This window comes from Oncorhynchus keta, chromosome 25 (assembly GCF_023373465.1).
Source record: "Oncorhynchus keta strain PuntledgeMale-10-30-2019 chromosome 25, Oket_V2, whole genome shotgun sequence".
Taxonomy (NCBI): Eukaryota; Metazoa; Chordata; class Actinopteri; order Salmoniformes; family Salmonidae; genus Oncorhynchus; species Oncorhynchus keta.
This window is the reverse complement of record NC_068445.1, coordinates 28,481,888-28,610,736: the sequence shown is the minus strand read 5'-3', so window position 1 is coordinate 28,610,736 and position 128,849 is coordinate 28,481,888. Positions and strand designations below refer to the sequence as shown.

Genomic DNA, 128,849 nt, shown 5'->3' with positions numbered 1-128,849 from the left:
TGTAATAATTAAAACAGATGAGCAGAGTACTTCATGCACGTGACATTTTGACATACCACTAGATATGGGGTAATGCCATTCACAATACTTAGGCTTCTGTCACGTTCTGACCTTTATTTCCTTTGTTTTGTATTTATTTTAGTAAGGTCAGGGCGTGAGTTGGGTGGGCAGTCTATGTTTGTTTTTCTATGTTTTGGGGTATTTCTATGTTTCGGCCTAGTATGGTTCTCAATCAGAGGCAGGTGTCATTAGTTGTTAGAGTTTGAGTTTGCACCAGATAGGACTGTTTTTAGTTTTCCACATTTATTGTTTGTTTAGTTATTTCATGTCTAGTTCCTTTATTAAAGAACATGAATAACCACCACGCTGCATTTTGGTCCGCTTCTCCTTCACCACAGGAAAACCCTTACAGCTTCTCATGTTTGTGTGTCTTACTATTCCCAGGTAACATCATAACGTGGCACACAAAGTTCATAAACAATACTGACTAAACTATACATTCATAAAGTAGCCTGAGGGCATTTCCATGTAAAAAGCCCCATGAGGTTCATAGGGGCACAACACATTTGAAATCAAATGAAAGCTAAGAGTCTATTTAAAAAATATAAAAAATATTTATTTACATTTTGTAACTATTTTTCATCCTAAAAATTGGGATTTGATTTCTGGTCAAACAGATGGAAAAGGGGTCTTAGAAAACATCTTTCAGATAAAGTCTTAAAAGGTGTTAGAAATATATCAGAACACAACAATGTTGAAGTAAAGACTCCTGCCAACTAATATCAGCACATATTTAGCTTTGCAGAAATGATTTGTCTTCTGGACAACCCCTCCCTCTTTCTCTTCTCTCTCTCCAGTTAATGTCAACACGACCAACTATTACTGACACCTACCCACGAGTCCCCTTTCTTTCCATATATTGTACTGTAACCTGCCCTCTCATGCACCCAGCACCAACTGATACCGGACGTGGGAAATGAGTTGACATTTTGTCAATCCAAATCTGAAATAATCATAGACGTCTGCTTCACAAGTTTGGACAACACAGTACAGTACAGTATAGTGCAGTACATTACAGAAGAGTAAAGAAAAATATAGCAGAGGATAGGTCAGTGCAATACAGTACAGTACTGTACAGTAGAATAAGGTTTAGTACAGTAGAGCACATTAGAGTAGAGAACAGTATAATTGATTGTATTGTATTGTACTCTACTGTAGAGTACTGTACTGAACTCTATTCTACTATAATGTGCTGTGCTATACTGTACTCTACTGTTCTCTACTGTGATGTCCAAACTTGTGAAACACATCAGTCTATGATTGATACAGGTTTGGTCCAGTGCGGACCAACAAAATGTGGTCTTGTTTGGGGGCAGAGACTCATTTGGGGCAGCAGGTAGCCTAGTGATTAGAGCTTTGGGCCAGTAACCGAAAGGTTGCTAGATCGAATCCCTGAGCTGACAAGGTAAAAATCTATCATTCTACCCCTGTTCCTAGACCGTCATTCTAAATAAGAATTTGTCCTAAACTGACTGTCTTAGTTAAATAAAGGTTAAATTAAAAGAAAAAGAAAAATAGAATAATAGCCAGTGTGTAGAATAATACCCCAAAATATGACGTATTTCTACCTTATGTAATTATGCATTTCTGTATAGTAACTGATCAGGGACCTAGGATGTCATTCTGTTACCGCAATTCTGTTACCAGGTGTTAAATCAATTCACCTACTGTAGTTCAATAACCAAAAGAGATTTTTTCAAACCCAAGGTGTCATATCATAGCTGACACCACATTCTTTCTGCAGACATATTTGTTTGAAGCTTGATTCAAATGAGATATTTAACAGAGTTTTTAGAAAACGTGGTCACCGATGAAGATTTTACCATCATTCTGTTACCAAACTTTGTACCTGCACTATTCTTTAAGTAAATGTGCTTTTGAACAATTTTCAGTGGAAATTGTTAAAAGTAGTAATTGTGCATAGAGTTGTATGATTTGTTTAACTTTGCAATCAATGGTTTTTGTGTAACATATATTTGAAGTAAAATATCTGCGTCTCAGTGTCATTCTGTGGAATTGCACCTGACTACATTGACTCCACTTTAACACAAAATCAACAAGCATGAAAAGGGTAACAACAGTTAATATCCATTTCCTTTCAAACTATACCACCTGTGTATGCCTTGCTACCAACTATGAGTCCACCCTTTGCTAATATCACAATCCAACCTACAATTACTATCAAATGGATAGCAAGCAGAGTAGGAAAAATCTTGGTTAAGGCCATAGATGGTTAAGGCTGTGTTGAGCCTGTGTTGAGCTTGCGTGGCTCCTGTGTGTGGCTCTTGTTACTGCTGGCTTCCTGTGTGTGTAATTAGTCCTGTCACATCAGTGTCCTTCACACCCAGTGGACAGGCTGAGTGGGACCTGCAGGCCATCACCGCTCTGCTCTGACAGCCTGATCGATCCGCCTGCAAAGGCACTTAAACTCAATGTGAACAGCCACAGCACACTGATACAAACACTGGTTCTCTCTTTCGCTCTCTCTCTCTCTGTCACTCTCCCTTTCTCTCTCTCCCCTATCCCCCCCTTTTCTCTCTCTCTCTCTGTCACTCTCCCTTTCTCTCTCTCCCCTATCCCCCCCTTTTCTCTCTCTACTCTCTAAACACACGTGCACTGCACTCCCCCATCTCACCTTGGTGCACAATCAATAGTCACATCACATCTGCCTTGCAGATTATACTGTTTCTACCTGAAAACAACACCTGCACCCAAAAAAGGCCAGCCATTTCTGTTATATGAGTATCAGGAACCGTACTGCTTACAGTTCTGATTTCATTTGTTATTTAAAGATCAAATAAAGTGCTGTTTAATACATTGTAAATCAGTTTGCAGCAATTTAATTCCATGAAACCAAATTACATTAGCAGTTATCACAATTTTCTGTTCAAACATATTGTTTCGCAAAGATTATGTTTATTCCCCAAGAACATTTGCTTCTTAGATCAATTTGCTCAAAAACATCAACTGCTTAAAGACTTCACTGTCATTTTTGTGCCCATATCTCTACAAGACTATTCATTGACAGGCGCCAGTTCATATATATATATATATATATATATATATATATATATATATATATATATGCTGGGATATCCAAGCCTACAAGATAAAACATAATACCCAAATTAATTTAACAATCCATCAAGTTTCAACAATTTATACAGACTTTAGGAAATCATCATCTGCATTTCAGTAAGTAGTTGACAGTGTGAGTTTCGGATCTATTTGCCATCTCCAGCAGGGAGCCTTGATTCTGCAAATGGAACCAGACTAAACAAGACCCAGAGGACAGGTTAATCTATGCACAAAGAGGGCTTACCTGGTGTAGTTTCCTGGCCTGCAATGAGCAAATGGAGAGAGAGAGGTCTTCTGTTAATTGCAGGGATGCATCAATGAAAACATAGTCTACTGTACCAATGGAGCTCTAATGAACTACTGACAACACCAAACTGAGGAATGGGGAAGAGTTGTTCTCTCTCAGTCCCCCCTCTCATCTCACTAACTCTCTTTCTCTAACCGGACAACTGGGATTGAGGCTGGGCTACAGGCTGGTTTGGGTGCTGGTGGGGTTGACTGATCAACCTTCTACAGTGATATGATTACTCTATATGTGACCATAGGAATTCCCTCACTCACACACATACCCTTCAGCTGACCAGGGCATATTTATATTGTCAGTTATTCAGTTTTTAAAAATAAATTGAACACTGTATGCCGGTTCCACCATCAATGAGGTGTACTTATTTCGAACACTAGTTTCGCCCGCCACACACAAATAAACCAACTGTTATATACCTTCCGTCTAGAGAAACTACATCATCATTGATTGTCACTGTCGTAGGCTTGCCTGATGTGACGACTCATCTTGGATTTAACTCCACTTCGCTCTCTGAATCTGCCATCCTAGAAGTCGCTGTCAAAAGGAAGGGTGTTGTACAAAAGAAAGTGGAATGCTAACAGAATGTGGGGGGGGGGGGGCACCTGGATTTGTATTTTATATTTGGGATCGCATTGTCTGAGAGAGATTTACACAGTTAGCAAAATGCCACGCCAGAATAAGCCTACACGAAACACAGCGCTTAATGGAAGTGTTTCTAAAATCCTCTATGGGAAAACTGAATGGTAAAAAAAACGATTGTAACCATTTCCCTGTTTAACCGCTAGATTTGATGGGCATTATGACTCATACTGTGGTACTCTATGATGGTATTACCCAATAATTGATATGTACACTAGATGACTGACGGGGGGCGCTGTTTTGAAGCCACTGCACCTCTATCTTTACACTCCCCCACCATTGTAAAACATATTTTGGAAGCTATAGAAATGCATTTATTAATGTCTATATTTGTTTTTTGCCACATTTATTCTACTACAGACACCTTAATGCATACTTTTACATAATATTATGTGAGCTAAACATATATATATTTATCCGTATGATTTTTTGAAAGTTCTAATGTTACTGTCCCCACTACAACAACAAAATAGTTAAATACATGTAATTTTGTCTTCGAAACATTCATTTAAATACTGTAGAATGAACTCTACTTGAGGACTGCCAGGCAGGTAGCCTGGTGGGTAGGAGCGTTGGGCCAACAACCGAAGCTGGATCGAATCCCTGAACTGACAAGGGAAAATCTGTCGTGTCTGCCCCTGAACAAGTCAGTAAACCAACTGTCACCCGGATGACGTGGATGTCAATTAAGGCTGCTCCCCGCATTGTGTGATCCCTCCTTAACCCATAAGAAGTTGACTGCTTTAAAATGGTGTAAGTCCTCAACGGCAAAGTCCATGCAAAAACGTGTTATTTCCAAGCATCTATCTCAATAGGTTTTACTGATCAGAAAAGGAAGGGATGATTGGTTTTATATCTTTTAAAATAACCTCATATGGGTTCTTCTAATTGTTCAGATTTGTGTATATCAGCTACCAATCACATTGCATTTTATTTATAGTCCTATTGTGATTGGTCTCTGGAGCAATAAGAAGCCATTTCAAAAGGGTCCTTGCTATCCAGGTTCCTTGGGACATTGCTTGAGAGGGTAATCCAGTAAATATTGTAAGTGAATATGTAAGAACTCAGTACTATGCTGTCTTGGATATATTCACTGATGCATCTAAGGACCCTAAAACAGGGAGGACAGGTGCAGCTTTTAGTGTTTCTGAGTTGAAGGGAACATTGATAAAAAGAGCAACAGATCATTTATCTGTTTACACAATGGAGTTGTTATCTGCTCTGTCTCATCTGCAGCACTGATGAGTTTAAATGAATTTGTGTCAAAGGAGCATCCAAGATGCATTATATGTGATTATGCAGTGCCTGTTTAGGATGAGACAGCTGGGGGTAATGCTAGCAGTGGCGTGTATTCATGGGTGCCATGAGAAGCCATACTTCCCCCAAAAATGTACCAATATATAAATTCTATAGCATAAAATAATTGATCTTGCGTCTCTCTGTGTTTCATAATTTTCCTTCAGTTTGCAAGAGGCTGAATGTGTCTCACAGGAGAAAGCATCTGAGTGAGAAAAACAGCGCCCCTCTGTCTCTCTACATGTAGGTCATCTAACTGATGCTGTCTGGTCCAAACCAGCATGACATCGTTGCCACCCATAGCATTGAAGGAAAGGGAAGCAAGCTGATCACTTGGCCTCCCTTGATACCTCTAAAAAAAAATTGGCAATCAGCATTGAGCTAAAGTGAGCGAGCTCAACTGTGAATTGTCCTGGCGCACCAAAAAAAAGTGTCAATGGAAGCCATCTTGGATTTAGCGTAAGTCCTATCAAATCCCATTGAGAGCATATGTCATTGACAGAAAAAACTTGAATTGTTGCATTCCAGCTAGCTAAAATTGTCTGGTTCCTAAATTAGCCATGGATGGAGATAAGGATTTGGACTTGTGGTTTTACTTAATTCTCTGTACTGGCCAATATTTATAAAGGCAATTCTGATCCAACCATTAATTCATACATTGTTGTGCCCCTGGCCTGGGAGGATGGAAGTTCAGTATGTAGCTAGATATAAAAGGCTAATGTTAACAAGCTAACGTTGCCCATGAATTGAAGTGAGACTAGCGAGCAAGCATTTTAAACAGGTAGCCTAGGACAACAACAAATTAAAAGGTGTACTGTATGACAGAGTGATAGACCGTTCCTACAAGTAGGGTGAGTCAACATGTTTTTCTACTTGCACGAACGTGCACACACACACACACAGAAATCAGAATCATGGACAGCCACACCATATTTAGTTTAAGTTGATTGGACTAAATAGTTTTTGGTATCTTGTAGTTGTCATTGTATTAGACTAAGCAGAGGTGATTTGATGATGTTGATATGTTAAAGTTGAAATGGTGCTGGAATAGTGGAGGCAGCTCCTGTTTTCTTTGTGACTTGTGGTGACTCTATAACTCTGTGTTGTCGTATGTTGCCATGCCATGCTATGTTGTTGTCTTAGGTCTCTCTTTAATGTAGTGTTGTGGTGTCTCTCTTGTCGGGATGTGTGTTTTTTCCTATTTTTAAATGTTTTTTATTTATTTATTTTTATCCCAGCCCCTGTCCCTGCAGGGGCCCTTTTGCATTTGGTAGGGCCTCATTGTTCTTAACTGATATGCCTAGTTAAATAAAGGTTACATTTTAATTTTTAATTTTTTATATCTCTGTAGTTCTAAATCAATAGTTGTTTAGTTGTCCGAAACTAAACAACTATGGTGGAAACATTAACTTGCTTGACCATGCTGTTGGTCATGCAATATGCTTTGTGGACTTCACTGGACAGAGGTCGCTATCCAGTTTTGTGATAAAACAAAGGTGTGGTGAATGTATTCTGCCATTGTGCCTTCTAATTGTCTCGGCCTTTAGGCCAATATATCACGGTCGCAAGGCAAATTAATTAACATGTTGTGAAGTAAACAAAGGGGGTGCTCGCTCCAAGCAGGCTCTCAAACATCCTAGTATGATATGATGATGTTGAAATCCTGATACGGAAATATCAATCAGTAAAGCAGAAGCCAATGGGATAAAATGAACAGTGGTTAAAAACAAATGTCAAGAGTTGTGGAACAGGGAGGGCAAGGGAAGAGAACTGTTTAAGATCCAGGAAAAGGTGGGGGCAGGGACGTCCTCAGGTCGAGAGAGAAGGGAGAAAAGTGTGATCACAAGGCTGAGACTGGGACACACTTGGCTCAACAGTATATTGACATTGGTAGGAAAACATCTGACTGGGAGGAATGATCACTGTCAAGAAGAAGGATGCCTTGGAACATCCAACTTTGACATCACCCCATTGAAATTGCGTTAAAATGGTTAAGGAAAGGGTGTCACACCCTGATCTGTTTCACCTGTCCTTGTTATTGTCTCCAACCCCTCCAGGTGTCGCTTGTTTTCCCCAGTGTATTTATCCCTGTGTTTCCCATTTCGTTTTCCATTTCGTCTTCTATGTTCCATGTCAACCAGCGGTTTTTCACGTTCTCCTGCCTTTGCTATTCTCCTTTTTCAATTCCTCTCGGTTTTGACCCTTGCCTGTTTCTGGACTCTGTACCCACCTGCCTGACCATTCTGCCTGCCTTGACCTCGAGCCTGTCTGCCACTCTGTACCCGCCTGCCTGACCATTCTGCCTGCCTCGACCTCGAGCCTGTCTGCCACTCTGTACCCACCTGCCTGACCATTCTGCCTGCCATGACCTCGAGCCTGTCTGCCACTCTGTACCCGCCTGCCTGACCATTCTGCCTGCCTTGACCTCGAGCCTGTCTGCCACTCTGTACCCACCTGCCTGACCATTCTGCCTGCCTTGACCTCGAGCCTGTCTGCCACTCTGTACCCGCCTGCCTAACCATTCTGCCTGCCTTGACCTTGAGCCTGTCTGCCACTCTGTACCCGCCTGCCTGACCATTCTGCCTGCCTTGACCTCGAGCCTGTCTGCCACTCTGTACCCGCCTGCCTGACCATTCTGCCTGCCTTGACCTCGAGCCTGTCTGCCACTCTGTACCCGCCTGCCTGACCATGCTGCCTGCCTTGACCTCGAGCCTGCCTGCCACTCTGTACCCGCCTGCCTGACCATGCTGCCTGCCTTGACCTCGAGCCTGTCTGCCACTCTGTACCCACCTGCCTGACCATGCTGCCTGCCTTGACCTCGAGCCTGTCTGCCACTCTGTACCCACCTGCCTGACCATTCTGCCTGCCTTGACCTCGAGCCTGCCTGCCACTCTGTACCTCCTGGACTCTGAACTGGTTTTGACCTGTTTCTGGACTCTGTACCCGCCTGCCTGACCATGCTGCCTGCCTTGACCTCGAGCCTGTCTGCCACTCTGTACCCGCCTGCCTGACCATGCTGCCTGCCTTGACCTCGAGCCTGTCTGCCACTCTGTACCTCCTGGACTCTGATCTGGTTTTGACCTGTTTCTGGACTCTGTACCCGCCTGCCTGACCATGCTGCCTGTCTTGACCTCGAGCCTGTCTGCCACTCTGTACCTCCTGGACTCTGATCTGGTTTTGACCTGTTTCTGGACTCTGTACCCACCTGCCTGACCATGCTGCCTGCCTTGACCTCGAGCCTGTCTGCCACTCTGTACCCGCCTGCCTGACCATGCTGCCTGCCTTGACCTCGAGCCTGTCTGCCACTCTGTACCCGCCTGCCTGACCATGCTGCCTGCCTTGACCTCGAGCCTGTCTGCCACTCTACCTCCTGGACTCTGAACTGGTTTTAACCTTTTGCCCGTCCACTTCAAATTTTCTTGCCTACTCATTTTAGGATTATTAAACATCTAAGACTCCAACCATCTGCCTCCTGTCTCATCTTGTGTTATGATAAAGGGTTAAGGTAAGGGTTTTGGTTGGGATTATGGTAAGGTTTAAGGTTAGGGTTTATGGGCGTCCCAAGGATGCCGGATGGCACTAACTATTTCGAAGGGTATATAAAATCTCCACTGATTTTAGTAACAAAACACCCCCAAGTAAAACTAACTTTTCCCTTTTTTTTGTCAAAGCGCAGGTAGTCTGTGATCATTTCCGCAAACACTCAAGCTGAACAATTGTTGCATGAAAAATACAGGCCCCTTGATAGGGTCGACAAGTATGAAGGTAGGTCTACTTACCAGAATGCTTTTGAGCTGTCTGTCACTTCTCTCCCCATTCACATGGTGTCCTTAGTGACCATTGCTCAGTGACCTACACTGATGGAGAGGCGGGCTGCATTGCAAGCATAGGCAAATAGAAATTGCCTAAGCATTAGATGTCCAATGCAGTTGTTTTTATCTCAATATCATTTCTGGCTAACAAGTAAGTACATTACTGTGATTGTTTTCTATTAAAATGGTAAAAACAAATAGCTTCTTAGCAAAGAGCAATTTCTTAAGCAACAATTTTGCTTGTACTTGATTGGGAGTGGCCTAAGTGGGGAGGGGAAAACTGTTGTCATGAATTCACATTGGAAGAACATCTCCATCCCACCAAAACAGACATCTGCTTGGAAATAGGCAACAATGACACCAACATTATGTGATAAGGAATAAAGCAAGATATATGGCCTACTCAACTCAATTTTATTATTTTTATTTCACCTTTATTTAACCAGGTAGGCTAGTTGAGAACAAGTTCTCATTTACAACTGCAACCTGGCCAAGATAAAGCAAAGCAGTGTGACAAAAACAACACAAAGTTACACAAACAAATGTACAGTCAATAACACAATAGGAAAATCTATCTACAGTGCAAATGTAGGGAGGTAAGGCAATAATTAGGCCATGGAGGCAAAATAATTACAATTTAGCATTAACACAAGCGATAAATGTGCAAATGATGTGCAAGTAGAGATACTGGGGTGCAAAAGAGCAAGACGATAAGTAACAATATGGGGATGAGGTAGTTGGGTGTGCTATTTACAGATTGGCTGTGTACAGGTACAGTGATCGGTAAGCTGCTCTGACAGCTGATGCTTAAAGATAGAGAAGGAGCTATCAGTAATTTTTACAATTCGTTCCAGTCATTGGCAGCAGAGAACTGGAAAGAAAGGCGGCCAAAGGAAGTGTTGGCTTTGGGGATGACCAGTGAAATATACCTGCTGGAGCGTGTGCTATGGGTGGGTGTTGCTATGGTGACCAGTGAGCTGAGATAAGGCGGGGCTTTACCTAGCATAGACTTATAGATGACCTGGAGCCAGTGGGTTTGGCGACAAATATGTAGTGAGAGCCAGCCAACGAGAGCATACAGGTCGCAGTGGTGTGTAGTATATGGGGCTTTGGTAACAAAACGGATGGCACTGTGATAGACTGCATCCAATTTGCTGAGTAGTGTTGGAGGCTATTTTGTAAATGACATCGCTGAAGTAAAGGATCAGTAGCATAGTTAGTTTTACGAGGGTATGTTTGGCAGCAATAGTGAAGGAGGCTTTGTTGCGAAATAGGAAGCCGATTCTAGATTTAATTTTGGATGGCTTATTGTGAGTCTGGAAGGAGAGTTTACAGTCTAACCAGACACCTAGAATATGTGGACAACTACAAATACCTATGTCAGAACCGTCCAGAGTAGTGATGCTAATTGTTTTTTTTTGTTTTTTTAAATTTTACCTTTATTTTACTAGGCAAGTCAGTTAAGAACAAATTCTTATTTTCAATGACGGCCTAGGAACAGTGGGTTAACTGCCTGTTCAGGGGCAGAACGACAGATTTGTACCTTGTCAGCTCGGGGATTTGAACTTGCAACCTTTCGGGCGGGGGGGTTCGGGAGGGGGGGTGTGGGCAGCAATCGGTTGAAGAGCATGCACTTAGTTTTACTTGCATTTAAAAGCAGTTGGAGGCCTCAGAAGGAGTGCTGTATGGCATTGAAGCTCATTTGGAGGTTTGTTAGCACAGTGTCCAAAGAAGGGCCAGATGTGTACAGAATTGTATCTGTGTAGCAGTGGATCAGAATCACCAGCAGCAAGAGTGACATCATTGATATATACAGAGAAAAGAGTCGGCCCAAGAATTGAACCCTGTGGCACCCCCATAGAGACTGCCAGATGTCCGATTTGACACGCTGAACTCTATCTGAGAAGTAGTTGGTGAACCATTCGAGGCAGACATTTGAGAAGCCAAGGCTATTGAGTCTGCCGATAAGAATGCTGTGATTGACAGAGTCGAAAGCCTTGGCCAGGTCGATGATTATGGCTGCGCAGTACTGTCTATTTTCGATGGCGGTTATGATATTTTTCAGGACCTTGAGCGTGGCTGAGGTGCACCCATGACCAGCTCTGAAACCAGATTGCATAGTGGAGAAGCTACGGTGGGATATGAAATGCTCGGTGATCTGTTTGTTAACTTGGCTTTCGAAGATTATAGAAAGGCAGGGCAGGATGGATATAGGTCTATAACAGTTTGGGTCTAGAGTGTCTCCCCCTTTGAAGAGGGCAGCTTTCCAATCTTTGGGGATCTCAGATGATATGAGAGGTTGAAAAGGCTAGTAATGGGGTTCGCAACAGTTTTGGCAGATAATATTAGAAAGAGAGGGTCCAGATTGTCTAGCCTTGGTGATTTTTAGGGATCCAGATTTTGCAGCTCTGTCAGAACATCGGCTCTCTGGATTTGTTGAATGAGAAGCAGGAGAGTGTGGGCTTGGGAAAGTTGCTGCAGGGGGTGCTGAGATGTTGGTAGGGGTAGCCAGGTGGAAAGCATGGCCAGCAGTACAAAAATGCTTGTTGAAAATATTGATTATTGTAGATTTATCGGTGGTGACAATGTTTCCTATCCTCAGTGCAGTGGACAGCTGGCAGGAGGTGGTCTTTGAGTTTGAAGGTACAGTATCACGTTGAGTAAATCCCAAGAGAGCTGCTCTTATCTGCCCTTACTGCTTGAGAATAAGCGATTGAATGGAGTTCATGATTTAATAGAATTTCCATATCTAATCTCAAAGGCTAATATGGAAGTATATCTCCTTTCATATGGATGACAAAAATGGCATTTATAATTTGAGTCCTCGGGAAAGGATACAATGACCTCTGCCTTTGCTGTGATAATATGTATGGCCATGCTTCAGTAGGAAATTCATTATTTTATCTTATATGGACTGTCTCACTACTTCAGAGGTAGACAAAAAGAAAGGGGATTCCTAGTCAGTTGCACAACTGAACGCATTCCACATTCAACCAAACCCCTTTGAATCATAGAGGTGTGGGGGGTGGCTTCCTTAATCAAGGTTCACATCATTAGCACCAGAAGAGATTTTGTTACCTCAGGGATTCGAACCAGCAACCTTCCAGTGACTGGCCCAAGGCCCTTAACCGCTAGACTACCTGCCACCGGCTGACTTTTGTTGGAGCGGATGGTTGGCTGGCCGAAACAACATAATTACAATAATTTGTACACTGCAAATTGACCACAACTAAACCCTAAATAGTGAATATATATGAACAATAACAACACGAATACAGTTGAAGTCGAAAGTTCACATACGCTTAGGTTGGAGTCAATAAAACTTGTTTTTCAACCACTCCACAAATGTCTTGTTAACAATCTATAGTTTTTGCAAGTCAGTTAGGACATCTACTTTGTGCATGACACAAGTAATTTTTCCAACAATTGTTTACAGACAGATTATTTCACTTATAATTCACTGTATCACAATTACAGTGGGTCAGAAGTTTACATACACTAAGTTGACTGTGTCATTAAACAGCTTGGAAAATTCCAGAAAATGATGTCACGGCTTTAGAAGCTTCTGATAGGCTTCTGATAGGCTGATAGGTGTACCTGTTGATGTATTTCAAGGCCTACCTTCAAACTCGGTGCCTCTTTGCTTGACAAATTGGGCATCAAGACGTCAGAAAAAAATGGTAGACCTCCACAAGTCTGGTTCATCCTTGGGAGCAATTTCCAAACGCCTGAAGGTACCACGTTCATCAACAGTAGGCAAGAATAAACACCATGGGACCACGCAGTCGTCATACCGCTCAGGAAGGAGACGCGTTCTGTCTCCTAGAGATGAACGTACTTTGGTGTGAAAAGTGCAGATCAATCCCAGAACAACAGCAAAGGACCTTGTGATAATGATGTAGGAAACAGGTACAAAAGTTTCTATATCCAAATTAAAACGAGTACTATATTGACATAACCTGAAAGGCTCAGCAAGGAAGAAGCCACTGCTCCAAAACCGCCATAAAAAAGCCAGACTACAATTTTCAACTGCACATGGGGACAAAGACCGTACTTTTTGGAGAAATGTCCTCTGGTCTGATGACAAAAGAATAGAACTGTTTGGCCATAATGACCATGACTTAAATGTAAATGTAATTGTTATGTAGGGAGTAAAAAGGGGGAGGCTTGCAAGCCTGAAGAACACCATCCCAACCGTGAAGCATGGGGGTGGCAGCATCATGTTGTGGGTTTTTTTTGCAGCAGGAGGGACTGGTGCACTTCACAAAATAGAAAATTATATGGATATATTGAAGCAACAACTTGGTCGCAAATGGGTCTTCCAAACGGACAATGACCCCAAGCATACTTCCAAATTTGTGACAAAATGGCTTAAGGACAACAAAGTCAAGGTATTGGAATGGCCATCACAAAGCCCTGACCTCAATCCTATAGAAATTTGTGGGCAGAACTGAAAAAGCGTGTGTGAGCAAGAAGGCTACCCAAAACGTTTGACCCAAGTTAAACAATTTAAAGGCAATGCTACCAAATTCAAATTGAATGTATATAAATTTCTGACCCACTGGGAATGTGATGAAAGAAATAAAAGCTTAAATAAATCATTCTCTCTACTATTATTCTGACATTTCATTCTTAAAATATAGTGGTGATCCTAACATACCTAAAACAGGATATTTTTAGTAGGATTAAATGTCAGGAATTGTGAAAAATGTACTTTAAATGTGTTTGGCTGAGGTGTATCTCAAATTCCAACTTCAACTGTATTTCTTGAATACCTAGGTTTTCAAGCCCCTGTTAGAATCACCTGTGACAGCGATTACAGCGTCTTTCTGTTCACATCTCTAAGAGCTTTGCACACCTGAAATGTTCAATATTTGCGCTGTAATGGGATATTTTTAAAAACCGTGTGAAACTGTCCTATTATAATGTCCTGTTCTTCCGAGTATAATTTGGTATTGAATACCAGCTTGCTCCTGTGTCCTTGTAGGAGAACTGAAAGTCCCACCCAAGAACAGGAAACTATAAAGATACGTGCTTATCACCCAATGCTTCAGAATTCAGACTATCTGCACTGCGCTGTGTAACTCTGTTCTCATGAGTTCACAAAAGTAAAGAATATTTTACTTGGACTCCAGCAAATCCTTATTTTATAATATCCACCACAGCACGTTATTCTTTTTAAAATTCTTCAAACTCTGTCAAGTTTTGTTTTGTTGATCATTGCGAGACCGACATTTTCAAGTCTTGCTATAGATTTTCAAGATGATTTAAGTAAAATATAACTGTGCACAGGAACATTCAATGTCGTCTTGGAAAGGAGCTCCTGAGTGGCGCAGGTGTCCATAACTGGCCACAATTGTTAGGGGAGGATTTGGCCGGGGTCATTGTAAATAAGAATTTGTTCTTATTAACTGACTTGCCAAGTTAAATAAAAAAAAAGTATATTTGGCATTGTGTTTTAGGTTATTGTCCTGCTGAAAGGTGAATTTGTCTCCAAGTGTCTGTTGGAAAGCAGAGTTTTTTCAGATTTTTGTCCTGTGCTTAGCTCTATTCCGATACTTTTTATCCTAAAAAACCCTCGTCCTTGCAGATGACAGGCATAACCATAACATGATGCAGCCACCACATGCTTGAAAATATGAAGAGTGATGTGTTGTGTTGGATTTTTCCCAAATATAACACTTTGTATTCAGGACATGTTTTGCAGTTTCATAGTGCCTTATTGCAAACAGGATGCATGTTTTGGAAAAATGTTATTCTGTACAGTGTTCACTCTGTCATTTAAATTAGTATTGTGGAGTAACTGCAATGTTGTTGATCTCTCCTCAGTGTTCTCCTATCACAGCCATTAAACTCTGTAACTGTTTTAAAGTCACCATTGACCTCATGGTGAAATCCCTAAACGGTTTCCTTCCTATCCAGCAACTGAGTTAGGAAGGACGCCTGTATCTTTGTAGTGAATGGGTGTATGATAAAGCATCCTAAGTGTAATTAATAACTTCACCATCTACCAATAGGCACGCTTCTTTGCGAGGCATTGGAAAACCTCCCTCGTCTTTGTGGTTGAATCTGTGTTTGAAATTCAGTGCTCAAATGAGGGACATTACAGGTAATTTTATGTGTGGGGTACAGAGATGATTATAGTAATTCAAATCATGTTAAACACGATCATGCAACTCATTATGTGACTTAGCAAATGTTTACTCCTGAAATTATTTAGGCTTACCATAACAAAGGGGATGAATACTCATTGACTCAATACATACTCAATTCAGTTTTTAATTTTTAATTAATTTGTACAAGATTCTAAAAACATAATTCCACTTTGACATGATGGGGTATTGTGTGAAGGCCAGTGACACAATATCAAATGTTATTGGTCACATACACATATTTAGCAGATGTTATTACGGGTGTAGGGAAATGCTTGTGTTTCTAGCTCCAACAGCAATATCTAACAATTCACAACAATACACACAAATCTAAAAGTAAAATAATGGAAATAAAGAAACATAAATATTAGGACAAAAAATGTCGAAGTGGCATTGACTAAAATACAGTAGAAGAGAATACAGTATATACATATGAAATGTCTAAAGAAGTATGTAAACATTAATAAAGTGACTAGTGTTCCATTATTAAAGTGACCAGTGATTCCATGTCTATGCATATAGGGCAGCAGCCTCTAAGGTGCAGGGTTGAGTAACTGGGTGGTAGCTGGCTAAAGGTGGCAATTTATTAACAGTCTGATGGCCTTGAGATAGAAGCTGTTTTTCAGTCTCTCGGTCCCAGGTTTGATGGGCCTGTACTGACCTCACCTTCTGGATGATAGCAGATTGAACAGGCCTTCACTCGGGTGGTTGATGTCCTTGATGATATTTTTGGCCTTCCTGTGACATAGAGTGCTGTAGGTGTCTTGGAGGGTAGGTAGTGTGCCTCCAGTGATGGGTTGGGCGGAACGCACCACCCTCTGGAGAGCCCTGCGGTTGTGGGTGGTGGAGTTGTTGTGCCAGGCGGCGATAGAGCCCGACAGGATGATCTCAATTTTGTATGGCGCTGGAGAAGAAGCCTGATGTTTTACATGTCTCCATCCAAATGTGTTTTTTTGCACGTTTATTTGTGTTGTTTTGTAACTTATTTTTTCACTAATTTTGTACATAATGTTGCCGCTACCGTCTCTTATGACTGAAAATAACTTATGAACATCAGGACTGCGATTACTCACCACGGACTGGCAGAATACTTTTTTTCCTTTAACATGTCTGACGAGCCCGATGATATACTGCTTTCTCGGGAACAGGCACAGATCCCCGGGATTTGCGTGAAGAGGAGGTGAAGAAAAAGGGGCACGAGGGCGGGATGCCTTCTGAGAATTCGTAGGTGATCGAATAAACCCCCACTTCCTTCCATTCGGCTAGCAAACGTGCAATCTTTGGAGAATAAAATCGATGACCTACTCGCAAGACTAATCTACAAACGGGACATTCAAAACATTGAAATCTTATGCTCCACAGAGTCATGGCTAAACGGCGACACTGTCAGCATACAGCTGGCTGATTATACGCTGTATTGGCAGGATAGAACAGCAGCATCTGGTAAGACAAGGGGCATAGGACTACGTATTTTTGTAAATAGCAGCTGAAGTTTCGAGCTATTGCTCGCCTGAAGTAGAGTATCTCATGATAACCTGTAGACCACACTATCTACCTAGAGAGTTTTCATGTGTATTTTTAGAACTGTTTACAGAACTGTTTACATACTGTACCACCACAGACCTAGTAGACGGGGACTGTAATGCAGGGAAGCTTAAATCCATTTTCCCAAAATTCTATCAGTATGTTAAATGTGCAACAAGAGGGAAAAAACTCTGGAACACCTTTACTCCACACACACATAAAAAGCTCTCCCTCGCCCTCCATTTGGAAAATCTGACCATAATTCTATCCTCCTGATTCCTACTTACAAGCAAAAATTTAAGCAGGAAGCACCAGTGACAAGATCAATAAAAAAAGCGGTCAGATGAAACAGATGCTAAGCTAAAGGACTGTTTTGCTAGCACAGACTAGAATATGTTCCGGAATTCCTTCGATGTCATTGAGGAGTACACCACATCAGTCATTGGCTTCATCAATAAGTGCATCGATGACGTCATCCCCACAGTGACCGTACGTACATACGTACCCCAACCAAAAGCCATGGATCACAGGCAACATCCGCACTAAGGTAAAGGAAAAACTGCCGCTTTCAAGGAGCGTGACTCTAACCCGGGAGCTTAACGAAATCCCGCTGCCCAGTGACGCGAGCCCACCAGATGAGCTAGACTACTTCTATGCTCGCTTCGAGGTAAATAACACTAAAACATACATGAGAGCACCAGCTGTTCCAGAAGACTGTGTGATCACGCTTTCCGCAGCCGATGTGAGTAAGACCTTTTAAACAGGTCAACATTCACAAGGCCGCAGGGCCAGACAGATTACCAGGACGTGTACTACGAGCATGCGCTGACCAACTGGTAAGTGTCTTCACTGACATTTTATAATAATATAATAATAATATATGCCATTTAGCTGACGCTTTTATCCAAAGCGACTTACAGTCATGTGTGCATACATTCTACGTATGGGTGGTCCCGGGAATCGAACCCACTACCCTGGCGTTACAAGCGCCATGCTCTACCAACTGAGCCACAGAAGGACATTTTCAATCTCTCCCTGTCCGATTCTGTAATACCAACATGTTTTAAGCAGACCACCATAGTGCCTGTGCCCAAGAACACTAAGGTAACCTGCCTAAATGACTACTGACCCGTGGCACTCACGTCTGTAGCCATGAAGTGCTTTGAAAGGCTGGTTATGGCTCACATCAACACCATTATCCCAGAAATCCTATACCCACTCCAAGTTGCAGCAGATCCACAGATGATGCAATTTCTATTGACTCCATACTGTCATTTCCCACCTGGACAAAAGGAACACCTATGTGAAAATGCTATTCATTGACGACAGCTCAGCGTTCAACACCATAGTGCCCTCAAAGCTCACCAATAAGATAAGGACCCTGGGCCCAAACACCTCCCTCTGCAACTGAATCCTGGACTTCCTGATGGGCCACCCCCAGGTGGTAAGGGTAGGTAACAACACATCCGCCACGCTGATCCTCAACACAGGGGCCCCTCAGGGGTGCGTGCTCAGTCCCCTTCTGTACTCCCTGTTCACTCATGGCTGCACGGCAAGGCAGGACTCCAATACCATCATTAAGTTTGCCAAAGACAACAGTTGTAGACCTGATCACTGACAACGACAAGACAGCCTATAGGGAGGAGGTCAGAGACCTGGCCATGTGGTGCCAGGACAACAACCTCTCCCTCAACGTGATCAAGTCAAAGGATATGATGGTGGACTACAGGAAAAAGAGGACCGAGCACGCCCCATTCTCATCGATGGGGCTACAGTGGAGCAGGTTGAGAGCTTGAAGTTCCTTGGTGTCCACATCACCAACAAACTAACATGGTCCAAGCACACCAAGACAGTCGTGAAGAGGGCACAACAAAACCTATTCCCCCTCAGGAGACTGAAAAGATTTGGCATGGGTCCTCAAACGTTTCTACAGCTGCACCATCGAGAGCACCCTGATTGGTTGCATCACTGCCTGGTATGGCAACTGATCGGCCTCCAACCGCAATGCACTACAGAGGGTAGTGCGAACGGCCCAGTACATCACTCGGGTCAAGCTTCCTGACATCCAGGACCTGTATACCAGGTTGTGTCAGAGGCAGGCCCTAAAAACTGTCAGACTCCAGCCACCCTAGTCATAGACTGTTCTCTCTGCTACCACACGGTAAGCGGTACCGGAGTGACAAGTCTAGGTCCAAGAGACTTCTAAACAGCTTCTACCCCAAGCCATAAGACTCCTGAACATCTAATCAAATGGCTACTCAAAGTATTTGCACCCCCCCACCCCTTCTTTTACACCGCTGCTACTCTCTGTTGTTAACATCTATGCATAGTCACTTTAATAACTCTACCTACATGTACATGTTACCTCAAATAACCCAGTGCCCCTGCACATTGTCTCTGTACTGGTACCCCCCTGTATACAGTCTCGCTATTGTTATTTCACTGCTTTTCTTTAATTACTTTTTACTGTTATTTCTTATTCTTATTCGTATTTTTTAAAACTGCATTGTTGGTTAGGGGCTTGTAAGTAAGCATTTCACAGTAATGTAACAGTAAAGTTACCTGTCGTATTTAGCACATGTGACACATAACATTTGATTTGATTAGTGGTCAAATTTCTTCAGCCTCCTGTTTGTGTGGGTGGACAATTTCAGATCATCAGTGATGTGTACACCGAGGAACTTGAAGCTTTCCACCTTCTCCACTGCTGTCCCATCAATATGGATATGGGCGTGCTCCCTCTACGTTTTCCTGAAGTCCACGATCAACTCTTTAATTTTGTTGATGATGAGGAAGAGGTTATTTTCCTGTCACCACTCAGCCAGGGCCCTTACCTCCTCCCTGTAGGCTGTCTCGTCATCGTTGGTAATTAGGCCTTCTACGGTTGTCATCTGCAAACTTGATGATGGAGTTGTGTGAGAGGTGTCGTGGCAGAATCAGAATCCTTTAAGTAACATTTATAAATAAGATGTTTTATTAATTTTTATAGTATGCTTATGTGGGAAAAGTTACTTGGGCCCAGAGAGGGGAGAGGTCGGGTTAGTCTTATCTGTGAATGTGTCTAACTATTCCTAAACCATGTGAAGGGATGGTGTGATTAATGGGGAACCAGTTAGGTTGGCTCCACAATGTCTGTGTGCCAGTCACGTCTCTCTGTAAGCTTGTCCAGGAGGGGGTTTAGGAGACCAAGTTTTAGGTCTGGGGGTTTAGGAGACCAAAATGAACGATAATTTATAGCTAATGCTATAAATTATGGGATACTCCTTTTTCTGGTGAAGGTTATTTGTATAATGTTCCTAAGATCTGTTATTTGTCATGTGAGTTTTGATGAGTGCATCTTGGCTGTAAATGATACTAAGGACTGTTTTGTAAGCACTCTCAGAGAATTCATTTATAAACACTAAATTGATCTGAGAGTCACAGGGCTATGGTGAAGGTCATATAATTAAAGATGGACTTTATGATAACTCTGACTTGTGTGTGGTTTGCTCTCTCATGATTTGGTAATACAGGAAATTTCCACAACAAAGGTGTGTGTTGTCATGCAGTCATGGGTGAACAGGGAGTACAGGAGGGGGCTGAGTATGCATCATTGCGGGGCCCCTGTGTTTTTTCCTAACTTCACCACCTGGGGGCGACCCGTCAGAAAGTCCAGGATCCAGTTGCACAGGGTGGGATTCAGACCCAGGGCCCCCGAGCTCGAAGATGAGCGTGGAGGGTACTATGGTGTTGAAGGCTGAGCAATAGTCAATGAACAGCATTCTTACATAGGTATTCCTCTTGTCCAGGTGGGACAGGGCAGTGTGCAGTCGAATGGGGATTGGATCATCTGTGGATCTATTGGGGCAGTAAGCAAATTGAAGTGGGTCTGGGGTGCAAGGTAGAGGTGATATGATCCTTAACTAACCTCTCAAAGCACTTCATGGTGACAGAAGAGAGTGCTATGGGGTGATAGTAATTTAGTTCAGTTGCCTCTGCTTTCTTGGTTCCAGGAACAATGGCGGACATCTTGAAGCAAGTGGGGACAGCAGACTGGGATGGGGAGAGATTGAATATGTCCGTCAACACCGCAGCCAGCTGGGCTGCGCATGCTCTGAGGACGCGGCTAAGTGTGCCGTCTGGGCCGGCAGCCCTGTGAGGGTTATCACACTTTAATGTCTCACTCACGTCAGCCACGGAGAAGGAGAGCCCACAGTCATTGGTTGCGGGCTGCGTCCATGGCACTGTGTTATTCTCAAAGAGGGCGAAGAAGGTGTTTAGCTTGTCCAGAAGCAAGACATCCTGGTCCACGACGGGGCTGGTTTTCTTTTTGTAATCCGTGATTGACTGTAGACCCTGCCACATGCATCTCGTGTCTGAGCTGTTGAATTGCGACTCCACTTTGTCTATGTACTGATGTTTTGCCTGTTTTATTACCTTACTGAGGGAATAACTACAGTGTTTGTATTCGACCATGTTTCCAGTCAGCTTTAGCGTGAATGCTGCCATCTTTTCATGGTTTCTGGTTTGGATAGGTTTTAATAGTCACAGTGGGAACACCATCCCCTACACATTTCCTGATGAACTCCGTCACCGTGTATACATCAATGTTATTATCCGAGGCTACCCGGAACATATCCCAGTCCATGTGATCAAAACAATCTTGAAGCACGGATTCCGATTGGTCAGACCAGCTTTGAATAGACCTTAGCATGGTTACGTCCTGTTTGAGTTTCTGCCTTTAGGAAGGGAGGAATAAAATGGAATAGTGATATAGTATGCCGAAGTGAGGGTGGGGGAGGGCCTTATAGGCATCCCGGAAGAGAGAATAGAAGTGGTCGAATGTTTTCCCAGCGTGAGTACTACAGTCAATGTGTTGATGAAACTTCGGTAGCATTTTCCTCAAATTTGCTTTGTTAAAATCCCCAACTACAATAAATACGACCTCCGAATATATGGTTTCCAGTTTGCATAAAGTCGATTGTAGTTCCTTGAGGGCCGTCATGGTATCGGCTTGGGGGGAAAATACACGGTTGTGACTACAACCGAAGATAATTCTCTTAGGAGGTAATACGGTCGTCATTTGATTGTGAGATATTCTCGGCCGGCTGAACAAAAGGACTTGACTTTCTGTATGTTATCACAATCACACAATGAGTGGTTAATCATGAAACATACACCACACCCTTCTTCTTCCTGGAGAGTTCTTTATTCCTGTCTGTGCGATGTACTGAGAACCCAGCTGGCTGTATGGACGGGGACAGTATATCCGGAGAGAGCCATGATTCCATGAAACAGAGTATGTTACAGTCCCAGATGTCTCTCTGGAAGGAGATCCTCACCCTGAGCTCATCTACTTTATTGTCCAGAGACAATACTCGGAAGTGGTGGATGGTGTGTCCACCCCCAGAGTCGGACTAAAAGTCCACTTCGAATACCTCTTCTCCGCTGGCGGCATCTTGGAGCAGCTTCTGGGATAAGTTCAATTGCGTGCGAACAAAGGTTCCAATACGGGAAAGTCGTATTCCTGGTCGCCTTGCTGGTGAGTTACCCCCGCTCTGATATCCAAAAGTTATTTCCGGCTGTTTGTAATAACACCAAAAACATTCTGGGCTAATAGTGTAATAAATAACTAAAAATACTGCAAAGTTGCTTAGGAGCTAGAAGCAGAGCTGCCATGGCTGTCGGCACCATCTTGCTGGTTCTCTAGATCTCAATTGAAGCCATTTTAAATTCAGGCTGTAACACAATTATTATTATTTTTAAGTCAAGGGGTGTGAATACTTTCTGAAGGCAAGTATGTCTCTTATTTATTTGTAGGAATAGTTGTTGAACAGATTTCCTAAATAAAACTCATTTTTTGCTGAATTTCTGGTGATTGTATTATTTTTTAACCCAAAACTAAATTCCCCCCTACATAATCTATATTTCCATAACAATTATTTTGTTTCCCGTCTTACAAATGGTTTTATTCTATTTATAGTACTATATAATTTATTGCAAATGATGAGGCCATAATTGTCCACACAAGATGATGACAGCCTGTCTGTCTCTGTCATATGGGGCCTAACACAGACACACACACCCACCCACACACACAGTCTATCTTCTCTATTAAAACGTAGTTAGCTGTCGTTTTTTAAAGGGCTCAGAAATTATTTGATGTGAAGCATTTTATGAATACAATCAAAGTGAAAAACAAGTGCAGTTTTAAAGCTGGGATCTGTGAAAGGTGAAACAGTGCCAGGGATCGCTCCCAGGCGATGTGGCAGTTTCATCGCGAAGGATTCCAGCTTTAAACCCAAAGACAGTTTTGGCAATGGCCAGTCACAGAGATAAATTAAATTGAATAGAAAAGCAGAACTAATTGCAAAGGAGAGGGGTAGGTTATGAGCAGTGGCCTAGCAGGATGCTAAAAGCTAGATGAAGACAGCAATAGTGAAAATGCAGAGAACTGTTTCAAAACACTGGATAACATTTCCATCATATAAGCTTCAAACTCTCAAGAGTTTACTGAGGTATCAGCAGGATCACAGTATACTTGAAAAAACAACAAACACTGTGTCTCGGAAACTCACTCAGCAAATGAACGCACACGGTAAACAATTCAAGCTTTTGCAAAAGACAACAGAAAAAATACCTCTTTTAACAGGCAAATCATTTTAAAGAATTGTTTTAAACCTTTATTTAACCAGGAAAAGCCCATTGATACCCAGTCTCTTTTTCAAGGGAGACCTGGCCAAGAAGTCAGCAACAATCAATACATTACAGAATTAAAACATACAACAACACAATAACGTGATCCAGCCTAGAAAAGGAATTAACACTCCTCTGTAACAGAGTCTCCCATCAATATTTTAAATTAATTCAGTGGCACTAACATATCTAGATGAAGCATGGATTGTTGATTATTCCATGCTTCTGGTGCACAAGAAGAGAAGGCAGTCTCAGACACCAACTGATCTGACATCATATTCTTTAAGTACCAACGGACACTTCCAACTGGTTGGATTACAGGAATATTGCTCCATTCCCCAACCTTTTGATGTTACCATACTCTCTCTATGTTAACAAAGGGCTTTCCAAGAGTCCATTCTGTAGAGTGGAGAGAAACGGGGGAAAGGTGTTTATAGGGGTCATAAACCTAACCAACAGGGCAATGTCATGACACTGTGCTGTGGTGGGCACGAAAACAGGATTAGAATGAAAAAAAAAATGCCTTTGGTGCTTAAAACATAATTTTGCTATTTGAAAACCAATTTCTCCAGAATTTTGCTTAAGAATGGAAGGTTGGAGATTTGCAGTAATTTGCTAAAAACTGAAGAATCTAGATTACTTTTCTTCAGAAGGGGTTTCACCATAGCTTTCTACTGCAGTAGAAAGTGCCTGTGAAGCTTGTTGAGGAAAGTTCACATAGGTTTGGGGGGGGTAAGACTTATCAGGCCATCAATGGTCGAGAAAAGGACTCTCGAATTATTCTGATTACTAGTGATCAAGATTTTAAAAATGCACTCGTCTGGCATGTCGAATTGCCTTTGTAATGACCCTCCCACTCTGTCTGCTGAGTTCTTTCTCTTTGCTTTTGTTTCCCTTAATAGGATGTTGGTGGGCGGAGCCGGGAGTGTCGTCAGAGAAATGGAACACACCTGGGCCCGGGTGTGAGATGTAAATACAATAAATAAATAAGTAAATGAATCAGATGTAAATACATCTTTCCCCCATTCGTTGAGGAGACTCTCTCCATGCAGACACATTGTTGGATTTTGGTTGTGGCCTGTTTGTTTTGTTTTGTTTTGTTTAGCTTTGTTTTACTTTGTTTTGCTTTGTTTTACTTTACTTTGTTTTGCTTTGTTTTACTTTACTTTGTTTTGCTTTGTTTTACTTTGTTTTGCTTTGCTTTACTTTGCTTTGTTTTGTTTTGCTTTGTTTTGCTTTGTTTTACTTTGTTTTGCTTTGTTTTACTTTGCTTTGTTTTGCTTTGTTTTACTTTGCTTTGTTTTGCTTTGCTTGCTTGGGCAACTTTCAACACCCCTCATTATCACATCTATGCACGCAACCACTCACTTACACTACTGACTACATACAGCATTGTTAATTGTTATACTGTAGTTTACTTTAGTTAATACATATATTTTTGTTATTCCTTATCTCCACATTGTCTCCCTTTTTGTTATGGGCTTCGAGCCAGTTCGTGACACCTTGTTATGCATGCCAAGTTGCTCTCTCAGAATATCATAATGAACCTGCAACTTGGACTTTCTCCACTTCCGCTCTGCCTTTCTGCGAAACATGTAAGACGGAAAAAAAGCAAGTAATTTTGGCCTTCCATTATTGTTTTCTGTGATTTTCCCATCTGCCATCTTTCTCAAATTCTCCTATAGTCCTCGCTTCAGAACTACCATAGATAACAAGACACAAAAAGCCTTCTTTCCACCAAAGTTTGAACAGGCACTATCTGTACCAGCCATTGATTTTTCATCTGTTACATCTTAATCCCAGTCTAAAACTCAGTCATAGATCAGCTCTAAGAGGGGACATGGGGGGGTTTGTCCTTGAGAGGCTCCCTGTCTGCTCTTGGTAATTACCAACAGCAGCATTCATGTTGTTATTATCATAATGGCTGTTTGGATGCGTCTCGTTCTTGCACTCAGCCCACCGAGTGTTATTCTGGCAACGCAATTCATTTCCTCCCATTGAGCCTCTCGCCTGAATATAATTATTCCACCCGCTTGCTCTTGATCACCATCACAGAGGTGAGAAGAGAGACACATAGAGAGGTAGAATAGAGGTGGGTGGCACAGTCTCTCTTTCTCTCAGTCTATCTCCCTCTATTCTAGCCATCTCTCTGCCCCTCTCAAGATATGTGTCATGTTCTGTTTGTAGAAATGAATTGATGCATACCTGTATATGCATTTCATTGAAAGAGTCTTTCTTAGAATTCCATTATGATAGTAAAGTATTTCCTTTTAATGCGATAAGCAGCAGCTCGGGAGAGTCAAACATGTCAAAGGGGATACCACTCTATGGCCGAGTCCAAAACGGCACCCTATTCCCTATATACTGTAGTGCACTGCTTTTGACCAGGGCTATGACTGACGATTCAAAATAAAATACAATTTGAAAGGTTGCGTTAACATATTTTGTATGTTTTCGCAGGTGCAGCAAAATTCTTACGTTTCTAGCTCCAACAGTGCAGTAATACCTAACAAATACACACAAATCCCATTTTTTTTTAAAGGAATTAAGTAATATCAGAATGTCAGAGTCCGGAATATATATACATGTATATACATATATATATATATACATATATACATATATATACACATACATATATATATATACATATATACATATATACATATATATACACATATATATATATATATATATATACATACATACATACATATATACATATATATATATATATATATATACACACATGTATATATATATATATACATATACATATACATATATACATATACATATACATATATATATATATACATATACATATACATACATACATACATACATATATATATATATATATATACATACACACATTCTCATTCAAGGGTTCTTTATTTTTAATATTTTCTACATTGTAGAATAATAGTGACGACATCAAAACTATGAAATAACACATATGGAATCATTTAGTAACCAAAAAAGATTTAAACAAATCAAAATAAATTTAGAGATTCTTCAAAGTAGCCACCCTTTGCCTTGATGACAGCTATATACATAGTGCAGCAGTCTGTTAGCTGCAGGGTAAAGTGCAGAGTAATGACTGATGATTAAAGCCAACCGATCTAGGATAGGCATTGGCAGTTACCCATTTCAGAAATGCATCTGTGAAATTACATTTCCCTTTTAAGTGAATGAAAAGTGCATAGGCTTCATATTAACTCTAAGCACATAGCAGCACATGCTACTGGTGGTGGTACTATCAATCTCTGGCCTGCTTCCAAGCATCTGCTGCAATTTGCCCTGTGTGCCAACCGAGGGTGCATCCCAAATGCCACCCTATTTCCTTTATAGTCCACTACCTTTGATCAGAGCCCATAGGGTTATAGTGCCATTTTGGGCGCAACCATACTTTTCATGGGAGATGGTTGCATGCATCACATGTTTACAGGCAGAATACAGATGACATTACAGCAAAGAAATCAAGTTCAAAACGGCTTTATTAACAATGACAGTAGTGTTTATACAAGACCAGAGCTAAGATGAATCTAAAATAAATCAGATATGAAAAAAGATCCCAGCTAAACATGGATTGATATCATTTGGACTCATGGGCGGACAGGCCATCTGGCTATTCGGGCAAATAGCAGATGGGCTGGTCCATTTTTAGCCCAGTGGGCCTGTGTAACTTTTTTATTTTTGAGCAAAATGATCATTATCTGCGTAACAATGGGGACCTCAAGGGGAGGGGGGGCACAACTAAAAAAATGGGCAGGTGTGTTAGAAATGCCAGGGCCGATTTCTGGTCCCAGTCCGCCACTGTTTGGACAGGATTTGTTTAATCCCTTATAATGTATTATAAAAGTATAATAAATATGGAGGAAATTGTTTGAGAAGAGACTGAAAACCCCTGATGAGACGCTAAAAGAGCTGTAAACAGTTTGTTTTTTAAACTTCATTAAAATACAAAACACACATGCTTCCCACGTTGTTCCTGAATAGGCAGTTCATAGCATACATACCGGTACAAATGGAATCAAAGAGTTCATACTAAAAAAAGAAACATTAGGCTACACATCCTTCACAGACACGCAACAACGCAAGACAAGACTGACTATTGCTATTCCTCTGCTCTGACTAGAATGATCATCTCAAACTGATCATTTCATAAAGTCTGTATAGTAAATATACATGACGTAAATCTTCTTCTGACTACTGGGCTACATTTGAATACAGCCTGAGGTATGCTTTAACTTCAGCATTTGAGACAAAGCTCAAAATCAAAACCCCCAAAAATAGCTGGAACAAAATTATAGGAAATATTTAAATAATGCAGAGACGGCAGCTCCACTTGAAAGTTCCGTTTTGAAAACGCCACACTTAAAGGGGTGCCTAAAAGCCACTGCAGCATCTTGTTCTTTTAAAGATTTGGACTTCAAAATAAAAAATATATAAAAACAGGAAAACGCCAATAATGCCTTGCCAAAGTGCCATACCTCTGGTCGCTTTCCAGACAACTACATGCATCGCATCAACCAATTGTTGTGTGCCACATCATCGACTGAACAGTCGGGAATCAGATTGCTATATCATATGGTGCGGTTAGCTGATACGTTAAACACCTATCCAGGAATTGAGATCTGGCATGCATCTGCAATGTAGTCAACTAGGAACATGACCATTATAACCTGTAATCCTGTCAGTTAATGACCATTGATTGGTCTGACCACCAAATAGAACCCCAGGTCTAACCTGTCCTTCAACAAACACAGTGACCAAAACAACAACAAAACAACTGAGAAAATTCACAAATCAATATTCCCTTCTTTTCTGCTTATTCTGCTTACGCCCAATGTCTACCTCATCCAGTCTAAGCCCAGATAGCTGGAGGTCTTGGAGGGATTGGGCCAGGGGCTTATGGACTTGGACGGGGAGGGGCCGCTGGACCCGGATGGGGATGGGCTTTAGGTCAGGGTCAGACAAGATGGGGTCTAAGGCTGGCAGAGGGAGGTAGCCTCCGTCTCTGGGCAGACACAGACAGCAGCCAGCACCAGCCAGGTCCAGCTCGCTGTACTCGAAGCCAGCCCTCTTGAGGATCTTGAAGTCCACCATGTCCATGGACTCACTCATCTCCACCAGAAGGTTCCAGAACATACAGCTCAGCATGATGCCCATCAGCTGGAGAGACACACAGGGAACAGAGCAGAAAGGCCAGTAGCATTTAGACTCTGACACTGGGACTAGTACACCACACAGCCCATCAGCTGGAGAGAGAGGTAACATAGAAGACCAGAGAGACCAGTTAGAGTTAGACTCTGATACCCTATTCACTTTATATTCCACTACTTTTGACCAGGGCCCATAGGGACAGGTACCCACAGCCAGGGGGAAATATTACAGCTGTAGATACAAGGACCATGTAACTATGTACTTAAATATATTGCACTGTCATGTGTGTGTTTAATGTGCTTGTATGTACCTGACACTACAAAAGTTGCAGAGGCACACAAATATCCAACTTTTGAATGAATTAATATCTTACTTTGGTCCCAAGGTGAGCTATGCCTGGGCAAGCCAACTTGAGCGTGCTGTTGTCCATTCCCCAGTGCTTTAAAAATGGACTAGTTCACCTGAGCTGGCCTGATAAGAACCCCCAGTTTCCTTTTCCATTTGAGAAAGTTTTCTGCAGCCAGTCTGTGGTCTACTGAACCCTGGTGTACTGGACTGTCTGTCTGCTACTGAACAATCTGCTACTGGACTGTCTGTCTGTCTGCTACTGGACTGTCTGCTACTGGACTGTTTGTCTGCTACTGGATTGGAATGTATGTCTGCTACTGGACTGTCTGTCTGCCTGCTATTGGACTGGACTGTATGTCTGCTACTGGACTGGACTGTCTGTCTGTCTGCTACTGAACTGGACTGTCTATCTGCTACTGAACTATCTGTCTGCTACTGGACTGCATGTCTGATACTGGACTGACTGTCCGATACTGGACTGGAATATCTGATACTGGACTGCCTGTCTGTCTACTACTGGACTGGACTTTCTGTCTGCTACTGGACTCATGGCCAAATAGTGCAGCGACTGCAGACTCAGTATGTGGTGTTATTACACGTCTCCAGGGGGGCTCACATAGAAGTCTGGCTGCAAAACTTTCACAGCACAGGAGAGGAGTGAGGCCGGGGTAGGAAATGGAATAGAGAGAATGGATGAAAGAGAAAGAGGAGAGGAAGAGAGAATGGGGGGACAAAATAAATTAGAGACAGACAGACAACAGATAATCAAGGTAGATGGATTATTTTAAATATGTTATTGGACAATAAACAGATATGGCTTATTAACCTATACGGTCCAAATAATGATGATCCAAGCTTCTTTCAGGATATATATAAGAATTGATCAACTCTACAAGCAACACTAGACTATTATTATGGTGGGGGATTTTAATATGGTTTTAAATACTTTCTTATGTCATCTCTGGCACCAAAAGTTTAAAAAGTGTTGATAGGGGACAGAATGCTGTCAGATTATCACATAATTGTCATAAATATTACTCTTTCAGAAATTCCACATGGGAGAGGATATTGGAAATTTAATCAAACCCTACTGGATGATAACTTGTTTTTAACTAGGACAGAATAATTTATAACTGGACTTTTCCCGACATTACATACAGATCCTTACTGTATGGGACACTTTTAAATGTGTCTTTAGAGGCCATGCAATTCAGTACTCATCTATAAAACAAAAGCAATTTAGATCAAAAGAGTCCAAATTAACAAAGGATTTTTTTTTTTTTTAAAAGGTTTAATTTTTGTAAATGATATCATAAATAAGAATGGTGGAGTTACATCACAGGTGCAGCTAACACAGACATGGACAAAATTACAACCAACTAATTACATCATTATCACAAAAATGGAAGAGGCAAGTAGAAGGGGGAAAAGTAAGGAACTTGTCTGTCGGCCCTGCATTAAAGAACATAAATGGTTAAAGAAAATTGTGATAAATGAAAACAGACCAATTTCATTTAAGGACCAAAAAATTGACAGCTGTGCCATATACCTTATACCAAATAGTTGGGAGGAGATTTTCGATGTACCGATTCCATGGCACATGGTCCATGAATTGACACGCAAAACAACGCCTGATTCAAACTTCACATTTTTCTATTTAAATTATTATACAAAAATCTTGCAACCAATAGAATGTTATATATATATATATATATATATATATATATAATAATATATATAAATATAATATATATATATAAAATATATATATATATATTATATAATATATATATATATATTATATAATATATATATATATATATATATATAAAATATATATATATATATAAAATATATATATTATATATATATATATATATATATTATATAATATATATATATATATATATATATAATATATATTTATATATATATATATAATATAATATATATTTATATATATATAAATAATAATATATAATATATAATATATATATATATATATATGGGGGATCTTCCCAGCTCTGCAGATTTTGCTGTGAGGAGGCAGAGTCATTAGATAATTTATTTTGGTCCTGTCCACATGTAACTTGTTTTTGGTCACAGGTCCAGGAATGGCTGAAGAATTGCAACATTTACCTAGAACTAACACTACAGATAGCAATACTGGGTGATTTGAAAAATCATAGTCAATCGATCAATAATATAATAATTATTTTAGCAAAAATGTCTATCTTTCTATCTTTAATTTCCAATCTGTAGAAGCTATGAGAATAGAAAGGTTCAGAACTTACAGTATGTGAAGCATCACAGTACAGTTGAAAAATATATGGCAAATAGAAATCCAAAATGGATGGTGTTAAGAGATAGATGGGAGGGGTTGAATTGAGCTGAAGGGTGGGAATAATAACAAGATAACCAATGTAAAAAAATATGGGGTTTGTAAAATGTATATAGGTTCAGAAATGTTGTGAAAGAGCACAGTTACAATTAGAAATCAACCTGAATGGACATCAGAAATAGAAAAGGACTAAAAACAAACAAAATATAACTATTGTAAAATAGATTGTGTCTGTAAAATGTGTATAATATGTATAAACTGAAGGTAAAAGCCTACTGTTGTGTATTGTTTATTAGTTTATTAGTTTGTTTATTAGTTTACTCAAATTGGGGGAGGGGTGGTAGAGTTTGCGTGGAATAATAAAGATATATATTAAAAAAGCATGTACAGTGCCTTGCGAAAGTATTCGGCCCCCTTGAACTTTGTGACCTTTTGCCACATTTCAGGCTTCAAACAAAGATATAAAACTGTATTTTTTTGTGAAGAATCAACAACAAGTGGGACACAATCATGAAGTGGAATGACATTTATTGGATATTTCAAACTTTTTTAACAAATCAAAAACTGAAAAATTGGGCGTGCAAAATTATTCAGCCCCCTTAAGTTAATACTTTGTAGCGCCACCTTTTGCTGCGATGACAGCTGTAAGTCGCTTGGGGTATGTCTCAGTTTTGCACATCGAGAGACTGACATTTTTTCCCATTCCTCCTTGCAAAACAGCTCAAGCTCAGTGAGGTTGGATGGAGAGCATTTGTGAACAGCAGTTTTCAGTTCTTTCCACAGATTCTCGATTGGATTCAGGTCTGGACTTTGACTTGGCCATTCTAACACCTGGATATGTTTATTTTTGAACCATTCCATTGTAGATTTTGCTTTATGTTTTGGATCATTGTCTTGTTGGAAGACAAATCTCCGTCCCAGTCTCAGGTCTTTTGCAGACTCCATCAGGTTCTTTCAGAATGGTCTTGTATTTGGCTCCATCCATCTTCCCATCAATTTGAACCATCTTCCCTGTCCCTGCTGAAGAAAAGCAGGCCCAAACCATGATGCTGCCACCACCCTGTTTGACAGTGTTCAGGGTGATGAGCTGTGTTGCTTTTACGCCAAACATAACGTTTTGCATTGTTGACAAAAAGTTCAATTTTGGTTTCATCTGACCTGAGCACCTTCTTCCACATGTTTGGTGTGTCTCCCAGGTGGCTTGTGGCAAACTTTAAACAACGATTTTTATGGATATCTTTAAGAAATGGCTTTCTTCTTGCCACTCTTCCATAAAGGCCAGATATGTGCAATATACGACTGATTGTTGTCCTATGGACAGAGTCTCCCACCTCAGCTGTAGATATCTGCAGTTCATCCAGAGTGATCATGGGCCTCTTGGCTGCATCTCTGATCAGTCTTCTCCTTGTATGAGCTGAAAGTTTAGAGGTCTTGGTAGATTTGCAGTGGTCTGATACTCCTTCCATTTCAATATTATCGCTTGCACAGTGCTCCTTGGTAAGTTGGTTGTCTGATTGGAGGCAGTTGCGCAAGTGTGTGTGTTGGGTGTTTGTCTGTGTCTGTGACTGACCTGTGGCAGCCCTATAGCACAGCAGAGTCCAATAGTTGCTCCCACGTTGTCTCCCATCCACAGGTTGACAGCATGGATACAGCCCCGCACATGGATCACCTCATCCAGGAGCTCACGCTGACAGAGAAAGAGAGAAGAGCGGTATAATGAAAGAGAGAGAGACTACAGTACATGAGATGCATTTGACTGATTGTAGACATGTTTTAAATATATGTCATCAAGGCAAAAGAAAGACAGTAATTTCACAGATGATGAGGCACTACAATGCTAACATGAACAATAGAAAAACAGTGGATTTTCTTCATTTTTATCTACTACGACAAACTAATATTGTGCCTTAAACTAATAAACTATTCCCCACAAACAGCTGAGATTTTCCATAGTACCAAAGAAAATATGGAGGTGAGAACATCTCAAGGACAGAAAACAGAGACAGCTGAATCAATATCACAACAACACCAGCCACTACCAGCTGGCACAATATATCGTGACTCAGTTAGTCTACCTTATTTTCAGCATGCTGCAGCTACAGAAAATAAAATGTTTTGGGGCCATGAAAGTAAATGATCCTGCTGCTGCTCTTTTCCCTTTTGTAGTCTCTGAATGCGTCCTGATGCGGGCCCTGGTCAAAAGTAGTGTACTATGTAGGGAAAAAGGTGCCATTTGGGACGTAACTCCTGTCTCTGTGCAGAATGACAAACTCCACAGACTAATGAAGACCAAAAAGTGAGCAGAACACTGGGGGGGTCACAGCCTATTAGGAGTGGAATATAGCAACTTATTTTACCCTTACCTGTTGGCTGAGAGTCTTGTAACCACAAAGAGTGTTGACAACCTCTCCCACCTGGGAAAAATGAGACAGGAAGAGATGAAGATCATGAAGAAGAGGATTCATGTATATTGTCCATTGTTCTGTGCAAAGATAAGAAGAAGAAAAAACTACAAACATTTCCTAAGTCAGATATGCTTGTAGTGGCCCAGTTAAAAACACATCTACGCACGTTGGACACACACACATCCCCTAATCTGTGTTTATAGCTGTTTGGCGCTTTGGAGTTGCCCTGCGTGGGCACAGACCAGACAGAGGAAGAGAAGAATAGATGAAGAGAAGAATAGATGAAGAGAAGAATAGAGAGAGAGAGAGAGAGAGAGAGAGAGAGAGAGGAAGAGAGAAGGAGAGGAATAGATGGAGAGAGAGAGAGAGAGAGAGAGAGAGAGAGAGAGAGAGAGAGAGAGAGAGAGAGAGAGAGAAAGAGAGAGAGAGAGAGAGAGAGAGAGAGAGAGAGAGAGAGAGAGAGAGAGAGAGAGAGAGAGAGAGAGAGAGGAAGAGAGAAGGAGAGGAATAGATGGAGAGAGAGAGAGAGAGGAAGAGAGAAGGAGAGGAATAGATGGAGAGAGAGAGAGAGAGAGAGAGAGAGAGAGAGAGAGAGAGAGAGAGAGAGAGGAATAGATGGAGAGAGAGAGAGAGAGAGAGAGAGAGGAATAGATGGAGAGAGAGAGAGAGAGAGAGAGAGAGAGAGAGAGAGAGAGAGAGAGAGAGAGAGAAGGAGAGGAATAGATGGAGAGAGAGAGAGAGAGAGGAAGAGAGAAGGAGAGGAATAGATGGAGAGAGAGAGAGAGAGGAAGAGAGAAGGAGAGGAATAGATGGAGAGAGAGAGAGAGAGGAAGAGAGAAGGAGAGGAATAGATGGAGAGAGAGAGAGAGAGGAAGAGAGAAGGAGAGGAATAGATGGAGAGAGAGAGAGAGAGAGAGGAAGAGAGTAGGAGAGGAATAGATGGAGAGAGAGAGAGAGAGAGAGAGAGAGAGAGAGAGAGAGAGAGAGAGAGAGAAATAGATGGAGAGAAGAGAGAGAGAGAGAGAGAGAGAGAGAGAGAGAGAGAGAGAGAGAGAGAGAGAGAGAGAGAGAGAGAGAGAGAGAGAGAAGGAGAGGAATAGATGGAGAGAGAGAGAGGAAGAGAGAAGGAGAGGAATAGATGGAGAGAGAGAGAGAGAGAGGAAGAGAGAAGGAGAGGAATAGATGGAGAGAGAGAGAGAGAGGAAGAGAGAAGGAGAGGAATAGATGGAGAGAGAGAGAGAGAGAGAGAGAGAGAGAGAGAGAGAGAGAGAGAGAGAGAGAGAGGAAGAGAGAAGGAGAGGAATAGATGAAGAGAGAGCGAGACAGAGAGGGAGAGGAAGAGAGAGCGAGATAAAGTGAGAGAAATAAGAGGGCAGAAAGAGATAAGCCAGAGTGTGAGTTAGACAGGGGGAGAGAGAATGAATCATGAGCTCAGTAAATTAATTTGATTAGCTCCCACTCTCTCCACTGATGCTGAGGTCTCGGGGTCTCTTCCTGTGCCTGAGTGGCTTTACACATTTCACTGTAACCAATTCAGCCAGCGCTAATTACCTAGTAATGAACCATGAGGCCAGGGGAAGTACTGGCAGGTGGAGAGAGGCTTTACTGAGAACAAAACATGGATCCCTCCAGTCACTGCATTCACACAGCCAGCCCAATTCCAATCTTTTTCTGTTCCCTTGTTGCCATACAGTTCTGTGCGTGGGGAGCCTAGATGAGCACTAAATGAGATCCACAGAAACATGTCTCCCCCAGAGATGTGAGAGACTGATAGGCTGATAAGGAGGGCAGGTATAATATTGGATAAGGTTCATGTGTTATCGGATCCTAACTTTCAGAGCTCCTTTCATTCATTCACACACAGTCTAGATGAGAGGTGAAAAGCGAGTCGAGAACGGTTTTAGCATTCACCTTGTGGGGGACACAGCATGTATAAGGGACGCCACAGGCCAGTGGCCCGGTGCCATTGCAGAAATGGTATTGATTGACACCCCAGTCCTTGTAGTCGTCCCCACCACAACAAGAGAACTAGAGAGAGACAAAACAAGCCATGCATAGTGTCGAGAATCATTGTAACATCTAAACCGCTGTGAAATATCTTTTCCATAACCAAAAGTATTGTATTTTCAGCTGTTTGAAACTGGTGTACAAAACTGAAAGTAAAAGACAGCAAAAAATAAACTTAAGAGCAGGAGGCATAGAAATTGAGCACATAGAACAGATCAACCGCTTCTTGGACTTGCTTTCAATGAAAAGGACATAACACACATTTCTATGTGAATTTGGTCAGGTCGCCCAAAGTTACATATTGCAGCTTTAATAGAAAATCTATGGCAATCTATCGTAACGTTGGGAATTTATATTTAAATAACTTTTTTTTTAAGTATTCATATACAGTGCTTTCAGAAATTGATTAAATACATTTTATTTTCTCATCCATCTACACATAATACCCCATCATGACAAAGTGAAAACATGTTTTTAGAATGTAGTCAAATGTATTAAAAATGGAACACATAACTAACAGAACTTATTTTCACATGTGATAAGGCCAGAGATCATTACAGACACCTGTGATAATGTGAAGTACCCAAAAAGGCCACTAGATGTCTTGTGATAGGTTACATATAATCCTTGAAAATCCTGGTAGTTTACTGGTAAACATATACATCTTACAGTAATATACCTTCTCTTTGCAACCCTACCCACTGGGCACAGATGTCAATTCAACATCTATTTCAAGTTGGTTTAACATAATTTCATTCAAATGATGTGGAAACAATGTTGATTCAACCAGTGTGTGCCCAGTGGGTAATGTGTGGGTGTGTGCCCAGTGGGTAATGTGTGGGTGTGTGCCCAGTGGGTAATGTGTGGGTGTGTGCCCAGTGGGTAATGTGTGGGTGTGTGCCCAGTGGGTAATGTGTGGGTGTGTGCCCAGTGGGTAATGTGTGGGTGTGTGCCCAGTGGGGCAGAAGGTAGCCTAGTGGTTAGAGCGTCTGGCCAGTAACCGAAACATTGCCAGATCGAATTCCCGATCTGACAAGGTACAAATCTGTCGTTCTGCCACTGAACAAGGCAGTTAACCCACTGTTCCTAGGCTGTCATTGTACATCAGAATTTGTTCTTAACTGACTTGCCTGGTTAAATAAAAAACGGTCAGTGGCCTCTTCATTCAGTACACACCACTATTTCCTGTCTGTTGCTTCTGATAATGAAAAGGGAATCAGTCCTCTTACCTTCTGTTGCACAAAATCCAGGATGTTTTTGAAGTCCAGATCATCGTAATAGTGTTTAATTCCCTCTCGTATACTGCTCTGGAACAGGGCTGATGTCTACAGGGAGAGAGAGAAAGAGTAGAGAGAGAAGAGGGATGATAAAAGCCATGAAATTCCTCATCCATCACATTGAATGCTTCTTTGATGTGATCTTATCGTGACTGGAGGCGATGCCAGAGGCGACACTGGTGAACATGTGTTACAGCTGTGTGTGTGTGTGTGTGTGTGTGTGTGTGTGTGTGTGTGTGTGACAGAGAGAGAGAGAACTGACCTTTTTCTCAAAGATGAGCGCAACGATGAGAGCCACAGCCTGCAGGAACAGTAGCACACACAGGACACACAAAAACTGGAAGATAGATGGAGAGAGGGAGAGAATGCACTTAGCATGCCATGTACATATCAAGCCAGAGGGACCAGAGATTGCTGGGCTGAGATTGGCAACACCATCCTCAGGTTGACTGACATATCCCAGTCAGCAGAGTCCTCTTGTCCTGTCCCCTCCTCCTCCCACTCCATTTACCTTGAGTCTCCTCAAACTAATCTCTCAACCCTCCTCTATTCTTTCCTTCATCCCTCATCTTTTCCATCCTAACCTCCATCGCTCCTCGTATCCCCCCTTCCCCCCTCCCATCCCTCCCTCTCTCACCATGTGTAGCAGGGTCTTGTTGTCCCTGAGGGAGCCCACCATGCCCACCAGGGAGACGGTGAACATCACCAGGCCCAGCAGGATGAGCACCACAGCGGGGGCCAGGAACACCCCCTCCAGGGTACGGTTCTTCTGACGCTCCACCTCCGCGTACACCCCCACGCACAACACACACAGGCCCAGGAGCTGGGGGAGGGAGAGAGAGAGGGAGAGAGGGAAGAAGAGAGGGTAGGGGTCGGGGTGAGATGGTCAGAGCTCTGCAGTGTGCCATCTTTCTGAATAAGCATAATTTCATGAGAGCAGTGTGCATAGAAAGCCTAACCAAGCAACGTTCAAAGCTACCGTTTCCCTTGGATTGTGTTGTAAACTCATAGCTGTCAAATAACATGGACTTCTTCAAAATAGCACGGATAAGTCCCAAATGGTACCCTAGTCCATATAGTGCACTTCTTTTGACCAAAGCCCTGGATGTCTTCCTCTCCAGTGGTAGCATCCTGATGATACAACCCATTTTCCTTGTTCCTTGTAGTTAATTAGGAAACACAAAGGGCTTTCGTTTAAAGTTGGCAAATGACGACAGGAGATGGTGGTTAGAGAACTAGGCCAAGGCTAGCTGCTGTGTTGTTGTGGCATCAGCCTTGTTAGCAACAAACAAACCCCACTTGACTACCTCCTGGTGTGCCATTTGAGAGCTTTCAAAACCATGGCACGGTGGGTCTCACGTTGTCTGCATCCCAAATGGCACCCTTTTCCCTTTATAGTGATAAAGGGACTATAAAAGGTACTAGCCTATATCGGGAATAGGGTGCCATTTGGAATGCAGACTGACTCATAATGATAGTCCTTTCTTTCTGCAACAAACAATCTTAACCCCATAGCCTACCTATTGATTCTCAATTAGGAAGAGAGGCAATCTGCACTAAGAGAGCAAGCCTCATCACTCTTTCCCTACTTTAGTCCATTCACAACTGCCAGCACCACACCGCCCAACATCGGAAAAAGTCCCTACCCAGTGGGGTGCAAAAATCAAGTTGAATCAACGTGGAATACTGATTGGATTTGCAAAATTAACGTAAGGGAATTTCATAAATTTTTTTCACACAACTTCACTCAAAGTAGGGTCAAATTGTAGGTTGATTTCACACTGAATTCACGTTAGTTGACAACTCAACATGTAAATCAAAACTAGACGTTAAAATGACGTCTGTGTAGAGTGGATATTTTCAAAAGATGTAGGCCTACTTTTAGTCTCTCACAGCGGTTAGCTAATTTATCATTCATTCTGTCATCCACTGTAGTGTAGCGTAAGAAGGAGGCTACACACACTGAGACTGAGAGACAAACCCATCATCTTACAAAATAACAAACTTCAGACTGATAAGAAGCAATGCAAATAGGCTACACAGTACACATACTCTCTCAAAGGATTAGTCGACTGACTCTCTCCTTCCCAAAGGAAACCTACACGCAAAACGGTGTGAAATGACACAAAGCAGATTGAACAGACAAGGAGAAGAAATAGCATTCATTAACAATGAGTGCTCCTGCATGGCTTTGGGCCAGGGGAGCTCTTGGGGGAACACAAGCCAAGGCATTACATCTGAACACGCCGGAGGAGGCAGTGCTGAAAGGAAAAAGGATTAACGAAAGAAGTTAGAAAGAATGGAGAAAATAAAAATCGAAACGGGGGAAGTTCCTACTCAGCAGCAGTATGGCTGACGAAGGGAGACAGGCAGAGAGACAGAGCTACAGACAGAAAGGTGGGGTGAAAATTGAACATGAAATTGACTGCAATTTCCTGTGAGGTGAGAGGGAGAGTCATGGACTGTGAGAGAGGGTGAGAAAGCAGAGAGGGAGATGGCTGAGGAACGCTCAACTCCGTTCTCTTATATCGAGGTGGAGTAGAGTAGTGATAACTGGTCGCGCGATTCGCTAACAACAACATTGAGTCACCATCAGTCGTTACTTGTAAAAATGTAAATACTGAAAATGCTTACCGGTACCTATGTTTGACCTATGCTACTGTGGTCCGTCCACATAAAAAAATGTATTGAAGACAACCACCAACTTTTCCCTCATTTGTGTTGCACAACTCAGCGTGAATGTGAATGTACCAATTGAATCCCAGCTCACATAGTACGTCAAGGCCGCTACGTAGGTACAGGTAAGCATTATCAGAATTGACATTTTTACAAGTATCAACTGATGGTGACTTAATGTTGTTGCTAGCAAATTGCGAGACCAGTTATTAATAGTCAACTCCGCATTGATATAAGAGAACGGAGTTGAGCTTTCCTGAGCTAAGAGGGAGAGAGAGGGATTCATTATACCCGCTGATTGATTCCAGGATGACGAGTATTCACTAAAAATGGTGGCGGAAAGAGAGAGTGATGGCGGGACAGGGTTACATTTAACTGATAAAGTAACTGGATGAGTAAAATAGACTCACAATCTAAATCTGCTGACTCATCCATTAGCTTAGGCTATGGTTTGAAGTTCAAATTTGACAAATAGAAAAGAGGCGGAGAGCACTAGGATCTGTTCAATAGTCTCCTTTAAAGACTTTCTATTCTACCACCTTTCAGGCAGCACATCCACAACTAGAGGCCTAACTATAGGGGCACACAATGGAGCTAGCACTCAAAGGTTGTCTATGGTGACTCATAGAGATGGGCGAATCAAATTAAATTGTATGTGTCAAATACACAGTTTACAGCAGGTATAAAAGTTGCAGTGAAATGCTTGTGTGCTAATAGCTCCCTCAACAATGCAGTACATTAGTCAATATGTATCATAACAATAATACATGTCAAATCTAAAATAACAAGTATGAGTGTGGGTGCTTGTGTGTTTGTGTGTAAGGGTTAAATGTGTGGAGACTGGAGAGTGCAAATAATAATAATAATAATCTAAATTGCAGATAGTCTCAGAGGTCCAGATAGTCTCAGAGGTCCAGATAGTCTCAGAGGTCCAGATAGTCTCAGAGGTCCAGATAGTCTCAGAGGTCCAGATAGTCTCAGAGGTCCAGATAGTCTCAGAGGTCCAGATAGTCTCAGAGGTCCAGAGGTCCAGATAGTCTCAGAGGTCCAGATAGTCTCAGAGGTCCAGATAGTCTCAGAGGTCCAGATAGTCTCAGAGGTCCAGATAGTCTCAGAGGTCCAGATAGTCTCAGAGGTCCAGATAGTCTCTGAGGTCCAGATAGTCTCTGAGGTCCAGATAGTCTCTGAGGTCCAGATAGTCTCTGAGGTCCAGATAGTCTCTGAGGTGCATGTCTGTGCAGGGAGAAAGCTGGTTCAGTATTCTGATGGCCTGGTGGTAGAAATTGTCTCTGAACCTGATGCTCCGAAAAAGCTTGCCAGATGGTAACAGAGTGAAGAGTTTGTGGCTCGTGTGCCCTTGACAATCAGTCCTTGACAATCTTACTCAAACATCGCCTGGTGTACAGTGGCAAGAAAAAGTATGTGAACCTTTTGGAATTACCTGGATTTCTGATTTGTCATAAAATGTGATCTTATTGTCATCTGTCACAACAATAGACAAACACATTTTGCTTAAACTAATAACACACAAACAATTATACGTTTTCATGTCTTTATTGAACACACTGTGTAAACATTCACAAGTGCAGGGTGGGAAACGTGTGTGTACCCTTGGATTTAATAACTGGTTGACCCTCATTTTTGCAGCAATAACCTCAACCAAACATTTTCTGTAGTTGCGGATCAGACCTTCACAACGGTCAGGAGGAATTTTGGACCATTCCTCTTTACAAAACTGTTTCAGGTCAGCAATATTCTTGGGATGTCTGGTGTGAACTGCTCTCTTGAGGTCATGCCACAGCATCTCAATTGGGTTGAGGTCAGGGCTATGACAGGGCCACTCCAGAAGGCGTATTTTCTTCTTTTGAAGCTATTCTGTTGTTGATTTACTTCTGTGTTTTGGGTCGTTGTCCTGTTGCATCAACCAACTTCTGTTGAGATTCAATTGGCGGACAGATAGCCTTACATTCTCCTGCAAAATGTCTTGATACACTTGGGAATTCATTCCATCGATGATAGAAAGCTGTCCAGGCCTTGAGGAAGCAAAGCAGCCCCAAACCATGATGCTCCCTCCACCATACTTTACAGTAGGGATGAGGTTTTGATGTTGGTGTTCTGTGCCTTTTTTTCTCCACACATAGTGTTGTGTGTTCCTTCCAAACAACTCAACTGTAGTTTCATCTGTCCACAGAATATTTAGCCAGTAGCGCTGTGGAACATCCAGGTGCTCTTTTGCAAACCTCAGATGTGCAGCAATGTTTTTTTGGCTTCTTCCATTGTGTCCTCCCATGAACACCATTCTTGTTTAGTGTTTTACGTATCGTAGACTCGTCAACAGAGATGTTAGCATGTCCCAGAGATTTATGTAAGTCTTTAGCTGACATTCCAGGATTCTTCTTAACCTCATTGAGCATTCTGCACTGTGCTCTTGCAGTCATCTTTGCAGGATGGCCACTCCTAGGGAGAGTAGCAACAGTGCTGAACTCTCCATTTCTAGACAATTTGTCTTACCGTGGACTGATGAACATCAAGGCTTTTAGAGATACTTTTGTAACCATTTCCAGCTTTATACAAGTCAACAATTCTTAATCTTTTGAGATATCTTCTCTTCAAGGCATGTTTCACATCAGGCAATGCTTCTTGTGAATAGCAAACTCAAATTGTGTGAGTGTTTTTTATAGGGCAGGGCAGCTCTAACCAACATCTCCAATCTCGTCTCATTGATTTGACTCCAGGTTAGCCGACTCCTGACTCCAATTAGCTTTTGGAGAAGTCATTAGCCTAAGGGTTCACGTACTTTTTCCAACCTACACTGTGAAAGTTTAAATTATGTATTCAATATAGACAATAAAAATACAATAATTTGTGTGTTATTAGTTTAAGCACACTGTTTGTCTACTGTTGTGACTTAGACAAAGATCAGATCAAATTTTACGACCAATTTATGCAAAAATCTAGGTAATTCCAAAGAGTTCACATACTTTTTCTTGCCACTGTACATGTCCTGGAGGACAGGAAGCTCACCCCCAGTGATGTATTGGGCCGTCCACACCACCCTGTGTAGAGCGTTCCAGTAGAGGCGGTGACGCAGCCGGTCAATATGATTGTGCAGCTATAGCACTTCTTGAGGATCTGAGGGCCCATGTCAAATTTCTTCAGTCGCCAGAGATTGAAGAGACACTGTTACGCCTTCTTCACCACAGTGGTGGTGTGTATGGTCCATGTCAGGTCCTCTGTGACGTGCACATCGAGGAACTTGGAGCTTTTGATCCCCCTCTCCCCCTGTTTCCTATAGTCCACAATCAGCTCCTTAGTTTCGCTGACATTGAGGTTATTTTCTTGGCACCGCTCTGCCAGGGCTTGTCACCGTCGGCGATCAGGCCCGCCACCGTCGTGTCGTTGGCACTCATATACGTTCATAAAGACATCACTTAAACACTGAGTCACTAATCAAGGTTAGGTTGCATTTCATTGCAAAAATTATCGACCATACCGATCAATTTTATCCCAAGCATTTTTGCTGATATCCTTCATGACGATATGTAGCCTATTCTAGAGAAATGTGACGTTTGAAATGAAATAGGTTTGCTAATATGGGTGATTGTTAATGGGACAATCGATGGCTACTACCATCAAACTGGTAGTAGTAGTTTACAGGATAATTAAAAAATAATTGTGGTAGACATTAATGTTAGATGATTATCATTCTACTTATCATATAAATTCATCGCAACTTTTGTCCATATCGCACAGCTCTATACTGATGTATAAGCAAAGAAAATGAATTGAAAGCAAGCTAAAGTCACCAAGCCACCCATCCTTATCTCTTACTAACTTTCCCAGTTTCCTTCCTGCTCTCTTTCAGCTGTAGCATCCTCACTGCCTGTTGGTGGGATGACAGTAAAGACTGACATTGCAGCATCCTACTGGATTAATGCATAATCTTCACAGACCTTTCTATTGAGTTGTTCCTAGCCACTGTGCTTCTACACCTGCATTGCTTTTAGGCTGGGTTTCTGTTCAGCACTTTGAGATATCAACTGATGTACGAAGGGCTATATAAATACATTTGATTTGACAAAGCAGAGCAGAGAGTACAGATCATCCCTCTTAGGAGCAATGGGACAGGGGGCTCTCAATCTCAAGCCCTCACTCTCAGAGTAAAAGCCTCTCAACACACAGCATGTCCAAATGGCAACCTATCCCCTATGTAGTGCACTACATTTGACCAGGGCCCATAAAGCACTGGTCAGAAGTAGTGCACTATGTAGGGTATAGGGGACGCACAACAATATTACTGCACGCAACGCTTATCACCAAACTACAGCTGGTAAAGCAAATGACAGTCTGTGACTTGTGCCACATGGTACCCAGAGATAGGCATATGGTGCTGTGTTGCGTGTGGGTGGGTTGGTTGCATGCCCTTCCTGAAAAGGCTGTGTCAGAAACCCCAAATCATGTGACACTGGTAGACAGTGACAGTCTGTGCAATGAGATGGTGTCATAATTGAAGATTAAACACTCAGAAAACTAGGCTATTCACTACAAAATGGCACTAGAAAGTTCATCTGTAGACCGAGCAGCATTTTAAGTTAAGCTTATTCACCCAAAAATACGTATTTGCTGTAAAATACATCCATGATGCAAATTCCCTTATTCTAAACAGACACATAATACTTTTAATACTCTAATCTGCATCACTAGCCTTAAAGACTACAGCGCACACAATTAAAATGTGTCATATAGGCTAGCCTGTCATGGACTTTAAGAGAATTAGACCTACCTGTGTAACCCACTACTGCCCTGAAAAGCTGCCTCAGAACACCTAGACGAGACATGTCAACACCAGGCTGCATTACATGTCTCAGAACACCTAGAAGAGGCTTGTCAACACCAGACTGCATGACATGTCTCAGAACACCTAGAAGAGGCTTGTCAACACCAGACTACATTACATGTCTCAGAACACCTGGAAGAGGCTTGTCAACACCAGGCTGCATTACATGTCTCAGAACACCTAGAAGAGGCTTGTTAACACCAGACTGCATTACATGTCTCAGAACACCTAGAAGAGGCTTGTCAACACCTTGTCAACACCTAGACGAGACATGTCAACACCAGGCTGCATTACATGTCTCAGAACACCTAGACGAGACATGTCAACACCAGGCTGCATTACATGTCTCAGAACACCTGGAAGAGGCTTGTCAACACCAGGCTGCATTACATGTCTCAGAACACCTAGACAAGGCTTGTCAACACCAGGCTGCATTACATGTCTCAGAACACCTAGAAGAGGCTTGTCAACACCAGGCTGCATTACATGTCTCAGAACACCTAGACGAGACATGTCAACACCAGGCTGCATTACATGTCTCAGAACACCTGGAAGAGGCTTGTCAACACCAGGCTGCATTACATGTCTCAGAACACCTAGACAAGGCTTGTCAACACCAGGCTGCATTACATGTCTCAGAACACCTAGAAGAGGCTTGTCAAAACCTAGACGAGACATGTCAACACCAGGCTGCATTACATGTCTCAGAACACCTAGAAGAGGCTTGTCAACACCAGGCTGCATTACATGTCTCAGAACACCTAGACGAGACATGTCAACACCAGGCTGCATTACATGTCTCAGAACACCTGGAAGAGGCTTGTCAACACCAGGCTGCATTACATGTCTCAGAACACCTAGACAAGGCTTGTCAACACCAGGCTGCATTACATGTCTCAGAACACCTAGAAGAGGCTTGTCAAAACCTAGACGAGACATGTCAACACCAGGCTGCATTACATGTCTCAGAACACCTAGAAGAGGCTTGTCAACACCAGGCTGCATTACATGTCTCAGAACACCTAGACAAGGCTTGTCAACACCAGGCTGCATTACATGTCTCAGAACACCTAGAAGAGGCTTGTCAACACCAGGCTGCATTACATGTCTCAGAACACCTAGAAGAGGCTTGTCAACACCAGGCTGCATTACATGTCTCAGAACACCTAGAAGAGGCTTGTCAACACCTTGTCAACACCTAGACGAGACATGTCAACACCAGGCTGCATTACATGTCTCAGAACACCTGGAAGAGGCTTGTCAACACCAGGCTGCATTACATGTCTCAGAACACCTAGACAAGGCTTGTCAACACCAGGCTGCATTACATGTCTCAGGACACCTAGAAGAGGCTTGTCAACACCAGGCTGCATTACATGTCTCAGAACACCTAGAAGAGGCTTGTCAACACCAGGCTGCATTACATGTCTCAGAACACCTAGAAGAGGCTTGTCAAAACCTAGACGAGACATGTCAACACCGGGCTGCATTACATGTCTCAGAACACCTAGAAGAGGCTTGTCAAAACCTAGACGAGACATGTCAACACCAGGCTGCATTACATGTCTCAGAACACCTAGAAGAGGCTTGTCAACACCAGGCTGCATTACATGTCTCAGAACACCTAGAAGAGGCTTGTCAACACCAGGCTGCATTACATGTCTCAGAACACCTAGAAGAGGCTTGTCAACACCAGGCTACATTACATGTCTCAGAATACCTAGACAAGGCTTGTCAACACCAGGCTACATTACATGTCTCAGAATACCTAGACAAGGCTTGTCAACACCAGGCTACATTACATGTCTCAGAACACCTAGAAGAGGCTTGTCAACACCAGGCTGCATTACATGTCTCAGAACACCTAGAAGAGGCTTGTGAACACCTTGTCAACACCTAGACGAGACATGTCAACACCAGGCTGCATTACATGTCTCAGAACACCTAGACGAGGCTTGTCAACACCTTGTCAACACCTAGAAGAGGCTTGTCAACACCAGACTACATTACATGTCTCAGAACACCTGGAAGAGGCTTGTCAACACCAGGCTGCATTACATGTCTCAGAACACCTGGAAGAGGCTTGTCAACACCAGGCTGCATTACATGTCTCAGAACACCTAGAAGAGGCTTGTCAACACCTTGTCAACACCTAGACGAGACATGTCAACACCAGGCTGCATTACATGTCTCAGAACACCTAGACGAGACATGTCAACACCAGGCTGCATTACATGTCTCAGAACACCTAGACGAGACATGTCAACACCAGGCTGCATTACATGTCTCAGAACACCTGGAAGAGGCTTGTCAACACCAGGCTGCATTACATGTCTCAGAACACCTAGACAAGGCTTGTCAACACCAGGCTGCATTACATGTCTCAGAACACCTAGAAGAGGCTTGTCAACACCAGGCTGCATTACATGTCTCAGAACACCTAGAAGAGGCTTGTCAAAACCTAGACGAGACATGTCAACACCAGGCTGCATTACATGTCTCAGAACACCTAGAAGAGGCTTGTCAACACCAGGCTGCATTACATGTCTCAGAACACCTAGACGAGACATGTCAACACCAGGCTGCATTACATGTCTCAGAACACCTAGAAGAGGCTTGTCAACACCAGGCTGCATTACATGTCTCAGAACACCTAGAAGAGGCTTGTCAAAACCTAGACGAGACATGTCAACACCGGGCTGCATGACATGTCTCAGAACACCTGGAAGAGGCTTGTCAACACCAGGCTGCATTACATGTCTCAGAACACCTAGAAGAGGCTTGTCAACACCAGGCTACATTACATGTCTCAGAATACCTAGACAAGGCTTGTCAACACCAGGCTACATTACATGTCTCAGATCACCTAGAAGAGGCTTGTCAACACCAGGCTGCATTACATGTCTCAGAACACCTAGAAGAGGCTTGTCAACACCAGGCTGCATTACATGTCTCAGAACACCTAGAAGAGGCTTGTCAACACCTTGTCAACACCTAGAAGAGGCTTGTCAACACCAGGCTGCATTACATGTCTCAGAACACCTAGAAGAGGCTTGTCGACACCTTGTCAACACCTAGAAGAGGCTTGTCAACACCAGACTACATTACATGTCTCAGAACACCTGGAAGAGGCTTGTCAACACCAGGCTGCATTACATGTCTCAGAACACCTGGAAGAGGCTTGTCAACACCAGGCTGCATTACATGTCTCAGAACACCTAGAAGAGGCTTGTCAACACCAGGCTACATTACATGTCTCAGAATACCTAGACAAGGCTTGTCAACACCAGGCTACATTACATGTCTCAGAACACCTAGAAGAGGCTTGTCAACACCAGGCTGCATTACATGTCTCAGAACACCTAGAAGAGGCTTGTCAACACCTTGTCAACACCTAGAAGAGGCGTGTCAACACCAGACTGCATTACATGTCTCAGAACACCTAGAAGAGGCTTGTCAACACCAGGCTGCATTACATGTCTCAGAACACCTAGAAGAGGCTTGTCGACACCTTGTCAACACCTAGACAAGGCTTGTCAACACCAGGCTACATTACATGTCTCAGAACACCTAGAAGAGGCTTGTCAACACCAGGCTGCATTACATGTCTCAGAACACCTAGAAGAGGCTTGTCAACACCAGGCTGCATTACATGTCTCAGAACACCTAGAAGAGGCTTGTCAACACCTTGTCAACACCTAGACGAGACATGTCAACACCAGGCTGCATTACATGTCTCAGAACACCTAGAAGAGGCTTGTCAACACCTTGTCAACACCTAGAAGAGGCTTGTCAACACCAGACTGCATTACATGTCTCAGAACACCTAGAAGAGGCTTGTCAACACCAGGCTGCATTACATGTCTCAGAACACCTAGAAGAGGCTTGTCGACACCTTGTCAACACCTAGAAGAGGCTTGTCAACACCAGACTACATTACATGTCTCAGAACACCTGGAAGAGGCTTGTCAACACCAGGCTGCATTACATGTCTCAGAACACCTGGAAGAGGCTTGTCAACACCAGGCTGCATTACATGTCTCAGAACACCTAGAAGAGGCTTGTCAACACCAGGCTACATTACATGTCTCAGAACACCTAGAAGAGGCTTGTCAACACCAGGCTACATTACATGTCTCAGAACACCTAGAAGAGGCTTGTCAACACCAGGCTGCATTACATGTCTCAGAACACCTAGACGAGGCTTGTCAACACCTTGTCAACACCTAGAAGAGGCTTGTCAACACCAGACTGCATTACATGTCTCAGAACACCTAGAAGAGGCTTGTCAACACCAGGCTGCATTACATGTCTCAGAACACCTAGAAGAGGCTTGTGAACACCTTGTCAACACCTAGACGAGACATGTCAACACCAGGCTGCATTACATGTCTCAGAACACCTAGACGAGGCTTGTCAACACCTTGTCAACACCTAGAAGAGGCTTGTCAACACCAGACTACATTACATGTCTCAGAACACCTGGAAGAGGCTTGTCAACACCAGGCTGCATTACATGTCTCAGAACACCTGGAAGAGGCTTGTCAACACCAGGCTGCATTACATGTCTCAGAACACCTAGAAGAGGCTTGTCAACACCAGGCTACATTACATGTCTCAGAACACCTAGAAGAGGCTTGTCAACACCAGGCTACATTACATGTCTCAGAACACCTAGAAGAGGCTTGTCAACACCAGGCTGCATTACATGTCTCAGAACACCTAGACGAGACATGTCAACACCAGGCTGCATTACATGTCTCAGAACACCTAGAAGAGGCTTGTCAACACCAGGCTGCATTACATGTCTCAGAACACCTAGAAGAGGCTTGTCAAAACCTAGACGAGACATGTCAACACCGGGCTGCATGACATGTCTCAGAACACCTGGAAGAGGCTTGTCAACACCAGGCTACATTACATGTCTCAGAACACCTAGAAGAGGCTTGTCAACACCAGGCTGCATTACATGTCTCAGAACACCTAGAAGAGGCTTGTCAACACCAGGCTACATTACATGTCTCAGAATACCTAGACAAGGCTTGTCAACACCAGGCTACATTACATGTCTCAGAACACCTAGAAGAGGCTTGTCAACACCAGGCTGCATTACATGTCTCAGAACACCTAGAAGAGGCTTGTCAACACCAGGCTGCATTACATGTCTCAGAACACCTAGAAGAGGCTTGTCAACACCTTGTCAACACCTAGACGAGACATGTCAACACCAGGCTGCATTACATGTCTCAGAACACCTAGAAGAGGCTTGTCAACACCTTGTCAACACCTAGAAGAGGCTTGTCAACACCAGACTGCATTACATGTCTCAGAACACCTAGAAGAGGCTTGTCAACACCAGGCTGCATTACATGTCTCAGAACACCTAGAAGAGGCTTGTCGACACCTTGTCAACACCTAGAAGAGGCTTGTCAACACCAGACTACATTACATGTCTCAGAACACCTGGAAGAGGCTTGTCAACACCAGGCTGCATTACATGTCTCAGAACACCTGGAAGAGGCTTGTCAACACCAGGCTGCATTACATGTCTCAGAACACCTAGAAGAGGCTTGTCAACACCAGGCTACATTACATGTCTCAGAACACCTAGAAGAGGCTTGTCAACACCAGGCTACATTACATGTCTCAGAACACCTAGAAGAGGCTTGTCAACACCAGGCTGCATTACATGTCTCAGAACACCTAGACGAGGCTTGTCAACACCTTGTCAACACCTAGAAGAGGCTTGTCAACACCAGACTGCATTACATGTCTCAGAACACCTAGAAGAGGCTTGTCAACACCAGGCTGCATTACATGTCTCAGAACACCTAGAAGAGGCTTGTGAACACCTTGTCAACACCTAGAAGAGGCTTGTCAACACCAGACTACATTACATGTCTCAGAACACCTGGAAGAGGCTTGTCAACACCAGGCTGCATTACATGTCTCAGAACACCTGGAAGAGGCTTGTCAACACCAGGCTGCATTACATGTCTCAGAACACCTAGAAGAGGCTTGTCAACACCAGGCTACATTACATGTCTCAGAACACCTAGAAGAGGCTTGTCAACACCAGGCTACATTACATGTCTCAGAACACCTAGAAGAGGCTTGTCAACACCAGGCTGCATTACATGTCTCAGAACACCTAGACGAGACATGTCAACACCAGGCTGCATTACATGTCTCAGAACACCTAGAAGAGGCTTGTCAACACCAGGCTGCATTACATGTCTCAGAACACCTAGACAAGGCTTGTCAACACCAGGCTGCATTACATGTCTCAGAACACCTAGAAGAGGCTTGTCAACACCAGGCTGCATTACATGTCTCAGAACACCTAGAAGAGGCTTGTCAAAACCTAGACGAGACATGTCAACACCGGGCTGCATGACATGTCTCAGAACACCTGGAAGAGGCTTGTCAACACCAGGCTGCATTACATGTCTCAGAACACCTAGAAGAGGCTTGTCAACACCAGGCTACATTACATGTCTCAGAATACCTAGACAAGGCTTGTCAACACCAGGCTACATTACATGTCTCAGAACACCTAGAAGAGGCTTGTCAACACCAGGCTGCATTACATGTCTCAGAACACCTAGAAGAGGCTTGTCAACACCTTGTCAACACCTAGAAGAGGCTTGTCAACACCAGACTGCATTACATGTCTCAGAACACCTAGAAGAGGCTTGTCAACACCAGGCTGCATTACATGTCTCAGAACACCTAGAAGAGGCTTGTCGACACCTTGTCAACACCTAGAAGAGGCTTGTCAACACCAGACTACATTACATGTCTCAGAACACCTGGAAGAGGCTTGTCAACACCAGGCTGCATTACATGTCTCAGAACACCTGGAAGAGGCTTGTCAACACCAGGCTGCATTACATGTCTCAGAACACCTAGAAGAGGCTTGTCAACACCAGGCTACATTACATGTCTCAGAATACCTAGACAAGGCTTGTCAACACCAGGCTACATTACATGTCTCAGAACACCTAGAAGAGGCTTGTCAACACCAGGCTGCATTACATGTCTCAGAACACCTAGAAGAGGCTTGTCAACACCTTGTCAACACCTAGAAGAGGCTTGTCAACACCAGACTGCATTACATGTCTCAGAACACCTAGAAGAGGCTTGTCAACACCAGGCTGCATTACATGTCTCAGAACACCTAGAAGAGGCTTGTCGACACCTTGTCAACGCCTAGACAAGGCTTGTCAACACCAGGCTACATTACATGTCTCAGAACACCTAGAAGAGGCTTGTCAACACCAGGCTGCATTACATGTCTCAGAACACCTAGAAGAGGCTTGTCAACACCAGGCTGCATTACATGTCTCAGAACACCTAGAAGAGGCTTGTCAACACCTTGTCAACACCTAGACGAGACATGTCAACACCAGGCTGCATTACATGTCTCAGAACACCTAGAAGAGGCTTGTCAACACCTTGTCAACACCTAGAAGAGGCTTGTCAACACCAGACTGCATTACATGTCTCAGAACACCTAGAAGAGGCTTGTCAACACCAGGCTGCATTACATGTCTCAGAACACCTAGAAGAGGCTTGTCGACACCTTGTCAACACCTAGAAGAGGCTTGTCAACACCAGACTACATTACATGTCTCAGAACACCTGGAAGAGGCTTGTCAACACCAGGCTGCATTACATGTCTCAGAACACCTGGAAGAGGCTTGTCAACACCAGGCTGCATTACATGTCTCAGAACACCTAGAAGAGGCTTGTCAACACCAGGCTACATTACATGTCTCAGAACACCTAGAAGAGGCTTGTCAACACCAGGCTACATTACATGTCTCAGAACACCTAGAAGAGGCTTGTCAACACCAGGCTGCATTACATGTCTCAGAACACCTAGACGAGGCTTGTCAACACCTTGTCAACACCTAGAAGAGGCTTGTCAACACCAGACTGCATTACATGTCTCAGAACACCTAGAAGAGGCTTGTCAACACCAGGCTGCATTACATGTCTCAGAACACCTAGAAGAGGCTTGTGAACACCTTGTCAACACCTAGACGAGACATGTCAACACCAGGCTGCATTACATGTCTCAGAACACCTAGACGAGGCTTGTCAACACCTTGTCAACACCTAGAAGAGGCTTGTCAACACCAGACTACATTACATGTCTCAGAACACCTGGAAGAGGCTTGTCAACACCAGGCTGCATTACATGTCTCAGAACACCTGGAAGAGGCTTGTCAACACCAGGCTGCATTACATGTCTCAGAACACCTAGAAGAGGCTTGTCAACACCAGGCTACATTACATGTCTCAGAACACCTAGAAGAGGCTTGTCAACACCAGGCTACATTACATGTCTCAGAACACCTAGAAGAGGCTTGTCAACACCAGGCTGCATTACATGTCTCAGAACACCTAGACGAGACATGTCAACACCAGGCTGCATTACATGTCTCAGAACACCTAGAAGAGGCTTGTCAACACCAGGCTGCATTACATGTCTCAGAACACCTAGAAGAGGCTTGTCAAAACCTAGACGAGACATGTCAACACCAGGCTGCATGACATGTCTCAGAACACCTGGAAGAGGCTTGTCAACACCAGGCTGCATTACATGTCTCAGAACACCTAGAAGAGGCTTGTCAACACCAGGCTACATTACATGTCTCAGAATACCTAGACAAGGCTTGTCAACACCAGGCTACATTACATGTCTCAGAACACCTAGAAGAGGCTTGTCAACACCAGGCTGCATTACATGTCTCAGAACACCTAGAAGAGGCTTGTCAACACCAGGCTGCATTACATGTCTCAGAACACCTAGAAGAGGCTTGTCAACACCTTGTCAACACCTAGACGAGACATGTCAACACCAGGCTGCATTACATGTCTCAGAACACCTAGAAGAGGCTTGTCAACACCTTGTCAACACCTAGAAGAGGCTTGTCAACACCAGACTGCATTACATGTCTCAGAACACCTAGAAGAGGCTTGTCAACACCAGGCTGCATTACATGTCTCAGAACACCTAGAAGAGGCTTGTCGACACCTTGTCAACACCTAGAAGAGGCTTGTCAACACCAGACTACATTACATGTCTCAGAACACCTGGAAGAGGCTTGTCAACACCAGGCTGCATTACATGTCTCAGAACACCTGGAAGAGGCTTGTCAACACCAGGCTGCATTACATGTCTCAGAACACCTAGAAGAGGCTTGTCAACACCAGGCTACATTACATGTCTCAGAACACCTAGAAGAGGCTTGTCAACACCAGGCTACATTACATGTCTCAGAACACCTAGAAGAGGCTTGTCAACACCAGGCTGCATTACATGTCTCAGAACACCTAGACGAGGCTTGTCAACACCTTGTCAACACCTAGAAGAGGCTTGTCAACACCAGACTGCATTACATGTCTCAGAACACCTAGAAGAGGCTTGTCAACACCAGGCTGCATTACATGTCTCAGAACACCTAGAAGAGGCTTGTGAACACCTTGTCAACACCTAGAAGAGGCTTGTCAACACCAGACTACATTACATGTCTCAGAACACCTGGAAGAGGCTTGTCAACACCAGGCTGCATTACATGTCTCAGAACACCTGGAAGAGGCTTGTCAACACCAGGCTGCATTACATGTCTCAGAACACCTAGAAGAGGCTTGTCAACACCAGGCTACATTACATGTCTCAGAACACCTAGAAGAGGCTTGTCAACACCAGGCTACATTACATGTCTCAGAACACCTAGAAGAGGCTTGTCAACACCAGGCTGCATTACATGTCTCAGAACACCTAGACGAGACATGTCAACACCAGGCTGCATTACATGTCTCAGAACACCTAGAAGAGGCTTGTCAACACCAGGCTGCATTACATGTCTCAGAACACCTAGAAGAGGCTTGTCAACACCTTGTCAACACCTAGACGAGACATGTCAACACCAGGCTGCATTACATGTCTCAGAACACCTAGACGAGGCTTGTCAACACCTTGTCAACACCTAGAAGAGGCTTGTCAACACCAGACTACATTACATGTCTCAGAACACCTGGAAGAGGCTTGTCAACACCAGGCTGCATTACATGTCTCAGAACACCTGGAAGAGGCTTGTCAACACCAGGCTGCATTACATGTCTCAGAACACCTAGAAGAGGCTTGTCAACACCAGGCTACATTACATGTCTCAGAACACCTAGAAGAGGCTTGTCAACACCAGGCTACATTACATGTCTCAGAACACCTAGAAGAGGCTTGTCAACACCAGGCTGCATTACATGTCTCAGAACACCTAGACGAGGCTTGTCAACACCTTGTCAACACCTAGAAGAGGCTTGTCAACACCAGACTGCATTACATGTCTCAGAACACCTAGAAGAGGCTTGTCAACACCAGGCTGCATTACATGTCTCAGAACACCTAGAAGAGGCTTGTGAACACCTTGTCAACACCTAGAAGAGGCTTGTCAACACCAGACTACATTACATGTCTCAGAACACCTGGAAGAGGCTTGTCAACACCAGGCTGCATTACATGTCTCAGAACACCTGGAAGAGGCTTGTCAACACCAGGCTGCATTACATGTCTCAGAACACCTAGAAGAGGCTTGTCAACACCAGGCTACATTACATGTCTCAGAACACCTAGAAGAGGCTTGTCAACACCAGGCTACATTACATGTCTCAGAACACCTAGAAGAGGCTTGTCAACACCAGGCTGCATTACATGTCTCAGAACACCTAGACGAGACATGTCAACACCAGGCTGCATTACATGTCTCAGAACACCTAGAAGAGGCTTGTCAACACCAGGCTGCATTACATGTCTCAGAACACCTAGAAGAGGCTTGTCAACACCTTGTCAACACCTAGACGAGACATGTCAACACCAGGCTGCATTACATGTCTCAGAACACCTAGACGAGGCTTGTCAACACCTTGTCAACACCTAGAAGAGGCTTGTCAACACCAGACTGCATTACATGTCTCAGAACACCTAGAAGAGGCTTGTCAACACCAGGCTGCATTACATGTCTCAGAACACCTAGAAGAGGCTTGTCGACACCTTGTCAACACCTAGAAGAGGCTTGTCAACACCAGACTACATTACATGTCTCAGAACACCTGGAAGAGGCTTGTCAACACCAGACTACATTACATGTCTCAGAACACCTGGAAGAGGCTTGTCAACACCAGGCTGCATTACATGTCTCAGAACACCTAGAAGAGGCTTGTCAACACCAGGCTACATTACATGTCTCAGAACACCTAGAAGAGGCTTGTCAACACCAGGCTACATTACATGTCTCAGAACACCTAGAAGAGGCTTGTCAACACCAGGCTGCATTACATGTCTCAGAACACCTAGACGAGGCTTGTCAACACCTTGTCAACACCTAGAAGAGGCTTGTCAACACCAGACTGCATTACATGTCTCAGAACACCTAGAAGAGGCTTGTCAACACCAGGCTGCATTACATGTCTCAGAACACCTAGAAGAGGCTTGTGAACACCTTGTCAACACCTAGAAGAGGCTTGTCAACACCAGACTACATTACATGTCTCAGAACACCTGGAAGAGGCTTGTCAACACCAGGCTGCATTACATGTCTCAGAACACCTGGAAGAGGCTTGTCAACACCAGGCTGCATTACATGTCTCAGAACACCTAGAAGAGGCTTGTCAACACCAGGCTACATTACATGTCTCAGAACACCTAGAAGAGGCTTGTCAACACCAGGCTACATTACATGTCTCAGAACACCTAGAAGAGGCTTGTCAACACCAGGCTGCATTACATGTCTCAGAACACCTAGACGAGACATGTCAACACCAGGCTGCATTACATGTCTCAGAACACCTAGAAGAGGCTTGTCAACACCAGGCTGCATTACATGTCTCAGAACACCTAGACAAGGCTTGTCAACACCAGGCTGCATTACATGTCTCAGAACACCTAGAAGAGGCTTGTCAACACCAGGCTGCATTACATGTCTCAGAACACCTAGAAGAGGCTTGTCAAAACCTAGACGAGACATGTCAACACCGGGCTGCATGACATGTCTCAGAACACCTGGAAGAGGCTTGTCAACACCAGGCTGCATTACATGTCTCAGAACACCTAGAAGAGGCTTGTCAACACCAGGCTACATTACATGTCTCAGAATACCTAGACAAGGCTTGTCAACACCAGGCTACATTACATGTCTCAGATCACCTAGAAGAGGCTTGTCAACACCAGGCTGCATTACATGTCTCAGAACACCTAGAAGAGGCTTGTCAACACCAGGCTGCATTACATGTCTCAGAACACCTAGAAGAGGCTTGTCAACACCTTGTCAACACCTAGAAGAGGCTTGTCAACACCAGACTGCATTACATGTCTCAGAACACCTAGAAGAGGCTTGTCAACACCAGGCTGCATTACATGTCTCAGAACACCTAGAAGAGGCTTGTCGACACCTTGTCAACACCTAGAAGAGGCTTGTCAACACCAGACTACATTACATGTCTCAGAACACCTGGAAGAGGCTTGTCAACACCAGGCTGCATTACATGTCTCAGAACACCTGGAAGAGGCTTGTCAACACCAGGCTGCATTACATGTCTCAGAACACCTAGAAGAGGCTTGTCAACACCAGGCTACATTACATGTCTCAGAATACCTAGACAAGGCTTGTCAACACCAGGCTACATTACATGTCTCAGAACACCTAGAAGAGGCTTGTCAACACCAGGCTGCATTACATGTCTCAGAACACCTAGAAGAGGCTTGTCAACACCTTGTCAACACCTAGAAGAGGCTTGTCAACACCAGACTGCATTACATGTCTCAGAACACCTAGAAGAGGCTTGTCAACACCAGGCTGCATTACATGTCTCAGAACACCTAGAAGAGGCTTGTCGACACCTTGTCAACGCCTAGACAAGGCTTGTCAACACCAGGCTACATTACATGTCTCAGAACACCTAGAAGAGGCTTGTCAACACCAGGCTGCATTACATGTCTCAGAACACCTAGAAGAGGCTTGTCAACACCAGGCTGCATTACATGTCTCAGAACACCTAGAAGAGGCTTGTCAACACCTTGTCAACACCTAGACGAGACATGTCAACACCAGGCTGCATTACATGTCTCAGAACACCTAGAAGAGGCTTGTCAACACCTTGTCAACACCTAGAAGAGGCTTGTCAACACCAGACTGCATTACATGTCTCAGAACACCTAGAAGAGGCTTGTCAACACCAGGCTGCATTACATGTCTCAGAACACCTAGAAGAGGCTTGTCGACACCTTGTCAACACCTAGAAGAGGCTTGTCAACACCAGACTACATTACATGTCTCAGAACACCTGGAAGAGGCTTGTCAACACCAGGCTGCATTACATGTCTCAGAACACCTGGAAGAGGCTTGTCAACACCAGGCTGCATTACATGTCTCAGAACACCTAGAAGAGGCTTGTCAACACCAGGCTACATTACATGTCTCAGAACACCTAGAAGAGGCTTGTCAACACCAGGCTACATTACATGTCTCAGAACACCTAGAAGAGGCTTGTCAACACCAGGCTGCATTACATGTCTCAGAACACCTAGACGAGGCTTGTCAACACCTTGTCAACACCTAGAAGAGGCTTGTCAACACCAGACTGCATTACATGTCTCAGAACACCTAGAAGAGGCTTGTCAACACCAGGCTGCATTACATGTCTCAGAACACCTAGAAGAGGCTTGTGAACACCTTGTCAACACCTAGACGAGACATGTCAACACCAGGCTGCATTACATGTCTCAGAACACCTAGACGAGGCTTGTCAACACCTTGTCAACACCTAGAAGAGGCTTGTCAACACCAGACTACATTACATGTCTCAGAACACCTGGAAGAGGCTTGTCAACACCAGGCTGCATTACATGTCTCAGAACACCTGGAAGAGGCTTGTCAACACCAGGCTGCATTACATGTCTCAGAACACCTAGAAGAGGCTTGTCAACACCAGGCTACATTACATGTCTCAGAACACCTAGAAGAGGCTTGTCAACACCAGGCTACATTACATGTCTCAGAACACCTAGAAGAGGCTTGTCAACACCAGGCTGCATTACATGTCTCAGAACACCTAGACGAGACATGTCAACACCAGGCTGCATTACATGTCTCAGAACACCTAGAAGAGGCTTGTCAACACCAGGCTGCATTACATGTCTCAGAACACCTAGAAGAGGCTTGTCAAAACCTAGAGGCTTGAGACATGTCAACACCGGGCTGCATGACATGTCTCAGAACACCTGGAAGAGGCTTGTCAACACCAGGCTGCATTACATGTCTCAGAACACCTAGAAGAGGCTTGTCAACACCAGGCTACATTACATGTCTCAGAATACCTAGACAAGGCTTGTCAACACCAGGCTACATTACATGTCTCAGAACACCTAGAAGAGGCTTGTCAACACCAGGCTGCATTACATGTCTCAGAACACCTAGAAGAGGCTTGTCAACACCAGGCTGCATTACATGTCTCAGAACACCTAGAAGAGGCTTGTCAACACCTTGTCAACACCTAGACATGAGACATGTCAACACCAGGCTGCATTACATGTCTCAGAACACCTAGAAGAGGCTTGTCAACACCTTGTCAACACCTAGAAGAGGCTTGTCAACACCAGACTGCATTACATGTCTCAGAACACCTAGAAGAGGCTTGTCAACACCAGGCTGCATTACATGTCTCAGAACACCTAGAAGAGGCTTGTCGACACCTTGTCAACACCTAGAAGAGGCTTGTCAACACCAGACTACATTACATGTCTCAGAACACCTGGAAGAGGCTTGTCAACACCAGGCTGCATTACATGTCTCAGAACACCTGGAAGAGGCTTGTCAACACCAGGCTGCATTACATGTCTCAGAACACCTAGAAGAGGCTTGTCAACACCAGGCTACATTACATGTCTCAGAACACCTAGAAAAGGCTTGTCAACACCAGGCTACATTACATGTCTCAGAACACCTAGAAGAGGCTTGTCAACACCAGGCTGCATTACATGTCTCAGAACACCTAGAAGAGGCTTGTCAACACCTTGTCAACACCTAGAAGAGGCTTGTCAACACCAGACTGCATTACATGTCTCAGAACACCTAGAAGAGGCTTGTCAACACCAGGCTGCATTACATGTCTCAGAACACCTAGAAGAGGCTTGTCAAACACCTTGTCTCAACACCTAGAAGAGGCTTGTCAACACCAGACTACATTACATGTCTCAGAACACCTGGAAGAGGCTTGTCAACACCAGGCTGCATTACATGTCTCAGAACACCTGGAAGAGGCTTGTCAACACCAGGCTGCATTACATGTCTCAGAACACCTAGAAGAGGCTTGTCAACACCAGGCATGTCTCAGAACACCTAGACGAGGCTTGTCAACACCTTGTCAACACCTAGAAGAGGCTTGTCAACACCAGGCTGCATTACATGTCTCAGAACACCTAGAAGAGGCTTGTCAACACCAGGCTGCATTACATGTCTCAGAACACCTAGAAGAGGCTTGTGAACACCTTGTCAACACCTAGAAGAGGCTTGTCAACACCAGACTACATTACATGTCTCAGAACACCTGGAAGAGGCTTGTCAACACCAGGCTGCATTACATGTCTCAGAACACCTGGAAGAGGCTTGTCAACACCAGGCTGCATTACATGTCTCAGAACACCTAGAAGAGGCTTGTCAACACCAGGCTGCATTACATGTCTCAGAACACCTAGACGAGACATGTCAACACCAGGCTGCATTACATGTCTCAGAACACCTAGAAGAGGCTTGTCAACACCAGGCTGCATTACATGTCTCAGAACACCTAGAAGAGGCTTGTCAACACCTTGTCAACACCTAGACGAGACATGTCAACACCAGGCTGCATTACATGTCTCAGAACACCTAGACGAGGCTTGTCAACACCTTGTCAACACCTAGAAGAGGCTTGTCAACACCAGACTACATTACATGTCTCAGAACACCTGGAAGAGGCTTGTCAACACCAGGCTGCATTACATGTCTCAGAACACCTGGAAGAGGCTTGTCAACACCAGGCTGCATTACATGTCTCAGAACACCTAGAAGAGGCTTGTCAACACCAGGCTACATTACATGTCTCAGAACACCTAGAAGAGGCTTGTCAACACCAGGCTACATTACATGTCTCAGAACACCTAGAAGAGGCTTGTCAACACCAGGCTGCATTACATGTCTCAGAACACCTAGACGAGGCTTGTCAACACCTTGTCAACACCTAGAAGAGGCTTGTCAACACCAGACTGCATTACATGTCTCAGAACACCTAGAAGAGGCTTGTCAACACCAGGCTGCATTACATGTCTCAGAACACCTAGAAGAGGCTTGTGAACACCTTGTCAACACCTAGAAGAGGCTTGTCAACACCAGACTACATTACATGTCTCAGAACACCTGGAAGAGGCTTGTCAACACCAGGCTGCATTACATGTCTCAGAACACCTGGAAGAGGCTTGTCAACACCAGGCTGCATTACATGTCTCAGAACACCTAGAAGAGGCTTGTCAACACCAGGCTACATTACATGTCTCAGAACACCTAGAAGAGGCTTGTCAACACCAGGCTACATTACATGTCTCAGAACACCTAGAAGAGGCTTGTCAACACCAGGCTGCATTACATGTCTCAGAACACCTAGACGAGACATGTCAACACCAGGCTGCATTACATGTCTCAGAACACCTAGAAGAGGCTTGTCAACACCAGGCTGCATTACATGTCTCAGAACACCTAGAAGAGGCTTGTCAACACCTTGTCAACACCTAGACGAGACATGTCAACACCAGGCTGCATTACATGTCTCAGAACACCTAGACGAGGCTTGTCAACACCTTGTCAACACCTAGAAGAGGCTTGTCAACACCAGACTGCATTACATGTCTCAGAACACCTAGAAGAGGCTTGTCAACACCAGGCTGCATTACATGTCTCAGAACACCTAGAAGAGGCTTGTCGACACCTTGTCAACACCTAGAAGAGGCTTGTCAACACCAGACTACATTACATGTCTCAGAACACCTGGAAGAGGCTTGTCAACACCAGACTACATTACATGTCTCAGAACACCTGGAAGAGGCTTGTCAACACCAGGCTGCATTACATGTCTCAGAACACCTAGAAGAGGCTTGTCAACACCAGGCTACATTACATGTCTCAGAACACCTAGAAGAGGCTTGTCAACACCAGGCTACATTACATGTCTCAGAACACCTAGAAGAGGCTTGTCAACACCAGGCTGCATTACATGTCTCAGAACACCTAGACGAGGCTTGTCAACACCTTGTCAACACCTAGAAGAGGCTTGTCAACACCAGACTGCATTACATGTCTCAGAACACCTAGAAGAGGCTTGTCAACACCAGGCTGCATTACATGTCTCAGAACACCTAGAAGAGGCTTGTGAACACCTTGTCAACACCTAGAAGAGGCTTGTCAACACCAGGCTACATTACATGTCTCAGAACACCTAGAAGAGGCTTGTCAACACCAGGCTACATTACATGTCTCAGAACACCTAGAAGAGGCTTGTCAACACCAGGCTGCATTACATGTCTCAGAACACCTAGACGAGACATGTCAACACCAGGCTGCATTACATGTCTCAGAACACCTAGAAGAGGCTTGTCAACACCAGGCTGCATTACATGTCTCAGAACACCTAGAAGAGGCTTGTGAACACCTTGTCAACACCTAGAAGAGGCTTGTCAACACCAGACTACATTACATGTCTCAGAACACCTGGAAGAGGCTTGTCAACACCAGGCTGCATTACATGTCTCAGAACACCTGGAAGAGGCTTGTCAACACCAGGCTACATTACATGTCTCAGAACACCTAGAAGAGGCTTGTCAACACCAGGCTGCATTACATGTCTCAGAACACCTAGACGAGGCTTGTCAACACCTTGTCAACACCTAGAAGAGGCTTGTCAACACCAGACTGCATTACATGTCTCAGAAAACCTAGAAGAGGCTTGTCAACACCAGGCTGCATTACATGTCTCAGAACACCTAGAAGAGGCTTGTGAACACCTTGTCAACACCTAGAAGAGGCTTGTCAACACCAGACTACATTACATGTCTCAGAACACCTGGAAGAGGCTTGTCAACACCAGGCTGCATTACATGTCTCAGAACACCTGGAAGAGGCTTGTCAACACCAGGCTGCATTACATGTCTCAGAACACCTAGAAGAGGCTTGTCAACACCAGGCTACATTACATGTCTCAGAACACCTAGAAGAGGCTTGTCAACACCAGGCTACATTACATGTCTCAGAACACCTAGAAGAGGCTTGTCAACACCAGGCTGCATTACATGTCTCAGAACACCTAGACGAGACATGTCAACACCAGGCTGCATTACATGTCTCAGAACACCTAGAAGAGGCTTGTCAACACCAGGCTGCATTACATGTCTCAGAACACCTAGAAGAGGCTTGTCAACACCTTGTCAACACCTAGACGAGACATGTCAACACCAGGCTGCATTACATGTCTCAGAACACCTAGACGAGGCTTGTCAACACCTTGTCAACACCTAGAAGAGGCTTGTCAACACCAGACTACATTACATGTCTCAGAACACCTGGAAGAGGCTTGTCAACACCAGGCTGCATTACATGTCTCAGAACACCTGGAAGAGGCTTGTCAACACCAGGCTGCATTACATGTCTCAGAACACCTAGAAGAGGCTTGTCAACACCAGGCTACATTACATGTCTCAGAACACCTAGAAGAGGCTTGTCAACACCAGGCTACATTACATGTCTCAGAACACCTAGAAGAGGCTTGTCAACACCAGGCTGCATTACATGTCTCAGAACACCTAGACGAGGCTTGTCAACACCTTGTCAACACCTAGAAGAGGCTTGTCAACACCAGACTGCATTACATGTCTCAGAACACCTAGAAGAGGCTTGTCAACACCAGGCTGCATTACATGTCTCAGAACACCTAGAAGAGGCTTGTGAACACCTTGTCAACACCTAGAAGAGGCTTGTCAACACCAGACTACATTACATGTCTCAGAACACCTGGAAGAGGCTTGTCAACACCAGGCTGCATTACATGTCTCAGAACACCTGGAAGAGGCTTGTCAACACCAGGCTGCATTACATGTCTCAGAACACCTAGAAGAGGCTTGTCAACACCAGGCTACATTACATGTCTCAGAACACCTAGAAGAGGCTTGTCAACACCAGGCTACATTACATGTCTCAGAACACCTAGAAGAGGCTTGTCAACACCAGGCTGCATTACATGTCTCAGAACACCTAGACGAGACATGTCAACACCAGGCTGCATTACATGTCTCAGAACACCTAGAAGAGGCTTGTCAACACCAGGCTGCATTACATGTCTCAGAACACCTAGAAGAGGCTTGTCAACACCTTGTCAACACCTAGACGAGACATGTCAACACCAGGCTGCATTACATGTCTCAGAACACCTAGACGAGGCTTGTCAACACCTTGTCAACACCTAGAAGAGGCTTGTCAACACCAGACTACATTACATGTCTCAGAACACCTGGAAGAGGCTTGTCAACACCAGGCTGCATTACATGTCTCAGAACACCTAGAAGAGGCTTGTCAACACCTTGTCAACACCTAGAAGAGGCTTGTCAACACCAGACTGCATTACATGTCTCAGAACACCTAGAAGAGGCTTGTCAACACCAGGCTGCATTACATGTCTCAGAACACCTAGAAGAGGCTTGTGAACACCTTGTCAACACCTAGAAGAGGCTTGTCAACACCAGACTACATTACATGTCTCAGAACACCTGGAAGAGGCTTGTCAACACCAGGCTGCATTACATGTCTCAGAACACCTGGAAGAGGCTTGTCAACACCAGGCTGCATTACATGTCTCAGAACACCTAGAAGAGGCTTGTCAACACCAGGCTACATTACATGTCTCAGAACACCTAGAAGAGGCTTGTCAACACCAGGCTACATTACATGTCTCAGAACACCTAGAAGAGGCTTGTCAACACCAGGCTGCATTACATGTCTCAGAACACCTAGACGAGACATGTCAACACCAGGCTGCATTACATGTCTCAGAACACCTAGAAGAGGCTTGTCAACACCAGGCTGCATTACATGTCTCAGAACACCTAGAAGAGGCTTGTCAACACCTTGTCAACACCTAGACGAGACATGTCAACACCAGGCTGCATTACATGTCTCAGAACACCTAGACGAGGCTTGTCAACACCTTGTCAACACCTAGAAGAGGCTTGTCAACACCAGACTGCATTACATGTCTCAGAACACCTAGAAGAGGCTTGTCAACACCAGGCTGCATTACATGTCTCAGAACACCTAGAAGAGGCTTGTCGACACCTTGTCAACACCTAGAAGAGGCTTGTCAACACCAGACTACATTACATGTCTCAGAACACCTGGAAGAGGCTTGTCAACACCAGACTACATTACATGTCTCAGAACACCTGGAAGAGGCTTGTCAACACCAGGCTGCATTACATGTCTCAGAACACCTAGAAGAGGCTTGTCAACACCAGGCTACATTACATGTCTCAGAACACCTAGAAGAGGCTTGTCAACACCAGGCTACATTACATGTCTCAGAACACCTAGAAGAGGCTTGTCAACACCAGGCTGCATTACATGTCTCAGAACACCTAGACGAGGCTTGTCAACACCTTGTCAACACCTAGAAGAGGCTTGTCAACACCAGACTGCATTACATGTCTCAGAACACCTAGAAGAGGCTTGTCAACACCAGGCTGCATTACATGTCTCAGAACACCTAGAAGAGGCTTGTGAACACCTTGTCAACACCTAGAAGAGGCTTGTCAACACCAGACTACATTACATGTCTCAGAACACCTGGAAGAGGCTTGTCAACACCAGGCTGCATTACATGTCTCAGAACACCTGGAAGAGGCTTGTCAACACCAGGCTGCATTACATGTCTCAGAACACCTAGAAGAGGCTTGTCAACACCAGGCTACATTACATGTCTCAGAACACCTAGAAGAGGCTTGTCAACACCAGGCTACATTACATGTCTCAGAACACCTAGAAGAGGCTTGTCAACACCAGGCTGCATTACATGTCTCAGAACACCTAGAAGAGGCTTGTCAACACCAGGCTGCATTACATGTCTCAGAACACCTAGAAGAGGCTTGTCAACACCTTGTCAACACCTAGACGAGACATGTCAACACCAGGCTGCATTACATGTCTCAGAACACCTAGACGAGGCTTGTCAACACCTTGTCAACACCTAGAAGAGGCTTGTCAACACCAGACTGCATTACATGTCTCAGAACACCTAGAAGAGGCTTGTCAACACCAGGCTGCATTACATGTCTCAGAACACCTAGAAGAGGCTTGTCGACACCTTGTCAACACCTAGAAGAGGCTTGTCAACACCAGACTACATTACATGTCTCAGAACACCTGGAAGAGGCTTGTCAACACCAGGCTGCATTACATGTCTCAGAACACCTGGAAGAGGCTTGTCAACACCAGGCTGCATTACATGTCTCAGAACACCTAGAAGAGGCTTGTCAACACCAGGCTGCATTACATGTCTCAGAACACCTAGAAGAGGCTTGTCAACACCTTGTCAACACCTAGACGAGACATGTCAACACCAGGCTGCATTACATGTCTCAGAACACCTAGAAGAGGCTTGTCAACACCTTGTCAACACCTAGAAGAGGCTTGTCAACACCAGACTGCATTACATGTCTCAGAACACCTAGAAGAGGCTTGTCAACACCAGGCTGCATTACATGTCTCAGAACACCTAGAAGAGGCTTGTCGACACCTTGTCAACACCTAGAAGAGGCTTGTCAACACCAGACTACATTACATGTCTCAGAACACCTGGAAGAGGCTTGTCAACACCAGGCTGCATTACATGTCTCAGAACACCTGGAAGAGGCTTGTCAACAGCAGGCTGCATTTCATGTCTCAGAACACCTAGAAGAGGCTTGTCGACACCTTGTCAACACCTAGAAGAGGCTTGTCAACACCAGACTACATTACATGTCTCAGAACACCTGGAAGAGGCTTGTCAACACCAGGCTGCATTACATGTCTCAGAACACCTGGAAGAGGCTTGTCAACACCAGGCTGCATTACATGTCTCAGAACACCTAGAAGAGGCTTGTCAACACCAGGCTACATTACATGTCTCAGAACACCTAGAAGAGGCTTGTCAACACCAGGCTACATTACATGTCTCAGAACACCTAGAAGAGGCTTGTCAACACCAGGCTGCATTACATGTCTCAGAACACCTAGACGAGACATGTCAACACCAGGCTGCATTACATGTCTCAGAACACCTAGAAGAGGCTTGTCAACACCAGGCTGCATTACATGTCTCAGAACACCTAGAAGAGGCTTGTCAACACCTTGTCAACACCTAGACGAGACATGTCAACACCAGGCTGCATTACATGTCTCAGAACACCTAGAAGAGGCTTGTCAACACCTTGTCAACACCTAGAAGAGGCTTGTCAACACCAGACTGCATTACATGTCTCAGAACACCTAGAAGAGGCTTGTCAACACCAGGCTGCATTACATGTCTCAGAACACCTAGAAGAGGCTTGTCGACACCTTGTCAACACCTAGAAGAGGCTTGTCAACACCAGACTACATTACATGTCTCAGAACACCTGGAAGAGGCTTGTCAACACCAGGCTGCATTACATGTCTCAGAACACCTAGAAGAGGCTTGTCAACACCAGGCTGCATTACATGTCTCAGAACACCTAGAAGAGGCTTGTCAACACCAGGCTACATTACATGTCTCAGAACACCTAGAAGAGGCTTGTCAACACCAGGCTGCATTACATGTCTCAGAACACCTAGACGAGACATGTCAACACCAGGCTGCATTACATGTCTCAGAACAACTAGAAGAGGCTTGTCAACACCAGGCTGCATTACATGTCTCAGAACACCTAGAAGAGGCTTGTCAACACCGTGTCAACACCTAGACGAGACATGTCAACACCAGGCTGCATTACATGTCTCAGAACACCTAGACGAGGCTTGTCAACACCTTGTCAACACCTAGAAGAGGCTTGTCAACACCAGACTGCATTACATGTCTCAGAACACCTAGAAGAGGCTTGTCAACACCAGCCTGCATTACATGTCTCAGAACACCTAGAAGAGGCTTGTCGACACCTTGTCAACACCTAGAAGAGGCTTGTCAACACCAGACTACATTACATGTCTCAGAACACCTGGAAGAGGCTTGTCAACACCAGGCTGCATTACATGTCTCAGAACACCTGGAAGAGGCTTGTCAACACCAGGCTGCATTACATGTCTCAGAACACCTAGAAGAGGCTTGTCAACACCAGGCTACATTACATGTCTCCGAACACCTAGAAGAGGCTTGTCAACACCAGGCTACATTACATGTCTCAGAACACCTAGAAGAGGCTTGTCAACACCAGGCTGCATTACATGTCTCAGAACACCTAGACGAGACATGTCAACACCAGCCTGCATTACATGTCTCAGAACACCTAGAAGAGGCTTGTCAACACCAGGCTGCATTACATGTCTCAGAACACCTAGCAGAGGCTTGTCAACACCAGGCTACATTACATGTCTCAGAATACCTAGACAAGGCTTGTCAACAACGGGCTACATTACATGTCTTAGAACACCTAGAAGAGGCTTGTCAACACCAGGCTACAGTACATGTCTCAGAACACCTAGAAGAGGCTTGTCAACACCAGGCTACATTACATGTCTCAGAATACCTAGACAAGGCTTGTCAACACCAGGCTACATTACGTCTCAGAACACCTAGAAGAGGCTTGTCAACACCAGGCTACATTACATGTCTCAGAACACCTAACCGAGGGATATCAAGACCAGGCTGCATTACATGTCTCAGAACACCTGGATTAAAACCAGGTACTGCAGTGACACCTCTTGCACTGAGATACAGTGTCTTAGACCACTGCGCGACTTGGGAGCCCTCGTCAAAAGTAGCATAGTAATATGTAGGCATAGCATAGATAACTACATTGAATGGCCCTGCCTGTCACAATATTGCAATATGTAGGCCCTAGGCTATGAAGTTAGACTGAAACAAAAATATTTGTTAATGGAATACAGCTAGAAACATGTTTCCTGTCTAGCAAAAATAAAAGATCCCACTTAACCCCTTTCACTGTATCACTCAGTAGTCCCACACCCTGCCCTGTACTACAACACAGAAAGGAAAGAGTGTAGCCTAGTGTAGTAAATTAACGACTGTATCAGACAAAGTGTACACACAGTAGTATTTCCTTGACATTATTTGTTTTCTGGAAAAAATTTTGATGCCAGAGAGTTAGCTAGCGAACTAGGAAGATGCAGTTAAGATAGCTATACACTGCAAAGACAAAGCAGAGCAAACGGTTCATCCCTCTTAGGAGCACTGGTGCAGGTTGCTCTCAAGCCCTCACTCTCAGAGTAAAGGACTCTCAACACACAGTTATTGTCCCAATGGCACCCTATGCCCTATATAGTGCACTACTTTTGACCAGACCCAGATAGAGCTCTAGTCAAAAGTAGTGCACTATGTAGGGAATAGGGGACGCACTCCACCCCTTTCACTGTATAACTCAGTAGTCCCACGCCCTGCCCTATACCACAAAGCAGAAAGGAGAGTGTAGCCTAGTGAGGTAAATGAACAACTAACATTATATCAGACAGAGTGTACACACAGTAATATTTTCTTGGTATTATTCGATCTTCTGGCAAGCAATTTGGCACTAGAGAGTTAGCTAGCGAGCTAGGAAGATACCGATAGCTATACTAGCTAGCTACTACACTGGCTAGCTAGCTAAACAAAGGTGGTGGTTTTCTGACAGCCAACAATGTGGTCCCCCTAGCCTAGCCCATTCAAATAGACGGCCATTTCCTGCTTGGGTTCTTGAGAGCTAGCTAGTGGTCACCAACCCTGTCCCTGAAACCAACAAGTCCATATTAACAACACTTACCGAGAAGAGCATTGAGTAGACATTTAAGGTGAATTTGATGAAATAATAGAAGCGGTTGCTGTTTCTCACTTCTTTGTATGAAGGCATACTGCTTGGTAGCTGAAGAAGCTTGGTAGCTGAAGAAGCTAGCTAGCTAGCCAAGACACTAACGTTAGCTAGCTAGCTAGCTAGCTATGCTAGTAGAAGAATATCAACAACACTGATTAGCTATTTCAGCAAATTAGCTAGCTATATTATCGGATTTAATTTTCAAAACGTCTCAATTTTGCACGAGGACGTGAACGCTTTAATTGATCTCAAATAGCTACTCCCGTTAAATTTTGTCTCACACACACAAATCCCCCTCTATTCCCACAAACAATAACTTCCGTGCACGCTCTGATTTGGCCACACAATTTAAAGGGCCAGAGCGGTGAAATACATTGTACTAACGATGTAATTAACGTGTCATCTCACTCTATCTTTTAAAAATAATTATCGAAATACATAGCAATTTCGTTTTTTTGTTGTTGTTGCTATTTATAGCAATTATCCAACAGCACTCGATTATTACAATATGATCACGTGCAACAGCCCAGATGGTAGACAAAGGAGCTTGCTTTCATCATCCAGACATGCATTGCTTGCTTTCCTTTGGAACGAACATCTTAAAGGAAATGGGTCACATCCAAGGTTCCCCTTAGCCGCTTAATAGGCTGTGTCACTACCCGAAAAATGTCACTGTTACTGGACAAAGAGCATTTAATCCCTGCTATTGCTCATTATTGCATCAGCTCTTGTTGGTGTATTTTTGGCACACATGTATGTGATGTAGATACTGGATACTAGGCTATTACTAGGTCAGTAGTCTTTGTTGTAACTTACATTTTAGAAGCCGCAGGTAGGCTTACAATGAACACATCTAAATAGCATGTGTGCGAATACCGGCTTGTGCCCTAACACAGCTCACATACATTCAGCACCATGGACAGCACCGCGAACCCGATTCAGCACCAGAGCCGCTAAACAGCGCAGCGCCCAGGCAACTCATTCCCCCTTTTCATGGACTTTAGAATTGAAGATTCAACGCATCTGTATGGTGGCGCTGCAGAAAGGCCTGCAGAAAGACTCTGCCATGCTTTTGCTATTTTTCCCATTCCTTTCTTCGCTGGACATTATTATTATTATAATTGCAAACCTATAGGCAATATAACATTTCTTACAGGAAACAGAAGATACAGAACAGTATTTCAATAGGACTAAGACTACTGCTTTCAGACTCTTTTAACATTTAGGCTACATTTTATTGAATTAATACTGTATTAGCAAACAGACTCTAAGAATAGTGAGTCCAATTAATCAATCAATCAAGACATGCCCATTAATTATTATCCACATAAAAATGCACATTTCCTGTTGCTTCACACCTGTATTAGATTTTAAAGCCCTTGCAAGGTCTAATCAATAGCCTATGCCTTTGGATCTACAAGTCATTACACACCATTGATGTGAACAGGATTTAGGTAGCTAAGTAGCTAAGGTTGCTAAGTCCATCTACAGCTAAATGCATGTTTTGGGGATTTGAAGCCCTCTTGCATTTCAATGGATAACAAGCTGCTCCTCGCTGCCACTCACACATACACCAGAGCGTGCCTGGAATATGGGTGGCTTGCTTAATATTCAATAATGGATAATTCATGAATTATAGATGGTTGTGCTGAGGGCATTGGGGATCACTGAATGAATTACTGGCCAGATGCACGTTGGGGTCAGTCTATTGGATGCCAACTCACATAACCAGTGACCGACTCATGGACTGACGAAATGAATGACTGTCACAGTGGTTGTCATGTCATTGTGAGTGAAAGTGGAAATATACACTACCGGTCAAAAGTTTTAGAACACCTACTCATCCAAGAGTTTAGAATAATAGTGAGGACATGAAATAACACACATGGAATCATGTAGTAACCAAAAAAGTGTTAAACAAATCAAAATATATTATTTATTTGAGATTCTTCAAATAGCCACCCTTTGCCTTGATGACAGCTTTGCACACTCTTGGCATTCTCTCAACCAGCTTCATGAGATAGTCACCTGGAATGCATTAAAATTAGCAGGTGTGCCTTGTTAAAAGTTCATTTGTGGCATTTCTTTAACTTCTTAATGCGTTTGAACCAATCAATTGTGTTGTGACAAGGTAGGGGTGGTATACAGAAGATAGACCTATTTGGTAAAAGACCAATTCCATATTATGGCAAGAACAGCTCAAATAAGCAAAGAGAAACGAAAGTCCATCATTACTTTAAGACATGTCAATATGGAAAATTTCAAGAACTTTGAAAGTTTCTTCAAGTGCAGTCGCAAAAACCATGAAGCGCTATGAAGAAACTGGCTCTCATGAGGACCGCCACAGGAATGGAAGAACCAGAGTTACCTCTGCTGCAGAGGATACATTGATTAAAGTTACCAGCCTCAGAAATTGCAGCACAAATAAATGCTTATCTGAGTTCAAATAACAGACACATCTCAACATCATCTGTTCAGAGGAGACTGTGTGAATCCGGCCTTCATGGTCAAATTGCTGCAAAGAAACCCCTACTAAAGGACTCCAATAAGAAGAGACTTGTTTGGGCCAAGAAACACAAGCACATTAGACTGGTGGAAATTTGTCATTTGGTCTGGAGTCCAAATTTGAGATTTGGGGGTTTTATGAGACACAGTGTGGGGCAATGGATGATCTCCGCATGTGTATTTCTCACCTTAAAACATAGAGGCAGAGGTGTTATGGTGTGGGGGTGCATTGCTGGTGACACTGTCTGTGATTTATTCAGAATTCAAGGCACACTTAACCAGCATGGCTACCACAACATTCTGCAGCGATATGCCATCCCTTCTGGTTTGGGCTTAGTGGGACTATCATTTGTTTTTCAACAGGACAATGACCCAACACACCTCCAGGCGGTGTAAGGGCTATTCTACCAAGAAGGAGAGTGATGGAGTGCTGAATCAGATGACCTGGCCTCCACATTCCTCCGACCTCAACCAAATTGAGATGGTTTGGGATGAGTCAGAGTGAAGTAAAATCAGCCAACAAGTGCTCAGCATATGTGGGAACTCCTTTAAGACTGTTGGAAAAGCATTCCAGGTGAAGCTGGTTGAGAGAATACGAAGCACGTGCAAAGCTGTCATCAAGGCAAAGGTTGACTATTTGAAGAATCTCAAATATGAAATATATTTGGATTTGTTTAACACTTTTTTGGTTACTACATGTCACGCCCTGGTCGAAGTATTTTGTGTTTATCTTTATGTATTGGGTCAGGCCAGGGTGTGGCATGGGGTTTTTGTATTGTGGTGTGTTTTGTCTTGGGGTTTTGGTGTTGGTATTGGGATTGTAGCTTAGTGGGGTATCTAGCAAAGTCTATGGCTGTCTGGAGTGGTTCTCAATCAGAGGCAGGTGTTTATCGTTGTCTCTGATTGGGAACCATATTTAGGCAGCCATATTCTTTGAGTTTGTCGTGGGTGATTGTCCTTTGTGTCTTTGTTCCTGTCGCTGTGTTAGTTGACACAATTATAGGCTGTTTCGGTTTTCGTTTCGTTATTTACGTTCTTTGTTTTGTAGTGTTTGTGTTAATTCATGTTTACGTTGTTTATTAAACATGGATCGCAATCTACACGCTGCATTTTGGTCCGACTCTCCTTCACACCTAGAAAACCGTTACACTACATGATATCATATGTGTTATTTCATAGTTTTGATGTATTTAAAAATAACGAGAAACCCTTGAATGAGTAGGTGTGTCCAAACTTTTGACTGTGGTACTGTATTTTATTGCCTGACTGAAAAAAAGGCACTTCAAACTTTTGACCGGTAGTGTAGCTTAACAGGATATTATATGAATTCTCAACTTTTTATAATCCCCCATTAGATATACATTTCACAAAATCTGCCCTTTCTATCAGAATAGGGTGACTCAGAGTGACTATTTAGAAATAACGAAACACATGGGTCTGGGTTGACCAACCCTCCCACCCCCAAAAAACTGTGGATGAAGAGTTGTCAAAAACAAGAGGAGAAAAAAGTCAGCTTTTGGCATTCAAAGCAGGTTGCAAAAATGTCATAACAGAAGAGCTCATTTGACCAGAAAGCACGTTGAATTCTGAGGTGTTCTCATGTAAATCAACAGGACAAAGGTCAGAGAGCTAAGGACTAAGCTCATTCTTATTAATGTTTTGTCTATTGCATCTGTCCTTTAAACACTGGTGTAATTATTCCAAAAGGGAATTGGACAATTAGCATCTTATCTGAACCACCATCCTTCATTGTGAGAAAGTGCTGGACTGAAACTACTCTGACATAGATCAGGATATTAGAGCCCAAAGACACAATATTAGAGTCCAAAGACATTTACTGCGTCATTGATTATTACTGTGTAATATCTACACCAGATAACAGGAGTTTGGTTCTGTTTCTGGACATCGCTATAATAAACATTTATTTTCTTCCTCGTCTCTAAGGTGACAGGATAATCTAGTTTTCCTCTACCTATACTGTGAGCCATTAACATTGTACAGGTTGCCATGCTAACAATAACATGCATGTACTGTGCCAAAACGAAAATCATGAAATGAATGTGAAACAATGTTGTATATGATTCAATCATCTCTCTCCCATTGCCTATAGGGGAACTGGTGAGAATGTTGAATTGCTGACATGTTTTAAGCAGTCCCGATGATTACCTTGGAGCACTGATTACTTATTTCCCCCTATAGGAAATAAGTGATGTCATGCAAAAAATAGAGGTTTAGGTGAGAGAGAATGGAATTTAAGAAGGACGTATTAAAGAGGATGAGGGAGAGGATAGAGGACAGTGATCAGGAAAGAAAGGCTGTGTGTGACTCACAAGACGGGGAGCATGGAGAGGAGAGACAGGTAGAGAGAACCCCCAATATTCTGGACCATACATTTCATGACCACCCTTTCGTCCTCAAGTTCATAGCTAGTAGTGAGATGAATACCATATTTTCTCTCCAATAATAGATGATTCTATAGATCTTAGAGATAACGTTTACAGTTATAGGAGCTCAATATATGATGAAACCTACTGTTATCCAAGATAATGACATACTGTACTGTATGGCGGTACAGATATAGGATCTTCATTTGACCACTCTGTTGCAGGAGAACTCTTCTGCAATGAAGGGCATTTAAAACTTGTATTGTATTTGCGGTTTTAAAAGGCTTCATCAGGTATGAAGGTAAGACCCAGATGCAAACAATGTCGAATGAACAATGGTTTGATAATCCAACAGGGGCAATAGACAGGTCAAGGCAGGCAGGAGTCAGTAAACCAGAGATGGGGCAACGGTACTGGACAGCAGGCAGGCTCAGGGTCGGGGTAGGCAGAGGTCAATGATCCAGAGGTGGGGCAAAGGCACAGGTCGGCAGGCAGGCTCAGGGTCAGGACAGGCAAGGGTCAAAACCAGGAGGGCGAGAAAAAGAGAGACTGGAAAAAACAGGAGCTGAGGCAAAAACGCTGGTTGACTCGACAAAGACAAACTGGCAACAGGCGAACAGAAACCACAGGTATAAATTCACAGGGGATAATGGGGAAGATAGGCGATACCTGGATGGGAGTGGAGACAATCACAAAGACAGCTTAAACAGATCAGGGTGTGACAGGCTTCTGAAGTTTGTAATTTCCACTTTGAAATCTAGACTTGATTTTCTCTTACAAAAAATCTATTGACCCCTGCAAAAGTTTCCATGAATTACAATGCACATAATAATTCAAATTTCCTGTTGCTCCAGGATAATTTCCTACTGTAACTGGCTCAATTTAAGTTCATACAAATTTAAGATCATACATCTGTACAGTAGTTACACCGTAGCATCCACTGTGAGCTTTTAAGCAATCCTATGGATGATAATCAATAGACAGTCCTCATTGCAAGGGCTTCCAGCTGTTTAGTGGTGGTCCTACTGTATAAGTGCACACTTAATGATGTTACCACTATGCTGTCAGGCATGTCAATGGTTGCTCTATGTGGAATAATATTTTAAATTCTTCTTCTCAATTGTAATAGGTACATTACACATCCATCCGGGTTGACGCCCCCCCTTGGGCTGTGCCGTTGCGAAGATATTTGTGGGCTATACTCGGCCTTGTCTCAGGATGGTAAGTTGGTGGTTGAAGTTATCCCTCTAGTGGTGTGGGGGCTATGCATTGGCAAAGTGGGTGGGGTTATATCCTGCCTGTTTGGCCTTGTCCGGGGGTATCGTCGGATGGGGCCACAGTGTCTCCCGACCCCTCCTGTCTCAGCCTCCAGTATTTATGCTGCAGTAGTTTATGTGTCAGGGGGCTAGGGTCAGTCTGTTATATCTGGAGGATTTCTCCTGTCTTATCCGGTGTCTTGTGTGAATTTAAGTATGCTCTCTAATTCTCTCCCTTTCTCTCTTTTCCTCTCTTTCTTTCTCTCTCTCTCTCTCTCTCGGGGGACCTGAGCCCTAGGACCATGCCTCAGGACTACCTGGCATGATGACTCCTTGCTGTCCCCAGTCCACCTGGCCGTGCTGCTGCTCCAATTTCAACTGTTCTGCCTGCGGCTATGGAACCCTGACCTGTTCACCGAACGTGCTACCTGTCCCAGACCTGCCGTTTTCAACTCTCTAGAGACAGCAGGAGCGGTAGAGATACGCTGAATGATCGGCTATGAAAAGCCAACTGACATTTACTCCTGAGGTGCTGACTTGCTGCACCCTCGACAACTACTGTGATTATTATTATTTGACCATGCTGGTCATTTATCAGCTGATGTAAGAAGGGCTTTATAAATAAATGTGATTGATTGATTGAAGTAAGACACATGAATCAACCTCCATTATTTTCAGTGATGGGATTACTACAGCATATGATGCTAGTAGTACTATGACAGGCTACCATTGTGTGGTCTTTTCTCAATTCTGAAGAGGATATTCCAAGAACTGCAATGCCCTAGCCTCGGCTCCCAGGCTGAGCTCACGTCATGTGAAAGCCTGTGACAGAGGCGAGCAATGGCCTTATAAAATGCAATGTCCTTGTTAAAGCGTATTACTACATACACTACCATTCAAAGGTTCGGGGTCACTTAGAAATTTCCTTATTTTTTAAATAAAAGCCATTTTTTGGTCCATTAAAAAAACATCAAATTGATCAGAAATACAGCGTAGACATTGTTAATGTTGTAAATGACTATTGTAGCTGAAAACGTCTGTTTTTATATGGTATATCTACATAGGCGTACAGAGGTCCATTATCAGCAACCATCCCTTCTGTGTTTCAATGGCACGTTGTGTTAGCTAATCCAAGCTTATCATTTTAAAAGGCTAACTGATCATTAGAAAACCCTTTTGCAACTATGTTAGCACAGCTGAAAACGGTTGATCTGATTAAAGAAGCAATAAAACTGGCCATCTTTAGACTAGTTGAGTATCTTGAACATCAGCATTTGTGGGTTCGATTACAGGCTCAAAATGGCCAGTTTTTCTTCTGAAACTCGTCAGTCTATTATTGTTCTGAGAAATGAAGGCTATTCCATGTGAGAAATTGCCAAGAAACTGAAGATCTCGTACAACGCTGTGTACTACTCCCTTCACAGAACAGCGCAAACTGTCTCTAACCAGTCACTTAGACATTCAGACACAGAAAATCCCACAGAAGTATTTATCCCTGGGCCTCTAGGGATTTATCTCTCTCTCTCTCTCTCTCTCTCTCTCTCTCGCTGTCTCTCTCGCTGTCTCTCTCTCCCTGTCTCTCTCACTCTCTGTGTTACTCAAGCACATTGACTGATTGTCGATCTGCCCCAATTCCTTGTGTACAACATTCATTCAGTAATTTAGCTATGACCATTATCGTGCAGAGAGTGCCACAGAGCATTGGGTGGTTGAGGCCAGATGGAGAGTGAGCAGGAACATGTGACAGACAGTCAGTTGTGATAACTGACTTAAAATGAATTTCCCTGCTCTTTCAGGTTTCAGGACCTGACTTCAGTTATGCTTGACATAGTACTCTATCTATCCCCTTATGGTGCATGCAATAGAAGCCCATCAGGTACGTTTTAAGAGGCCTCTAAAAAAACACCTCAGTATAAATATCTTCTACACTTTTTACACCAATTTGGGGAAAGGAAAACAGAGCAACATTCATATTAGCCTCTCTCTAATCTAAACCTCTCTTTCCCCTTTTCCAATTTTTTGGCACCATGTCTTATTTCCCCAAGGTTGTCAGAATATGTGGCCTATGTTAGCTGATTGGAAATAGTGGGGTAGAGCCTATAATGAAATACATTCAGTTTATATACATCACCCATTCACTATAGGTATCCCCATATCCCACAGTAGCAATATGTATTTGTCGGCTACATATCTCTCTATTGTCTAAATTTAGACATTTATGAATTTGCTAAACTATGCTGGGCTCGTTGAACAAGTTGTCCAGTCCATTAACGTTTCCCGTTACCATATACAATTGCTGAAAATATCTGATATTTGCGTACGCGTGCTAAGTATGAGAGAGAGAGAGAGAGAGAGAGAGAGAGAGAGAGAGAGAGAGAGAGAGAGAGAGAGAGAGAGAGAGCGCACCCCAATGAGCCAAGAGTATAGGGTACGGAGTAGAGCGCTGGAGAGGAGTCAAGTCTAGGAACAGCTTCTTTCGCGTCCTGTGTCTTTTTGCTGCGGTGGAGAAGAGGTGCTCCTTTGAACGCCATGTACCAGGGAACACCTACATTTTACGCGGAGTGGAGTCAACTTAAATACACATTAATTTTCTTATCCAAATTACATTTTTAATAACTGCGGGTTATTCTAAATGTTCTCTGTGTGAGCTGCTTTTCAGTGATCATTGCATCATGTTACCAGTCTAATTTAGGGCTGCCAAATTCGTCAGGATGGCAATGACGAAGAAAGTTTCAATTGAAAGACATCAGTATTCTCCAAGATGATTCCTTACCATTTATTCAATCAGTAACTGGTTGATTAATGTACATTTCATAGGTGTTGCATGGACTAATTATATTATTGTCACCAGCAGAACACCAAAAAATGGATCCCTTGTTCACCACAACTGATGTAAAATTGCCAAGCAATTGGACTAACCGTTCAGGGGTCAATGGAACTGATCAGGACTGGAACCAGTTTGTGCAACCCGTTTGGAGAATTGTGCTATGGGCATTCGCCTACAGTTGCATGGTTACTGTGTCTCTGGTGGGGAACGTCGTTGTAATTTGGATCATTATGGCGCATAAACGAATGCGAACTGTGACCAACTATTTTCTGTTGAACCTCGCGTTTGCTGAAGCGTCTATGTCTGCCTTCAACACCGTTATCAACTTCATCTATTCCGTGCACAACGAGTGGTACTTCGGGCTGATGTACTGTCGCTTTCACAACTTCTTCCCCGTCGCTGCTGTCTTCGCTAGTATATACTCTATGACTGCGATAGCGGTGGACAGGTGAGTTCTGTTTGGGGAAACGTTTCAATGCGCAGCTTCTTATGTTTCACATTGATGTAACAAATGTGAATTTAATCCAAAGGCTAGAATGTATGTTTATGGTGACAATAAATCAAACAGAACAAAACTGCACTTTAATAATAACAATAATGCACTTTAATAATAACAATAATGCACTTGAATCCAGTCACCAAGTTATTAGTAGCCTAATAACTATGTTATAACATATTAGGATTAAGACAATAACATGTATACATAGGTTACATAGACATGTTATATAGCTAGTAATGTATTCATTCAAAAAAATTGGTTCTGGAGTTATGCTACTGCCGCTGCTACTACATCCTTCATCAAACCAACCAATCAATATATATTTAATTTGTGCACTGCAATTCAAACGGTTATTTAGGGTATGTCAATCAGCAACTGCTATAGATAATTGATGTTAATAATAATGTATATAGTAGATGTGTTCATGTTATGTATTGATGTAAGGTGACAGAGGCTGTGGTGTTAGAGTGCTGTGGTATGTTGTGCGTGGATGTGTTGCTTCGTGTGTGTGCGTGCATGTGTGCGTGTATATGTGTGAATGTGTGTTTGACCTCACTGTTTTGTTTATCTCCAGGCTTTTGTTTTTAAACAGACTCACCCATCACATGGCTGTTATAATTAACCTCCATTTCTGTTTGTGAGATAAGCCCTTCTCATGTGAATGCTGCTGTCTAATTTGTAATAATAGTCTGTAATGCCTGGATATCTCTGCTTTTCTACCAGTAGAGTCTGCATGTACTTGACCTTTGCAGTGTTTTAAAATTAAATGACCCCTGAGAGGAATTGGAGTAGGGAGAGCAGGTTTCATGTCAGGTGCTGAAAGGTCACAGAGAGACACGCTCCAAACACACACTGATCTGAATTTACCCCCAATGTTGGCCAAAATGACACCCTATTCCCTATATAGTGCACTACTTTTGAGCAGGGTCCGTATTTTACCCCCACGCACACACACACTGCTTGTGAGCGGAGCAATACTATACACACAGAGGTTAAGCTAGTAGTCAGCTCTCCATTCATCATTATTCAACTACATACTGTAATTAACTTGCCTAATGAATCCTGTCTCTTCATGAACACATTATCTTTACAAACTCAATGAGCCAGTGATCATGTATGCACTCCTGTATGCAAAACGTAACTGGTAAGGTCTATCATGTAGCGTCTGTGTTACCTCCTTCCTCCGTCTGTCAATGTGTGTGTGCGTGCAAGCATTTGTGTGTATTTGTGTCTGTTTATCAGTGCATGCGTTTGCCTGTCTGAGTATATCTGCATGGGTGTGTGTCGACGATGGACAATATCCCCAGCAGCTTGTGGTGGGTGCTAAAACATTCAGTGTTGCAAAATTCAAAAATGCTGTCTGACTCTCAGTCTCCCAGTGAAGACACCCTGGTAAGTATGTACACACAGTCAGATCCTCAGCCTGCCAAACCAAAACACACTGACAAGCCCTGCCACCTTTTTGTGTGTATATATATTTGTGTGAGAGAGCATGTATGAGTGTGTGTGTGTGTGTGTGTGTGTGTGTGTGTGTGTGTGTGTGTGTGTGTGTGTGTGTGTGTGTGTGTGTGTGTGTGTGTGTGTGTGTGTGTGTGTGTGTGTGTGTGTGTGTGTGTGTGTGTGAACATAGGGTAGGTACTGCAAAGCACTTTAAAGCACATTAAATTGCATGTTAACCCAATTGTACCATCTGCTGTGGCAGTCAGACTACTGTGTCCGTGATTCTTCATTCACTTTCCACTCATTTAATCCTGACTCACTGTGATTTGGCAAATCACTGAATCTGCATCTCTCTCACCCATCTTCATCTTATTGCTTTATATAGAAAAGGACAACAGCATTCTTTATGTGTTCATTTGAAGGAATGAAATAGGGAGAGTTAGAGGGAAGTGAATGGAGATAAGTAAGGAGTATTCGGGGAATGAACCCCCAGTGCTGGGGGTCAAACGTGTAAAGTCTGGGGTCAATGCGGCAGCGCCACCTCCAGACCAGACCCTGGTGGACCATGTGATTGCTGACTTTTTTTATTGATCTGCGGTTGGACTATTTGATTAGTGACTCTTAGGGCTATAAGCCAACATGTTGCTGTTGTTCATTTTGCTGTTGTCTACCCTCGGCTTTTACAATGTTGACAATACTTTTAGAGCCCGTTGCTCTGTGAATGAGGAAATATATGACTGTTTTTCCCTCAAGTTTTGTGAGAAACCACACACTTGCACCGTAAATACACGTGAGAACTATGCACATTTCTCCCAAACAATATGGGAGAAATGGGACTCTTGCTCTTAAATGTCAGTACTGTTCTCTTGGTACCATGTCTCTGGACTTCACACATCTCCTGAAATATGTGGTGTTAAAGATTCTGGTGACTCTGGACTCTCGTTCAAGTTCTGTCTGGAACTCCAAATGTTGTAACCCTCGATCTAGACATTATCTTGCTGCTTCTACTGTCTGGAAATGTGCAATCTAACCCAGGTCCTGACCTTCGTACCCCTGCCGAATTAAGTAGTCAGTGGCCTGCAGTTTTTGCATAGGAATGTAAGAAGTCTTCTGCAGAAAGCTTGATTTTGTGAATATATGGATAATAACTGCCGACCCTGATGTATTTATGCTTTCTGAAACCTGGCTCAAAAAATATTTTACAGACAAAAATATTGGCATAAATGGTTACAATGTTTTTCGTACAGATGGTAAATCTAAAGGTGGTGGTGTTGCTATATACATAAAAGACAAGTTTTCAGTGGTTGTTCTGACTTCTGTTACTAAACCTAAGCAATTTGAATATCTGTCTTTGAACCTAAACCTTGGCTCATCTTTAAATATTGTTGTGTCTTGTTGTTATAGACCTCCATCTGCTACTGTTGGCTCTCTGGGTTGTATTTTCAAATTGTTATCACAGAATGTCAACTCTGAGTTCGTCCTGATGAGTTATCTGAATCAGGACATGTTAACATCTAGCTCTGATCATCTCTAAATTCTATGCAATACCCATAATCTCACTCAGTTTGTTAACAGTGTAACTAGGTTGAATATAAAATATCCTCTGAAATCATCTTTGATTGATTTGATCTTAACCAATACTCCTAATTATTTTAATGCTTCTGGTATTTTAGCAAATTACATAAGTGATCACTGTGCTATTGCCTGAGTGAGAGATAGTACAATTCTTAAGAAATCTCCACTTGTCATTAATAAGAAAATAAACTGGAAGCGGTTTGATATTCAAGGTTTTCTACATGATGTATCTAGAATTGAATGGAATAGTCTGGAATTAATCCCTGATGTTGAACTAGCCTTTTCCTACTTCCATAACACATTCCAGGATGTATGCAATAGGCATGCCCCTTTCAAAAAAAATCAGGATTAAGGTCAGAGAGAACCCTTGGTTTACTAAGGAACTTACAAAAATCGTAAGGGAACAAAATGCTATGTGAGCTAAAGCAAGAGGGACTGGTTAGGCAGATGATTGGATGGCTTTTAAACGTCTTGGCTATGATCCGTAAATTGAAATCAGACTACTACCTGAAATCTACTTCAGATAATTTAAATAATCCACCCACATTTTGGCAAGTAGTGAAAGGTTTGTACTGCAAAAAAAGATACACAGCCTCCCAAACAATTGTTGGTAGACACACAGATTGTAAATGGGAGAACCTCCATTCTGAAAACCTTGAATCAGCATTTTTTAGATGCAGGGAGTTTATTTGAAAAGGTCAAAGGTATAATTGAGCCCCCTACAAATTTACCTGACACCCCTGTGCACTCACTCTTTCACCAGATTCTCCTTTTCATCCTTCTCTGTTTCAGAGCCCTGAAAGACATTTATGGAAAAAAATCCCCTGGCCCTGATGAACTAGACCCCCGCTTCCTACACCTAGCTGCAGACATCATTGCTCCCCCTTAACATGTATTTTTAACCTTATCCTTGATGTTAAGGAAATCCACAAGATATGGAAATCTAATTTTGTACCGCTTCTCCTGAAAGGTGGAGATCCTTCGCTACTTGACAACTATCGACCCACATCAAGATTGTCTGTATTGTCAAAGGCACCGGAGTCCCTAGTTAGTAGGCAGCTAAAGGCCTACTTCCAAGAAAACAACATCTTAAATGGAATGCAATCAGGTTGTAGGTTTGACCACGGCACTGTTTCAGCAACATTGAAGGTTTTAAATGACATCCACTGTGCTCTTGACAAGAAGTTTCATTGTGTTCCGCAAGGTTCTATTTTGGGCCCACTGCTGTTCATTTTGCATATCAACAACATTGGGGATCTTATTGAAACAGCAGATGTTCATTTTTATGCAGATGATACTGTTATTTATTAAAGTGGTAGTAGTTTATCTTTAGCTTTTGAAAATGCCCAAAGAGCATTTAACATCATACAACATAACCTGTATGATTTAAAGCTGGTTCTAAATTTGGGTAAAACAAAAGGCATGGTATTTTAAAAATCATGTAATTGCTACATTGGCTGGACATACTATGGAGCAAGTAAAAGTGTAAAATATTAGCCTCTGATTCGGAGGAGCATTTCTCAACAGAGTGCGTCAAGGGTACTTCCTATTTGAGGTACTGCTTGTAGACAGGAAGCAGGAGAATAGAGTCATGATCTGATTTGCTGAAGGGGGGACGAGGGAGTGCCCTGTATGCTTTCTTATGGGTAGAGTAATAGTGGTCTAGAACTTTATCGCCCCTTGTGGCAAAGGAGACATGTTGATGGAAGTTTTCATCACGTCTTAATGACGTGGAATTCAAATCACTGGCAAGAAGAAAAGGCCTTTGTGTGCATGATTTCCTGCTTGTTTATAGCCTCGTACAGTTCATGAAGTACCAGTTTGTTGTTATTTTTGTTATGACGTGAAATGTATAACAGTCACGATAACAGCAGCACACAGTTGAGATGTAGAAGTGTTGGCATTTGACCATGAGGTATACCAAGACGGGTGAACAATGGGTCGAGACATCCACTGCGTTAGAGTCAGCACACCATTTGCTGTTGATGAAAAGGCATACCCCTCCCCTTCTCGATTTCCCTGAATCCAATGTCCTATCTGCTTGGTGAATGGAGAATCCATTGAGTTGGATAGCCATGGGGGGTATCTTGTCCCAAAGCCATGTTTCATATTTACTATTTGACATAAGTATTGGAACCCAGGTCTGCCACCGGGACACATCTCCTCCCATCTGTTGATGTAGATATTATGCAAGGGTGTTGGCCCCTCTGCAGAAGGACCCTATTCCATGGCGAGCTCTCTATGAGATGAGAGCACCCTGATGGCAAAATCTTCCTTTTGCTTGATTGCATTTTTCCTTGTATTGTAGGGGGCTTTGGTGGTTTAGATGTTATTGCCGGATCATTGGATTTGTGCCTCTCTAATTCATTCATACCATCTTCCAGTGTTGCCTGCTATTGCCTAAAGACATTCACAACAAAGGCAGGTAGAACACAGAGAAAGAAAGTGAGGTGCGAAACAGGTGTGAAAGAAATTGAGACAAAGAGCGAGGCTGCAGACACTCGGGGGCAAGTAGTAGCTACAGAATACAGATCGAATTTCCCCTTGGAAAATAAAAAAAGGATTCGCTAAAAAATGATTCCATGGTGTAGTAAGGGTATGAAAATAAAAAATAAAGACAGTGGTTATGTGTTTGTTGTTTGTTCATGTGGACATACAGTATGTAAATCTATGCATTTGTATGCCATTGGTGAAAAGTAAACAAACTGACATCAGTCACCAGTATCTAACCCACATTAGCCTCAAAAGCCATTACTCTATAGCATCAACTGTATATAGGCTCTTCAAGTAGTGTTGTCAGAGACACCTCTAAACTAAACTCATACCATGGAGAAGCAGCATTGGAACAATATACAAGTTTCTTAGCCATGTGGTAGTGGAACAAGCCGAGCATAGCAGATAGTCAAAATGGGACAAATATTTGTGTCGACTACTGGGAGTGTTTTGAAATCAAGTATCATCTCTCCCCCAATTTGGTTATTGGCAGAAATCCAATTAGCAGATTAAATGGGGCTATTATTTGGATTACGATGTTGATTAGATCTCCCAGTATAACCCCAGTATAACCCCTAGTGTCTAAGCCTCTAGATAGCGATATCTACTAAGCTAACAGATGAGTTTTTGTTGAGATGGTCATACCATATACCATCTAGCTATTTGATTTCAAATTTTAGGATCCCTGTAGGTATCAGCAAAAAAAATAGTTTTTATTATTTGATGAAACATTGAATTTGGTCTTACTGCTATTAGCCCATAGAAACACATTGAATAACACATTCATACATGGCAAAAAAGACATTGCAAAACCAGTCTCTGACATTGCTCGTTCTGATATTTGTTTTTTTATGGATTATGTGCGTATTGTTTATTGTATTATTGCTAGGTATTGTGAGGATCAATGCTGGAGACAGGAAGCAGGTACAAGGAGAAAATGTAATGAACAACGGACATGAAACAGGACAGGAACAGCGTCTGGACGAGGGAAAAATAACCACACCAATGCTGACACAGGGAATAACGTGAGGAGCAGGCAGATAAAGAGGGGTAATTTACAAAGTAATGGAGTCCAGGTGAGTCCAATATTGTGCAGCGGCAGGTAATGATTGTGACAGGTGTGCGTAATGAAGGGCAGGCTGACATCCTCGAGTGCCAGAGAGGGGGAGTGGGAGCAGGCGTGACAGGTATTAAACACAAGCATTTTGTTGCACCTGCGATAACATCTGCAAATCTGTTTACATGACCACTAAACGTTGATTTGAGTTGAGATAGTCTAAAAATAAATCCAAAGGAAGTTTGTTTTGAAGTATGTTTCCTGTATTTTAGAAATATAGGAAAGCTCAGGGACATTTTTTTGGTTGAAAGATCCTATTCACTTCCAGTTACCGGATGACCTTGGGACCAGTACTGTGAAGCTTGTGTCTCCGCTTTTCAGAACTGTGTCCAAATAGTTTCTAGCTCAAACTGTTCCGACTCTACAGACTTTTTGTGAGAAGACCTGTACAGAGTTAGTACGCCGATGGACCAAAATGGATGACACGTTCGTATTAGTGAGAGTCTCAGCTTTACAAATATCTACTAGCTCAAAACGTTCTGACTTTACGGACGTTTTCATGAGAAGATCTGTGTCCTGGTCTCACAAACACGTTGTAAGTCTGTTGTTTTCCATTGCAGAGCCGAACGGCCAACACTGGCGCAGTCAGTGGATTGAGATGCGCAGCCCATGCAAAAACCCAGAAGTCTCTAGCTTAAAGTCAGCAATTAAATTATTGTGCTAATTAGATTTCAGCGCAGATATCGACTCCAGGGGGAAGAATTTGCATTTCCTCTCAAGTGCCGCTTGATATGCTGCTGTCGAAGTGTGAGATACTGTCACGTCAGTAGCCTAGTGCACTACTTTTGACCAGGGACTCAAAGGTAGTACATGATATAAGGCAGGGGTATTCAACTCTTTCCCAATGAGGTCCGAAGCCTGCTGATAATGAATTGCACCCACCTGGTGTCCCAGGTCTAAATCAGTCCTTGATTAGAGGGGAACAATAAAAAAAGCAGTGGCTTCCAGGTCCTGAGGTGAGTTAGAGGGATATAGAGAACAGGGTGCCATTTGGGACATATTCATGCACTCAGTACAGTATGTGCTCCGACTGAAATGAGGTGCTGCATGATTATCAATCTAAGAGAGAATGATACTAAAGTGGTGGTGAAAATAAATATTTTGACTTCCATAGGGCCTCTTTTCATTTCAAAGGTCTGATAATGTCTGGATTAATTATTATGTTGGTACGATTCAAAGGAGACCAATTTACAGTATGATTTTCTCTTATCAGAAAAATGTATTCACAGGATGACGATAAGTTTTTACTCTGTCAAAAGGCAGACGTAGTCTATGAGTCCAACTGAAATTGTAACATCCACATTGCATTGTTGGAGACCCTGAAGCTCAGCGGAAAATAATAGAAAATGTTTTATCAATACCTTCAGTGTGTGTGTAGATGTGTGTGCGTGCATGCGTGTATGTGTGTGAGGACACAGAAGGGAGGACATTTTACCGGTCTTCATTTAAAAAAATTGCTATTTTAGGATTAGGTTAAGGGTAAGAATAAGGGTAAGAGTAAGAGTTAGGGTTAGTTTTAGGGTTGAGTTTAGGGTTGGGGAAAATACAATGTTTGAATGGGAAATAATTGTTTGTCCCCTCAAAGTACTCAGAAGTATACTAAGACATAGTTTTGTGTGTGTGTGTGTGTGTGTGTGTGTGTGTGTGTGTGTGATCATTTGTGTGTGTGTGTGTGTGTGTGTGTGCTTGTAGATCTTCCCATTGTATCTTCCCCCAGGACTGAACATGTGTTTGCCCCTGCTGCCTCTCCTCTCCTCCTAGGTACACTGCCATCATCCACCCCCTGCAGCAACGCATGTCATCCACAGAGACCAAGGTAATCGTGGGGGTGATCTGGGTGCTGGCTCTGCTTCTGGCCTTCCCTCAATACTACTACTCAGTAACCGAGGAGCTCCCTGGACGAATCATTTGTTACATCGAGTGGCCCGAATACACTGGCTGTGACTACAAAATTCTGTGAGTTTCATTTATAAGTGTGTTTGAGAGAGAGAAAGAGAGAGAAAGTCAGAGAGCGAGAGAGAGAGCCAGACTGAGTCAGTGTGTGTGTGTGTGTGTGTGTGTGTGTGTGTGTGTGTGTGTGTGTGTGTGTGTGTGTGTGTGTGTGTGTGTGTGTGTGTGTGTGTGTGTGTGTGTGTGTGTGTGTGTGTGTGTGTGTGTGTGTGTGTGTGTGCGTGCGCGCACGTGTGTGTGTGTGTGTGTGTGTTTTGTGTGTGTGTGTGTGTGTGTGTGTCATGCCCTGACCTTAGTTATCTTTTGTACATCTATGGGTTTTTGGTTTGTCTAGGTACATGTAGGTCTATGGTGGCCTGAACTGAGCTGTTTATCATTGTCTCTGATTGGGGATCCCATTTAGGTTGCCATTTGCCATTTTGGTTTTGTGGGTTATTGTCTGTGTATTTGCATGTCAGCACTCGGTTTAGTACAGCGTCACATTTGTTTAAGTGTTCTTCGTTTATTATAGAAGAATGTTTTCTTATCACGCTGCGCCGTGGTCTCATCATTACGACGAACGTGACAGAGTGTGTGTGTATTAGTGAATAAAAGCAACATGGAACAAAGATACTTTGTTTCTTTATGTGAAAAGAAAGGGGAAAGTAGGGTGTTGAGCCATTTTCTACATTCAGCATCACTCCAAAAGGGGAAATCTAGTATTCTTTCTAACAAAGATATATATTTCAGGAAGTTGTGTATCCCTGGAAATAATCAGAATTAATGTAAACATTACGGTTTTGAAAACTGCTTGTCTGAAAAAAAAGTGGTTTATGGGGTAAGTTGAGCTGCGGGACACGATAACTTGAACCCCCTTGGGGTAAGTGGGTGACGTGGTCCTGTGACTGGGTGATGGTGCTGGTAGGTCAAAGTTTAATTCATGCAATGGGAGTGTGGCATATTGTATGTCTTAAAAAATCTCTCTAGTTTCTTATAAATTTCTATACTGAATGAAATATTACCACTACCTTTTTAAAACCATGTTAATATTTCTTTCCCAAACACAATTCAACACAATCACAATGCCTTTTTTTTGGTCTTTTAATAATTTTAAGCATCTTTTAACACAGGCTTAATTAAAGGACACCTCTAGAGGAATTTGCCTCCATTTCAACATCATTTCCTGTCCAATAGAGGAAATGCATGTTTAGGTTCCACCTCCAAAGAATAACAATGGCTACTTATACATATGCACAAATTGGGAATTTCCACATGGAGTTGATAAATCTCAAGTAATAGGGCACTGACAGCTGTCAGTGTAGCTAGCTAGAAGGCTAACCGTATCTAGTTAGGTAATGTTATTAGCAGTTTTCTTTTTGACCACACCATATTCAAAAGATTAGCCAGCTGGCTTTATGGCTGGTTCCGGAGCTGGATTTGTCTTATGCATTGGTTTTAGGGATAACTTTGCCTCAGACGGAAACCACTGGCCCATCTTTGACTTTGCCATCTATTGTTTTCAATTGTTATCTTAATCTTTTGTCATCTTCCATAAATTGCGCGAATCCGCCATAGAAATAGTTAGAAAGAATTAGATGAAGCTCCAGCAAAATGGATAACTTTTGAAAGATAGCTGATATGCGTTATTCTACATTGTAATGGACACCGTGCAACCTTAGGTAGGTAGGCGGCTGGCAGGCTTTGGTTGAGGTACAGCAAAGCCAAGTCAGCCCGTGCTCATGGTTCTCACAGGGGAAGTGAAATGATAGGCTACAATTACTTTGCTCATGATCATGCACGCCGTAAAGGGTGTGTAACTATAAGTTCCATGAATTCTCTTTCACAGGAGCCTTTTCATTATCTGGATAGACACTTGTGGGTTCTAGCTAACATTACACCAATCAAAACAGTGGAGCATGTAGGTAGCCTAGTGGTTAGAGTGGCAGGTAGCCGAGTGGTTAGAGTGGCAGTTAGCCGAGTGGTTAGAGTGGCAGGTAGCCGAGTGGTTAGAGTGGCAGGTAGCCGAGTGGTTAGAGTGGCAGGTAGCCGAGTGGTTAGAGTGGCAGGTAGCCGAGTGGTTAGAGTGGCAGGTAGCCGAGTGGTTAGAGGGGCAGGTAGCCGAGTGGTTAGAGGGGCAGGTAGCCGAGTGGTTAGAGCGGCAGGTAGCCGAGTGGTTAGAGCGGCAGGTAGCCGAGTGGTTAGAGCGGCAGGTAGCCGAGTGGTTAGAGCGGCAGGTAGCCGAGTGGTTAGAGCGGCTGGTAGCCGAGTGGTTAGAGCGGCAGGTAGCCTAGTGGTTAGAGCGGCAGGTAGCCTAGTGGTTAGAGCGGCAGGTAGTCTAGTGGTTAGAGCGGCAGGTAGTCTAGTGGTTAGAGCGGCAGGTAGCCGAGTGGTTAGAGCGGCAGGTAGCCGAGTGGTTAGAGCGGCAGGTAGTCTAGTGGTTAGAGTGGCTGGTAGTCTAGTGGTGAGAGTGGCTGGTAGTCTAGTGGTGAGAGTGGCTGGTAGTCTAGTGGTTAGAGCGGCTGGTAGCCTAGCGGTTAGAGCGGCAGGTAGCCTAGCGGTTAGAGCGGCAGGTAGCCTAGCGGTTAGAGCGGCAGGTAGCCGAGTGGTTAGAGCGGCTGGTAGCCGAGTGGTTAGAGCGGCAGTTAGCCGAGTGGTTAGAGTGGCAGGTAGCCGAGTGGTTAGAGTGGCAGGTAGCCGAGTGGTTAGAGTGGCAGGTAGCCGAGTGGTTAGAGGGGCAGGTAGCCGAGTGGTTAGAGGGGCAGGTAGCCGAGTGGTTAGAGTGGCAGGTAGCCGAGTGGTTAGAGTGGCAGGTAGCCGAGTGGTTAGAGTGGCAGGTAGCCGAGTGGTTAGAGGGGCAGGTAGCCGAGTGGTTAGAGGGGCAGGTAGCCGAGTGGTTAGAGGGGCAGGTAGCCGAGTGGTTAGAGCGGCAGGTAGCCGAGTGGTTAGAGCGGCAGGTAGCCGAGTGGTTAGAGCGGCAGGTAGCCGAGTGGTTAGAGCGGCAGGTAGCCGAGTGGTTAGAGCGGCTGGTAGCCGAGTGGTTAGAGCGGCAGGTAGCCTAGTGGTTAGAGCGGCAGGTAGCCTAGTGGTTAGAGCGGCAGGTAGTCTAGTGGTTAGAGCGGCAGGTAGTCTAGTGGTTAGAGCGGCAGGTAGCCGAGTGGTTAGAGCGGCAGGTAGCCGAGTGGTTAGAGGTCGGGGAGGCATAAAGAAGATATTTCGTAAAAGACCAAATCCGTATTATGGCAAGAACAGCTCAAAAAAGCAAAAGAGAAACGACAGTCTATCATTACTTTAAGACATGAAGGTCAGTCATTCTTGAAAATGTCAAGAACTTGAAATTGTACAGTGCAATTGGAAAGTACTCAGACCCCTTGACTTTTTCCACATTTTATGTTACAGCCTTCTAAAAATGATTCAATATTTTTTTCATCATCAATCTACACACAGTACCCCATAATGACAAAGTGAAAATGTTTTTTTTTGCAAATGTATTAAAAGTAATACCTTATTTACATAAGTATTCAGACCATTTGCTATTGAGCTCAGGTGCATTGTGTTTCCGGCCAAACTGAGCAATTGGGGGAGTAGGGCCTTGGTCAGGGAGGTGTCCAAGAACCCGATGGTCATTCTGACCGAGCTCTAGAGTTACTCTGTGGAGATGGGAGAACCTTCCAGAAGGAAAACCATCTGTGCAGCACTCTACCAATCAGGCCTTTATTGTAGAGTGGCCAGACGGAAGCCCCTCCTCAGTAAAAGGCACATGACAGCCAGCATGGAGTTTGCCAACAGGCACTGAAAGGATTCTCAGACCATGAGAAACAAGATTCTCTAGTCTGATGAAACCAAGATTGAACTCTTCAGCCTGAATGCCAAGCGTCACGCCTGGAGGAAACCTGCCAACATCCCTACAGTGAAGCATGGTGTGACAAACACCAAATTTAGAGTCTGCATGCAGAATTCTGCAAACATATCCTACGTAAAATACAACGGAGGATATGTTAGAGTTAGGCCGATACCTGCTAATTATCGAAATCCAGGAAACTTATCAGATTTCTGGATTTCGATAATTAGCAGGTATCGGCCTAACTCTGCTCTGCAAGCATTATTTGGTGTTTTACGTTGTATTTTACGTAGGATATGTTTGCAGAATTCTGCATGCAGACTCTAAATTTGGTGTTTGTCACATTTTGTGAATTCTTGGTTGGTGAGCGGACCCCAAATCTCTGTCTCTCTCCCCCTCTCTCTCCTGCGTGTGTGTGTCTCCCCCCTCTCTCTGTCTTTCTCTCACAGCAGCTACATTGTGAGGCGATAGGAGGATTTACACCTTCAGCTGAAGCTGCCATTCATTTTCACGGCTCTCTCTCACACACACAAATACATTTTCACAGCCTTTGGTTTGATGTACATCATCAGGTGAAGGGGACCAGAAAAATAATTGGGGAGCAGTGCTGTTGACGGCCTTCCTATTCTATTCCCCACAGCAAAAATGTATACTGTAGGTGACATTATTGCCTTACTATATACAGTGCATTTGGAAAGTACTCAGACCCCTTGACTTTTCCCACATTGTTATGTTACAGCCTCATTTTTTTTTTCAAATTCGATCTACACACAATACCCCATAACAAATTAAAAACAGGTTTAGACGTTTTTGAAAATGTATAAAAAACAAAAAACTGAAGACAGTTTTAGAAAAATATTCAGAGCCTTTACTCAAGACTTTGTTGAAGCTGGGCCACACAAGGGCATTCAGAGACTTGTTCCGAAGCCACTCCTGCATTATCTTGGTTGTGTGCTTAGGGTCATTGTCTTATTGGAAGGTGAACCTTTGCCCCAGTCTGAGGTCCTGAGAGCGCTGGAGCTGGCTTTCATCAAGGATCTCTATGTTCTTCTCCGTTCATTTTCCCCTCAATCCTGACTAGTCTCCCAGTCCCTGCCACTGAAGAACATCCCCCAGAGTATGATGCTGCCACCTGCTTCAGTGTAGCGATGATGCCAGGTTTCCTCCAGACGTGACGCTTGGCATTCAGGCAGAAGAGTTCAATCTTGGTTTCATCAGACCAGATAATCCTGTTTCTCATGGTCTGAGAGTCCTTTCGGTGCCTGGGGGCTGTCGTGTGCCTTTTACTGAGGAGGGGCTTCCATCTGGCCACTCTACAATAAAGGCCTGATTGGTAGAATGCTGCAGAGATGGTTGTTCTTCTGGAAGGTTCTCCCATCTCCACAGAGTAACTCTGGAGCTCTGTTAGAATGACCATCGGGTTCTTGGACACCTCCCTGACCAAAGCCCTTCTCCCCCGATTACTCAGTTTGGTCAGAAACATGATGCACCTGAGCTCAATAGCAAATGGTCTGAATACTTGTGTAAATAATGCATTTCTGTTTTTAATTTTTTATACATTTCCACAATGTTTTCACTTTGTCATTGTTGCATCAAAAAACAGAACACTCAAAACATGAGCACAATGGCAGCTCTTCCTTTAAAGAACTCCAAGCCTCAAGAGGGCAGATAACCAAAAAACACGAGTGGAACTAAAAAAATTGAGCCAACTGTCAAGTTGTCCAGGTGTTATAATTATTTCAGCTCTGCCCAAACTTGAAAACAGCTTGCTCAACACATGAAGAATGCAAAGGCACAACTCAATTCCTTTTTAGTGTTTTATGGTTTTGATGCCATTTGTTGAAACAGTTGATTTGTTGAATAGAGTAGTTGAATGACAGAGGAATAGGAGTAAGTTGATAACCTTAAACAGAGAATAAACATGCATTATTTTACACAAACAATGCATGACACAGCAACAAAGCATGGCTTTGAATAAAGTAAACGTTTAAACAATTTAATCTTGCACTTCAAGCAATTACTTCTGCAGTCAGAAATTATCCACAAAAAAAGTCACCACTCCTATCAGAGTTAAACATGTATATTGTGCTAAGCACTGGATGCAACATAATAAATAATTCCAAACATTACATACCAGTTGCGTCTTTAGGGTTGAACAATGAGCTGTTTGTATGTTGAGGACCCAAGCAAAGCTAAGCCCAAACATTTTATACCCATGCTTATCTGCCAGGTGCACATGTAAAAGTAGTCCCTCCAGAAATCCTGGCTCAATTTTTTTAGTTCCACCTGTGTTTTTGGGTTATCTGCCCTCTTGAGGCCTGGAGTTCTTTAAAACCTGTTATGGATCATGCGCATTTTCGCAGCTTTTTGTTAAAAATCGCGCAACATTTCAGCGCCCTGCTACTCATGCCAGGAATATAGTATATGCATATTTTTTACCTTTATTAGAAAACACTCAGACGTTTCTAAAACTGGTTAAATCACGGCTGTGACTATAACAGAATGTGCGTTTCATCGAAAAGTGCAGGAAAATCTGTTCACTGAAAACTGGAAAACATATCAATGCGCCACTGGAATGTATTGTTGAAAAGAAACCACATTAAATGGGCACGAGGTTCCAATACCTACAGCTTCCACACGATGTCAACAGTCTTGTCATTTGTCTCGGATTTGTTTCTTGGTCAAACAGACGCAAGGCAGGGCTTTTCTTCCGGTCTCCGACCGGATGTTTTGGTTGAGAAATATTTGGACATGATATCAGAACGTGGAGCTATTGAATATACATCGCCCCGTGATCATTTTGATAGATTATTAACGTTTACTAATACCTAAAGTTGCATTACAAAAGTATTTAGAAGTGTTTTGTGAAAGTTTATCGTCAACTTTTTTAATTTAAAAAAATGACATTGCGTTATCAAACTCAGTTTTTTCCTTGATTACACAGTCTTCATAGATCGATATCTAGGCTATATATGGACCGATTTAATCGGGAAAAAAAGACCCAATAGTGATGTTTATGGGACATCTAGGAGTGCCAAGAAAGAAGCTCGTCAAAGGTAATGAATATTTTATATTTTATTTCTGCGTTTTGGGTAGCGCCGGCTACCGCAAAATCTGTCGTGTTAGGTGACGTTGCAGTATTTTGGGGGTACATGCTATCAGATAATAGCTTCTCATGCTTTCGCCGAAAAGCATTTTACAAATCTGACTTGGTAGCTAGATTCACAACGAGTGTAGCTTCAATTCACTACCTCGAATGTGTGTTTTAATGAAAGTTTGAGTTTTATCAAAAACTATAAGTGGCGCTCTTGAAATTTCCACTGATTTGATCCCGACAGCGGAACCCACTCCCTAAAAAGTTTTAAGAGGTTAAAGGAAGAGCTGCCATTGTGCTCATGTTTTGAGTGTTCTGTTTTTTGACGCAACACCTCCCACTTGACCTCCTGGTTCTTGAACCCAAGGAGGTCACACGGACCTCTGTGTTGGGTTGCAGCTATCAGGTTTTTTCCTTCTTCAACAGGAAGTAAAACAATGATGCGTCTGACATCCCTATGAAGAACTGTAGCAGGTATTTTAGTTGAGAGTTTCTTTGACTTCTCTTGAGCAGGCTTCACAGTTGGGACTGGGTAACTGGGAAAAGTTCTGACATGCACATCTCTGACGATGCCCTTCTTGTCAAAGTTGACACTGACTCTGGCTAGTTTGTAGTGACCCCTCCAGGCATTTTGGTCAGCCAGCCAGACAACATCTCCAACAGCCACATTCCTATGTGTCGTGTGCCATTTACTCCTCACGAATAGATTGGGCCCAGCTAACTGACTCCACTTCCTCCAGGACCGGTCAACTTCAGTTTGGATAGCTCTCAATCTTTTGTATGTGTAGCTTTCAAAATCAAAGCATCCAAGATCTCCTCTGGGTCCAATCCGTCCAAGCAGAAGGGAATTTGGGCTGATGTATTCTATGCAGTCCTCCCGGCTTTGAGTTCTTGCATCTATGGGCCTCTCCTTGGCAAGGTTAGCAGCCGTGTGGAGAAATGTTTGAAACTCACTCCATGTGAAGAGTCCTTCTCCTCCCAGTTTGTGCATAGCCCGCTTCACAGTACGAACAGCTGCTTCTGCAGCTCCATTCCTGTGAGGGGAGTCTGCTGGGTGGATTTTCCAGCTCCATCCTGTCCCATGCTTGGAAGCTTCATTTTCAAGCTCAGATTTACTTAGTTGATCCAAGAAGAGGTAGAGTTCTTTGAGGGCACGTCTGGCACCCATAAAGTACTTTCCAGGATCTGACCACAATTTCTTTGGATGCCCTCTCAGTGCCGTGAATCTTTGGTAAGCCAGTAGGAAGCCTTCAGTCGACTGGTCACTGACAACATCTGTGTGTATAGCTCTGGATACCATGCAGCAGAAGACAATACCCCACACCTTGAGCGTGGTCTTCTTTTTCACCTCGTCCTTGACTTCATACAGTCCAAATAAGTCCACTGTTGTGTACTCAAATGGTCTGGCTGGTGTTATCCGATCAGATGGAAGGTCACTCATGATCTGTTGGCACTTTCTGGCCCTGGCCTTTCTGCACACCACACAGTTGTCTGAGGCTGAATTCTTGGTCAACATTTCTTTCCATCTCGTTGCGGCTCTCCAAACCCAGGCGATGACTCGGATCAGCCTGGTCAGACTGCTGAATTTCCTGATGTCAATCAGTTTGGTTTGGTCCTCACCTCATTCCAAATACGATCGTTACACCAACCAAAAACATAGAGACCCAGGTAACCTGAGCCTACGCCTTCACTATGGTGTGAGCCCACGCCTTCACTATGGTGTGAGCCCACGCCTTCACTATGGTGTGAGCCCACGCCTTCACTATGGTGTGAGCCCACGCCTTCACTATGGTGTGAGCCCACGCCTTCACTATGGTGTGAGCCCACGCCTTCACTATGGTGTGAGCCCACGCCTTCACTATGGTGTGAGCCCACGCCTTCACTATGGTGTGAGCCCACACCTTCACTATGGTGTGAGCCCACGCCTTCACTATGGTGTGAGCCCACGCCTTCACTATGGTGTGAGCCTACGCCTTCACTATGGTGTGAGCCCACTGCTTCACTATGGTGTGAGCCTACGCCTTCACTATGGTGTGAGCCTACGCCTTCACTATGGTATGAGCCCACGCTTTCACTATGGTATGAGCCCACGCTTTCACTATGGTGAATCGCTAAAACAATTCAGAGATACACTATCAAAAAATAAGGAACTACACAGAAATCAGCTCAATGTAATTTGAAGAATCCATAGAATCTAACCACTTCTGGGAAGAACTGGGAAGAACTCGAAATAAACAAAACAAAGAGTTATCTTTCCAAAATGGAGATGTATGGATAAACCACTGCTCCAATCTTTTTGGCTATTTAACAAGAAACAAATGGCAAAAACATATACATGATCAAATACAAATCTTAGAATCAACTATTAAAGACTACCAGAACCCACTGGATTCTCCAATTACATTGAATGAACGACAGGACAAAATACAAACCCTCCAAACGAAAAAGGCCTGTGGGGTTGATGGTATCCTAAATGAAATTATCAAATATACAGACCACAAATTCCAATTGGCTATACTTAAACTCCGTAACATCATCCTCAGCTTTGGCATATTCCCCAAAATTTGGAACCAAGGTGTCACGCCCTGGTCTAAGTATTTTGTGTTTTTCTTCATGTATTGGGTCAGGCCAGGGTGTGGCATGGAGTTTTGTATTGTGGTGTGTTTTGTCTTGGGGTTTTGGTGTGTATGTATTTGGGATTGTAGCTTGTGGGGTTATCTAGCAAAGTCTATGGCTGTCTGGAGTGGTTCTCAATCAGAGGCAGGTGCTTATCGTTGTCTCTGATTGGGAACCATATTTAGGCAGCCATATTCTTTGAGTTGGTCGTGGGGGATTGTCCTTAGTGTCTTTGTTCCTGTCGCTGTATTTAGTTGACAAGTATAGGCTGTTTCGGTTTTCATTACGTTTATTGTTTTGTAGTGTTTTGTGTTTATTTCGTATTTACATTTGTTTTCATTAAACATGGATCACAATCTACACGCTGCAGTTTGGTCCGACTCTCCTTCACCACACCTAGAAAGCCGTTACACAAGGTCTGATCACCCCAATCCACAAAAGTGGAGATAAATTTGACCCCAATAGCTACTGTGGGATATACGTCAACAGCAACCATGGTAAAATCCTCTGCATCATCATTAACTGCAGACTGATACATTTCCTCAGTGAAAACAATGTACTGGGCAAATGTCAAATTGGCTTTTTACCAAATTACCGTAGGGCAAACCACGTATTCACCCTGCATACCCTTATTGACAAACAAACAAACCAGAACGAAGGCAAAGTCTTCTCTGCAAGTTTCTTTCCACAGGGCCAGGGGGTGAGAAAGGGATGCAGTTTAAGCCCCAGCCTCTTCAGCATATATATCAATGAGTTGGCGAGGGCACTAGAGCAGTCTGCAGCACCCGGCCTCACCCTACTTGAATCTGAAGTCAAATGTCTACTATTTTCTGATGATCTGGTGCTTCTGTCCCCAACCAAGGAGGGACAACATCAGCACCTAGATCTTCTGCATATAATCTGTCAGACCTGGGCCCTGACAGTAAATCTCAGTAAGACCAACATAATGGTGTTCCAAAAAAGGTCCAGTCGCCAGGACCACAAATACAAATTCCATCTAGATACCGTTGCCCTAGAGCAGACAAAAAACTATACATACCTCGGCCTAAACATTAGCGCCACAGGTAACTTCCACAGAGCTGTGACGATCTGAGAGTCAAGAAGGGCCTTCAATGCCATCAAAAGGAACATAAAGTTTGACATACCAATTAGGATCTGGCAAAAAAATACTTGAATCAGTTATAGAACCCATTGCCCTTTATGGTTGTGAGGTCTGGGGTATGCTCACCAAACAAGAATTCACAAAATGGCACAAACATCAAAATGAGACTGCATGCAGAGTTCTGCGAAAACATCCTCCATGTACAGTGTAACGTAAAACACCAAATAATGCAGAGCAGAATTAGGCCGATACCAGCTAATTATCCAAATCCAGAAAAGAGACGTTAAATTCTACAACCACCTAAAAGGAAGCGATTCCCTAACCTTAACAAACCCATCACCTGCAGAGAGATGAACCTGGAGAAGAGTCCCCTAAGCAAGCAGGTCCTGGGGCTCTGTTCACAAACACAAACAGACCCCACAGAGCCCCAGGACAAGCAACCCAATTAGACCCAACCAAATCTTGACAAAAACAAAGAGGTAATTACTTGACACATTGGAAAGAATCAACAAAAAAACTGAGCAAACTAGCATGCTTCTTGGCCCTAAACTGAGAGTACACAGTGGCAGAATACTTGACCACCGTGACTGACCCAAATTTAAGGAAAGCTTTGACTATGTACAGACTCAGTGTGTATAGCCTTGCTATTGAGAAAGGCTGCCATGGGCAGACCTGGCTCTCAAGAGAAGACATGCTATGTGCACACTGCCCACTAAATGAGGTGGGAACTGAGCTGTACTTCCTAACCTCCTGCCAAATGTATGACAATATTAGAGACACATATTTCCCTCAGATCACACAGATCCACAAAGAATTAGAAAACAATCCACATTTTGAAAAACTCCCATATCTACTGGGTGAAATACCACAGTGTGCCATCACAGCAGCAAGATTTGTGACCTGTTGACACAAGAAAAGGGCAACCAGTGAAGAACAAACACCATTGTAAATACAACTCATATTTATGTTGATTTATTTTCCCTTTTGTACTTTCACTATTTGCACATCTTTACAACACTGTATATATACATGATTTGACATTTGAAATGTCTTTTTTCTTTTGGAACTTCGGTGAGTATAATGTTTACTGTACATTTTGATTGTTTATTACACTTTTGTTTATTATCAACTTCACTTGCTTTGGTAATGTTAACATATGTTTCCCATGCCAATAAAGCCATTGAATTGAGAGAGAGAGAGACTGAGAGAGAGACTGAGAGAGAGACTGAGAGAGAGACTGAGAGAGAGACTGAGAGAGAGACTGAGAGAGAGAGACTGAGAGAGAGAGAGAGAGAGAGACAGAGAGACAGAGAGAGAGATACTGAGAGAGAGAGAGAGAGAGAGAGAGAGAGAGAGAGAGAGAGAGAGACTGAGAGAGAGAGACTGAGAGAGAGAGAGACTGAGAGAGAGAGACTGAGAGAGAGAGAGAGAGAGAGAGAGAGAGAGAGAGAGAGAGACTGAGAGAGAGAGACTGAGAGAGAGACTGAGAGAGAGAGACTGAGAGAGAGAGAGACTGAGAGAGAGAGACTGAGAGAGAGAGAGAGAGAGAGAGAGAGAGAGAGAGAGACTGAGAGAGAGAGACTGAGAGAGAGACTGAGAGAGAGAGACTGAGAGAGAGAGACTGAGAGACTGAGAGAGAGAGACTGAGAGAGAGAGACTGAGAGAGAGAGAGAGAGAGAGAGACAGAGAGACAGAGAGAGAGAGAGAGACTGAGAGAGAGAGAGAGAGAGAGAGAGAGAGACAGAGAGAGAGAGACTGAGAGAGAGAGAGAGAGAGAGAGACAGAGAGACAGAGAGAGAGAGACTGAGAGAGAGAGAGAGAGAGAGAGAGAGAGAGAGAGAGAGAGAGAGAGAGAGAGAGAGAGAGAGAGAGAGAGAGAGAGACTGAGAGAGAGAGAGAGAGAGAGAGAGAGAGAGAGAGAGAGAGAGAGAGAGAGAGAGAGAGAGAGAGAGAGAGAGAGACTGAGAGAGAGAGACTGAGAGAGAGAGAGAGAGAGAGAGACTGAGAGAGAGAGACTGAGAGACTGAGAGAGAGACTGAGAGAGAGAGAGACTGAGAGAGAGAGACTGAGAGAGAGAGACTGAGAGAGAGAGAGAGAGAGACAGAGAGAGACAGAGAGAGAGAGAGAGACAGAGAGAGAGAGAGACTGAGAGAGAGAGAGAGAGAGAGAGAGAGAGAGAGAGAGAGAGAGACAGAGAGAGAGAGACTGAGAGAGAGAGAGAGAGAGAGAGAGAGACAGAGAGACAGAGAGAGAGAGACTGAGAGAGAGAGAGAGAGAGAGAGAGAGAGAGAGAGAGAGAGAGAGAGAGAGAGACTGAGAGAGAGAGACTGAGAGAGAGAGAGAGAGAGAGAGAGAGAGAGAGAGAGAGAGAGAGAGAGAGAGAGAGAGAGAGAGAGAGAGAGAGAGACTGAGAGAGAGAGACTGAGAGAGAGAGAGAGAGAGAGAGAGAGAGAGAGAGAGAGAGAGAGAGACACACAGAGAGAGAGGAGAGAGAGAACCTCCTGGAGCTGTTTAAGTCTGGGGTTATGAAAACGAGGAATGATTCTAGTACGTGTAAGGTCCATTTACTCTCACAGCTGGAAAGTGCTCCCCATACCTGTGGCCCTTAATGTATTTGTTTGTTTGCAGTCATTACCTCCCGCCATCCAGCAGGCTGATAAACACAGATCGGCCAGCTCTGCTCTGTTCACAGCAGTCCCTCCGCTCTCAGCACATCAACACCCCAGTGTTTTAGGAGCTGCTTTCTTTGTCTCCAAATACCATTGTCATTCAGCCTGGCTGTCCAGGCTCCCACCCTCCCACATTGCAATCATTTGTAATGAATAGGACGATGACAATGTTCATGTCAGAATTGCTGCGGCACTCATTACTTTTTTAATGAAACTGTAATCACTGACACATCTGGCTAAGTGATCAGAGCCTTGGTGTGGTTGTAATTCAGCCAGCCTGCCTGCTGCTGTAAATTACATCTAATTATGGCTGACCCCTGGTCAGATCTTCCAGTCTGTGTGTGTGTGTGTGTGTGTGTGTGTGTGTGTGTGTGTGTGTGTGTGTGTGTGTGTGTGTGTGTGTGTGTGTGTGTGTGTGTGTGTGTGTGTGTGTGTGTGTGTGTGTGTGTGTGTGTGTGTGTGTGTGTGTGTGTGTGTTTGCTGTTCCTGCCTCTCTGCCACCATCGTTGAGGCCCCCGCTCAGCCAGCAGGGATTAGGGAGCAAGGCAACAGGGGAGGGTATAATTAGCGTTGTCACAAACTAACCGCAGTTTCAGTTCCTGAAAGTATGATCACACACACAGACAATTACAGCCAACACAAACAGCTGCGCGCAGATCTACGTAAATTCACACATAAAGAGAGAGTTTTAGACACACATTCTCACACACACACACACACACACACACACACACACACACACACACACACACACACACACACACACACACACACACACACACACACACACACACACACACACACACACACACACACACACACACACACAAAGTGAAAGAGAGAGAGGGAAATAGAAAGCTACGGACAGGGATTAATAGAGAGAGAAAAAGAGACACACAAATTGACGCACACACAGACCATCCCATTCAAGCACACCCTGTACTCTCTGCCCCCCTCCTTCCCCTAAATTGAGTACCTTAAAAGCTTGTCTGTGATGAGTAAGCCAGCAGTGTTGTGCAGGGTATCATGTTACCTCAGCCACTACGTTCATCTCCCTTTGCAGACACCCAGGTCACATTCTCTTTTCCCAGAATAGTCAAAAGAACTACAACAGCAGCCCAGACAACAGAACCCAGACACTGAGATGCAGGCTAGGGTTTGGCTGGACACTCAGGCAGGAGGTCAACAGACACTGAGACCCAGGCTAGCGCTAGGCTGGACACTCAGGCAGGAGGTCAACAGACACTGAGACCCAGGCTAGGGCTTGGCTGGACACTCAAGCAGAAAGTCAACAGACACTGAGATCCAGGCTAGGGCTTGGCTGGACACTCAGGCAGGAAGTCAACAGACACTGAGATCCAGGCTAGGGCTTGGCTGGACACTCAGGCAGGAAGTCAACAGACACTGAGATCCAGGCTAGGGCTCAGCTGGATACTCAGGCAGGAAGTGAAGCCAGAAAAGTCATGAGCAGTAAGTACATGGTGAATATTACTGGATGGGCTATTGGGCTTTAATGCACTGGGTATTATTCTGCCCCAGTTTGACTTCCTCTGACAGGGTTTTTATTTATATCAGTCGTGTGACTGTTTGGTGACAGAGAACAGCCTCAGATTCCTCCAAGTCCCCATCCATCAGAGGAGGGATGTTTTTCTAGATTCTTGAAGGCTCCCAGACACTCTTTTGTTTTCTTCCAGATCAGAGAGCAGGAGGCACAGGGCAGGTGGGAGGAGAGGAGAGGAGAGGAGAGGAGAGGAGAGGAGAGGAGAGGAGAGGAGAGGAGAGGGCAAGCAGGAGGCAGGCAGCTGCCCGGCTCATTGCATATTCTGGGAGTGTATACTCAACGCCACAATGATTTTTGTAAATTGCCTCAAATATCCACACAAGTCTCATCTGGAAGTACTGACAGTTCTTCAGACAGACACTAGTTTCTAACCAGAATATACACTACCGTTCAAATGTTTGGGGTCACTTAGAAATGTCCTTGTTTTTGAAAGAAAAGCACATATTTTTTCCATTAAAATAACATCAAATTGATCATACAGTGTAGACATTGTTAATGTTGTAAATGACTATTGTAGCTAGAAACAACTGATTTTTAATGGAATATCTACATAGGCATACAGAGGCCCATTATCAGCAACCATCACTTCTGTGTTCCAATGGCACATTGTGTTAGCTAATACAAGTTTATCATTTTAAACGGCTAATTGATCATTAGAAAACCCTTTTGCAATTATGTTAGCACAGCTGAAAACTGTTGATCTGATTAAAGAAGCAATAAAACTGTCCTTCTTTAGACTAGTTGAGTATCTGGAGCATCAACATTTGTGGGTTCGATTACAGGCCCAAAATGGCCAGAAACAAAGTGCTTTCTTCTGAAACTCGTCAGTCTATTCTTGTTCTGAGAAATGGAGGCTAGTCCATGAGAGAAATTGCCAAGAAACTGAAGATATCATACAATGCTGCGTACTACTCCCTTCACGGAACAGCGCAAACTGGCTCTAACCAGAATAGAAAGAGGAGTGGGAGGCCCCGGTGCACAACTGAGCAAGAGGGCAAGTACATTAGTGTCTAGTTTGAGAAACAGATGCCTCACAATTCCTCAACTGGCAGCTTCATTAAATAGTACCCGCAAAACACCAGTCTCAGCGTCGATAGTGAAGAGGCGACTCCGGGATGCTGACAGGGTGAGAATAGAAAACCTGGCCTGATATACACATTATATTTACGTGTCCATATTTACATGGCCGTCCGAATGTGTCCCACGTGGTATCGTATTCCCTATGTAGTGCACTACAGTTGACAATTTACCAAAAGTCGTGCACTATATGTGGAATAGGTTGAGATTTGGAACACAGGCACATTCTTTCATGTTGAGAGAGAGAGAGAGAGAGAGGGAGAGATGGGGAGGGAGGGAGAGATGGGGAGGGAGGGAGGGAGGGAGAGATGGGGAGGGAAGGAGAGATGGGGAGGGAGGGAGGGAGAGATGGGGAGGGAGGGAGGGAGGGAGAGATGGGGAGGGAAGGAGAGATGGGGAGGGAGGGAGGGAGAGATGGGGAGGGAGGGAGGGAGAGATGGGGAGGGAAGGAGAGATGGGAGGGAGGGAGGGAGGGAGGGATGGGAGGGAGGGAGGGGGAGGGAGGGAGGGAGGGAGGGAGGGAGGGAGGGAGGGGGAGGGAGGGAGGGAGGGACTGGGAGAGATGGGGAGGGAGAGATGGGGGGAGGGAGGGAGGGAGGGAGGGAGGGAGGGAGGGAGGGAGGGAGGGAGGGAGGGAGGGAGGGGAGAGATGAGGAGGGGGAGGGGGGGGAGAGATGGGGAGGGAGGGAGGGAGGGAGGGATATATGACAATGTTGTTTGTTATTGTCTTCTTTTTCTCTCTGTTTGACGTGTGGTCACAAATGAAACAGGTCTTTATCTGAGAAATATAAATGAAATACAAGTGCTGCCTACCTGTTCTCCTTCTAATGTAATTAGTTGCTCCCTTCTAGTGTGTTATTTACAAACAGGAAGCGGTAAACTGTGACAACCAATTTCACACATCCCAGACAACAAAGTCAGTGGAAGTCTTTACAGGAGCCCAGCCATTACCAATGTACTGCATGTACTCTCTCATGCAATTCCCAAACATTTCACTGTTGTAACCAGTCCAAATAGGCTGTGAATGCCTCCAATATTGGATTACTCAGCAAACACAAACAGATGCTTTCCACAATCCCTTAAAACCGAAAACACTGCATGCATCCCTGGAGAACAAAAAGGTACAACAAAGGTTTTTGGAAAAGAAAAACATTTTGGAGGAAAAGGGTGCATGAAAAAGTTCAGCCTCATAGTCAATTGGTTGAATTACAGCTTCTCTCTCTTTGAGCTCATTTCGTATGCCTTGTGTGCTGTGTGGGCCATGTTTGATCTGCATTTGGCTCAGTAGGCAGGTACTGTATGAGGGCCTGAAGGCTGATGTTTCCCTGTCCTCCTGGGCGTTCTATCTGATTATCATAATTGTTGTTAATTACCAAGGAAATGGCCTGTGAGTCTCAGCCATGCTGTGTGCAGCGAATTAAACGGAAGTTCACTGGAGATGAGGGATGTCCCCTCTCCACATGAACAAGCACACTCACACTCATATTTAACATTTTATTGGACAATTCCAACCATCAAAAACCTTTAAGTATTTCTTTCATTAGTCCATTGTTGATATAGTCTCAAAATGTTTTGCATGTCAGCAATTAAGTCTTCAATATTTCTAACTTTCAAAAATATAGAAATATAGCTGGTATGATGCATAATGGGCTGGGGTTTGTTTCTTTCCCGTTTAAATATCTAAAAATGAGCACAGAATATTTGCATTTGATGTATTTGCTTCCTAAAGGAAGCCCTTATTTATATTGTATTATTGTTGCACCTTACATAAAGATACAGTTACCCCATCTTTATCCCATCGGAACCCACACACCTGCCTGATCTCTGCTTTAGACTGTACGTCATCATTCACGGCTTTCCTCGGTGTCTGCCTTCCTCTCCCCCTGTCTCCCCTGTCCTGTCTTGTAGGTACTACGTATGTGTGACTGTGCTGATCTACTTCCTGCCTCTGCTGGTGATGGGCTGTGCCTACCTGGTGGTGGGCCTCACCCTCTGGGCCAGTAACATACCTGGAGACTCCTCTGACCGCTACAAGGAGCAGCTCACTGCCAAACGCAAGGTACAGTACAGTATAAAGATACTATAAGCCTGGGTGTACATGCTCATAGCCAAATGCAAGGTTCCAATTATGAGTTTTGTAGGGTAAAGATATACTGCGGGGCTTGGTAAGAAGCAGGCTATGACATCATTCAGTACAGTGCTTTGAGAGACTAGTAAAGTATCATATCACCTCCACCTTACCTGTCACCCTAGACCCACTTCAATTTGCTTACCACCCCAATAGGTCCACAGACGATGAAATCGCCATCACACTGCACACTGCCCTATCCCATCTGGACAAAAGGAATACCTATGGAAGAATGCTGTTCATTGACTATAGCTCAGCATTCAACACCATAGTATCCTCTAAGCTCATCATTATGCTTGAGGGCCTGAGTCTCAACCCGTCCTGTGCAATTTGGCCCGTCAGGAAGTCCCGGACCATTCCCAGGTGGTGAAGGTAGGAAACAACATCTCCACTTCGCTGATCCGCAACACTGGGCCCACGTGGGTGCGTGCTCAGCCCCCCGTACTCCCTGTTCACCCATGACTGCATGGCCATGCACGCCTCCAACACAATCATCAAGTTCGCAAATGACACAACAGTAGAGGGCTTGATTACCAACAACGTTGAGACAGCCTACAGGGAGGAAGAGAGGGCACTCTGAGTGTGGTGTCAGGAAAATAACCCCTCACTCAACGTCAACAAAACAGAGGAGACAATCGTGGACTTCAGGAAACAGCAGAGGGAGCATCCCCCCTATCCACATCGATGGGACGGCAGTGGAGAAGGTGGAAAGTTTTAATTTCCTTGGTGTGCACATCACGGACAAACTGAAATGGTCCATCCACACAGACAGTGAGGTGAAGAAGGCGCAACAGCACCTCTTCAACCTCAGGAGGCTGAAGAAATTTGGCTTGTCACCTAAAACAAGTCTCTCCAGAGGGTGGTGCGGTCTGCACAATGCATCACCGGGGGCAAACTATCTGCCCTCCAGGACACCTACAGCCCCCGATGTCACATGAAGGCCAAAAAGATCATCAAGGACAACAACCACCCGAGCCACTGCCTGTTCACCCTATTAACATCCAGAAGGTGAGGTGAGTACAGGTACATCAAAGCTGGGACCAAGAGACTGAAAAACAGCTTCTATCTCAAGGCCATCAGACTGTTAAACAGCCATCACCTTAGCTTTCTTGGGAACAGGAACAGTGGTGAACCTCTTGTGCGAACAATAGACTGGGATAGTGATTGATTGAATCTGTCTGTAAACACACCAGCCAGCTGGTCTGCGCATGCTCTGAGGACGCGGCTTGGGATGCCTTCTGGGCCGGCAGCCTCGCGAGGTTAACACGTTTAAATGTTCTACTCACGTTGGCTGCAGTTAGATATTGCTGCACTGTTGGAACTAGAAGCACAAGCATTTCACTACACTTGCAATAACATCTGCTAACCATGTGTATGTGACCAATAAGATTTGATTTGATTAACCTTGCATGGGTTTACATCATAGAACACATGTATAGGATACTATGGTTTACATGCTCTGCCAGCAACTGTACATCAATGAGACCCTAGGGAATTTTGTAGTATCAGTATCTTGGGTTTATGGGGCTAGCTCTATGCCTCTATGTTTATCTCCCACTTTAACTTGGACTTTTACTTTGACTTCTAAGTCTAGCATGTGTACCGCATGCTAGAGCTCTCTCCGACTGAGCCATTCATTATAGACACATAGTTAGCAGATATGTTTGGTTAAGAGCTAGGGTCTATTTTCCTGAATTTCCGCCTGACTGACGTGCCCAAAGTAAACTGCATGTTACTCAGGCCCGGAGGCCAGGATATGCATATAATTGGTAGCATTGGATAGAAAACACTTTCTACAAACACAAGTTTGTAGAAATGTAAAATAATGCATGAGACTATAACACAATTGATATGGTAGGCGAAAATCCAAACCAGATTTTTTTTTTGAGGTCCCAGGCTCTTATAATGGAAAGCTATATGTCCTATGCAATTCTAGCTCCCAGATTGCAATTCCTAAGGCTTCCAATAGATGTCAAGAGTCTTTGTTTAAGGTTTCTGGCTTGTTTCTTCCAACACGAGCCTGGTCCCAGTGGAAAATCAGTCTGTCGCTGTGTGACGATTTTACCTTTCTATTGAACAGACTTCTTTCTGTATGAAATATTGTAGTTTATTTACAGTTCAGGATACCTGAGGATTACATAGAAATATAGTTTGACTTGTTTGAACTAGGTTTAGCGGTAACTATTTGGACTCCTTTGTCTGCATTTTGAACGAGTAGATTACTGAAATTGATGGCGCCAACTATACAGACTTTTCTGGGATATAAAGAAGGATTTTATCTAACAAAAAGATCATTCATGTTGTAGCTGGGACCCTTGGAATTGCAAACAGAGGAAGATTTTCAAAAGTAAGTGGTTTATTTAATTGCAATTTGTGATTTTATGAAGCCTGTGCTGGTTGAAAAATATGTTGATGTTAGGCGCCGTCCTCAAACAATCGCATGGTATGCTTTCGCTGTAAAGCCTATTGTAAATCGGACAATGCAGTTAGATTAACAATAATTTAAGCTTTTAAACAATATAAGATACTTACATGTTCATAAATGTTTAATATGACGGTTATTTATTTGAATTGCGCTCCCTCCAATTTCACCGGATGTTGTCGACAGGTGTCCCGCTAGCGGGACGCGTAGCCTTAAGAAGAATCATGAAGGGCAATCAATAAACTAAAATACACTTTAAATTAGACATTTCCTCAGAAATGTACACATTCTCATGTCATGTTTGTAAATAATTTGCTTCCAGGAATACCTGCTTCCAGGAATGCTTCCAGGAATAATTCCTGGAATAGCACTATAAAAGGAACATGGTTCCATTTGGAACGCATCCTAAACAACTCTGCTGCATCAACTTCAGGTCAAGTCAGAGAAACAGAGGGAGGAGTTGAAAGTTGGTCAATGTTTAGTTCTTCCTCCATGACTCATGAAATAAACACAATGACACCCTGAGCTTCAAGATCTCTCTACTCCTCTCATCATTCCCCAACGGACAGCTACATGTCTGATGGTTTCTTATTGCTCTAACATACACCATCTTCCACTTTCTTTCTGCTGTCTTGTCCCCTTGCTGAATGACTGAATTGAACACAGAATAACATTTAGAACTAATTAAATAGAATATCTGTGGAATGGATTAATTGAGCCCAACCCTTTGTGGTATCTGTGTCTGTCTGTGTTAGGTGGTGAAGATGATGATCGTGGTTGTGTGTACGTTTTCTCTCTGCTGGCTGCCCTACCACGTGTATTTCCTGCTCCACCTGTTCTTCCCCCTCCTGTTTGAGACGCTCTACATCCAACAGGTGTACCTGGCTGTCATGTGGCTGGCCATGAGCTCCACCATGTACAACCCTATCATCTACTGCTGTCTCAACGACAGGTAGATATACTATACTACACTACACACAAGCACACACACTACACACGAACACACACACACATACACACACAATTGTTTTTATTACGTACATAGATTATTCATTGCATTATTTATAAGTTAGGGACTCTTCAGCACGTATTATTTATAACTTTTACCACTGTGGTGAAGGCAAAATGAAAAATACTTATTTGAATTCCTGCGTGAAAAACAACCACTTGCTCTCATATGACTTGTTGACATCCTGGGTAGGGCATAATAATAGTAAAAGATAGAAGTAAAACCTCTGAGTTAGTTTTTTAATGATTTAAACATTGTTTTGGAAAGACAGATGTCTAATATTGCATTTGTAACCAAGTGGGAAGTGTGAATCTACCACCATAGAGTTAGATGGTATGGACACTGTCATTGAGTGCTTCACCATTTTAAAGTAGTCAGCTGGGTGGGATGATTCCATCCGGTTCATCAGGAGGGATCCGCCAATAAATTCTACTTGTGAGCAAACATTCCATAATTGTCGGTAGCAGGAAATCACCAACCATGGCTTTATACATGTTCAAACAATACACTCTGGATGGCAGGCAGTATGTACCTTTTTAGTTTGCCAATTAATAGCAGTAGAAGAAAATGGACTACTTCAAAATGGAGATGGCCTCAATGGCGCTGCCTGTGCGCTCACAGACACCATAATGGAACATATATAAAGATGATCTCTATCATTCTATATGTTTATCACATATGACTGGAAAAAATACAATTGAATGGCCCTCCAACTGGTAATTACTGGCAGGAAACTTGTCTATCATCCTTGAGCTCCAATCGGGAGGTAGGAATCGTTGTGAAGTTGTAAATACCAATTGGATGCATTCACGTGCACTTGCTGAGAAACATCCGATTAGCTAATAGCCAACAAGCTGTGTCAACCATAAACTAAAAGTACAGCTATCAGACTCATAAAGAAATGATGGTCTTCAAAAACCATATTAATAAAAAGTTTTATAAAATACTGTTTCATAGTTAAATGCTGAAAATGTTGAAATCAAGGTCATTTCCTTAGTAGGTGACATCAGAGGTCACCATTTGGGACAAGTCAGAGCTCAAGGAGGATAGAGGTTTCTCACTAGTAATTACCAGTTAGTATCATGTTTTAAGGTATGACCCAGGTGCAGACAGTGTTGAAGAAATTCATGTTTATTCTTTAAACAGGGGCATGCAAACGACAGGTCAAGGCTGGCAGGGGTATATAATCCAGATTGGGTATAAGGCACCGGAACAGCAGGCGGGCTCAGGACAGGCAGAGGTCAGTAATCCAGAGTAGTGGGGCAAAGGTACAGGATGACAGGCAGGCTCGGGGCAGGCAGAAATGGTCAAAACCGGGAAACTAGAAAACAGGCACTAAAGCACAGACAGGCGCAAGGGAAAAACGCTGGTAGGTATGAACAAACAAATTGAACTGGCACAGACAAGTATAAGTACCCAAGGGATAATTGGGAAGATGGGTGACACCTGGAGGGGGGTGGAGACCAGCACAAGGACAGGTGAAACATATCAGGGCGTGACAGTTAGAGGGCAGTTCAATAGATTTTTCACAGTGGTATGTTGTAAACATATAGAAGGATAGCAATATCAACTTTATACTGTACATGTCCCATTATGGTATCTGTGAGCGCACATGCAGCACCATTGAGGCCATCTTCCTTTTGAAGTAGTCAATTACATTTTTGTACTACCTATATGAGTTGGCAAACAAACTGAAAGGATGCATACCGCCAGCTAGAGTGTGTTGTTTGAACAGGTTTTTAAGCCAGGTTGCCGATGTACTACCAACAACAGTTTTGGAATGTTTGCTCACGAGTATAATTAATTGGCTGATGACCCAGATGGAATCCTGTGATCCTTCCTTCACCCAAATGAAGGCCCACCCAGTTAACTACTTTAAAATTCTGTAAGCCCTCAAAGGCGATGTCCATGTGCCAAAATGGGTTTAATCCATCTAGAGTCCAAAACTTTATGGTGGTAAATTCCCACCTCCGACTTGGTTACGAACACAGAATAATTCACTGTGGTGGTAAAGTTTTATGAAGAGCCAACTTTCAATTGGTTTTCAGAATAACAAGCTGGTGTCTGAAAAAAGTCTGAAAAGTCTTTGAAATATGTCTCTGAAAGATGCCTATTTCATACTCTGAGTGTCGTTACAAGAAAAAATTAAAATGTGAGAGTTAGTTGCACTGCTAGAGAACTGTTAGGGTCTAAGTCATGAATCATTATACAGTGCTCTTCTCTCCACAGCAATATCCATTTGAAGTTTTAAAATTCATAACCACATCTGCCTCCCCACTCATTTTCCAACAAATTCTTGCCTCTTCGTCTGTCTTCAGCCATTTTACTTTCCCTTTTTTGAACATCTCTCCTGTCTGTCTGTCTGTCTGTCTGTCTGTCTGTCTGTCTGTCTGTCTGTCTGTCTGTCTGTCTGTCTGTCCTCTGTTATCTATCCGTTTGTCTGTCTGTATGTACTGTATGTCTCTCTGTCCTTCCCTAGGTTCCGAGCTGGCTTCAAGCAGGCCTTCAGCTGCTGTCCCTGTGTCCCGACCGGCTCCTACGAGGGTCTGGAGCTCAAGTCCACACGTTACCTGCAGACCCAGGCCAGCATGTACAAGGCCAGTCGCATGGAGACCAACGTGTCCTCCGTGATGCATGTGGCCGACGACCTGGAGCCTCCCAGGTTTGGGGCCCTATCTGTGGCTGGGTGTGGGTCCGAGGCGCAGGGGGTTAGCGGAGGGGGAGGGGGGTTGTGTGCAGTAGCGGCACCCAGGTGCTCCTCTCTGGACCTGACCTCTAACGGCTCTTCGTCCCGCAGTGTCTCCAAGAATGTGTCGGAGACCTCCAGCTTCTACTCTAGCAACAACCTGCCTGAGTAGAGAGGGGAAAGGAGAATCAGGCACCGCTAAACACTATCTCACTATACCTGCCCATGGGGGCTGTGTTTGTGTATGTGTGTGCATGCGTGTGCACATATATTCCATCCATGTTTGTCTTTGACCATTTACATAATGTCCTTTTTTAAATTTATTTTGGGCATCAAGTCTACCACCTGTGGCTGAGGCTTGGTTGGTTCCCCTTCAGAGGGCAGTGCGCTTATCCAGTGGTCCTTGGTTTAAACTAAGGCAATAAGGCATATCTAGGGCACACTGCCTGGTACCTGCTATGGCCCAGAGAGATACTGTAAGGGCTGGGTTCATGACTGGGTAACAAGACTGGGTCAATACGGGACAGGACTGGGTCAATACAGGACAAGATTGGGTCAATACAGGATAAGACTGGGTCAATACAGGACAAGACTGGGTCAATACAGGACAAGACTGGGTCAATACAGGACAAGACTGGGTCAATACAAGACAGGACTGGGTAAATAAAGGACAAGATTGGGTCAATACAGGATAATACTGGGTCAATACAGGACAAGATTGGGTCAATACAGGATAAGACTGGGTCAATACAGGACAAGATTGGGTCAATACAGGACAAGACTGGGTCAATACAGGACAAGACTGGGTCAATACAAGACAGGACTGGGTAAATAAAGGACAAGATTGGGTCAATACAGGATAATACTGGGTCAATACAGGACAAGATTGGGTCAATACAGGACAAGACTGGGTCAATACAGGACAAGACTGGGTCAATACAAGACAGGACTGGGTAAATAAAGGACAAGATTGGGTCAATACAGGATAATACTGGGTCAATACAGGACAAGATTGGGTCAATACAGGATAAGACTGGGTCAATACGGGACAAGATTGGGTCAATACAGGATAAGACTGGGTCAATAGGGACAAGATTGGGTCAATACAGGACAAGATTGGGTCAATATAGGATAAGACTGTGTCAATACAGTACAAGATTGGGTCAATACAGGACAAGACTGGGTCAAAATAGGATAAGATTGGGTCAATACAGGACAAGATTGGGTCAATACAGGACAAGATTGGGTCAATACAGGACAAGACTGGGTCAAAATAGGATAAGATTGGGTCAATACAGGACAAGACTGGGTTAATACAGGACAAGACTGGGTCAATACAGGACAAGATTGGGTCAATACAGGACAAGATTGGGTCAATACAGGACAAGATTGGGTCAATACAGGACAAGATTGGGTCAATATAGGATAAGACTGTGTCAATACAGGACAAGATTTGGTCAATACAGGACAAGACTGGGTCAATACAGGACAAGACTGGGTCAAAATAGGATAAGATTGGGTCAATACAGGACAAGACTGGGTCAATACAGGACAAGACTGGGTCAATACAGGATAAGACTGGGTCAATATAGGATAAGACTGGGTCAATATAGGATAAGACTGGGTCAATACAGGACAAGACTGGGTCAATACAGGACAAGACTGGGTCAATGCAGGACAAGGTTAATACAGGACACAGCACTAACTGAACCCGATAACATTCACACTATCCACACACCTTCAACTATCAGAATGTATCCAATACTTATCTAGCAATTGACATTTGCTTCTAAGGACCCACTCACCACACACACACAGTGGTGTATGAGTTCATATTACCACCCGTACTTCTGAATGGTGCATTAATGTTTGATTGCCGCCCCCGTGCTGGAAGTACAGTCAGTCCTCACAGTATAGTGGTTTTCTCAGCTTGTCAGAAACATATGCCATTCCTGCCATTCATGTAGCATCTCCTCAGCCCCTATAGTGGAGCCCAGGGTTAACAAGCCCACACTCCATAGGACACACACTTTGAAACAGATTATTGTGGTTGAGGTGTGTTTAGCTGGTGCCCTGTCAGTATGTAGACTTCAGTGGAATAATGTGGGAGCTGAACAAACAGACCCTAACCTGAACAGTGATAGTCAGCTGTGTACAAGACAACAGGAGAGAAAAGTGGTGTGATTACAGAGGCAGAGAAACTGCACTGTGAGGACTTCCTCTTATACAGCATGATCTTATTGACAGTAAAGGCTAGATGGATTGTGTTTTCGGGGATGATGTTAGTTCTTGTAACTAGCGATGGGAAGATGTGCCTGGATACTTATAGCATAATGCAGATATGAGAGGAAGGGAGGCAGCTTCGAGGCCATGCTCTCTTTATGAGACCTCTGGGTCTCAAATGGAACCCTATTCCCTTTATAGTGCGCTACTTTTGACCAGAGTCCTATGGACCCTGTTCAAAAGTAGTACACTAAATACGGAATAGGGTGTCATTTGGCATGCAACCTCTGTGTGAGACTGAGTCCAGCAGCAAGGAGCTATTTTAGCTGTGTATAATGATTATTGATGTGTCACAGCAGTTCCTGTCTACCCTGCCATGAAACCCCACAATGACACATTGTATGATGTTCAGCACACACATCCCCACACGATCACACATTCTCAAATAGACACACTGACACCCACAGTTGTTCTCACATCAGACAGAGGCACACCCCCACACACATTTTGACCAGAGTAAAATGAGCACTGTAGTCATCTCAGATCTCCGGCAGGTGTGATGTGGAGTTCCAGCCTGTTCACACTAGGTCAACATGATCTAGAGGACAGAGAGGACAGGAGGGGTAACAGAGGGTCAACATGATCTAGAGGACAGAGAGGACAGGAGGGGTAACAGAGGGTCAACATGATCTAGAGGACAGAGAGGACAGGAGGGGCAACAGAGGGTCAACATGATCTAGAGGACAGAGAGGACAGGAGGGGTAACAGAGGGTCAACATGATCTAGAGGACAGAGAGGACAGGAGGGGTAACAGAGGGTCAACATGATCTAGAGGACAGAGAGGACATGAGGGGTAACAGAGGGTCAACATGATCTAGAGGACAGAGAGGACAGGAGGGGTAACAGAGGGTCAACATGATCTAGAGGGCAGAGGGGACAGGAGGGGTAACAGAGGGTCAACATGATCTAGAGGACAGAGAGGACAGGAGGGGTAACAGAGGGTCAACATGATCTAGAGGGCAGAGGGGACAGGAGGGGTAACAGAGGGTCAACATGACCTAGAGGACAGAGAGGACCGGAGGGGTAACAGAGGGTCAACATGATCTAGAGGACAGAGAGGACAGGAGGGGTAACAGAGGGTCAACATGATCTAGAGGACAGAGAGGACAGGAGGGGTAACAGAGGGTCAACATGATCTAGAGGACAGAGAGGACAGGAGGGGTAACAGAGGGTCAACATGATCTAGAGGACAGAGTGGACAGGAGGGGTAACAGAGGGTCAACATGATCTAGAGGACAGAGAGGACAGGAGGGGTAACAGAGGGTCAACATGATCTAGAGGGCAGAGGGGACAGGAGGGGTAACAGAGGGTCAACATGATCTAGAGGACAGAGAGGACAGGAGGGGTAACAGAGGGTCAACATGATCTAGAGGACAGAGAGGACAGGAGGGGTAACAGAGGGTCAACATGATCTAGAGGGCAGAGAGGACAGGAGGGGTAACAGAGGGTCAACATGATCTAGAGGACAGAGAGGACAGGAGGGGTAACAGAGGGTCAACATGATCTAGAGGACAGAGAGGACAGGAGGGGTAACAGAGGGTCAACATGATCTAGAGGGCAGAGGGGACAGGAGGGGTAACAGAGGGTCAACATGATCTAGAGGACAGAGAGGACAGGAGGGGTAACAGAGGGTCAACATGATCTAGAGGACAGAGAGGACAGGAGGGGTAACAGAGGGTCAACATGATCTAGAGGACAGAGAGGACAGGAGGGGTAACAGAGGGTCAACATGATCTAGAGGACAGAGAGGACAGGAGGGGTAACAGAGGGTCAACATGATCTAGAGGACAGAGAGGACAGGAGGGGTAACAGAGGGTCAACATGATCTAGAGGGCAGAGGGGATAGGAGGGGTAACAGAGGGTCAACATGATCTAGAGGACAGAGAGGACAGGAGGGGTAACAGAGGGTCAACATGATCTAGAGGACAGAGAGGACAGGAGGGGCAACAGAGGGTCAACATGATCTAGAGGACAGAGAGGACAGGAGGGGTAACAGAGGGTCAACATGATCTAGAGAACAGAGAGGACAGGAGGGGTAACAGAGGGTCAACATGATCTAGAGGGCAGAGGGGACAGGAGGGGTAACAGAGGGTCAACATGATCTAGAGGACAGAGAGGGCAGGAGGGGTAACAGAGGGTCAACATGATCTAGAGGACAGAGAGGACAGGAGGGGTAACAGAGGGTCAACATGATCTAGTGGACAGAGAGGACAGGAGGGGTAACAGAGGGTCAACATGATCTAGAGGGCAGAGGGGACAGGAGGGGTAACAGGGGCAAGTAACACCTGTTACTTCATATCTCTGGGCCTTGTAAGAGTGAGTTTATTGGTAGTGTGGAATATACACTGAACAAAAATATAAACACATTATGTAAAGTGTAGGTCCCATGTTTCATGGCTGAAATAAAATATCCCAGAAATATTCCATACTCACAAAAAGCTTATTTCTCTCAAACTTTGTGCACAAATGCATTGACATCCCTGTTAGTGAGCATTTCTCCTGTGCCAAGATAATCCATCCACCTGACAGGTGTGACATATCAAGAAGCTGATTAAACAGCATGATCACTATACAGGTGCTCCTTGTGCTGGGGACAATAAAAGGCCACTCTAAAATGTTCAGTTTTGTCACACAACACAATGCCAGATATGTCTCAAGTTTTGAGGGAGCATGCAATTGGTATGCTGACTGCAGGAATGTCCAGCAGAGAATTGAATGTTAATTTCTCTACCATAAGCTGCCTCCAACATTGTTTTAGAGAATTTGCCATTACATCCAACTGGACTCACAACAGCAGACCACGTGTATGGATTTGTGTAGGTGAGTGGTTTGCTGATGTCAACATTGTGAACAGAGTGCCCCATGGTGGCGGTGGGGTTATGGTATGGGCAGACATAAGCTACGGACAACAAGCACAGTTGCATTTTATCGATGGCAATTTGAATGCACAGAAATACTGTGACGAAATGCTGAGGCCCATTGTGGGGCTCATTTGTTTTTAAGGTACTGTATATGTGACAAACAGATACATATCTCTATTTCCAGTCATGTGAAATCCATAGATTAGGGCCTAATGGTTTTATTTCAATTGACTGATTTTCTCATATATGAATTGTAACTCAGTAAAATCTTACAAATTGTTGTATGTTGCGTTTATATTTGTATTCACTATATAATCTACAATATAATCTACTATATCTAATATATCTACCGGAGACAGTAACTGAGGAGTGACAGTGCAGAAAGAATAGTTATCTAATTATAATGGGATAAGTAGATATTCTACGCACCCAATGATTTACATTTTAATGGGATGATTCGTGTGTGTGTGTGTGTGCATGCGTGCGTGTGTGTGTGTGCGTGTGCGTTTTGACAGTTACATGTCTCAGTGGGCCCAGTAATCTGTAAAACAGAGGCCAGGATACACTAGACATTCCATTACTCCTGTAGACAGCAACTAAATGAAACACGCCTTGCAACTGATTAATTTACCATGGGGAACCAGGCAGGCTGTGATTCTCTGCAAACAAGCTCTCCCAGGCACAGACACTAGTCTAGCTAAAAAGGCATTGCTCTCTTACAGTTAGTCAGACAACATACGGACTGAATACTAAAACCAAAAATAGACCAAACACTCAGTTTCAAAATGCTGCAGAATGTTTTTCCATTTCAGATGGCAGGTTCAAAATCAAATCAAATCAGCATTGCCTGCTGTTTGGGGTTTTAGGCTGGGTTTCTGTACAGCACTTTGAGATATCAGCTGATGTACGAAGGGCTATATAAATACATTTGATTTGATTCAAGTGGAGATTTTGTCAAAGACAGGCAACTGAATGCGTAATCAATCGCATTCAAAACCCATCTGTTAATTGACAATGTTCCAGGTTGGATGGTAGGTTGTTTAAGAAAGCAGTGTTGGTTTTGATCACTGTAGTGATGGAGACAATAAGTTTGCCTTGTCCCTGAGAGAGCTGGCGCCAGGCTGACTACTCAACTGGGTGAATGTCCTCAGTGCCATCACTCCTCAATCACACTAATTACCCACAAGAAAAGAGAGAGACGGAACAGAGAGAGAGACAGAACAACTGCACACACACATAAAGAGAAGCACACAGGCAAAGACACAGGGTAAAAAGAGAAGATATCTCTTTTGTCGTAAGAGTCATTCTAAAATGGTGTGTCTGGTGTGTCTGTTGCAGCTTGTATTCATTAAAATGTGATGCCCAGTTAGGTTTTTTTTAAAGATGGTTGTAAGTGTGTGCATGTGTGTGTGATGTGTTTTTCACTTACCTGTATGTAGGAGTCTACCATCTACATGATGGACCCTGGCTGCTGCAGCGCACCATGAGATGTGCTTATCTCTGCTACAGTGACCTGAGTGGTTACTGCTTTGATGGTCCCAGCTGTACTGCTAGACAGCAGTTCACACACAGCTTATAGTATACCACAGTTATCGAGAACCCTCTTGCGGTACATTTTTAGTGGCTGGGGGAGGATTCTAAATGTTGCACTGTATTAAAGTATGACTTTGATATTTCATGCTTTCATATGTGTTATTATGTGTTATTATGTGTTATTTCAGACATGTGTTTCATGTGTATATCTTACTCATGTTGGGAGTTATTATGTCAGCATTGTGAACAGTACTTATTACAGTATTATCAATACATTATATGTATTATCAATACATTTTTTTAGCAGGATTCATTAGTAAAACAATCGAAGGTATTTACAAAGTCAGTATTATTTTACACTCAACCACTATCTCTGATCTACATTATCAGATGTTTATTGGAGTTTGTTTGCCTTTTAAAGTGTAACTATATTGTTTATTGTTTGTTGTTTTCAAGGTACAGCTCAATATTGTGTTAATGTTATAAATAAATGTTACCTTTTATTGTAGCTACCATTTTAGTTCACCATCAGTTTGGCAGGAATAGTGTACCCTGTAGTATTTATTATGGCTTCACACAAATAGTCTAACAATGTTTCCGTTTAGATAAAGTTTAAACATCAATTCATAACGAATAAATCGAAAGCAAACCTGCAGACCTTAGGAGAGAAACAGCGCCTTTAGCTAAATAATGTTGGGGAATCACTAAAACATCACAGGAAAGTTAGCTCTGTGAGCAGCACAGTCTGGTCTCTACCTCATTGCAATTCCTGACCTTCAGTGGAGCCCTCACCAGACAGAGGAGAGGAGAGAAGAGGGAGAGGAAAGGGAGCAGTGAACAAAGCGCCCCGTGTCAGATGAAGCATATTTGTGTTTGGCCTGGACCTTTGTTGTCTGTCTGTAAAAGGAGAGTAGAGGACAGTCTGTGCGTATTAAACTCCAGTCTATCTGCATGGGACTGGCCAGAGTCTGGCTGTCCACATCTCTGTAGAAAAGGAGTGAATCATAGGCCATGTACTTTATCTGTAAGTAAGGGTAGGTTCCAAATGGCACCTTAGCCCCTTCATAGTGCACTACTTTTGACGAGAGCCTAATGTGCCCTGGTCAAAAGTAGGGCACAATAAAGGGAATAGGGTGCAAATCACAGACAGGGGCTTGGCTGTCCGGAAGCAGTTTGTCTTAGAATCATCTGACCATAGCAAAGGTTTCCATCCTATTTCAAGGAAAATATAAGAATAAACCTGTAAGAGCAGTCCTGCATGGTTGTAGAGCGACCAAGCCGCAGCCCAAAACTTCAATTGCCTTGGTGACGAATGCATTAGGAGACAGAAGTGAAGTTGACAGATATGAGCAGAATAGGCAATGAGATACAAAATGATATTGACAGCATGGAGAGATTGAAAGAGAAGAGGGAGACAGAGAGACTGACAGAGGGGAGGAGACGGTGAGGGAGTATAGAGGAGTCCATGCTGAGATTGATTATCACGTTGGGCCCCAACATGGTGGCTCCCGACGGATCTGCAGCTCATGTAAATAAATCCAGATTTTCTTCATTCACTCATCTCACTTCTTCTCAGAAGCATATCGCCTCACTCAAAGAGAGAGGCGGGATGGGGGGGTCTGATAGAGAGAGATAGCCAATAGACAACTTGAGTGCACTAGCTAGATTCTTCAACGATCACCCCTAGAGAAGGAGTGTGTGTGTGTCTTTAGCGGCCTGAGCAGCCGTGGAGTGATTAGTGTCGGTGTGAGTGGCAGGTGGTAGGAGAGCAGTAAGGGGATTGTGAGAAGCTGCTCTCCACTGAGACTTTGTTTCACTCCACTACATGACTGTTACTTGCCAAAAGATACCGATACTACTGTTCCGCTTGTTTACACTGAGCTGCACAGAGGTCGGAACCAATCATGGTTACATTAACACACCGTGGAGCCGGCATGAGATATGGTTCGGAAAACGTACCTCAATGCAGGGAGGGATATAGCACTGTACTCCAAATTTGACCTTTATCCACACTGCTCCATTGAGAAGATTGAAATACTGCTTGTTTTTACTGGAAAATGGCCCTTTCGGCCTCATGCTAGCTAGCAGTAGCCACAGGAGCCATTATGGAATGGCACATCGCGTTGAACAACAAAAGAGTTGGCTGACACTGCCATTCCAAAATTGCTGCGGTGGCTACTGCTAGCTAGCATGAGGAAGTAAAGGGCAGTTTTCTGGGAAAATGTTCAGTATTTCAATCGTCTCGATGTATCAGTGTGTACAAAGGTAACATTTTGAGTTCAGTAGCATATCTATCCCATCCCTGCATTGAGGTACATATTCCAACCCATATATCGTGCTGGCTCCACAGTAATGTAACCATGATTGCGTTCTGACCCCAGCACAGTTCAGTGTAAACAAAACTGTCACCATCTGCTTGCCTGTTCGGCTTCTCGTGCTGCTTTCCCTTATCAAGCACATCATCTCCCATTATCATACATTATTGTGCGATCACACAGTGTAAGTGGATCTTCTTATGTTCTTACAAGTGTCCGCCCTTCTTTCCTCTCTCTTGTCTTGATGTGCATAAGATGGGACTTGATCCGAGGGTCAAGGGTTAGATGGTATTTCTCTCTTCAGATGTTCTGCTTTGATTGTCATAAGGGTTTCTTTCCCCTGTTGTGGTTCACTCAAGCGATGTACATACTGTACATTTACATTCAACAACCACCAATAAAGGCTCCTTTTGTTGGGACAAACTGTGTCTGTCGTTCGACTATTGACCTTATCTTATTCAGGATTTATTCATATGATTTATATGTTGTTTTTTCATCAATAGTTCGACTTCCTTTCTCACTATTACTGAAATGACCTGTCTGCTTCTGCTCAGGTAAAAAATATCTAACAACATGCCAGTAGTAGTACATCTGCATGTGATGGTGGTTTTACAAACCTAACCGTCTGTACACTTCACCCTTCCTCAGTGGGAAGGGAAGGGGAAGTCACACCGTGCAGATGTCTAAGAAGGTCCATCTGTCTTAAGGGCAGGCATAGGGAACCTATACACCTATATACTATATACTATAGACACTAGATTTCCCTCTCTCACACAAACACCAAGAGACAGATGAAGAAAACGCTTGCTCTCAAATACACATGGTACCAACAACAACAAAAAGCAGAGACATGGATGTAGGCTGCTCTATGGCTGTGTTTACACGTGCTGCCCAATGTATTTCTATTTATTTTATACAATAAAGTGCATTCGGAAAGTATTCAGACCCCTTGACGTTTCCACGTTTTGTTACGTTACAACTTGATTGGAGTTCGCCTGTGGTAAATTGAATTGATTGTGCATTATTTGGAAAGGCACACACCTGTCTATATAAGGTCCCAAAGTTGACAGTGCATGTCAGAGCAAAAACCAAGCCATGAAGTCGAAGGAATTGTCCGTAGAGCTCCGAGACCGGATTGTGTCGACTCACAGATCTGGGGAAGGGTCCCCAAAAAATTATGCAGCATTGAAGGTCCCCAAGAACACAGTGGCCTCCATCATTCTTAAATGGAAGAAATTTCGCACCACCAAGACTCTTCCTAGAGCTGGCCGCTCGGCCAAACTGAGCAATCGGGAGTGAAGGGCCTTGGTCGGACAGCAATCATGGGCGAAGTGCCTTGGTCAGGGAGGTGACCAAGAACCCGATGGTTACTCTGACAGAGCTTCAGAGTTCCTCTGTGGAGATGGAGAACCTTCCATAAGGACAACCATCTCTGCAGCACTCCACCAATCAGGCCTTTATGGTAGAGTGGCCAGAGGGAAGCCACTCCTCAGTAAAAGGCACATGAAAGCCCTCTTGGAGTTTGCCAAAAGACACCAAAAGGACGCAGACTATGAGAAACAAGATTCTCCGGTCTGATGAAACCAAGATTGAACTCTTTGGTCTGAATGCCAAGTGTCACATCTGGAGGAAACTTGGCACCATCTCTATGGTGAAGTATGGTGGTGGCAGCATCATGCTCTGGGGATGTTTTTCAGCTGCAGGGACTGGGAGACAAGTCAGGGTTGACGGAAAGATGAAAAGAGCAAAGCACAGAGAGATCCTTGATGAACACCTGCTCCTGAGCGCTCAGGACCTCAGACATGGGGGAAGGTTCACCTTCCAACAGGACAACGACCCTAAGCACACAGCCACAACAATGCAAGCATGGATTTGGGACAAGTCTCTGAATGTCCTTGAGTTGCCCAGCCAGAGTACAGACTTGAACTCAGTGAACATCTCTGGAGAGACTTAGTTGTGCAGCGCCGCTCCCCATGCAACCTTACAGAGCTTGAGGATCTACAGAGAAGGGGAGAAACTCCACAAATACAGGTGTGCCAAGCTTGTAGCATCACACCCAAGAAGACTCAAGGCTGTAATCGCTGCCAAAGGCGAAAGGTGGTTCAACAAAGTACTGACTAAAGGGTCTGAATACTTATCTAAATGTGATATTTAAGTTGTTTTTTTAATACATTTGCAAAAATCGAATAACCTGTTTTTACTTTGTCATTATGTGGTATTGTGTGTAGATTGATGAAGAGGGAAAAAACCATTTAATCAATTTTAGAATAAGGCTGTAATGTAACAAATGTGGAAAAGGTCAAGGGGTCGGAATACTTTCTGAATGCACTGTAACTGGGGAAAATACCAGAATTGGGCTGCCTGTGCAAATGCAGCCTCCATGTTTTAAAATGTTATTGTTAACTATAGTCCATAAAATAAGGCTGGATGCAAGGTACAGGTACGGTAACTGCCAAAATAAAGAAAACACTAACATAAAGTGTCATAATAGGGCGTTGGGCCAGAACTGCAAGAACAGCTTTAATGCACCTTGGCATAGATTCTACAAGTGTCTGGAACTCTATTGGAGGGGTGTGTCACCATTATTCTGTGAGAAAATGCTGTCATAGGTGCCGGTCCAGAATATCCCATAATAATATCCCATAGTATTCCATTGGGATGAGATCTGATGTCTGAGACCCAGACACACACACACACACACACACACACACTTTAAACCCCCTCCTTTGAGACCACCTCTTTCAAAGTCACTGAGATCTCTTCTTCTAGCCATGGTAGACGAAATAATGCGTAACTTGGCGTTTTAATTAATGATCCTAAGTATTATGCAATGTTTATTGCTTAATTAACTCATGAACCACATCTGTGTGGAAGCACCTGCTTTCAATATATTTTGTTTCCCTCATTTACTCAAGTGTTTCCTTTATTTTGCTGGTTACCTGCAGCTCCCACAGTGGATCTAGTTCAAGTAATTGGTAGCCTAATTGCCAACACATATTTCACATTCAACCTGGATTTCTACTGTCACTCATGTGGATTTAAGTTAGAGTGGCAAGAAAAAGTATGTGAACCCTTTGGAAATACCTGGATTTCTGCATAAACTGGTCTTAAAATTTGATCTGATCTTCATCTTTTTATTTATTTTACCGTTATTTTACCAGGTAAGTTGAATGAGAATACATTCTCATTTACAGCAACGACCTGGGGAATAGTTACAGGGGAGAGGAGAAAATTACTAGGTCACAACAATAGACAAACACAGTCTACTTAAACTAATAACACACAATTATACATTTTCATGTCTTTATTGAACACACCGTGTAAACATTCACAGTGCAGGTTGGGAATAGTATGTTTACCCATGGATTTAATAACTGGTTAACCCTCTTTTGGCATCAATAACCTCAACCAAACATTTTCTGTAGTTCAGACCTGCACAACATTCAGGAGGAATTTTGGACCATTAATCTTTAAAAAACTGTTTCAGTTCAGCAATTTTCTTAGGATGTTTGGTGTGAACTGCTCTCTTGAGGTCATGCCACAGCATCTCAATTGGGTTGAGGTCAGGACTATGACTTGGCCACTCCAGAAGGCGTATTTGTCACGACTCCTACCGAAGGTGGCTCCTCTTCCTGTTCGGGGGGCGCTCGGCGGTCGGCGGTCGTTGTCACCAGTCTACTGTGCGCTCGGTATTGGCATGTACGTTTTTCTCTGTGCCGGAATAAAAGCATTTTTCCGTACCTTCTGCCTCCTGCGCCTGACTCCACACACACTACGCCTAGTGCGTCACAGAAGCCCGCACCAAAGAATGGAGTCAGCAGGAGCAGCGGCCACCCCCCTTCCATCGATGGAGGAGCGCGTCCTCCACCATACCACCATCCTCCATCGGAATGGGTCGGCGATGGACCAGATGATGGAGAAAATGGACCGATGGGAGAGGAGTGGTCTCCCCACCTCACCTCCAGTCAACCCACTCCTCCGGCGGCGTCCGGCTCCAGCGCACTTCGTCTTGCGCCCCCGAGGGAGTACGATGGAGTGGCGGCTGGGTGCCAGGGGTTTTTACTCCAGCTCGAGTTGTACCTGGCTACCGTGAGGCCGACTCCCTCGAGCTCGGAGAGTGTGAGCGTCCTCGTCTCCTGCCTGACGGGCTGAGCCCTGGAGTGGGCCAACGCTGTCCGGAATGGTCCAGACTCGCTGAAGGATCACTATCCAGGGTTCACCTGTCGTTTCCAGGCCGTGTTCGACCACCCTCCAGAGGGCCGAGCAGCGGGCGAGGGGCTATTCCACCTCAGGCGTTGGAGTTCTGGACCTTGGCCGCTGGGGCCGGGTGGAATGACAGGGCCCCGATGGACCACTACCGCTGCAGCCTACGGGAGGCCGTCCACATGGAGCTAGCTTGTCGGCACGCCACTCTCTCCCTCGATGAACTCATAGACATGTCAATCCGGCTGGACAATCTACTAGCTGTCCGCGGCCAAATCCTAGCCCTCCCGCTCCTATTCCTATGGAGTTAGGGGGGCCCGCTTCGAGGGGTACCGGAGGAGGAGGCTCCTCCTGCACCAGCTGTGGTCGGAGAGGACACACTTCTGACCGGTGCTGGAGGAGCCCGTCTGGGAGTCGAGAGGGCAGGCAGAACACTTCTCGGTCACCCCAGGTGAGTCAGCATCAAACTCACCCAGAGCCCCCTGTTGGTCACATGTTTGTATAAATGTTTTTCCTTTAATTTTCTCCCTCTCTCAAGCATAAGGCGCTGGTCGATTCAGGCGCAGCTGGGAACTTTATGGATCGCGGACTCGCCCGTAAGCTGGGAATTCCGCGGGTGCCGATAGATACCCCCTTCCCGTGCACTCCTTAGATAGCCGACCATTAGGGTCAGGGCTGGTCAGGGAGGCCACGGTTCCACTGGACATGGTAACGCAGGGGGATCCTAGGGAGCGGATTAGTCTCTTCCTTATCGATTCACCTGCGTTTCCAGTGGTGCTTGGGGTTCCCTGGCTGGCCAGTCACAATCCCAGGATTTAGTGGAAACGGAGCTCTCCAGGGGCTCTCCAGAGGAGTGTTCAGGTAGGTGTATGGGAGTTTCCATCGGTGCCACGTCGGTGGAGAGTCCAGACAAGGTTTCCACTGTGCGCATTCCCTCTGAGTATGCCGATTTGGCGAGGGCGAGGGCGACCAAATTACAGGGTGATTGTGCGAAAAACCTTCAGGTAAACACTGCACTTCCCAGGAGTCACGTGTACCCATTGTCACAGGAGGAGACGTTGGCTATGGAGACATATGTCACGGAATCTCTGGGACAGGGGTACATTCGGCCCTCCACGTCACCCGTCTCCTCAAGTTTATTTTTTGTGAAGAATAAGGAGGGAGGTCTGCGTCCGTGCATTGATTATCAAGGTCTGCATTCCATCACAGTGGGGTTTAGTTACCCGCTACCTCTCATCGCTACGGTGGTGGAATCATTTCGCGGAGCGCGTTTTTTCACAAAACTGGATCTCAGTAGCGTGTATAATCTGGTGCGTATTCCGGAGGGAGACGAGTGGAAAACTACGTTTAGTACCACATCTGGCCACTATGAGTACCTCGTCATGCCGTATGGGTTAAAGAATGCTCCAGCCGTCTTTCAATCCTTTGTAGATGAGATTCTCAGGGACCTGCACGGGCAGGGCGTGGTGGTTTATATCGATGATATCCTGATCTATTCCGCCACACGTGCTGCTCATGTGTCTCTGGTGCGCAAGGTGCTTGGTCGACTGCTGGAGCATGACCTATACGTTAAGGCTGAGAAGTGTGTGTTCTCCAAACGAGCCGTCTCCTTCCTGGGTTATCACATTTCCACCTCGGGGGTGGTGATGGAGTGTGACCACATTAAGGCTGTGCGTAATTGGCCGACTCCAACCACGGTAAAGGCGGTGCAGCGTTTTTTATGGTTTGCCAATTACTACCGGAGGTTTATCCAGGGTTTTGGTGAGGTGGCGGCTCCCATTACCTCACTGCTGAAGGGGGGCCGGTGCTTTTACGGTGGTCGGCAGAGGTTGACAGAACCTTCAATCGGTTGAAGGCGCTGTTCACTGATGTGTCCGTGTTGGTGCACCCGGACCCCTATTTAGCATTCATAGTGGAGGTGGACGCGTCCGAGGCTGGGGTTGGAGTCGTGCTATCACAGTGAAGCACCGCCCCTGCGCTTTCTTTTCGAAGAAGCTCGGTCCGGCGGAGCGAAACTATGAATCAAATCAAATCATCAAATCAAATGTATTTATATAGCCCTTCGTACATCAGCTGATATCTCAAAGTGCTGTACAGAAACCCAGCCTAAAACCCCAAACAGCAAGCAATGCAGGTGTAGAAGCACGGTGGCTAGGAAAAACTCCCTAGAAACGCAAAAACCTAAGAAGAAACCTAGAGAGGAACCAGGCTATGTGGGGTGGCCAGTCCTCTTCTGGCTGTGCCGGGTGGAGATTATAACAGAACATGGCCAAGATGTTCAAATGTTCATAAATGACCAGCATGTTCCAATAATAATAAGGCAGAACAGTTGAAACTGGAGCAGCAGCACGGCCAGTTGGACTGGGGACAGCAAGGAGTCGTCATGTCAGGTAGTCCTGAGGCATGGTCTTAGGGCTCAGGTCCTCCGAGAGAGAGAGAGAAAGAGAGAATTAGAGAGAACTTAAATTCACACAGGACACCGCATAGGACAGGAGAAGTACTCCAGATATAACAAACTGACCCTAGCCCCCCGACACATAAACTACTGCAGCATAAATACTGGAGGCTGAGACAGGAGGGGTCAGGAGACACTGTGGCCCCATCCGAGGACACCCCCGGACAGGGCCAAACAGGAAGGATATAACCCCACCCACTTTGCCAAAGCACAGCCCCCACACCACTAGAGAGATATCTTCAACCACCAATTTACCATCCTGAGACAAGGCCGAGTATAGCCCACAAAGATCTTCGCCACGGCACAACCCAAGGGGGGTGCCAACCCAGACAGGATGACTACATCAGTGAATCAACCCATTCAAGTGACGCACCCCTCCCAGGGACGGCATGAAAGAGCCCCAGTAAGCCAGTGACTCAGCCCCTGTAATAGGGTTAGAGGCAGAGAATCCCAGTGGAAAGAGGGGAACCGGCCAGGCAGAGACAGCAAGGGCGGTTCGTTGCTCCAGAGCCTTTCTCACCTTCCCACTCCTGGGCCAGACTACACTCAATCATATGACCCACTGAAGAGATGAGTCTTCCGTAAAGACTTAAAGGTTGAGACCGAGTTTGCATCTCTTACATGGGTAGACAGACCATTCCATAAAAATTGAGCTCTATAGGAGAAACCCTTCCTCCAACTGTTTGCTTAGAAATTCTAGGGACAATTAGGAGGCCTGCGTCTTGTGACCGTAGTGTACGTGTAGGTATGTACGGCAGGACCAAATCAGAGCCCATGTAATTCTTTGTAGGTTAGCAGTAAAACCTTGAAATCAGCCCTTGCCTTGACAGGAAGCCAGTGTAGGGAGGCTAGCACTGGAGTAATATGATCAAATTGTTTTGGTTCTAGTCAGGATTCTAGCAGCCGTATTTAGCACTAACTGAAGTTTATTTAGTGCTTTATCCAGGTAGCCGGAAAGTAGAGCATTGGAGTAGTCTAACCTAGAAGTGACAAAAGCATGGATTAATTTTTCTGCATCATTTTTGGACAGAATGTTTCTGATTTTTGCAATGTTACATAGATGGAAATAAGCTGCCCTTGAAATGGTTGGGGGGACCGGGAGTTTTTAGCTGTGGTAAAGGCCCTGAAGGTGTTGAGACACTGGCTTGAGGGGGCGAAGCACCCTTTCCTCATCTGGACTGACCACCTTAATCTGGACTATATCTGGGCAGCGAGGAGACTGTATTCGCGTCAGGCAAGGTGGGCCATGTTTTCAACA

General features: G+C 43.9%; 2 protein-coding genes across 2 annotated transcripts; one reads left to right on the top strand and one right to left on the bottom strand.

Moving 5' to 3' along the window:
• Positions 1 to 27,022: 27,022 nt before the first annotated feature.
• Positions 27,023 to 70,037, bottom strand: LOC118358492 (tetraspanin-15-like). The gene is made up of 8 exons (XM_052479069.1): positions 69,667 to 70,037; positions 37,725 to 37,910; positions 37,350 to 37,424; positions 37,040 to 37,135; positions 35,715 to 35,831; positions 33,762 to 33,812; positions 32,969 to 33,085; positions 27,023 to 28,718 (listed from the first exon to the last, which is right to left on the bottom strand). Exons 1-8 carry the CDS (start codon positions 69,751 to 69,753, stop codon positions 28,353 to 28,355), a joined length of 1,095 nt encoding a protein of 364 aa, XP_052335029.1. The 5' UTR covers positions 69,754 to 70,037; the 3' UTR covers positions 27,023 to 28,352.
• Positions 70,038 to 78,724: 8,687 nt separating this feature from the next.
• LOC118357943 (substance-P receptor-like) lies at positions 78,725 to 115,168 on the top strand. The gene is made up of 5 exons (XM_035735249.2): positions 78,725 to 79,134; positions 87,572 to 87,766; positions 105,605 to 105,755; positions 109,002 to 109,198; positions 111,735 to 115,168. The coding sequence occupies exons 1-5, from the start codon at positions 78,725 to 78,727 to the stop codon at positions 112,111 to 112,113; spliced, it is 1,332 nt and encodes a 443-aa protein (XP_035591142.1). The 3' UTR covers positions 112,114 to 115,168.
• The last annotated feature ends 13,681 nt before the right edge of the window (positions 115,169 to 128,849 follow it).

Coding starts and splice junctions, on each gene's coding strand:
- LOC118358492 (XM_052479069.1), bottom strand. CDS start 69,753: ATGCCTTCATACAAAGAAGTGAGAAACAGCAACCGCTTCTATTATTTC. Junction 37,911..69,666: donor TCTACTCAATGCTCTTCTCG/GTAAGTGTTGTT, acceptor TCCCTCCCCCAG/CTCCTGGGCCTGTGTGTGTT. Junction 35,832..37,039: donor TGGATTTTGTGCAACAGAAG/GTAAGAGGACTG, acceptor GTCTCTCTCTAG/TTCTCTTGTTGTGGTGGGGA.
- LOC118357943 (XM_035735249.2), top strand. CDS start 78,725: ATGGATCCCTTGTTCACCACAACTGATGTAAAATTGCCAAGCAATTGG. Junction 79,135..87,571: donor ACTGCGATAGCGGTGGACAG/GTGAGTTCTGTT, acceptor CTCTCCTCCTAG/GTACACTGCCATCATCCACC. Junction 87,767..105,604: donor GGCTGTGACTACAAAATTCT/GTGAGTTTCATT, acceptor CCTGTCTTGTAG/GTACTACGTATGTGTGACTG.